This window comes from Amblyomma americanum, chromosome 4 (genome assembly GCF_052857255.1).
Source record: "Amblyomma americanum isolate KBUSLIRL-KWMA chromosome 4, ASM5285725v1, whole genome shotgun sequence".
Taxonomy (NCBI): Eukaryota; Metazoa; Arthropoda; class Arachnida; order Ixodida; family Ixodidae; genus Amblyomma; species Amblyomma americanum.
In genome coordinates, this window is record NC_135500.1 from 174,709,363 (window position 1) to 174,853,541 (window position 144,179).

A 144,179-nucleotide genomic window follows, 5' to 3' on the forward strand; every position below is an offset into this window, starting at 1 on the left:
GGTAGCATCGAAACATTACGATAATGTTACATTTTTGTTTTGGTCAAATATTATTTCAATGTGCTTAATGTCCTTTATTCTTCCTAAACTTTTTGTAATGTTACATAGAAGGTTAGAATAATCTTCCCCGAACATTAATGAAACATATAGACAACATAAATGTAACATAAATGTGGCATTTTCGAAAGTGGTGAAGCAGCCCTACGCAAGCATGCAGGCCCGCCAGTTGTGACGGTACACAACTTACAACGTTTTGCTGACAACTTTGTACACAACTTACAATATCTCCACTATATATCCCAACATGAAACACGTATTCACTCACCTCCGAATGGATATCTTGGAGTAAAGCTTATATACCCATTACTGAGGGGCGTCCCATGAGTGACAGTGGTGAATGGGTAATAACCAGAATTTTCTGGAAAAAAAAAGTACTGGGGCCGTGCATGCTATCTATGACGAGTACTAGTAATCTAAGAGGCTCAGTTGCAAAGTGCTGCTATAGTTGAAAGTTCACTGTAAGAACAGTAGGCGCGGTTCTAGGACCCAATGCTTGAAATGTATTTGTTATGTTGTTTTATAGTTATGATTCAAGCATTGTGATAATGCTTAAAGGCTATATTAAAGCAATGTTTACTTCAATGTTAAACTAAATGTTTCCGACGTAACACATACCGTTATATGTGAATTTTTAACGTCAATTGTAACATTCATATGTAACATAAACGTTGCTGCAACTTTCATAACATTTTCCTAACATCATTCTAACCTTCAGTGCTACCTGGGTTGTAGCATTTATCATTCTTGGTGGATTACATAGGTGCATTACAGACATATATTAGGTGGGGCAACCTAAAAAGATTGAAAAATAATAAGCCCCTGCCTGCACCACTGGCGTATAACAGGCTTAATCCAATTTGAAAATAAATGAAAAGGCCCGAGGGCAATGCTATAATTTTACACCCGTAGGTGGGGAAAATAAAAAAAAAATGAGGGGGGGGGGATAAAAATCTACATAGCGGCCGACAGCCGGGGGAGCGGGCCCGGGGAGAGACCCCTGATCTCCCCTGGGAAGCAGCGGAGAGGATGGGTAAATGGATAGGTTGCATAGTTGTCGGGAAAGGGGTTATGGGCATAGGGATGGGAATGGGAACAGCGAGATCTTTGCTCTGATCCTTCGAATGTCTTGACTCCATTACTGGCCTGCCTGGCCATGGAGGACAGGGAGGGCGTCAAGATTGCCCAGTGGTGCAGCCCCTCTCACGGGATGTGCATTACAGACAAAAATTATTGTGGGACGATAAAAAGAACGAAAAATAAAGTGTCCCTGCCCATGCCACCAAGTACAACGGGCTTCTGCATTACAGACAGTGCGCGTACTGCTTCGAGATACAAAAAAGACGAACTGCGCAACAAGAACACGGACGAAAGGGAGGCAGACACACACTGTGTGTGTCTGCCTCCCTTTCGTCCGTGTTCTTGTTGCGCAGTTCGTCTTTTTTGCATTATGATCAACCAACTAGCCCGACAAGTCCTGTTGAAACATCTTTCTAGTACCACGGGCTCTTTTCTATGTCTGCGTTAGTGTGTGTCTGCCTCCCTTTCGTCCGTGTTCTTGTTGCGCAGTTCGTCTTTTTTGCATTATGATCAACCAACTAGCCCGACAAGTCCTGTTGCTTCGAGATCACTTCAGTAAATGTAGCGGTTCTTGTTAAACTGCGCAGCTGAGTTTTAAAGCGCGTACACCTTTCGCCAAAAGAACCTGGGTCACTACGCGATGACTGGAACAGTACTCGGTCCATGTGGCGCCGCTCGGTGCATTCTAGATGACCGCCGTCCCTTTGCCTCTGCGGGTGCAATAGAGCCCCGCTGCTGGACATAAGCTCAAGACGCGTGCACACTGACCCGTGCATTTTGTTTCTGAATGAATGCATGTCAAAACTTTCTCGCTCTCTGCATCTGCAATTATTTTGGGGGGCCTCCATTCAATGAAAAGAATAAAAAAAGACGACAAAATATAAATTTGAAACATACTTATATCAAATCACCGCAGGGACGGTGCATGGACTTCGTAAAATCGGGAATCGTAAATTCAAAGGCACGAAGAGCAACCCATGCTGATGAAATGTGCATTTTATAATTCAGAAGCAGTATTATTTCTCTTTTGAAAACGATCTCTTGGTACTTGCACACTGATTATGCGCTACAAGGGTACGTCCTGATCGAATTCTTCCGCGGGAGCCAGTACAGGCCAGCTCACGACGTTGATAAAGCATCCGCCACCTGGCTAAGGCGTCGGTATACTCCACGAGCCTCCGTATCGTTACCTGGCACTTATTCGTTGGCGACGATCTCAGCGATGTCCTCGCGCTGTCTTGGATTTCTGCTGCAACCAGTGCAACTGCAGGCTAGACCTTATCACATTCGCAAAATGTTTTCGAGGAATAGGAAGTGAACACTTCGAGCTGGAAACAAACCGTGTGAACAGACGCGTTCGCTCTCATGCACAGGATGCCGTGAACATCAAGGTTTTCGCGCCTTCTACAGAGCACAGAAAAACTTGTTCCAGTAAATCTACCTCAACGTATTTGTGGTTTCTCTTTGCGGTGTACAACGTTCTGACCCGAAATTCCTCCTTGTTCGTGCAGTTCGAGCACTCTATGAAATATTAACAATTAGTTTATTCCTAATTAAATTCATGATAACGAATTAAAACACCCCTGTTTTGCTTTAAATGACTATTATCTAGTAATACTGTTTTAATTTCACTCGCGCAAAGGTAGGGTTATGTTATCTGCGGCGCCCTGTAAATGCAGGGTGCTTCACCTAAGACTTTTAGTAGCTTTGCAAAAAAAAAAAAAGGCTTTCAGAGTTGAAGGGCGTTTTCTTCTGCATAGTATTGTCAGCGATGGTGCGCATCAGAATACGGCTAAGGCATGCCAATTGTCAGGCTGGCTATATTGAACTTGATAACTATTATGGTTAGGCGCCTCATTAGAGGTTAGTAGCTCACTGGTAGTAATATCCACATCAGTTTTTAGATTTGCCGCGCAAAGAATTTTCGGACCCGCACACGGGCGAAACCGACCGAAACCGCGTGGTCGAGGAGTCACTCAAATGAAAATGTGTCACCATAACGACGAGCGCATTTTCCTCCGCTCTCAGCTTCCACCCGGACCAGAGCCGCAGAGTTTTCCATGGAGTTTGGCAGAGCTACACTCCAAACAGGAGTACAGAAAGAGTAAGCCGTCCTCTAACGCACTCTCTTTTATGAAAGGAAGTGCGCGAGAAGACAGCTTATTCCCTTTTTACTCCGATATAGGCGTATTCGTGTTTCGAGTGAGCGCTGCCAAAGGAGCATGCGACACCCACGCCGCTTAGTGGCAGAGTGCGCGTCGGCGCTTCCCGGCCGCGCGGTTTCAGTTTTGCCCATGTGTGGGGCCAAAATTGCTTGTGCTGCAGCAGTGACGAGAATGGCATTTCAGAAAATCTAAAACTTATATGAATATTCATACCGATGGAGCTTCAAACATCTACACTAGTGTTGTTGAAGCTAATGTATTGAAGCTTGAAAGGCTACGGAAAAAGTAGTACGAATAATAGAAAACGTTGAATACACAGCACCTTCTTCACATATCTTTGCTTCGCTTAATTTATTGAAAGTAATAAATATATACGAATACAAATTATGCAGGCAGTATCGTTTAAGTGTCCAACGAGACAGTTCAGTTTTTACGGAAATGGCAGAATTAAAACCCAATTATCCCACCTACAGCACTAGAACTCCAGAACGATGGAAAGTTCCAAAATGTCGCACTGCCTATGGACAACAAACACTCCGGTATAATCTTCCGCGAATATTGAATGCTGCAGAAAAAGAGGTGCTGATCTATTCAATATGTCTCTTCCAAATATGTACAAATATTTTGCTACTTATACTCTTTTTTGTGAATGAATGCAAGGGTCCATCCTTATGTTCAATTACATTACATTGTTTCATTTTCGAAAAAAAAAAAATTCCAGGCATCCAAATCCAGTGCTCTATTGAAACTCTTATTTAGGCTTATTTTATTGTCTGATGCGATACAGTGCTGTTTTTCTTTTCTCTTTGCAACAAAAAAAATGTGACTGTCTACTGCCCCACCCTGCTGCTGTATACACTGTAAGGGGGCGGATGATTTTTCAAGCCGCAAATGTACGGCTTTTTCCCTCCACCTCCTTCCACTTCTTTGTGGAGAATAAAACTTGTATGTATATGTTGTATATGTATGTAACTAATTGAGGCGCCTAAATGTAATACCTAAAAACCTGACTATTCTAAAGTAGCCACCGAGCTATCGCGCGTCTTAGCTATAAGCCACTGAAAATGCTATACCGAAGAAAGGGCTATTTTAACTCAAAAAGCCTATTAAAAAAAACTGCTAACGGTGTCACGCGAAATACCGTGTATACAAGGTGCGACCAGGGAGTAAAAACAATAGATTACTATGTCCCATGTGGACTTCGCTGGGGCTTCAGCTGTATGATAGAGGCTTTTCCAGCTATGGTGAACCTCGAGGTTGAGATATAAGCTCGCAGCTTTGGAGGCCTGTTCAAATGTGTCGTCGCAAGAAAAACGCACACTTGAATGGTACGTGAACAATGACCGTGTGAACATGTCAACAATAGCGCATCGGATTGTTTAGTAAGTGTTTGGCCACGTCACAACAGGATACAGCGATCATTTAGATGAATCGTGAAGATTTGCGTGAGATCACGAAATGGAGAGGCAGTCCGCTGATTATCGCACAGCTCCAAGAAGATTCGCGTGAGCATAAAGGAAATTTTGCCTAGTAGTTTCTAGTTGTTTGAGGACGACATTCGGGTACATGGTAGGTGAAATGGCCGAATTGACGCGAATGCTTAATCGCGATAACGCACCTATCCGTGCTTTACGGCTCTCAAAGGTTTTTGTGGCCGGGAAACCCCTATTCCCAAATGTTTTTAATTTCATCCTATACAGCAAAGACAAGAATTTTCTTCCGGAAGCTGACGGCACGCTTTAAATGGCATAATTTTGACACAATGACCAAAGTCCAAAGGACACAGGTCATGAACTCGCTCACAGTTGAAAATGGCGTAAGCACTGGAAAGGTGCGTTTGCTAAAGGGTCATATTTAGTAGGACATACGGTAAATTTGTCAAGTCTTCCAGTGACTACAGTTCTGACGAATTGTTATCATAAATTTCTAGACCACCTTGCTTAAACAATGTGCATGAAAAAGATTCCATTCACTGGAACAGCTACTTTTCTGCCCTGAGTTGCAAACTATTCGCTCACGTGAGCATAGCTATAAGACCACAGAGGAAGACTACGCAGTGTTTGTTACATGAATATCTGTGAATGTTGCCATAATGAATTTACTTGGCACGCGCGGTGTTCTTTTCATTAGAATTTACTTCATATTTTTCTCATAGCAGCAATTACAAGCGCTAGACAGGTTTATAAATACATTTTTGCTCCATTTTTAGAATCTAACCGTCCTTTGGTTAGTGCTGCGGTCACACCACAAAAGCGAAGGTCTCAGTGTGTTTGTGCGTGTAAACAGTACGTAGCGCATCGGATTGTTTAGTGAGTGTTTGGCCACGTCACAAGAGGATACAGCGATCATTTAGATGAATCGTGAAGTTTTGCGTTTTTGCATTTCGTCTCCATAGAAATGCAGCCTCCGTGGCCGGGATTTGATTTCTGCCCTGAGTTGCAAACTATTCGCTCACGTGAGCATAGCTATAAGACCACAGAGGAAGACTATGCAGTGTTTGTTGCATGAATATCTGTGAATGTTGCCATAATGAATTTACTTGGCACGCGCGGTGTTCTTTTCATTAGAATTTACTTCATATTTTTTTCATAGCAGCAATTACAAGCGCTAGACAGGTTTATAAATACATTTTTGCTCCATTTTTAGAATCTAACCGTCCTTTGGTTAGTGCTGCGGTCACACCACAAAAGCGAAGGTCTCAGTGTGTTTGTGCGTGTAAACAGTACGTAGCGCATCGGATTGTTTAGTGAGTGTTTGGCCACGTCACAAGAGGATACAGCGATCATTTAGATGAATCGTGAAGTTTTGCGTTATTGCATTTCGTCTCCATAGAAATGCAGCCTCCGTGGCCGGGATTTGATTTCTGCCCTGAGTTGCAAACTATTCGCTCACGTGAGCATAGCTATAAGACCACAGAGGAAGACTATGCAGTGTTTGTTGCATGAATATCTGTGAATGTTGCCATAATGAATTTACTTGGCACGCGTGGTGTTCTTTTCATTAGAATTTACTTCATATTTTCCTCAAAGCAGCAATTACAATCGCTAGATACGTTTATAAATACATTTTTGCTACATTTTTAGAATCTAACCGTCCTTTGGTTAGTGCTGCGGTCACACCACAAAAGCGAAGGTCTCAGTGTGTTTGTGCGTGTAAACAGTACGTAGCGCATCGGATTGTTTAGTGAGTGTTTGGCCACGTCACAAGAGGATACAGCGATCATTTAGATGGATCGTGAAGATTTGTGTTTTTGCATTTCGTCTCCATAGAAATGCAGCCTCCGTGGCCGGGATTTGGTCCCCCGACCTTTGGAGCAGCAGCCGAAAGCCACAGCCTCTGAGCAACCACGATGGGTGTAAGAGAGAAGGATATTAACCACTGAACCTTTCCACCCTTGCAGCTGCTTCCCTTAGCTTTGAAAAAGGCATACTTGAGTCAATTTGGTCGTTATATTTTTCCAATAAGGCTGAATAAGTTATTGTCCCGGTCCGGTCTGCCATTTTGAACGAGGCGCTGATAATTCGCCTGCAGTTTGTATGCGATCGAGTCTGTGCACTATAAGCAAGGAATCAAACGCGGACAAGAGAACTGAAGTACCAACACACACACAAAAAAACGAACTTATTTGCTCCTGAAGAGTGAATACAAGCGAGGTTGATAAACTCTTCTAAAGGACACTCTCCACGCCTTCGAAGTGAAATTACCCTAAGCCAAGGTTCAGTTTTTCCCATCTGAGCTACTTATTTTGCGGTTCGCCGTTCAGTTGTCGTGTTCGCGTTTAATTTGTTGTTGATAGTACTTCATCAAAAGTTCACTGCGCATACCAGAAGGAGCGGCTGTTTGCGCCGCCTGGAGTTTCAGCAAGTTTGTACAGAATTGGTCAGAGCACATAAACAGCGACAACGTCCAAGAGTCTATGCCGCAAGCAATCTCAAGTTCTATCATGAATCGTGTACCTACGGCGGGTTATCCTTTTCCTTACCCCCGAAATGATATTCTTTAGCAAAGCAGCCAGCTCACCTTTTTACTTACCGGCGCTTTTCACGTCGAATCCGCGTGACGTGTCTGATGTCCCTCTGATGAACTGGTGGCCGCTTTTATCCATCGCCAGAGAGGGCCGCCGCGGGGGCTGAGTGGTTATGGCGCTCGTCTGCTGGCCTGAAAGACGCGGGTTCGATCCCGGCCGCGGCGGTCACATTTCGATGGAGGCGAAATTCCAGAGGCCCGTGTACTGTGCGATGTCAGTACACGTTAAAGAACCCCAGGTGGTCGAAATTTCCGGAGCCCTTCACTACGGCGTCTCTCATAGCCTGAGTCCCTTTGGGACGTTAAACCCCCATAAACCAAACTAAACCAACCATCGCCAGAGAGTGCGTCCTGGCCTGATGGGATACGAGTAGGCCGTGGTGGTCGTGGTGGTGCAAGTGATTAATTGACAGTTTGGCAGAGAGGTTGATATGGTTGGGCCCGGCCCCCTAGTCCGGGACTCCATTGGCTGTCGCTGCAGCCTGCGCTCTCTCGAGAATTTGTCCCCGGTTCCCGAGGTTTGAGCTGCATAGAGGCGCCTCCCACCATCAGTAGTCGTTGGCTGAGCTATTGGTTCGATTTCCGGATTTTCTTGACAGGCCCACACCATATGATATAGGTTCGCCTTCACCCCGCAGAACTGCCATTATTTACTGAAAGGCGCTGGGTCCATGGCGTGTGACTTAGACGGGTGATTGAGGCCATCGTTGGTACACTTCGGTCTCCCGTTTCTTTAATTGATCCCAGGCATGATAAAGGGACGGAGGGGAAAAAACAAAAAAAAAAACTTCGGTGCGAGAGGTCATGCTGCCAGGAAAAAGCGTTGATCGACTCTTCCCCACCTCCTTCCTGTCCCTTTCCTCTGAGTACTTCCCTGTCACACGGGTCCCGTAAAGGCCTTTGCGATCGAATCAGGTCCTTGTGTTCAAAGGCGTACGGTGTGCAGCTACACGGCACATATGTTCCGCATTTTCCGCTAAGCGCCTTGGAGGCGAAGGAGCCCTAGGGCACGGCCTTCGAAAACCTGCGATCGCAATGCCGTCCAACGGCGAAAAGTAAAAGCAAAGATGAAAAACCTATGCAGCTAACAATGTTTGAAAACATATTATAAATATACGAAACGTTTGTCTGGTCTTGCTTTTTGGACGGGTGTTTCTATTTTTGCTCAGATTTCAAGATAGTAAAATTGTTGCAGAAATACCGAATGCCCTGATGGCCAAGGCAATACACAAAACCTGTATATTGCTGCTGATGAGAATAGCTGTTGCAGTTATTATGAGAAAACAATAGGAATAAAAAGAATATCTGAGTTATACAAATGAATAAAATACCACGCGCTAATTTTAAACTCTCACTCCGGCCACCACATGCAGCCACTGTTTCACCTTTGGGCTGCGCCGTGTAGCTGCGCCACTGCTTCGTTGAGCTCTCGCTCCTTTGGTGAAAAGGCGTGTCTTTGCTGCAAAGGCCGTCAAGGAATGCCGTTTGACAGGGGTACCTGTTGGGACGCCTTTTTATTTTTTGGGGGGCACTATGGTTTGTCTCACTTTTGAGTCCATCGTGTCTATAGCTAGCGCAATACAGCAGGGTAAAAGCTGATGTATCGTTTGCTTTCTTTACGCAGAAATTTCACTTCAGAAATTTCTACCCTCTGTGTGTAAGTTGTATCCATCCGCTCCGGCTTGTAAGGACTAGCAGGACACAGGCGTGTCCAGCGTGGCTGGCCTCTTCTTCTGTATTAATCTCTCTCTCTCTCTCGTACAGCTTATTTGACCCCCTTTCGCTGATAACTGTTTTGCTCCTTCTCTTATTAGTAGACCTGGCCAACTTTGTCCGAGTGAAACCACCTACCAGCTGATGTTGTGTTTGAAAATGAGAGTGATTAATTTAAGAAGAAGCTATCAATACAATCGCTTCGAGTCTGTGCACATTCCCTTTCTTGTAAGAGTCGATTATGGTATAGTATTTATAAACTATATAGCTCGTGCACAGTACGTAGTTTGCTGTGTTCAATATTTGTGTTAATGATGATGTTCTTTCCCTTTTTCTGGTTCTTAGAGGTGTTCATCTGAGGCAATTTTTTGTATTTGAACTTTTTATATTTTTTGCGTTTTTCCGGTTTTCGACTTATGTATTTGCTCCCGTTATGATTTCTTCCTATTATTAGTTATTATTGTTAATTATGTTTCTTTTCATTCTTCTTGTGGTAATTGTGTATGGCAATTCTTCTCCTGTACACGTTATTCCCGTCTGCAACCAGAGTATTTTTTTCTATGGCACCCCCTCTACAATGCACTGTGCACGGCTCATGAGGGCGTCGGAAGTAAATAAATAAATTCCCTTGTTGCCATTGTATGTGGCACATGTTTATCCACGGCCACAAAAGTCACGAAGAGCGCATCACACAGAGGTTCGCAACCAGCGCCTTTAATAATAAATCTTGTACTCACAGCAGCGCAGAAAGGACAGGCGACATTGCACGCTGTGTACAGAGTGTATTGAAAACTGCGGATTCGCGACTCCATTACGTGTTTCGCACTCCAAATCACGTGATCATCCGACAGAAAGTCGACACTTCATTTCTGCAAACATTTTTTAATTTTGCGTTCGCGCGTTCATTACACAATCAATCACTTGTCGCGCTTGTTAAAAGCGCTTCTCTTCTTTGCAGAACCAGGTGGATTTGGGATGCTAATTTGGTCACATCACCAAAGCCTAGCGGTTGGTGATGCATTAGCGCACTTCGAAACCGCGGAATCTTCGCAAGCGTTACCGGTAGGCTGTATAAGCCCGTCACAGAACGTATAGATGGCATATGTCGACAAGGTTTAAGGCTTAATACCACCAAAAAGGTACACATCATGACGACACACTGCAGTGAATTAAACTCTCATCCACAAACGCTCACGCCTTGATTTCACCGCATTGTTCTCGGATTAACTACAGAACACCAACTCAGCCTAAATGGCTCTATATTTCGTTTCAACCCCCAAAACGAACACGGCCATCTTTTTTTCTAGTCACGTCGTATCCCTCATTTCGATTAGTTGAAGTAAAAAAAAATGCACACGTTCGACGCATACACCCGCACACACACACACACACACTGTCCGGAACTCGAAGGCAACTCATCGCTCCGAAATCTAGTACAGTATACAGTGAGCACAAGTAACACCGCACAAGCACCGCAGTCGGCTCCGAACGCGAGAAGTTTCACAGGCACATTCGACATCGCAAACTGGGACACTGAGTTGAGCAATATAATAAGTCGCACACTCTCACAGTTTCGCGATTTAAATCCAGGCCACCTTTAAAGCCACTTAATCGCCACGCTCTTCTCCATGCAAGATTAAGATTATGCAGGTCGCGAGGGATCAGAAGCTGATACCCCGTGGAAGCTCCACACGTGAACTTGCAACGCGAAGTGCGTACGCTTTGTGCTTTTCTTTTCTTCGAGAAAATAAGGCGCAGGAGTGATCGCTGAAGGCAGTCTCGCCGCGCAGAAGACTGCGCCTGATGCGAGCACCGGAGAGCGTTGCTTCAGCAAAAATGACTTCTTGTCCCTGGAATCAGAGGGTTGTTCCATTGTCTACGACTCAGAAAACCAGCCACAAAACGCAAAGCAAAGAACAAGAACGGAAGAAAACACAGGATTGCATTCAAAGAATTGAAATGCGTCGTCAAATTGGCTTTTCTGCACTTGGCCCGCAGAGGACAAAGTCGCAGAGGTCCATGGGTCCACTTGAGATCTCTCCTGTACGCTAATAGGCGCTGGAATTCCTTAAAAGAGAACGAAACTGACAGCTTGCGGCCCGATTTCAAACCAATGACAATGCTTGGTGCGCAGAATATAACCCATACCAATAAAAGAGACACTTTCCATTGCACAAAAAGAAGATAAAAAAAGAGGCATGGTAGGGTTTAATTGCAATCACTTTTACTTAACTTCTCAAATCACTGATCTGGAGGCTTTTCCGCCTTAGGACACACTTACACAAAAGAAGCCGTTCAACAGGTTGTCTCTGAAGTCATGCTTCAATCTATAGCTGGAGCTACTGCGTGAATCAAGACGCGGCATGGTACAAGGCAGATCGGCTCAATCAACATGGACATTTCTCTCGAACAGTGGTTCTGTTCGTGTTGACGCGCTTATATGCATGGCGTGCCATGTTAGGATTAGACTTACGACTATAAATGGCGGACTCGTTACGCATGCGCTGACAAAGAAAAGCACACTCAAAGCGACTGGCGACCTGTAGCAGTGAAGCACAGCATAAACAGTGTGGAAATTGCAATAGTAAAGTCGCAATGGTGAACAACGCTGAACAGCCTCCGGAGATGCCTGGTTATCTGAGGTATGGGGCCACTCCTGGTATTCGTACTTAGCAGTTTGACCAGTAAAACGTTCGTAGCGGCTGCTTTGTGTCACTTAGCAAATGACACTCATCGTCAAGGTTGCGCATTTTCTTTGACGGCAGCTCATTTAAAGGGCATGTATTTCATCGCAGCAGCAACGCGAGGTCAGTTCTCAGCAAGTCCTGCCAGTAGCCGTGACAAGAGCCAGGAGTCTGCTGGCTATTTACGTCACAGCTTTGGACAAAAGAAAAAAAATGTGGCCACCAGGACACCAAGAAGAAGGAAAACCATCGAAGCTTGCCCAACAGCAACAGTCGACGTTTGTCCTGTCACTGATCTCGTAGCATCTCCAGCAGCGACTTTGCAGCTCGTGATGGAAATAGTGACGCGGTAGATTGTACACCGAGTACAACAAGACTGGAAGTTTGTTAGGGCTTTCAACGGTCCTACAAACAATGTTCGCGTAATCACGGCGTGAGGCCGTACGCGCGTCCTCAGAGAGGAATCATGTTCCGGCAGAGACACCGTCCACTGTCCGCAAGGTCATCGCGTTCTCGCCCACAACTGCGTCGTCTGCTTGGCATCACGACACACTGTCCAGGAAATCTGGCGCACGCGCAAATAAACTGCGACACGGCGGCAAGCAGGATGGGGGGCAGCCATTTCTACGAAGCCTCGAAGCCGCTGCTGTCCTGCTACTAGGGACGGTGCGAGCCGGAGGAGGCCACTGTGGCGGCAGGAGTTCAGCTGTCGCCGTTGATGCAGAGCTGGCAGCGCACCAGGCCTCCCTCGTCGCAGTTGAGGCACCTGAGGAAGATGACGGAGGAGGAGAAGCGGTGCCTGTGCTGCGCCGACTTCTTGCTGCCCCCGCACACGGGGCACGGCAGGTACTGGTAGCCGCCGCACATGGCGCACGTGCCGCCCACGCTGCTCTTCTGCGAAACCAGAACAAAGCCACGCGAACAGACTGGTTGTACGACCCGCGCAGGGATATCACCACTCCTGCATGCCTTGCCTACCAAAAGGCAGCTGGCAGTAATGAATGAATGAATGAATGAATGTGCAGTGGCACGAGAGTAAAAAGAAAAACACTCGTGCTGATTTGCCTTTTTCTTTCAGAAGCTCTGCCCTGTTAGTCCTCATTTAACGACAGGGCCATTCGAGCTCGCGATTCGAGACACCTGAATATCGTGAGCTCTGACGGCTTGCGCAAGAATCTGTAAAGCGACTAAAGCTCGCCAGCAAGCGCGACGGCAATGTTAGAGTCAGCTGAAGGTACACCTTTGTGTCGCACTGTAAATATATGCTTGTCCTGAAAGTTACCTTGTGTTAATCTTGCTGAATACACGTAGAATCGCCATTACGGGTGCAAGAGCTGTGGTGCAGCCTGTTGAGGCATCGTCAATGAGCCTGTGTTCTACGATCAACCGTCTTCCACTAATCGCGTCAGATTTGGCTGTATATGTAACCGAAATTTTAATCTTGCGGAGTATACTTCATTCGTACCTTTAGCAACTTAAATTGGAATATATTTGCGCAGTCATGCGGAGGGCGCCAGCTTCTCAGGACTAATGCAGTGACAAAACGGCGCAGTTCTTACCTTGTACGGCTTGAGCATCTGTCTAAGCTGGCCCGTCTCATTTAGGCGCTCCACGGTCTCGGCTCCCTGCAAGCAAAAGAAAACAAAAAAAACGCTAAAGAAGAGTATTTACTTGCTTCACCGAAAATGAGACTGAAGAAACGCTTGTGCAAACTGCCATTATGAATATATACTTAATTACAGCACGTTGCCTGCAGAAAACACGAGTTTCTTCAATTGATGGAGCATGCACGGCACGCGCACGCAAATTGCGAAAAAGAACAACATCGAAATGGGGATCTTTAACGTGCACTGACATCGCACAGCACGAACGCTAAGGCGCCCGTGTGCTGTGCGATGTCAGTGCACGTTAAAGATCCCCAGGTGGTCGAAATTATCCCGGAGCCCTCCACTACGGCGCCCCTTTCTTCCTTTCTTCTTTCACTCCCTCCTTTATCCCTTCCCTTACGGCGCGGTTCAGGTGTCCAACGATATATATGAAACAGATACTGCGCCATTTCCTTTCCCCAAAAACCAATTATTAATTATTAATTAATGCTAAGATCGGGGCTTCACTAATCACTGCTCCCATCGTTAAATAAGGCGATCTTTCTGCTAAGTTCAGAGGAAACATGGACACGTGTGAGGCCATCGAAACTACAAATTTGTTTAAAAATGGTGAAATATGTGAAGGGTACAGATATCTGAAAGCCGGAACGCGTCAGTTTTGTCTTTTACGGGCGCAGATCCTCACGCTGCGGTTGCGGTGTGACAAAGGCAACGTGACGGTTTTAAGCAGTACTGGAGACCTAACGAAGATTTTAGGACGATTCCGAAACTACACCACTTTTGTTTCTTCATCTTTTTTTTCTTCCTTGCACGGAGAAATAGGATAGGGGAGGAGAGGGGGGGGAGAGTTGCAATGGGAGCCTCCTTCGAAATAAATGCAAAATGGCGGAAGGCCCTTTTCGAAGCCTCTTAGAAATCAGCTTCGATGAAAAATTTGTATGCGGCACCTCTTACACCTGTGCAGACCGTTGCGAGTAGGCAGAGTCGTAACGTCGTCAATATTGATGAGCAGGCGAAGCAGTGTTAAACAAAGGTGACACTACAACGCATTCAGTTAAAAGCGCAGTTCCTCACACTTAGCTCACCGAAAGGCGATTTAACAAAATAATATACGTCACTAGGAAGAGATCGCAAAATGTTACAAGGTCGTTCACCGTCAGTCACATGCGAGCATGCGCATGCCCCCAACTCAACAGCGTGTGGCCTAGGAGCGCCCAAGATCGTGACTAAACTATTAACGAGGTAACTATATACACACAAACCACACAAGGTGATGAAGCGCGCACAAGGACGCGCCATCACGCAAGGAAGTCGCTTCCGGTGCCGGATCCTTTCGCCGAGAAAACGTTACTTCGGATCCGCCGCTGGTCGGCCAATCGGGCTTGAGACTTTTGAGAGTGCAACATTGGGAGCAGGTACGCACGGATGTCGGCCGCTTCCGCCCAGCACGAAGCGATCCAAACAACTCGGTTACAGCGCGCCGTTCCACGGTGTCCCGGAACCGCAGGCAACTCCACTGCGCAGCCACATTTATTATCCTTTGTTCGGGGGCCTAAGCGCACGTCTCAAACTCTACACGGTCCTCGCGAACTTGTTTGCAACAACGGCCGACTCTGGGCTCATCCCTCACTCAGCCCGAGCAATCTTTTTTTTTTTTTTGTCGGAGTGTACTTGTTTCCCTGGCTTTAGAAAGCCGTCGCTGCCCAGTTTTGTCTCGTAGAGCACGCGCCTCGACACAATGGCGTGGCCGAGCAAGGCAGGCAACCAGGACGGAGCACTTCCTGGTTTACGGAAGCACCGCGCGGTACCAATACGCGCGTGGGGCCTTCCTTGGGCGCGGGGCCTTTGTGCCTAAATGGCGGAGAATGAAGCGCGCACGGACGAAGAGGAAAGGAAAAAAAAGAGAAAGAAAACTGAGCCGCAAACACAGAGGACAACAAGTCCAAACAAGGAAAGGAAGAAGGCACTGGAAAAAGGAGCGTGAGCACGGAAGGGGAATTCAGAAAAAAAAAGAAGAAACAGCATCGTCTCGTATACGCGCGTTCGGCACGCTATATATAAAGAGTGGAACTCGTAATAAAGCCGGCAGGAGCGCGGGTTCGAAATGGGGCGCTTGAAAGAGAAATTAAACGCGGCTGGCAGCCTCGCGCGCAGCTGCATGAAAGCTGCCGCTCGCGAAGTAATCGTCATGTTCGACCAACCCGGGCGCAAAGGAGATTGCACCGAGGAAAGGGCGGCCGCGTTTTTCGTTCGCTGTTCCGAGTGGCGAGTGCGGTACAGATTGGTGCCCCGCGTTGCAGGCTCTCTGCCGGGTGCAGAATCACGAAACCCCGGGGTACGAAGATCCGAAACACAGAACTTTGTGTATACTCCGAGGAAAGAGAAAGGAATTTTTAGGAAGTGGAAGGACCACGTGCAGAAGGTCGAGGCGGAAGACACAAAAGAGAAGAAAGCCAGCGTTCTCTGTCCATGTGTAAGTTGAAGTAGGGAACTTATTTAATTCCGATATCACGGCTGTTCGCTTCAAGAGAGAGATTTCGCACTGCGCGATCCACGATGCGCTGTCGAGGCGCCAGTTGCACTTGCCCATTTGGCCCCGAGGGATGCACACCTGCCACCGCGCATGCGCAGATGCGGTCCCCGCGGAAGCGGATCACGGTATTGGATCGTGCTATTGTGAATCCCACTAAAGCTCCTACTCCTTTGCTACGAGAGGAAAAAATATATGAAAATATAAATTTAACATCGTGACTAAAAAGTTCTCTGCGCTCTGTTATCGTGTTCATGTATTCTGCTTCCATTGTGATTGCTAATGAACTCAATTTTTTTGTGCTGCGGCTTCGCGGACTGCGCTTCACAAGTACACCTAATTGACACTCATCTGGAGTAAAATCATTGCTTTGCTTACTCATTTTGTCTCAGCTGCTCTAGAAGATATCGACTCAATGACTTCGGGAGCCTGTCTTGTACTTTCCTATAGCGTCTGAAAGAATACTTGCCGACTTTACAACGCTGACGACTCTTCTAAAAAAAAGAACGGTTACGTATTTCGACAGATAATCTATTTCAGCGCGATCTTGGCTTTGGCTACAAAACCAAGACGTTTTGATTCAAGTATTCAGAGATCAGCGGCCCGAGGTCGTCAACACCGGTACATCACAAGGAAGACGCCGATGGCATGTATACGTAGGCTGCTGGAGGAAGCACGCACACGCAAGGCGCATCCGTAGGGCGGAGTCTCAAAAGCCGGCGCATATAGAGACGCGTGTCCCGAATAACCGGGGCGAATACGAAGGTATCTATCCATCCAAGTGCAAAGCTGCGGGACCCATTCTGGGGATGCCTTGGCGCCAGATCCAGGGTAAAAACAACAACAACAAAAAAACACGATAACCAAAGCGAAGCTCACGCGGAAGGCTTGGGGATATACTGTGGCACCGCTTGAGGCCTTGCCAGGCTTGATTTCACTGCGTCGCACGCCAAAAACCAAATCGAGATGAAAGTACCATTTTTTTTTCTTTTTACAAAACAAATCGTATCGCGTCAGGATCAAGCTGGCCCGGCGCTCCTTATCAGTCAGGACAATCAGCACACGTTCGACTGTTTCGTGGAGTGCGGGTGATCCGAAAGTGAGGCTATTTTTAAAGATCCAGATTACAGAAAGGTCACGCACTTTAGAGGACCGCGATGTGTGTATACGCTTTTTGCACACGTGGTATATACGTGTTCAACGTACACTGTGCGCGGTAGCGTTCGAAAGGAATACGCAAGGTAGGGCTCGCGCAGGCCAGCTGTATTTCATAGCCAAGAACAGTCTGAAGCTGTCCGGCAAAATTTCTTTTTTGTACTCTTTTTCTTCAGAGCTGGATTGCCGCTGGATTACCTGGATTTAAGCTTTTGCTGGATTACATTAAACAGATAAGTGTTGAACTCTGTGAAACGTCTTTATGCGTTTCATCCGTGGCGTTCACGTTGCTACCTTTTGCGATTACTATCCTTCGTGTTCATCACGGTATTTGTCAAATAATTCCTCGCACAGTGATCGCTGCAAGAAGAAGCCGGACGAAGGTGGCGATACTTGGCACGCCAGTTGAGAAAATAAGAACCGAGGAGGAAAAATACGAGCAAACAACTTTAGATCTACAAGTCGCAAGCAAAAAAAAAAAATAAAGCCTCAGGATACATCAAATGGGTCGCGAGATAAAGCCAGGCCCAGTACTCGATGCGTAATAGCAATATCTACCCAACATTCGTACAGTCTCTTGCGAATATAAAAAATGTGTGATCAAATTTATTGTACGCAATGAGGGCAAAGAGAACTTGTAGATACGCGTGTGGGCCCCAATCGTGTCTGCACATACGCACAAGTACGTACAGGTATACAGACAAAGGTAAAGGGAGCACGCTAATGGCTTGTATAATTCACGCATTGCCTAACTGAATTTGCCAGTTACGGTATGTGCACGCTGGTAGTAAACGCTAGCGTGTTTTATCATGGACAAACAATATTTCTTTATTTCCGATAGGGGAGGCGTGAAACACAATAGCGTGCTCCATTCACTTATGTCCGCAATTGCACACACATGGTGAAAAGCACACGGACCAACTTCCGGACGCTTCAGTCAAGCTCACGAGTGAGTTAGCTGTGGATAGAGGAAAGCTTTCTTCGCGGTCGTACCGTTTTCGAACTCCAGTAGCGCAACAATGGTCCCAAAGCACGGTTTTGAATCTGATTGGGTGAATAGCGAAAGCGCGTCTATTTCACCAACTCTCTGCATTCAGCACTGTGGATGTACAGCCACGTTATACGTTGCATGCGATTCAGCGCAAAACGTTTGCGTTTCATTTTTCATTTTCTTTCCACATCCAGAGTACTAACATGGCGGAGTAGTCATGAGGAAAGGAAAGGAGCCCCGACTGTCTCACTCGAGGTGGATGCGCGGACACCACTTCATGGAACATAGCGTTGCGACGAAAATCAAGCAGACACTGACTGGTTCCTTCACTGAATACTACGCTGTCCTTATAAAGATGGTTGGCTTGTGGGGTTTAGCGTCATCAAAGCGGCTCAGGTCATGAGGGACGCCTTACAGCGGATGGCTCCGGATAATTTCGACCGCCTGGGATTCTTGTTCTTGAACGTGAAATGGCATCGCACAGTACACGGGCGGCCTCTAGCATTTCGCCTCCATCAAAATGCGTGACTGCCGCGGCCGGGATCGAACCTTCGTCTTTCGGGTCAGCAGCCGAGCACCATAACCACTGAGCCACCGCGGCGGCTGTGTTCTTACAAAGAGCAAATCGTGATTGCCAGCTGTGCCAAACATTTCGCTGCAGGTGGACAGTCCAAACCCCGCGGTCACTGTTAATAGCTAGAGCAAGTCGTGGTGCCCCTCAGGAGCCAAGCGAAAGTGGCCGCCGTGTCGAAGGAGGGGTCGGCTGAAACAACGCGCCGTCCTCCGCAGCCGCTGACCGGTCGCGGGGAGGAGGGGTCGTTGAACCGTGCGTTACGGGCCTCTCGCGGGAGCAGCAGCGTCTCCCGGGGCGCCTAAATGGTCAGCGATACACGGCGCGCGCGTGCCCCCGCCGGCGGGCTTCACGCTTGGCTGTCTGTGCAGCAGCGACAACACCGGCGCCGCCGGAACGGCACCCCCTTCCCGTTGTTAGCGGCACATGTAACAGCCGCCGGCTTGCTGCTGTTGCGCACAGCCCTGTCCTGCGCTGCCGCGTCGACTCGGCACCGCCATCAAGGCAGTCTCGAGCTGCGACGGTGACCTCTGTGGAGGAGGACAGGATCGTTGTAGCCGCGGTTTCGGAAAAGACGACGCCGCCGCGATTCATTGGCGCCGTGGAGCAGGGCGCGAACGGCTGCCTCTTCCGCCCGGCTTAGAGCAGAGACAGCTTCGGGTGGTGTATACACGGCGCGCTGCATCTCGAACAGTAAACGAGCTACAGGGCGTTTAGTTGTAGATTTTTCGTCGTACGAAAATATTGTTCGCTGGAATCATGAGGAATGAGTGGAGACAGTTCCCAATGCTTAACGGTTAAGTCCACGTGTGTAAGTGGCGGAAACAGGCATGTGTGGTCCTGCCGTCCATAGCATAAAGAGACACGCCTGAGTCAGTGGAGATATTGCGTTGGAACCATAGCTAGCAACTCCACTCGCAACGGACGGACTGAGAAAGTTTCCTCGGTGAGGATGGTTTACATTACATATAGTTTGCAGAGCTGACGTTGAAAAATTGAAGAACGGTGGATCCTGCCAGTCTTGGACATCTATACTATCGTGTATACTGTTCACCGTTTAGTCTGCAATGCACGATTTAGAAGTGGCTGCCTCGATAAGCATGCGACAGACGGATACTGATATCGTCTATAGATTTGTTGGAGGCTAGGTAACCATGCAGGGTCTGCAAAACCACACTTTGTTTTGTGGCGCTCCAAAATCATGTTCGTTCAAAGGGAACAAGGCCTAACTTTATTTAATATCCTTCTTACGCTTAGTCGCCGCAACGCCATACTCCTGCGCCGAGGTAAAATATGCAGGCTCAAAACTCTCGGTCATGGAATAAAGTCAAACAGATTTCGCTTTTCTGCTCGTGTCCTAGAAAACTCCGAATCCAGACCAATCCTGTTGCGAGTCATCAGCCTGAAATCGACAGCAGAAGCGCGGCGGAAACGGGAACGTCGTCCGTGATGTCATCGCGCAAGATGCTCCAATCGTGAAAAAAGGCGGCGCGTCCCCGACGTGACGTGAGAATTCAGCGCCCACAGCGCCCCCAGCGACGACGTCCATCCCCAAAGCGGTCTTCGCGGCGATCCTGTCTCCACCCGGCCGTTTTCGGCCATCGCGGCGAGTGCGAGAGTTTTCACGTTTACTCTATGCGCCCTAGCTTCCATGGGGAGACGATGGAGATCATTAAACGCTAGGAAAAAAGAATTCGTGCCGAAGCTTTCACGACGTGCTGTTTTATAGCGGCGACTGTAGCGTTCGCTGGCCGCTGTAACAATTACGGGCCACAGCGCGGCCGCTTAGCCGCTTCGGTGTCGAGCGCGCCTCGACGAAGAAAACAAGAATTTCCGCGTGCGTAGCACAGTCCGTATAGGCATACTGGCGATAGTGTGTGTGTGTATATGCGCAAGGAAGCCTGCGTTCACCGTGGGAAGCGCGTTTTATAGCGCTGTAAATAGCCCCAAGAGCCTCCGCCACGTTCGCGCTGTTTCTCAGTGAGTGTATGCCTTTCCCTGCGATCCGAGGTTCGTTGACGAATTCGGGGCCGCGGCTATCGGGCGAAGGGCAAACCCAGTTAATGGTAAAGTGAAGTCAAAATAGAAGTAGCGAATACGGTATAAGTGTTATTCTTGAGCGTGAACTCGCTGCGGCCGAGCAGATCTATACAATGTGCTACTCTTTTTTTACGGAAAGCTGACCAAAGCTCTCATCCAATGCATTACGCTGTCAAACAAGATTTCGTTGTGACCGCATCGGAGATCCCAAAGCACCGATCTCAGCGTTTTCAGAAGGCTACGCGCCGTCAACCAGCGGAAACTTGCTCGCAGGGCTCAAGAACTGAGTCTCAAAATTTGATTCTGCCGCGTGATATCTCTGGCTTTTGTGTTTCAATATGTACTTTCATCGAATATGTCATAGTGTTTACCTGATATGCTTTAACTCATTACTGTTCGCGGTTGCTATTGCTAAACTTGTCATTAGTTTATCCATTTTATTATAAGAGCTCTCATTACAGCATATTGCTCTGGGACCTCTTTCTGTATGATCAATCAGTGTATGCATGCATTTCTCATGTATTTTAAGCAATAAACTTCAAACTACGCCTCTGCCCCCATCAACGGCCCTTCTCCGTCAGCTCAGAGTGTGTTGAACAGTTGTTGGCATTCTATCGGAAAACGGAAAGGTTTACACATGTAGAGGCCTCTGTTAAGGCAAGAGAAAGAGACAGCTGATAACTGCGATAGGGACATCGAATATCCGATATGTTTCTCCATTTTGTATGGCTAGGGTTTGGTACTGTGACCTCAACGTTACTCCATCCTAGCGTTCCGGCCCTGCACGAGGTATACCGATTGCACCTGGCCACCGGAGCCACGGACACTTACGCCCAGGTGGTGTCCCTCCACGAAGAGCTGCGGCACGACGACGTGCCGGAGGCCCGTGCGGTCCATGAGCTCCTTCTGGTGGGTGCGGTTCATGAAGACGTCCCGCTCCTCGAAGCGCACCAGCAGCGTCTGCAGCGTGTTGCGCACGCGGCGGCACTGCTCCCACGTCTGCCGGATGACGCCCATCGAGGTGGTGTACAGCACCACGCGGCCTTCCTCCTCGCGGACAAAGTTGCGCTGCACAAGGGGAAGAGAGAGAGAGACAGTTGAAGCACATGTAGGATGGAGGAATGGAAGCATTGTTCACTTAGTTGTGTGAGGAAGACACAACACCGGAGTGGGTTGTTGGCGGTGCAAGACAGAGGAGAGACCCACGTATTCACAGAGCTGAACTCACAAGGGTGGACAATTGCACAGACTCCGTATCAAAACAAATTTAAAGCCTCTGGAAAGAGAGAGCCACAAAGGAAGAAGTCACCGTGGTGTCTGCAAAAAAAAAATGGAGGAAGTTCAGCGCTGTCTCCGCCTTTTTTGTGTCATACTCTCGTTTCAAGCGCTACTGGAAGCTTAGCCCACACAAGCGTATAGTGTGCAACTTGCAAGCATCAAAGAAATAAAAAGTGTGCAGACCCCCTTCTGTGTGTTTAGAGATTAGTTCTTCCCACGGGGTGGAGAGGGGGCAACAACAGCCGTGCCTCCGAGAAAGGGACCACGCCTAAAAGCCACCACAACGCACAGCTTGATCACGTGCCCACATATGACGGAGGCGGACCCTCATTGCCCAACTGGTAGACAGGGAAATTCTTTATTGTGTTGATGAGAAGGTGAACATGTGGTCCAAGGGTGGTGAGGTGATGTGATTTTCTGTTATGACAGATACACAACTACAACGACGACGAAAACTCCGCGAAGGCCACAAAACATACTAGCGCAGCCGTGGTTGCGAAAATGCCCATTTTTTCCAGAAAATTGCGTACATTATCATGAACCAGACCACCGTGAGATGTGAAATGTAGAGCACACTCCTAACCGCACAAGAGCACTGGTTTTAGAAAAATACTAGTGAAATCTGCCCCAAACGAAGACGCATCACAGCAGCTCAAACGATGCTAAGCATGTAACACCGACGGCACCATGCCCTCGCGTTTCTTTCACGTTGGTACATACGCAGTGAGGAGCTAAGCGCCTCAACATGCGAAATTCTGTCCCGTACAGACAGCACGTGGAGACCTTGCCATAGCTCTAACAAAAAAAAAAAAAGTTGCAGAGGAGTTTCTTGCGGGAAGTTTTCTCCTTCCAGTGATTTCTCAGTTTTCGCAAATTAGGCAGCAGCTTTGAAAGTGCTGGCTCCATTTGATGGCTGCAATGCTTAATCAGATTGAGACGGCGGTCTCTGGGAGGATAAAAGAAATCAAAATTGTAGTACGCATATGATATCCCAACGTAACGTAAATGTGACGTTACAGTAAATCGCCTGGTCCCAACGTCGTGCATGCGGCAGACGCGCCACATGAAATTGTTTCGTTTCTCTTCAACTTGAGACCGAACAACGCTCGAAATACACTCTGAGCCGGCCTCGGAGTTGGCTGTAGTGGCTCGAGACTATAACCGCTCGGTTTGGACCAACACTTATGCCAAGTTCCGACGGGCATCCCTCAAAGAAGATGTATACGCAAGAGCACGACGACCGGCCTTTGAGCACGTGCTGCAGTTAACCCTTCTAAAGAAGCAACAGACGTTCCCCCTCCACCTGTGGCTACACTCGGGCTATCTCAGCATTCGCGCACCAGCGCGCAGGGACGCGTCGGCCAGCCGTGATTCCGCTGCCCAGCGCAATTGACTGTTCCATCGCAAACAAAAACAATCGGGCGCCGTAAACTCGTTCTCAAGACCGCGTTCGCCGTCGGCGCGCTGCAGCAGCGCTCCCCGCGGACTGTACAAACAGGCCTAACTCCAGTCAGGTAATACGTATACCGAGGCGACGAAATCGTCGCGTGAAGCCATTTACTTCTCGGCGTTTCTTTTTCTTTCTTTTCACGAAGTGAGGCGTAGGAAACAAGAACGCCGGGTCCATGGATGGAGGAGGCCCGGCCTGCGCGCGAGGAGTTGAAGGGGGCGTGCCGGACAGGCCTTTTCCGCCGTGTCAAACAGAGCAGAACGGTGCTGCAGCAGTTTCCACGAGGAAACGATGTAGCCATCAGTGCACAGGCCGCCCAATGCAGGGCCGCCCAAACAAGGTGGGGGGGCCCAACGCGCGGGCACAAGCAAGCAAACAAGTCGCACGTTTACGACGGCGATAAGTCATGGCTCGATAACTTCTCGGTGTCGTGTATATACTGCCAGGGCGGAAAACAGCTTGCATTGATACAGTCGAAGCTGGACGCCAAGGCGTAATTATTCGGTATAGCACCCTGGCTGTGGTCAGTTCACAAAGACGAACTCTCACTTCGTTCTCACTCTAAGACCTTTCACATGTCAGAGCCACATTTGCTTGCAGGTTCGCTGCAGACACAGTCGCATAAAACTCGAGAACAAAGCGGAAAATGACCCTGAAAGGAGCCCTTCAGCAAATGGAATGAACAGAATTTTTTTTTGACACCGCAGTTAGTTATATTAATCCGTGGTTACTCCCATTTCATCTGCCGTCCCCTGCGGTTTCGCGCCAGAAAGGTGCAAGGGCGATGAGTTGTATCCGACTGTAGTGATATGTCTGTAGCGCATCTACAAGACAAACTGGGTGTCCAAGTATTTACGCAGTTTGGCTGCATGCGCTCATAGCCTGGCGGTAATTAACCGTAAGATAATGAAACCCTGTCTTACAACGAAAATGTTTAGCAACCGACTGTGGAATTAAACTGTACACTATTCTGTGCGGCCGCACTATATCGATTACACTTACTTCTCATAGCTGTATAGAGCTGTCTATGAACTTGAAATGCATTTTTCTCACCACACTGGAAACGTCAACTGGCTCAACGAAAAAGGCAAAAGCAAAGACGTTTCAATGTAGGCAGACTGCCTGTTATTAGTGCCGTCAGACTGCAACGTGCCACCCGGGTGCTGCACAGTTAGTGCCGATATGTCCACGTTCAGCCAATGATATTACAGTACAGGCATGAATGAAAAACACACTTTTTCCTTTGTTCTAAATAGTTTTCCTCTGACTGAATAACGCTCTTGAGGCGTTTTCAACTTTTGTGCAGAAGCAGAATTTGTTCTTGTGCGCACATCGACTGTTCCCTTTTAGTATATTTTGATGCTATACCTGTACACGTGGAGGACACCGGTCGTCAATAATTCATAGTACGAACTTGCTCGTAGTGGAAAGGGCTGTCAACGTTTCTCACGGAGCAACCGCTGTTCGCGAAAAGTTATTGCAGACTGTTCTTCAGACGCCGGCGAAAGAGACTGCTTCGTGTTAGCCTTTGAGCCACATGCTACCACGTTGAACCCATGTTGATGACTGCTGATGATTACTCATCCTGATGATTAGATGGCTGGTTCCTGTTATATTCAAGTAATAATAATAATAATAATAATAATAATAATAATAATAATAATAATAATAATTGGTTTTGGGGGAAAGGAAATGGCGCAGTATCTGTCTCATATATCGTTGGACACCTGAACCGCGCCGTAAGGGAAGGGATAAGGGAGGAAGTGAAAGAAGAAAGGAAGGAGGAGGTGCCGTAGTGGAGAACTCCGGAATAATTTCGATCACCTGGGGATCTTTAACGTGCACTGACATCGCACGTTAAAGATGTAATGCGTCAGAAAACAGCGCGTAGTGGCAGGACGAGAAAGTGACGACTCACGTACACAGGAGCTATATATTCATTGTGTTATAATTATGCTTATGATTTATAGCGGCGTCTAGCGCCAATATGAAATTGCGCAAAGCCGCAAGCTCTCCGAACCCCTTGATCACGTTGAATAGGTAGAGCTGAAGGCCATAACCCGCTTTTGGGAGCAGTCCTATCACAGCAGATGAATGACTTTCAGTTGGTTGGTACAAAGCGGGTCACGAACTATTACGCCCGCTTCACGCCAGAGCGGATGGCGCTCTCGAGGGGTATAACGCCGTGATTAAGGAAATTACGAGACCCGTTTTTCAGTCTAGCGAGGCGTGGTTCTTCGATCCGACCCTTCAATCCGCCGCAGCCAAGCCTGCAGATGAGGCCGGTATGCGCCGATTCGCAAAGTACTAAACGCACCACGGACGTATCTGATCTACAGGGCGGGGGGACGCGTCCTCGTGCGCGTGGCCGAATTCGACCGACCGCCGCGGCTGACCTCCATTCATTTCATTTTTCTTTTCTTTTTCAAGCCAAGGATGAGCAGGCGCGCATGTAAATTCGAGAGCCTCTTCGTCAAAGACGCGTTCCACGCCGGGTCACCGAGCATCAGGGAAAAATCACAGTCGAGGGGGGAAAAATATGACCGCGAAGGAATGACGAAGTGTACGCTCCAGCGGCCACGGCAGCGAACTCAGAACAGGAAACGCACTTCGCCACAAGTAGGTCTGTCCGCATTAACTCTCGAAGAGACCAGAGCGGACGGGACTTCTTGATAACCGGAGTCCTCTCGGGCAGCGAACTTAATTCCTTTTTGGGTTTGTTGAGAAACGACCGCTTTTGTTTCAAGAGGTTGTTGAACGAAGAATGGGGACGGCAGGGATGACCAAGATGGTCAGCGGCGTTCCACCTTTGCTATAGTGTCCACTCCAGCGTGACCGGCGAGTGACCTGGTCCACGTCAGCCTGTGCAGGGTGGTGTAATGAGCACAGCGCAATTCCCCCCACACAGAGCTATGCCACCAGTGTCATTCATCCCTGTGCAAATTATTTAACTCTGCTCATCATCACACCCAACATTCCCGGACAAAAATTTTGAAAATTGTGACACTGTTATAGAAATATTGAAGGTAATGGTCTATTCTTCCGATATGTAGCAAAACCTTTCCTTTCAAGTGTTTCTCTCGATTGCATCGAAGAGTTAAGACTCCCATAGAAAAGCAATGGGGAACGCTTTTGACGATACCAAAAACGGTAATAGAAAAAAAAAGTACAAGGCTGCTGTCGGGTGATCTGCGAATATGTTGATTGTTATAGCGAAATCTTACATTATATGAAAAAATTACGTTCATAAACGGTTTCCCGCTCAAAAATTGCTTCTGTCCAGAATTGTTGGGTATGATCCTCTATGCAGCTAAAATAAAATCAGCATAAATGCGTCACTCAGACGGCGAGATCAATTCCAAACCTCACGGCTTACACGCGAGCGTCTACGCAAAAGAAGCGCGGTGCTTTTAACAGCTTTCGCCGAGCACGGTGCTACCGAATGCAAGTTCTGCGATTACTCTCCGCATACGAAGGCGACGTCGCTGCACTAAAGTACGCAGGCAGAGCAACTGGCGAGTGCAGACGTCATTTTTCTCCTCTTTGCTGGAGGATAACAACGGGAGACAATGGCGCTGCTTATCCGGCACGCACGCGCAGAGGCCGAAACCGAAACGATTGATGATGCAGAGGGTGTATATACGGGGAAAAGGGCAGCGCATGCCCCCCCCCCCCCCCCCCCCCCCCCCCCCGCGCGAGGGGAATGCGGCGCGGCCCAGTCGTTCTGTCAAAAAAAAAAAAAAAGTGATACGGACTATGGCGAGCGAGCGAAGTTCCTGACAGTAGCCGTCAGTCGATAAACGAGCTTGGGGCGAAGTGGCCACGCCGCGGTTACGTTTCGGCGAACACAACGCGTCGAGCGGGACAAATAAATAAATAAACGAACGAAAGCCCGGCGCCGTTGGCGCGCGTAATAGGCGCGCCTGAATGGGACTCCATAACCGAGCGCGCGGCAAACAAGCTATTCAATCTCACGGGAGGCAGTAACCGAATAACGGGTTCAGAAACGCCGGGGAGGGAAGGGGAGGAGAAAGGTGACGCGTTTGGAGCGAAGACGTGTGGCACGGCAAAACAGCCGATTCTCAACGCCGATCGCGTGGCCGCATATTCACGCAAAGGTATACGCCGGGAGTAAGTGGCCAAAGATTTGAAGAAGAAGGGTGAGAGTGTGGGGTGGGGGGGGGGAGAGGAGTGGGGGAGAGCAGACAGTTCCACTTCCGCGAGTTCGAGACCAAGACTCGATCGAGGAGTGGGCGTAGCGATCGGTAGTTCCGGTCTAAGGCACGCGTCCAGGGGCCGCGTTTCGCAAATCGGAAGTGGCCCCGGTGGTTTCCGGTCGATCGGAAAGACGGCTTTGTTTCTGCCGTTCTTTCGTGTTCTGGTAACGCCGGTGGGCGCGTGTATCGAGATCAACAGGGCGGTCAACGCGGCTTCCGCCTCTCGGACAGGTTGGTTCATTTTGGGACGGATGTGAAGAAACAGCCAAACTGGCTTGACTAAACTAAACTAAAATAAACTGAACTAAACTAAAACACACCAAAATAAAATAACATCAAAGAAGTATTGCTTTCGCCTCTTTGAGGAAGTTAGGAAGTAGAACCCGGGCGCTGACCAGAGATAAGGACGACACTCGACGCCTCTTATCTTAACACAGCAGTACACGTCCTTTGAACGGAAGATAGCGAGCAAAACTGAAAATGCGGGCGAAGCAGGTCAAAAGCATGCGAAGAGTTTCCTTGCTTGCATTCTGAACATCAATGTGTAGTGTGAACAGAGCAAGCACTGTTATCAACTTACTCAGCAGTGATACGGAAGGAGAGCCCAACGTGGCCCAGTACTTGAGCGAAATCCACACGAACACGAACATATGCCATCGAGTGAATGTATCGGACAACTCCTTTTACCGTGACATGTGGTTGTGTACGGGGTATAGGTGAGTATTGGTTATCGTTCATCGTATTGTTCCAGTTGTCTTTGTCTTTCTGCCGCTTCTGTGTACGTCGCGCTGAAACAATATGATAACCGTTTGTGGTGCCTAGGCGTTCGTGTTTTATCTTGTCCTTGACGGCCACACACAGATGGAGGTGGAATGCGAAAACCCTCATGCACCGAGATTTCGATTAGCGCTAAAGAACTTGAGGTATTCAAACATTTCATCCGGCACTCTTCATTATACGGCACACCTGACAGCTCGCAGGTTGCACGTGAAAACTAAGTACCCATTAGCCTTCTTTTTTTTTTCTCTCATTCTTTGGAGTATGTGTCACTTTTGATAAGTAGACTTTGGACAACTTGTCGACAACTTGCGAAGAACTACAGCACGACTTAAATTTCTTTTCACGATGTATGACAAGTCGCTAGAATTTAATGTACGGCCATACATTCAACGTTACCTGCCACGTGTGTCAAGGCACCGTCACGCTCACAATTTGCTGCCTTTCCATGCCCGTACTAACTTGTATAAATATTCTTTTTTTTTTTTCCTGATACAGTTAGTGGAATGGTCTCCCCTCTGGAATTTTTTCCACTGACAATTTTGACCAGGCGCTGCTGCTGTATTTTGCGTCGTGACATTCTGTGACGTCTTTTTCCGTAATTTTATCAGGTTATCATTATTGTGAGGGTAGCGTATGCAAGTCCATTTCTGTGAGATTACGTAAAAATCATTCTACATATCTGAATTGCGTGCTTGTTCACTTTTGTTCTCTTTCAGATGTTTCGTTCTCTTTCACATGTTAAACGCAAGAGCTTATTTTTAATTGATCTTAATCGGGAGAAAATGTTGTACGATATGCCCACCTGCTTGGTCTCGTTGAGACCGCAGTATTTGTAAATAAATAAATAAACAAAATAAATAAATAACAAGACTATCAGCACAAGGCGCATGTATGTAAGATCGACTCAAGCACCGACTAAGCACACGTACAAGGCGGCAGCGAAATGACCCCGCACGTGAAAATAACACTAAAGTTCACAGAAGAGAGTTCTTTGCTTGGTCTATACTTTTCGTTTTCTCAACTTCCATAAGGTTGCAGGCGCTGTGCAAGTGACACCACATGAACATACCGAAAGGTACGCAAGAGCAGATGTCGGTAAGCTCAAAAGAGTAAGGGGTTTGTTTCCTCGCGCTGTTCATACAAGCCATCAAATTCAGTTGACCAGTTATAAGCATTTCGTATTACTCGCATTTCCACATAACTCAATCGCGCTTGCCAACCGCGAACGTTTCAACCCCGATCAGCAAAGCAACGAAGTTTCCCGCCAACTCGCGGTCAGGTTTCGCTTAGTCAAGCGAATGAGCCAAGAGATTACGAATAGAGAGAAAGGCATCGTTGCCGTTTCGTAACTTGCTGACCGGCGGACACGCCTCGGAGGGACACCGCACGGCAGAGTCGCGGCGACAAAGGCCCCCGCTAAGCGGCTGGCCGACGGCAGGGCAGACGAAGAGCGTGAGCCAGCGTGGGCGCGTCAAGCGTGACGCAGCCCGAGCATTCATCCCAGCGGGAGAGTCGCCGTTTGTTTACCAACAGCGCAGTCACGACTCGGCCGCGGAGTCACGACCGAGAAGGCGACGGCTCTCTTCGGTCCCCTCTGCGACTCCTCCTTCGACCGTGGGCGAAAGCGCGACACACTCGGGCGTTTACTGTTTCCCGCAGCCTGTCGGACTGTCACCGCCGCAGCCATTAGCGCGGCTGAAAGGACCCCCCAAGGAAGAAACGTGGGCCGCGCGGAAAAGCTCCTATGCTGCACCTGCCCCTTCCCCCTCCTCTTTATTTTTTTTACCTGCGAGAAGCGCTAACACGAGCTCTTGAGGACCTCTTGAGGGCGTCCTCTGCGCTGGACGTCGGCCACAAGGTCACGAGAGGTCGCGTGGCGCAGCTTCGACGCGAAGGTCATAGGTTCGGATTCAATTTGCGACGTGTTTTCTACTTCGAACTTTCTTACCGCTGAAGGAGGAAATCATCCTCGTCGACTTTTGGAGGACATTGTTTGAAATTTTGAGCACGAAGCGGAAAGTTCATCTCGAAAGGTTACTGACCTCTCGCGCACCGGCGGCGACTCTTCGGCGCGCAGTGAGAAGCGAAACAAAGCGCACAAACATAATATTTCCAACTTTAAAAGGAGATGCACAAAAGGAAATGAACACTTACCCTTACTCCCATCACAGTTGCAAGCCGCAATTCCACGTATTGAAGACTGGGTGGACTCAGTGGCTAAGCTGAGGGACCACGATTCGAAATCTCAGAGCAAATAGGCTTTCTAAACAGAAAGTATAAAATCTGAGCACGGCGAATTCACGGAGCGTACAGAATGATCGGAAGCGGTTGTGTTAATTCAAGGAAGTTGCAGTGAACCGGAAGATTTGCGACCTCCCCAAAGAAGCAGTTGGCATGCGAGTTCGGTTAAAATGAAGCAAACATCAACATTACACAGAGCCTTTGCGGCAGAAACACTAGCGCACTTGCTCAGTTCAGATGGAAGGCTACACGAAAAGGGCGCGTAAGCGGGTATATGTCAGGCCAAGGCAAGCAGATGAATGAATAAAGTCAACGATTCAAACATCTGGCGAAAACGTGAGGAGGAAGCCAGAGCAAAGGCGGCTCTGAGAGAGGAGTGTCTCTGAGCTGTGGGATTGGACGCACGCGCCGTGAGGGAAAAGTTCTTGTAGCTTGCCGAGAATGCTGGCCTATACAGTGGAAAGGCGACGTGCACAGAAAAGCTTGCGGGAAATCGGAACAGCGCTGGATATTCTTATACACCTCACCGGAGGAAGAGTGAGACAGCGCGCGATGCCACTAACTGAACAAGGCGCCAACGCTGTCGTGGTGCACATCCGATGACATTAGAAGCCAGACCTCAGGAAATCTAGAGGAATTTTCCACTCCTGGCCGACTCAGAGACCATAGCGGACCGTAACGGCCAACAGACCATAGCGCAGCAAATGCCGGAGGTGAAACTAAGAACGACGAGCCGATTCCAAGTGTTCTGCCGTGAATTAAGGGAATTAAGTGACTAACCGAAGGGTGCGTCAACGCTAACCAGAAGGAGACACGACCTCTCCAAACACGCCGCTCCTGGTCAGCCCTGCGGACGTCACTTCCAGACAGTGAGCATCGAGTCGCACCAGGCAGGCCACCGCGCAGAAGGCTGCTCAGAGGTGCTCCGATGCCGGCGTGCGCGCGGGTTCTGTGGTGGCGGGACAGCTTCGCTGTATGGTTGCGAGCGCGGGACGTCCCAGAAACGCGAGACAATGGCTGCGGCCACGTGGGTGCCGCGACGAGCGCGCTCCACGCGAATGGGATCGACCGGCTGCGGCAGCGTGGTCGTTCCCGTTCTTCTTTTTCTCCCCCGCTCTGCAACAAGGGGAACCGCTTGGCTGCGCTTATTTGTCGGCCGCACACACGTCACGGTCGCGCACACGCTACGCAGGTTACCGCAGTAGAACAGCCCGCACCGTCGCCGCCTGTAATTTCCTTAACGGGTGACGTCACGGCGCCGTATACGGTCAGGCGTAATCGAATGTCCTCATACTGACATGCGACAACTTTTGGATTCTATGGGGACGAGGGTTTTGTCATTTAAGGAAGGCGCCCCTGCTTACATAAAATACGATGTACAGTCATGGACAAAAGTCTGCGGGACTCGGATTCGCGGAAAACAAAATTCTTCTAAAGTACCTCGCTAAAAAATCGCCTGATGTTCGTTCCAATGGATGGAGCGCGCATGTCTACTCATGCATCTATGCTTTTCATTGACCTGCTTCACTTGGACCAAGCAGATTTTTTTCTTTCTTTTTTTGCCGCGAATTCGGCATCCCGCAAACTGTGTCTATGGCTGTACATATACTAATAGACAACAACTGAGATGCAACACGTTTACTTAAATTAATTCTAAAGTACCTCCCTAAAAAATCGGCTGATGTTTGTTCCAATGGATGGAGCGCGCATGTCTACTCATGCATCTATGCTTTTCATTGACCTGCTTCACTTGGACCAAGCAGATTTTTTTCTTTCTTTTTTTGCCGCGAATTCGGCATCCCGCAAACTGTGTCTATGGCTGTACATACTAATAGACAACAACTGAGATGCAACACGTTTACTTAAATTAATTCTAAACTACCTCGCTAAAAAATCGGCTGATGTTCGTTCCAATGGATGGAGCGCGCATGTCTACTCATGCATCTATGCTTTTCATTGACCTGCTTCACTTGGACCAAGCATTTTTTTTTTCTTTTTTGCCGCGAATTTGGCATCCCGCAAACTGTGTCTATGGTTGTACATACTAATAGACAACAACTGATATGCAACACGTTTACTTAAATTAATTACAGCGCTAGATGGCTTGGTTTTTTTTTTCCCCACGATCAGGAAAACAGGAGATGATAGGCGAATCCTCAACTTTTCAATCCATAATTTGAGCAGCTGAAGCCAAGTGTGCAAAGAAAGACAGCTTACATATAGGTGCGTGTTCAGCAAGGCTTGTCGGAGCAAAACGCAATAAACCAGTAAAGGTCACCCGCATGAACGTATCTACATGTTTTTTTATCACTCAAGGTAATGAATGTGCAGCAAGCAAAGTAGAATTAGTTAGTCAAGCTGTCCTCGTTGCAACACATCGGGGCTTCACTGTTGTACTCCGACGACTGTACTCCTAACAGTGTAAGATGGCGGAATTAAAAATGGACGGCACTGGGCAGTATACGCTATTTCTTAATATAATTAACTTGCTGCTTACGTCCGAAATAAAAAAAAAAGTCTGGATAGCACGTTGTACTCAAATAATAGTTCGCGAGACATGCTACACCGTGGATTCAGAAAGCTTAAGCACGGGGGCGCATTAGTTTGCACGGTTTTCAAGCAGGACATCGGTCTGGCGATAACAAATGCCCATAAGTCGAGCTTTGTTTAATTCGTCGATGAATGAACGGCAGTACAGTCTTTCTTACTCGTAGAACGCATCCCTGATCACACCTCAGTCGCATCTTGTCTTGCACTATGCTGGCTTTGCTAGACCTCATCAAACTCACGAAGTCAATCTCACCGAATAGTTTAGGGCATTCACTGGAAAGCTGAATTAGAAAGCAGCATTCTACGCGGTCCTGCTGCACCTGAACTGACATACAAACTAGCTCGTATTCAGTTGCAATACACGAAAAAAAAAGGACAAATAAATAAGCTGATTTAAATTGAAAGAAAACCACAAAATTGTTCTTCTCGTTGGAGGTGCGAACTAGAAAATTAATCTTGAACTCACCCCTGCGATCGTCATTGTTGGTGGAAGCACGCGCGACAGGAGAGGTGCGTCGATGTATAGGGGCGCTGTGCGAACAATGCGTCCGGCAAAATATGCGATGTCTCGGAGCAGCTAAGCCGGTCAGATAGCGCTCCAAAGTTTATACAGCCGCGGCACTTCTATGGCAACGCGTTCTGTGTCGGATAGCAAAAGAATCAACAGCTTCTTTCGATGATCTCGGCCGAAGTTCAAGGAGTCTAGACGTTAACTATACCGGTCATGTCCGATAAGCCTCCACATACCCGTGCCGACGTGAGCTCGAATTCATAAACGATAAAATACCTGATTGGCAGCCGCAGGAGTGTTTGCCGTAAATTCTATACGAACAGTGCATGGATACACACATCTGTGCGTTAACGAAACTGCTAAGCCAAATGAAACGCAAGAGTATAAATTGTGAACGATTAATTGTGCGTTATTTCACGTATTTTCAAAATAGCAAAAAAAAAGGGTAAGCAAGATATCTCATTCACAATAGCAAAATGTGCGCTGAAAGAACATAAGCATTTGCAGAGCCAAAACCATTTATCCTGGATTCAGTGCATGCACAGGCTATAGCGCAGTTCGCGCCGCCGCAAAGCACGTGCCAACAAGGACGCTGAGTTTGGATGCAGTAGGTTTTTTTTTAGCTCCGCCGCCAACGTGTGTCTATGCAACGGTATAGTACAGAGGTACTCTACAGCTACAGCGACGCGTATCCTGCAAGGTCTTCCTCTGGGTCGCACACTGTGGCTCATCGTGCATATCGCAAGTGCTTCCAGTTTCTCGAAGGCAAGGGCAACGCATTATCGTCCTCATCCCTACGGAACTTGAGACTTGTTTTGACTAAGAATGTAGATGTCTCGCCGCAAGGTCATACGGCGCACAAACGCACAACGGAAAGTGGGTCTATGCGCATTACTGAGGCCCGCACAGAAACAATCCTACCTCACACAAATATCACCGCTTACGTGAATCCCCAATCTGGGCCTAAGCCTTGCACAAGCGGCACTGCGTTATCCAAGGCACCATGCCACGGATCAACACAACGCCCCATCACGGTGATAGGATGACTGCAGTGAAAAATAATAATAATAATAAGGCGACGATGCTCTGCACTAAGTCGAGTGACGTGTCTTACCATATGCATCGGGTGGGCGTGAACTCTATGGGCCGCTGGCATCTATCCAAGCTGCGGTACAGGCCCCAGCGAAACCGTAGGATGTTCACGTGACTTGGAAGCTGTCTGCAGGCTACAAATAGCACAGCCACAGGAAGCCAAGAAAACGGGGATACGCGAAAAACACTTCACATCCGTTCTTTGGCCGGAATCCCAGTTGAATCGAGGGCGTGAACAAGGCGTCACAAAGGTCAACTTCACTGCACGCGCGCGCGTCGCATACAGTTGCGCAGACCAGCGGAGACCTCGCGGAATAAATCCTGCCGAACTTATGCATAACAACAATAAAAAATGGTATCTAGGGAAGAAACGCTTTGTTCAATGCACGATTTTTCTTTTTATTCCGTCTATACTGCGCACATGTTTCTTCCTTCCACAGTTTCTTTCTAGTTTTTTTTTCTTGTTTTGTTTTCGAAACGAGAACAGCTGCGATGGAGCTCTTGCGCACATGTGACGTGTCACGAACGAAAGACGTTGTCTGAGGGTTTTGCACGAAACAAAGGCCAGTTTATCGCCGTCGAACCAAAGCCAATGACAATAAAAAGCGCAGAGAAATAAGCGCGGGAGAAGGTTTCAACATTGGAGATTTGCGTTGGTGGGGGGGGGGGGGGGGGGAGGTGTAGTCGTGGAGGGAGGCAGCGGAAAGAAGTTTACGCACAAAACGCCCTTCACAAACAGCCACCGGTGTTTCTCTTTCGAGGCCCCGTAGAAATTTCAGCGCGCAGTGTGAACAGCAAGAATTTAAAAATATATGTGTGTGGGGTGCAAGGCCTCGCGAGCGGAAGCCCACAGCCACGCTGTTTCCAGCTGCATTCTGCGCTTCCGGCGCATACATCACGGGCGCTCTGTTTACCTCGCAGGCCCGCGCTTCATCATGTACCGAATTCTGCAGGGCTTTGCTTCAGACTTCGAAGTGCCACAGATTGGGAACAAGTTCGGGGAAGAAATTTCCAACACTAATCCGGACATGGGTAATTTAACAATTACAGCTCTGTAACGAAAACGTCCGTCATGAACACCTAAGTGCTCCTCGCGATTTTGCTTGCATATACCGAACCTAAGTTCTGAAAAGAAAATCTTTGCTTTAAAAAGAAATGTACATATTTCTCTATGAAGTTAAATATTTTTCATGATTGTCATTACCGGTCGTTTGTCATTTACGTGTCTTTCACCAGCGCATTTTCTTGGAGATCCGTACGCAGAGTGTCGAAATGCTACGCGTAGATGATACGAAGAAGCTGAAATATTAGAAGAAAGGAATTAGTGGAGTAAGATTTTTACGTTATTTTTGTCGTAGAACATTTAGGATACCTTAACTTACACCCTCCTGTCTTTTAAAATTTCGTCCAAGTAGACAATTCACTCAGGCAGGCATGTGAATCACGCGAATAGTTGCAAATACACCTTCCCTTCATAAAGTTATTGCGCCGAGCTCAACATAGCAAAAGTACTGAATATTTTTTTTGGAAATTATCACAAAAAGTACTAAAACTTAATCTCAAAATGTATACATCATATGTTTATGCGTTCCGGCGTACTTGAATTACGACATTTTCTTCCGACAGCGTTATCGAGATTCTAAACTAAAGCATTATAAAAAAAAGTTGGCCACACGTGAGCTCACTGACACCATATAGGCGGATACAATTAAAAAACGAAGCGCCAAATGCCCCTCAAAGGAGCCCTCCACCCAATGGAGTCGACCGAGCATTAACGACGGATTAACCTAGTGTTATAGAGGATTAACCACGGATTAGCAGCGGTCTATGCTATTGGCTGAAGGGCTCCCTTTGAAAGGCACTTGCCGCTTCGTTCTTGCGTTGTATCCAATTACAGTATGCTTTCTGTTTGGGTGTTTTGCGGGTGGAAATCATATTTGTCCCCGATTTACTGACTGACAGGCTGAAATAAGACGCATAGCAGAGCACCGCCCAAAGAAGGCGGTTCCTAATTTACTGCACCTGTCTGTCAAGGTAGCAAAACAACAAAAAAGGAAAGCTAGAAGGAAGCGTGGAAGCAAGTGCAAAGCAGGCGAGAGAAGCTTTGCTTGCCAGCCGCGTTGCTTCCTTTACGGGGAGCTACTAATTACGTGTCTCTAAGCGGCGTGTAGACGTCGTTGTCGTCGCTGTAGACGCTGCGCAGCGCATGGAAATGAAGGTGCCGTCAATGGAGGAAAAAAAAGCAAGCCAAACGAGTGAGTGGTCAAACCAGCCGTGGCGATTGCGTCAGGTTGACAGGATGCGCCGGCGGCAAGGCCCGCTCTGGCCGACTCTGCTGTGAGCACACGCACTGCGCGTCTCGAGACGTCGGTGTCGTAATCCAGTTCTTGAGCACCGCCGCAGGGCGCCCCTGCATGGCGGTGTACACATCCATACTCTCTCCCTCGGCAGATTCGTGCAGCGTTGGGGAAGGTATACGGCTGACGCCCGCCAACCAGTGGCGTAATTCATGAGGCTATAGCTGCAGAAACGCAAGGAAGTTTATTTGTTTATCTATTTTTCAGTGCCTAAAACGCCCCGTGAGAGAAGCAGAGGAGTGGATTATATGGATGGATTTAAAAACGAAAAAGTGGTTCAATTCATGGTCACAAACTCGAACTCAGATATTCAAAAAGAAGAATAGGAAACATACCGATGAAACAACGAAGAAGAAATACTAAACTAATACGAACACCAAGGCATACAGAAGTAAAAACAAGCGCTCATATAGTAGCTAGTACCAACCAAAGGGTGTGGTGAAGGAAATGTGCCAGTAATTCTCGACGTAAACAAGACGGCGATATCTGCAGGTGACACGTTAAAAAGAAAAAAAGTTAGTGTCAATAGTAATCAGCGATTCTTTGAATAACTGACAGGCCGGAGCTCGCGCTCTGGCTGGTCACAACTGCCGCAATTACGACAGCCAAGGTGCTGGCCAGTCCGAACGATTCTAGCGTGTGAGCAGCGTAGCGCATCCCGTCCCTGATTGGCCTATGCCAGCCTCAACTTTGGCGTCACTGCAGGGTTTTAGTAGAGCGAAGTGCAGGCGCGCTCATATGAAGATTGCACTGCACCCTGGAGAGGAAAAAAAAAAAACAGCGTGTATTGGCGGTCCTAACTGCCCGCGCGACCAGCTCGCAGGGACGTTGGCAACAACTTGTGGGATCCGGAGCGCCGCTCGAAAGGGTCAAGGTGGCCGCGACGAGTGGGAAACTTCATCAGGAGGAGGAACTAGAAGAGGCAGTTAAACGGCCTCCTGCGGAGACGAGGACATCGATGACCTCATCGCGTCCAGCTGTGCGCACACTGCTGACCGGGTTCCCCTCCTAGCCGCAAGGCAGCAGACTAAAAGTAGCCCTAACTGCACTGCCACCCCCCACCGCTCTCCAGGCGTATCCGGATGTCCCAGTGCCCACAGTGCTCATCGATGTCACACGTGCAATTTGCTTCTGGTCATCCAGCTTTGCCAGCGGCAAGGGACAGTGTTCTTCATTAGCCGGAGTAATAGCCAAGCACCGGGCAGGGTTAGGCTGTCTTGCTTTCTGGGTCTCCTTGGTACCGAGTCCGTATAGCGGGGGCGACAAATGTAGGTCGTTCTGTCTTTTAACTAGCAATAATAAATATTTAGGCTATAGGGCACTGACCTTTTATGATTTTGTTAGCTCGGTGCCAGTATACCAGAGTCAAAGGTCAACAAGTGGCACGAGATATTTCTTTTAACCTCACAGACCAGCACAAAAATCGCGCAGCTTATTCAATGCGCTGATCACCGTACATGCCACTACCAAATACGCAAAGAAAAAAAAACATCTGGAACGCTTTCTGCTGTGCATCGAGTAAGGAAAGCAGAACGACTTGAAGGCGAATGTTTATTCCCACGGTAAACGAGGCGTTATCGTAGAGAGCATGAATCTTCCAGAGTTTGACGGTGCGCCTCGGGTGATTAGCGCTTACGTGATTAAACCGAACGCAGCCACGCCGTAATAGTTAGCGGCGACCGAGAGTCCTGATGACCGAGCTTCCATAAGCGCAGCCGCATCAACACCGCGTCCGCCAACGATTCGCGCTATAACCGGTCGGAAAGCGCGTGTGCACGTGACCTCTGGCGGCCCGTAATCATTCTCCACCAAGGACAGCACCTCTTCGAAGGCCTTCGCGAGGCTGTGGCTGCTCTTCCATGCGCTTTTCTTTATTCATTGACTTGTGCCCCGTGCGCTCACGAGTGAATCTACACGGACATCGCTCGAATGGCCGTCGATAAACACATGGGTTTCCTGGAACTTTCGCAAGCCGCATAACGGCATTCTTGGAGTCTGAGACGAGGCCATCATTTGCAACGAAAAAAGCCATCAGAAACGTCAAGCTTCGTCGTTCGTCCGCGATGTCGCCCCTGTATATGTATAGGGACGAAGTGGCGACCGCGCAGGGACTCATCCAGCGTCCTGGTTTGCAAAACGCACGTCTCCTTTCTCCTGCGATTCTATAGCTGTACGACGACCTGAGTAAAGGCAGTCACGTGTCCTGATGCCGCGTTAATTAATTGTGTCAAAATATGTGTAACGTAATTCACTTCTTGACAGCTTACACCTCCTGTTACCTTCCAAGTGTGTTCATATTTAGAGCAAACGTATCTGCGATTTCATCTTCCTAAGGTACACTTTTAGCGACCCCAAGCTTATCATTGGCAGGTAGACTCCCTCTTTTAAGTGGTGTTAACCTTATTTACATGCTCTGAGAATACCGGCTGTTTCGTGCGCCTGTCTGTGCGAATAGTAATTGGCCGCCGCGTCGGTCCCTGATGCGTGGGCAAAAACTGTGCACATGTAAAACGCATACTTCGGATTAACTATTGTCAAGTCATCATCCCTAAACGGTTAAATTATAATTTTAGGCGTGTTTTGGGGAAAGAATGGAAATATGAAATTGTAACAATAATCATTTGTGCCAGCCCTGTACACCAGATGACAGAGCTGGCTCAAGATAGTGAGTTCGTTGAGATTATCAGGTAATCCGATGCTTGGATTGCCGTGCCATTCTCACAGTTACGGACGTCTGAAATTTACATTTATATTAGCTTAAGGCTCCATTGAGTGCCCATATCTGGCCACTGTTCGTCGAGTTTGCACGGAAGTTCTTAATTCATTTGATGCAAGCCTCGGGGTTGTCTGCTTAAAAGTCTGCTGAGCAGATGAGATCCAAACGCTCAATTCACTCGCTTCAAATTCAGCGTTCCTGGCATATCCTCGAAACAGAAAATTCAGCGTTCCTGGCATATGTAGTGCCCCGTGTAATGCCTTGTCTCAAGGGGCCTTTAGGCCATTTAAATAAATAAATAAATAAATAAATAAAAATATTATCGAAATAGAATACACTTGAATCTTTCTTGACTATAACATGCGTTCAACGGTCGTGAACCGACTCACCTGCAGTTTTGTCCTCAATGCCTAATACAGTTGTGCATAGGCTTCGAACCCGACCGCGGCGGCTGCGTTTTTATGGAGGCAAAACGCTAAGGCGCCCGTGTGCTGTGCGATGTCAGTGCACGTTAAAGATCCCCAGGTGGTCGAAATTATTCCGGAGCCCTCCACTACGGCACCTATTCTTCCTTTCTTCTTTCATTCCCTCCTTTATCCCTTCCCTTACGGCGCGGTTCAGGTGTCCAAAGATATATGAGACAGATACTGCGCCATTTCCTTTCGCCAAAAAACCATTTATAATTATATTGTGCATAGGCCGACTTCATACGCTTGATTTAAATCCGTATACTTTCGACGCATCTTTAGCAAATCTATATGTCCCGGAATACGTACAGTCTTTGTCAAAAACCTGCAGCCTTAGGGGTCCGCTGTACGTGCGTACATCTTTCCTCATTCCTCGGAGTACTTCGTTTTTACCGTGTCTGCGTATCCGCGTGTAAATCTAGTTGCACAGCTTGAAACAACCGTTGCAGACTGAACGCTACGTTCCAGTTCATTGCACTGACCGCTACATTTTAGCCGTGTGGTCAGCAGGTGCACGGCGCACGATTAATAGTGCTGTACGCGTGCATCGTTCAACACCGGATTCGTGGTGCGGTACATGCGGCAAGCAGCAGCGTGTGTGAGCTACGCAGAAGCCACTTTGACCACGCCGTATACGCCATTGCGCCGGACTGTAAATCCGTGCAGTACAATACTTGCTACAGAGTGCGTAGATACCCAAATCTTCTCGCGTGCGTCCTTATATATATAGTTGTCTGCAGCAGCTATAGATATCGGTGGCGTCTTCAATGGCCTCCGCTAGTTGCTGTCTCATGAAATGTCGAATGCAACGAGTCCCAAGCGTTTAGTCGCTGGAAGAGGAGGTGTCGGCGATTCTCAGAACCGTCACTCACGGCGGCGCTGTGACTCAGTTGTCGGACGTGTTCCCTGTCTTCTGACTAGACAAATCGCAGCGGCAGGTTGTGCAGTACTGCATGCAACTATAGCACGGTTGAGATCGTGGCGATGATGCGCGCGCACGCTGAGCACTTCCTGCCGCGAACTTCGCGCGTGCAGCGCTGGCCCGCGCGACTTTATGCGCCGCCACGTTCGCACTGGGATGCATAATGAGCAGCATGCACCCAGGATCGGGAAGACTCGGCACTGGGCGCGTATTAAGCAAATTGGTGCATGCTCGACATGCTTCCTTCATCACATCGCGTGTTCCTCTGCGCGAGGCTTAGTCACGATCACGTATACGCGCGCGCACGCTGGGCATGCACTCTCCCTGCCGCTGTCCCAGCGAGAAAAGAAACCGGCGCCGGCCACAACTTTGGGTGGTGAATGGCGATGCCGACGGGTACGGCACCGATTTCGCTTCACGGAGAGCGCTTTCCTCGAAACGTGACGCGCTAATTGCGGCCATTCGTGCGCTCGTCGCAGTTACTATACGCCCCCGTGTGACGCGTGTGAAAATGGCCCGTCCCTTTCCGCACTTGATGAGGCTCTTCCATGAGAAAAGGCGCTTCTAAATCCCGTGTATATTGCCGTGTGCCGTATACAATCAGAGCTGCGAAATTGGCAGGTGGTGCGGGACTGATGCGCAGCATTATAACAGTCAACGCATTTGCTGGTGTAGGAGTCTTCGCCGGACTGCGATGAGATCGTTTTAGAAAGTTGTGCCAACATTAAAGTGACGGCAGATGTCGCCAGCACTCTACATCCGACGCTGCTTGAGCGCTCTGTATACAAGTTCGCTGGAGGATGTAATTGGATGAGTTGAACTTGTGCTGCATAATCGATCTTAAAAAAGGAAATCTGAGGATGAACGCATCGCCACGATGGCAAACTGGGCTGGTATACGAAAAGTCGCTCCATGAGTTCAGGACAACACAAACTCTGTAGCACTGTGCGGCGCTCATATGTAGAGAAATCATCATCGTTATTATAAGCGTTATCATTGGAGTGATGTACAATAAGGGACAAAGAGCTTTCTCAATGGCCTCTAAATATTCCTGTCTTGCGCCATCCACGACCACGTTACTCCAGCGAAGTTCGAAGCTCGTCACTGCATAAATGGATCTCGGCAGCCCTCTACTAAGTTTATTCTTCCTTGGCATCCACTTTGACAACTTAACAGAGCACCGATTCTGAGTCTTGAGCCCTACGCTACCTGCCCAAGTCCATTTCCTCAGTCCCCGCTGATCGCTGCACTGTTATTATACTAATTTCTAGCGTTTATGATGGCCCCCAGGTTTAGGCCCCACAGGTGAGATCAGGCAAGGTGCACCAGCTATACACTTTCTCTTTCAGGGATGTGAGAAAGCTGTTGCTCATAATGTGGGAGCGACAGCCTCAGATGCACTCCCTCCCATCTTATTCACCTGCTATTCCTCTCCATTTTAAACTCACGGATGCAACTTGGCTTTCATGTACGGGTGAATTTCGCTAGTTGACTTCTTAAAGTTCTAAATTGCCTTTGGGATCGATGCTTTCAAGCTCTCGCGTTGTTTATCAAGCACATTGTTTTCTGCCAGAGTTTGCGATTGTCCTGTCCAGCTTTTTTACCTCCTGCTTCTGTAGGTCATTCTGGGTTTATTACTGGCAGCTTCGCTTTAACTGCATCTACGTTGCCCCCGTCTCACTCGGCTAGGCGGAATATCTGTCTTCCATCAGTACTACGAACTACTGCACGTTTCCTTGCTGCTAAATTCTTTACGTCCGACTCTGTCCGTATTAGATAGACCCCGCGATTCTGTGCACACAGTACTTTGTATTGCCTAACGTCTGCACGTCCTGTACAATTCTGGGATTTCTCACGACATGAGGTCCATGGCATTTTTATTCTCTGCATTACTCTATGCCATTTTTAACCTGCCTGTTCGGGCATTTGCGTGTCCGCTTGATGTTCTTCCGTTCACAGAAAAAGGAAATTGATTACTCCTGAAGCATTCCTTCCTGCATGGTAAACGGCAGCATAATGTCCACGGTCAAGTTTTTTTTTTTCCTCTGGTGAAGAGGCCGCTGTTATTTTCTGCTTTCAGTCATAAAAACCGATGCCTTACGTGCAATTAAAAGTCAGTTTATGCCACGAAATTCATGACGCGGCTGAGGGTGTCCCAGTTCAATGTAGCACTCGGACATTGCCAGCTTAGTGGCTCGACAAAACAATGTCTTTTTAGCCTCAGCTACGTATTAAGAGGTGACGATTGTTACATGTATTTCTGCCTGCACTGCCCGCTGCGAACGCTCACCCACGCGCAAACACCCAACATTTCAAATTGATGTCTGTGAGAGATTGCATGCGAAGGTGCACAGGTGTGCCAAGTACAGTCGGAAACAAAAGTCCCTGGACCGTGTGCTCCGTAAAAGAAGCTAATAGCTCTAGTATTAGCTCCAGGCTGGAGACCACGCTTGTGGAGGTGAAAGCTAAAATCTTGCTCTTTCACCTCCACAAGTGTGGTCTCCGGCAGCTGCTAATACTAGAGCTATCGGCTTCTTTTACGGAGCACGTGGTCCAGAGACTTTTGTACCCGACTGTACATCCTTTGCTAAATGGTTAGAAGCCGAGGCTTTTCGCGTCTGGGCCATGCTGTCTAGCTCGATGTGCATTGACAGCATCCAAAATCTCCTACAGGTGAGAAAAAAAAACCCCACTCTAACTGCTCCGATAGTTAGGACTTCCACAAAGTCTACAAAAACCGTACTACATGGCTTGGAAGCAGGCCACTGGGCTCTTAACTTTTGACTAAAGGCTGTACTTCCTTTTATGGTTAGACGACCGAAACTCCTGAACTGCAAAATCTCAAAGAACTGCAGCTGGACGTTCACTAAATCTAATCCCCTTCCTGTCTCTCGGCCAACTGCGCGCATTAACGTCCGGCACGACAGACAACAACCCTAACTTCAGTGGCTTCTCTGACTCCGCCACTGAGCGAATCACCGGCAGGAACGAAAACAGGACACTCGATTGCTAATCAGCACGAACAAATTTGACACACTGGTTAAAAGTTGGCCAACAGAGCCGTAAAAGCAGTCGCTATAGCAGCAGGTGAATGAAGGTGCGTATCCACAAGACGTCCGAGTCAACGTAACTTTTCGTTTTGTTTCATTTCTGTTGGTTCACGTAAAACGAGCACACTTGTTGGGGCCGGCTTCCGAGCTGCTGCGCGCGAACACACGTAGAAGGCCCGTTCTGGTACCGTTCATGCCAAGAAGCGGCATGCGACAGGGCCATTGCTCACCGAGACAAGAGATAGCGAATCGGAGCGAGTTCTCGCGCGCGGTCGTCGCGGAGCTTCTGCCTTCCGACCGACTTCCTGGGTCGGGTGCAAGGTCAGACTCGTACAGGAGGAAAACTGGAACAGAGTATCCCTGGCCATGCTTCTTACCGCGATGACCTCCGGCGAACAAACCACACAACTGCAGGGCCTGGAGGCAGACGTGCATCGTTTGCCAACTTAAGCTGAGCCTGTTTGTATGTGCCAAAAGGCCCAACCGCTACGGATAAGGGGGAGATGACCGTTCGGGATTCGCGCTTTGGCCCATGGACGTCGCCTTAGAAATGGTAACCTCGGAAACTCGCAATTTGCAGAACAACCCCTGCTACGCGGTAATGAGCTGTAACTACTTACGAATACATTTTCGGGGTCATTTTACTCTTCAAGCTGTGGTTTGGACGCAACTGTTGCATATTTTGAGATATTCTACAGTTATATACCTGGGGCCAAATAACATAAATCATCCTGACGGAATACGGGCTTGTCGCCATTTTGACAGACGCGGTACTTGTGAAACATAACTTGCGACAAGTCCCAGCCCTCTCTGAACATACGGATGTGCCGTCTCTGCCAAAAGTCTCTCAGCCGTATAGTGTGGTTTAGGGGTGCCCTTTCCGGCACCCCTGTGCATCAAAAGTTCTCAGTAGGGGAGAATAAAGGTTCTACCTACATTACATGCGTTTAAAGCTTAATGGGTGCCATAAGTGCTTCGTTACATAGCTAAAAAACAAACCCAGTTGCATGGTTACTTTTGGTGAAGACTAGCATACGTTACTGTGAACGCGATTCCGTAAAGTTCAACTGTAAATATTTACGATCGCTTTTAAAGTAATCGCTGAACGCGGAACCAAATGAACGGCGGGAACTCCAGTCAGCTGAGTGCATGTATGCTCCGACAAGGGAGATTTTCTTTACCGAGATATGTAATTTGTTTGCTTTTAATAGGCGCCCTTGTAGCTACAGCTGAATTCATTTGCTTGCTCGCAGGCTTGCGCACGCTAGCTACATCCGCAGTTGCGCTACTATGATAGTAATGTTAGGTACGTGAGCTGCATTGACGCGTTTTGCAGACCATCGCAGTCCCTGTAACAAAGTAGTTGCTGACTAAAAAAAAAAGAGAAAAATAAAGGTCGGGATGCTATGGCGCCGAAATGATAGCGTCTAAGTGTTGTAGAGGTGTATCCGGAGTGGACTGCCTGCTATTCGGCTGCAGATTCAGCCCCACTGCGCAAAACTATACCGCGTCTCGGAATGGCCAAAGGACGAGCTGCAGCACGTGGGACACAGTGTCACCGCCACGCGACAGGAAGCAACGTCCCTCGCCCTCTGCCCGCGACGTCTTGTTCCGTGTCGTGCAAGCCCACTCCTTGCCCCCCTCCCCCCGAGCACAGCAATTGAATCCCGTCCGCGCGCCGGGCTTTCCGTATACCGGTTCGTCGCCGGTTGATTTCAGGTTATCGGCGGGGCGTCAACATTGGCGTCCATCGCCTTCCCGTTTATTCGTTTGCTTCACTTCTTTCTCTACCGGTCTGTTTCTTTCGCGACACCTCGGCGGGACGGTCGCGCAGGAGTGACAGCCCATGTTTTATTGAACGACCCGGCGCAGGGCGACACTTCTCTGCGGACTTCCGCTGAGCTGACGCATCGGATGCTGGAGGCAGCCAGACGAACCCTGCAGAGTTCGCAGCAGGGTTTATCATGAACCTGAAGGCGGGTTAGCCACAGCATCGCGGCGAACAACGCGAAGAAACATTCGAGTTGTTTTGCAAACGCGTCTACAGAAATCAGAATCGACCCGGTCGTTCCGTGGCGATTAGTTTGGCCGCTGAGCTGTTTTTTGCCAGTGTTTGACTAATCTCGCGCAACTCTGTCTGACGAACAACGCGAGAGGGTGCTGCGGGCGCACGCGGACGCAAGGTGAAGTCATACGGAGGTGTAGGCAGTAGAACGACTATTGCACCCTGTGTTTCCGACCGGCGTGTACAGGCAGGTTTAAACTCTTCATTCAATTAAAAGATATGAGACACACCGGACAGGGATGCGTGTCCTTCCGCGTCACTCTTCGTTACTTGGGGGAATAAGTCAACGAACGGAAGGAGGCGACGCATGTTTGGGTACCCTGCGAAAACAAATATGGAAGAATGACGTCATGTGCCTTGAGCATGCGGCAGCATCTTAAGCGCTAATAACTAATGTCGTCTTCGATGTCTCGAAGTGAAGTCTTTAGCGATGCCAGAGTCGCATACTCAAGGACTGTCAGTATCTTTGCTCTCTATCAACAGGAATTCGCAGAAGCAGGAACGCAAGATTGCTCCAATGTCATCTTTATTAGCCAAACTCAAAGCGCAGGTAGTTATACAGTCACCAAATCAAGCCCGGTTTTTTAATCTCCTGCGCTGTGGTTGCTGACGAACGAATGCGTAATGTTTATTAGCATTAGAATTTCGCTGCGTACGAACGCGCAGAATACACAAAGCGTCGTCGTCGATGTGTTTTTCTAACGACCTGTGCATCGTAGGTGGTGGGGGGGTCATCTAGCACGTCGGTGGACGCCGTTGCACCGAAAACGCATCGGCGAACAGCGTGGGAGAGAAACGCAGTGCGGGCCGCATGTGGGACAATGAAAATGTGCGAACCGAACGTCGGCAGCGCTCGCGAAGCGTTAATTGTTCTGCGAACTTCACCTTCGTCCGCGCGGGATGCATACGAAGTGTGGCGGCGTGCTTTCTTCTCCTGGGAGTCGCACCCACGCGTGCCGTATGCCGTGTGTGTACAATATCAAGAAAGGAAAGACTGAGCGCCGTGTGACCTCTGTGTGCTAATTATTGGCCGGGCCAAGGGCAGGTTAATTAGATGGCGCGCCTTTCATCCGCTACAGGAATGCGTCGGTATACATCGCTCTATACACGCGGACACTGCATTGAAACGATGCGGAAGCATTAGTACAGCGACGAGGAACACCGGCAGACAACGCACGCACCTGTATGCTCGTTGCCCGGGACGGTGGTCAAACTGTGAGGATTTTTGCGCCTTGTCGATGCTGCGATGCCTGCTTACAACGAGGCATATACCTGTAATGCGCTAGAACCCTTCAAAGATGTCAGCAGCTTTAGGTATGCCTTGAAATGGCGTCATCTGTGTCTTTACCCGTGACGAGTATAAATCACTTAATGAATCACTTGACCCACCCAAACTGTCACATTTCTGCAGGCTACACAGTACACGGTGAAAGCGTGCGGGCAACACACCTCGTATCAGTGGCCAGCAAAATACTTATATACTTACTTAGACACACCATCACATGGAAGATGTGCTGAAAGGTGTCATGTGCATATTGGAGACAGTGGTGGGCGCAAACTGGAATAGCACGGCTAGACAAGAACGCAAAAGAACTCAACGTGCCCATGAGGTCGGTGAATGCAGTGCAGGCAATAAAGAAGCACAAGAGATAGCACATTGAAGAAGAAGAAAAAAATAACAGCGCAGCGACGACGGACAAGAACGAAGAAAGAAGGACAGGCGCTTGTCCTTCTTCTTTCTTCGTTCTTGTCCGCTGCGCTGTTTTTTTCTTCTTCAATGCGCACCAAGTCGCTCAGTTTTCGGTTCTTCTGAAGAGATAGCACAGTCTGGCATGGCTAGTGAAGTCGCGATATTGTGTCGTAGACTTGTGGCATACTCGTGTCGGAAGACGGGGAGAATCGAGTGGAGGATCGCAGGGCACCTTAAATTCGCGTAAATACGGTACTAACAAACAGTCGAACGCTCGTATACGGCTGCCTGCAGGGATGGCGATGAGAACGGCGACGAGAGATGGTGAGCCCGATTGCCGCAGGCCGCCTCCGTTCGGCCCCCGCGTTTTTTTATTCACAGGCCACTGCATTTCAAATGCACGAGTGGCGCGGCGCGCATCGGCGGGTCGGGGAAGATGTGCCGCGGCGCGCAATTATTTTTCACTCACGGATCTCAGCCGCGGCGCCTACAAGGAATCGGAGCGCTCTCGGCGAGAGGCGACGCACTTTGGAATACTTTGCGTTTTATTTTAGACACGCCGCCGCCGCAGGGAAGACGGTGCACTTCGCCGATGCGGAAAACGAAAGCGTATATAGTATTGTACTATCGCCCAGCAAACAGTGCGGCACCGTCGACGTGTTTCGTTTCCTCAGAGTGGCGCCTCAATTCACACACGGACATACATGTACGAACTACTAAAGCACCCTTAATAGCCTCAGCAGAGAGAAAAAAAATAGCGGGGATGCTGTGAGAAAAATGGAAATTGTTTATGCATCCCAGCAGCGCGTGCCATTCTTCTGCAGTTCGGTATAAGCTGTTCTCGGTGCGGTACGGAAATATCGAGCGATCCATATGTTTAATGGCTACCGGTGTTAGCATTTTCATGTGTGTCCTTATGCACGTTTAATGACATCGAGCGTCGCACAGAATAAGCACGCACTGAAGGGTCCTACGAAGTGTATCCCTCAGACAGTTACACAGAAACAGTGCGTTACCGCCCTTTTAGAAGTTACCGCCTTTACAAATTGGACTATAGGTTTTCTGTACACTCCTTACATATTTGTATTAGATTTTAATAATGATGATTTATTTCCCATAATCGTAAATTGATGGAGGAAATGAGAAAAAAAAATAATTAGCGCTTGACAAAGTTTCCACCCCCTGTGCAGCAAGTGTGCAGTGGCATACGACGCCACTTCTGTCATGATAGCAAAGAAAAAGTTGAAACTAAGCATAAGCACGAAATAAGAAAACAAAAACACAATCACCAGTGTGTGTAGACAAAAAAAATTTGGTCGAAACAACCACAATTAGAGCAACCGAAGCAAAAGCGATTATTGAACAACGAAATAACAAAAACAGCAATAAAATTACGCTTATACAACACTTATTCTACGCGGAAATGAATACATTTCTATCGTTTAACGTCCCAAAGCGACTCAGGCTATGAGTGACGCCGTAGTGGAGGGCTCCGGATAATTGCGGCCCCCTGGGGGTTCTTGAACATGCACTGACATCGCACAGTACGCGGCCCTCGAGCAATTTGCCTGCATCGAAACGTGACCACCGCGGCCGGGACACTTTTTAGAGACTCTGTTGCTTTCCTGTAGACATTTCCTTTCGTATATTCATTGTCTGTAGACAGTGTATACAGACAAAAGCCTACTGAAAATATATGGTGATTAATCTATATAGTGTATATAGACTGTTTATAGACTTTATTGAAAAAGCGTATGGACCGTCTATAAGCCGTCTAAGGATATTTCTGTAAGGGGGCATTTCGAAACCTTTTTTTTTTCGATTATACGCAGATTTATCAATCCTGTGAAAGAAAAAAAAAGGAAGACGTTATCAAGGGCCGTTGCAGCTTTACCTTTTTTTTAAAAAAAAAAATAGGCAACTTGGTTATTGAGCGTCTGCTAGGCGTCCAAATTTATTTTTACTGGATGACCTTTGCTCTAGCTGAAGACCATGTACAGTCTTTGTTAAAAATATACAGCCCAAGTGATTTGCTTCCAAGCCGTGTAGCGGGGCTCTTAGGCACATTTGAGAGTCCTAAGCTTGGGAGGGTTGAGGACTTAAGTTCCTCCCGCCTTTTTGATATTATAGTCCTTGAGTATGCATGAGGAGCCGCGCTGCAGGACTCAGAGGCAGACCCGCTGGGCTGTACACTTTTGACGAAGACTGTACGTGGCGGACTCCGTAACTCGAATATCTGCATGCGTTGTCTTGGTTTACTGCTTGTATTAGGTTCAAAACGCAATCCACGATTTCCTGAAAAAAGCGCGCACGGCGGTGCCCGAGCATTGCAAATATGTCTGACCAGCAACGGCAGTTATTTGAGCCGAAGTAACGTTCGTGCAATTTATAGAATTTAGTGATGCAGTGTGCAGACATTTGAAAAACATTGATTCTCATATTATTGTCTCGAAGTGCTGGCAAAACATTCTTATGCAGTTGACAGATGCAAGACAACAAAAAAAAAATCACCGACAGAAATTAGAACATCAGGCATACATTACCAGCCACTCTTCTGGCTCCACAAAATTGCCTTCACTACGAACCGAGCGTTACCCGATAGAATGGACAGTGTGCAAGTGACGGGCGTCATCTCTATTACGATTCGCACAGGAAATTCAAATTACGAAATGCACGCAACTTAGGATTAATGCAAGAAGACGCTGAAGGCGGTTTCGAGTCTCAGAATAGCCGGCGACAGGGGACAGAAAATTAGCGCAATTGTCTCGCGCGCCGGGGGGCCCGTCCTTACTGGCTGCAGTGTGCTGAAAGTTGAAGCACGCCCCGCGCAGCAGTCGCGTCTCGCCTCGCTTCGCTGACGCCCAGTTGTCCTTGCGATGGAGCTCGAGCATATGTACCTGCTTAGCCGGCCTCCGCATAACACACAGGGGCGACAAGTGCTCGGGCAAAAAAGGGCGGCTTCGGTGCACTGATACACCAACACGGCACAAGGAAGGAAAACGAATGAACGTGTGAGCCACCAAAAAAAAAAACCCCTGTTTCTTCTCATTAGGCGGAAAGAAATGAAGAAAAGAAAAGTTCGCCCAAGGCTCGACAAAAGAAAACCCCTCACGCTAGAGGGTGTCGCGTACTGCTTGCACGGCTTGTCGCGGAGACAGGTCTGACCACTTTCTCGGGCACCTCTTTCTTTATTTTCTTTTTCATGCATGTATGGATTTTCCTCGCGTGCTTTGTCCATACTAATGGCTCGTCACGAGTGCCAGTGTTCCTGCAGCTGCAAGTTACTCGAGCCAACGGAGAAGCGAAAGCAGGTTATCCAGGAGTAACAGAAAGAAACATACCCAGACATCCAGACGACTACAGATGAAGGGAGAAAAAGGACGAGCAGTTTTATTTTCTTTAGTTACGGTGAGCACTCAACTTTATGAAGAAAATTAACCCTCAACTGAGAGTGTAGATAGAGACGATAACGTAGTGCTGGCTGCTGGTTACGATGCATAGTATGCACAGTGGGAGGAGGAAAACATAGTTTATGCGGTGGATGAATTACACCGACTAAGCCGTGCATTTAATTTGATTTAATAATGTTCGAAATGCTGTTTCTTTTAAACGCAGAATATAGTCCATACCATCTTACACTGGTCAACCGGTTGCCATGAAGAAATATCTCAGCTTCGAAAGGTGAGAAGCTAGACGAAATAAAGCTGGGAAACAGGTGTACAACTGCGAGAAGAGTAGCGTATTTTGTATACCCGTAATAGAAAGGCTGAAACAATGTCAGAAATGCTATTACTCGACACGCCAGTTAAACGCTACGAATGGTCAGCTGTCTGTTGCGATGAAATTTTCCTGCTGTCTACTGTAAGTGTCAGAACCGCGAACCCGGGAACCGCGTATGCAGCCAGGAAGGGGCGCCCATATGGCTAATATGCATTATCAACAAGTAAGAGAAGCAAAAAAAAATCGTGATCGAAGTGCAAGAATTCCTGAAGGATGCGTACAATTCAGCGCATGCGCGGACCACCCCGGAGACCGCGCCGTGGACCCGACAGAATGCGCAAGTGGACAAACTCTTAATGAAGCGGGCGACACACTGGATGGATCGTTCGCGGCACAAGCCGCGTCGCTATTGCGAAGGCGCGCGGCTGCCGACCGAGGCGCCGCGGACGCCGGACGTTTTCCGCGAAATCTTCGCCCGCAGCAAATGAGTTGATCGATGGAGCAGAATGCGCGCCGGAATAAACGCCGCAGAGAGCGAGGGTGCTTGCTCTCCCGCATCCGTGGAGCCGATCGGCCGGTTGCACTTAAAATGCGGGCAGCTTTTACGACAAAAAAGAAAATTGTATACAGAAAGGTTTCGAAAGATTAGACCGGGTGCAAAAGAGAACAGTGGAGAGAGCGGAAGCCGAGGGGAGGATGTACACGGACCGCTCTCTCTCTCAGCCGCCGGCCCGGGAGAAAAAAAAAGCAAAAATAATGCGAAGACGGATAAATTGCAGCGAGAAAGAAACGGGTTGTTTATCGAACGTTCCAGAATTCAGCTGCAGCTGCGAAAGCCTTGAGCGTGCACGCGCGAGTCTCGTTCTGCAGCCGATAGGTCGAACGGGTTTGCAGCGACCCGATAGCTCTCCGACACCGGCGTCCATTTATCTATGCTGCCTCTGCTTCGCCGGCGGCTGATATACGCGACTCCGCGAAGCCCCCGCGATATTCATTACAATCGGCGTGCGCTGCTGGGAAATAGGAAGCCGTGTACGCAGTCGAGGAAGGGCACAAGCCGAGAACCGTTAGCGCCGGACACAAGTGACCCGTCACGTTCGGGGGCGCTATCGCATTCCGGTGCGGAAGCTGAGACGCTCGATGACGTCGCGGGCTGTTTGGGTGCGGCTTTGGGGACAAACTGCTATTACGGAAGTCGGCCGCGCGAGCTCTTTGGCAATGCCCCGTCTCTTTAGGGGCCGAACGATAACCGAGATCAGCGACGATTGACGTTGCTTAGCCAGTTTGGGCGGGTGCGTAGCAAAAACGGTGCTTTTGAAAAACTTTCCACTATACGTGATGCCACGTCTGTGCAGTTAACGAATACGGGGAAGGCAGCGACAGCGGTAAAGAACCGGAAACGCATTAACTGGCTGCCAGCATCTTATTAATGTGGTTAGCCTGGCGGACGGCCGCTTTACTGTAAACAGCCAACAGGTTCTCTCGAAAGCATCTCGTACAGTGGTGGGAGCGCTTGACCTCGCGATATGCTTCCCCAGTGCCAGCGTTGCAATGCTTGACTGCTTTGGTTTTGTAGCGATGGGCCAGCTCACGAGAAGCAGCTCACGACTGTTTGTGCCTGCTCCTACACCCCCCCCCCCCCCCCCCGAAAAAAAAAAGAGAGATAGAGAGAGAGAATAAGAACCAATAAAAAGGCCACAATGGCAGTGAGCAGGGAGAGGAATTGGATTCGATTGTAAAACATTTATTGCGTCGAGAGCAGGTTGCAGGAGACACATACTAGATGGCCGCTAGCCCATGGCTGGCGGCGACCTCATTGGCCCGCTCGATTGCGCGTACTTGAATGTTAGAGTCCGAGCTGACCAGCACGGCCTCCCACCGCACGGGAGAAGGGAGCTGTATCAACTCCACCAGGGGCGGATCATTTGCGCACTTCCAGAGAATGTGGTCGTATGTGGCCCTTTCACCACATATATGGCAGTTTGGGTCGTACTGGCCAGTGCTCATGAGGGCAAGCACTGCCGGATTGAGAACGGAGCGTGTTTGCAGTCGGCGCGAGGTTAACTTCCTGTGTTTTTGTTAACGATTTGTGGGGAGGAAGATATATGCGCGCCTCTCCAGCCTAAAGTGATGGGTGATGTCACGGAATGAGATCAACCCGTCCCTCGTGAAATTCGGGTCGGAGGGCGCGCTCACAGTCCGGTCGACAAAACCTCAGGCTTGCGCGCGAGCCGCCTCGTTCCCCGGATTAGACGGGTGGGCGAGGACCCAGATAAATTCAACTTCTCTAATCGGAAGGGGGTGTTTTGAAGGATGCGGAGTGAGGTAGATGTGATACGGCCCCTCGCGAAATTGCGAATGGCTGTTTTGGAGTCGCTGAATATAATATCAGCACGCGTGTTGGCTATAGCTAAGGCTATTGCCGCTTTCTCCGCCGTCTCGGAGGATTCTGTCGACGCGGCCGCCAACGGGGCGCCGTTCCCGTTCACCGCGACCAGCGCGAACGCTTTTCTCTGGGTTTGCCGGTATTCCGCTGCGTCTCCACGTACGCCACATTGTCGTTTCGGCAGTATTTGGTGTGTAGGGCGCGAGCCCTCGCTGTGCGTCGGCCTTCGTGGTGCGCGGGGTGCATGTTCTTGGCTAGGGGTTTAACCAAAAGAGCTGTCCTGATGTGCGTGGGTAACTGCGTTTTCGCGTCCCTCTCTGGGAGCTGTTCGCACATCTTTAGTCTGTATAGGATGATCCTTCCCGCGCTCGTACGAGTGAGTCGTCCGAGCTGGGAAACGAGGTGCGCCTCGCACAGCTCCGAGTGTGTGTTGTGTACCCCAAGGGCCAGCAACCTTTCCGTGGACGCACTGTGCGGGAGCCCGAGGGCCGCCTTGTAGGCCTGCCGGATTGCAGCGTTGACCTTGTTCCTTTCCGCGAGCTGCAGTTGCAGGTAAGGGAGGGAGTAGACGATCCTGCTCAGTACGAAAGCCTGCACAAGTCGGCATAGATCTTTCTCTTTCATGCCTTGTCTCGCAAACGTGGGAAGGGGTGGTTGGTGAGAGGGAGGAGAGTAATGAAAAAAAAAAAACTTGACAGAAGCTTAAATGATGTACTGCGATGAACTGCGCAGGCAGCATGCGCTTTTAGGGTGATGATTTTTCATTGGATGCTTTTCTATTCGACTCTTTTCCATTTTGAGCACTGCCTGCGAGTTGCGCAAATTAAGTTCGCTTTACTTTGCCTGGCTGTTAGGCTCGCTGAGTATGAGTTGCATTCGCTGCATTAACACTTCGCTTTACTTTGCTCTCTTTATGACTCGCTAGTGATCTTTTAATGCTTTCACATTCGTTAAATTATACATGTTTCGCCTTACTTGGCGCGCCGCGTTGTATCAGCAGCTGTTGCGCGCTCGCTGCGGTGATCCTCTGACGCATGGTATACGGTAAAGCAGATATACAAGCCGAAATTTTCGGCTAATGGCACTCTACTAATGGCACTCAGCTGACGTGCGCTCGATCGCCACGCAGAGACACACGCCGGAATTTTCGCCTAATGGCACTCATACTGCTTACGCAGTAAAACGAGGCACTTCCTCCGGTATTGGTCAGCCTTTATATCTAAGGTCGATTTGTACAGACAGTAAAACCTTTTTTTCATACTCAGCACTCGCCTTGAGCGCGTGGATAGATGAGCATGTTTTGAGGTTCATATCCTTCGCAGCATGTTTAGCTTTTTTTAAAGCCCGATTCGAAGACCAGAGCCCTGCTAATGACAAGGTTGACGTCTTCAGCTTTCATTGCAGCTTTTCGTGCTCAGCCGAGCGTTGGTGTGGACAAACACAAACTTTTGCTTAGTGAACTATTGAATGAAACGTGACCTTTCAAGGAGCATCCTCAAAATCTGCAGTAACTCCATAGGAGCATCTTCCAGAGTGTATACAGTGCGGCAGATTGAGGACATTATCTAAAGCCTCGCATATTCATACCAAGAAACGAGGAAAAGCGACAGCCTCTCGAGGAAGTCGCCTCCTCTCTCCTTCCACAGGCATCGCTTTCCCTCTCGCAGCCAGAGCTCCGCTTCTGTGGAGGCACCCGGCAGCAGCGGCGGCGGCGGCGAAGAGGAAGGCAGCGCGACCCTCGGGGACGGTAGAGAACCAAGAAGGGGCCTCCGTTGACTCCGCGTCAGGAGCAATGGCCCGTGCGACGCGAAGCCCTTCCACGTCGACCCGAGCCGTCAACTTCCTCCAGCCTCCGCTGCTCGGCTCGCTTGGCACGTCCTGTTCGTGCTTTGTGACGGGCCGCCTTGTTTGTACTGCCTGGAGCCGACGAGCCGTGTGCGTCGCGCTTTCTCTTGTTTCGCCTTTGGGCGGCGCGTTCGCCCGGACCCTTCTCGACAGAGAGTGCGGACGCACGGACAACGGCCGTCGGCTCATTCGTTGCGAACGCGACCGTCGTTGCCCCGGGACGGAGCTGCTCTATGGAGGGACTGCCCTCTGGAACTCCTGTGCGGGGACGTCGTAGGTAAATGGCCTTGCGGTATAGATTAAGCCGCCCGCTAGGAGGGTCTGAAGGGAACAACGGTTGAAATGCGAGTGAGAGACCCCGCAATGGTATGAAACAGGATGCAAGTCAACGCTGACGCGAACTGTAGAGTAGTTCAGCAAAAGTTTGTCAGAAACGACCTTCGGTCGTCCTCAAGTCATCAATGCACTGGTCTGGGCTGACGGGAGCATTTTTACCGCACTCGTGCTTCGGGACAGCAACAAAATAGGACCAAAGACGCTGGAGAAGAGAAAAATGGCCAAGACTGCTGAGCGTTCTTCATATAATTGGGGTGATATCCCCAACACGAGGATCCGCGCAAAGGTGAAGAGGGGAGTGGGGTGCCAATGCATTCAAACAACTGCTGCGGCTCATCTCACAAGCTAAAAGACTGCGATTTTAATTGTAAATGTTTGGGCTAGGCGACGAAACCAGCAAAAAAAGTGGTACTTCGTGTGCAAAAATGATGCACACGAAGTACCGGGTACCACCCAGTCGTATCAAGTGAGGGAAACGAAGATTTGATGGCGGTTGATGAACGGTTGGGACGAATTTCTTGCCCCCTTTTATGAAGAAATCATCTCGTGCAGTAGGCCTGCTTTCACGTCGAAACAGTGCTTGGCGTTTCCTGCATTCACGCTACGACGCGAGGGACGCCAAAGTAAGACATTCGCTGTACTGTTGTGCGCGCAACCATGCACACACGACATCTCAGTAAGATATGTGACGCTGTAGAATGCACGCGCCACCAGGAAACCGCCTCTTCCCCGTTCTTTCTATCGGTGGACAGAAGCAGCTCGGCTTAAGTCTCGGCTAAAGAGGAACGTCAGTTCTGCGTCTTGTTGCTGCCTCAACAGAAAGAAGACGAGGCTTTAGAGATGGACAACATGAAGGAGGGGAGCGGAGTATATGATGCAAACGCGCGTTACGAGAGCGTAGCAATAAAGAGAGAGAGAAACGACAAGAACAGAAAAGGAACAACAACGAGTCGAATGCGGTTATGCGCGTACGTGAAGCTCCGCTACATGCGTGTTGTCACGGACGAAGACAGCGTGTACGTTCATTCCCCTTCGCATCTTCTTCGCCTGGCGGAAAACGCTACGCTCATTATGTAAACGAACGCGCGTGGAAGAAAACGAAGCCGTCGAGCGGCAGAGGGAAGGCACGAATGGCGAGAGCGCCTCACGAGAGGCACCCCGCGGTGCTCGAAGCGATCGGACATCGCGCTCGCCCCCCCTCCTCGTCTCTCGCCCGCGCTTGCAGAAACGTCCGTAGAGAAGCCACTCAAAGCTTCGTCGTGACCGGGCAACAACTCTTAACCGCGTGGCGCATCTCCTGCCTCCGGTGCGATCCCGTTGTGTGCGTACATACTGCTGCTCTCAGAGGTACGCTTGGCATTAACGTGATCTGGCCGCTCGGCGACGCGGAAGAGAGTGCAACGATATGCGCAGCCGCCGGACGCGGGTGGCAGGAAGACCGGCCACAGCGCACGACGACGTCTTCCCTTCGCATCTAGTCTCGAGTCAACGGTCGCACCGGGCGGACGGGGACTGCGCTCGAGCGGCTGGATGGAGCCGGTTGCGAGGAGAGTTGGGGGGGGGATTGAGTGTGTGTACACAACACGAACACGGCGAAGTCGGAAGTAACGGAGCATCAAGTCGCGTTTAAGAGGCGCACGCGGCGGATGGCGAAGAGAGGGAGAGACGCCACGGGGCTCCGGGCTTTTGAAGCGCGTCAAGTCATCCTCCGAGCCGCCAGGCGGAGAACCCTGTCTCACCGGGTGTCGCGGGGGGTGCGTGACCGCGCGCACGGCAAGCCAGCGCGGCAGCCGGAGAGAGCGGTTGCATGCCGACCGTCTCTGGCATCACGCGGCGTCCCGGGGTGAAAAGCGAGCTCGTCGTGTCCGCAGAGATGAGCGCTGCTGCTGTTTTTCCGCCGGCCACTCTCGGCTTTATCACTGCAGCGCGCTTCACCGTCGACTTCTAACCCCCTCCCCATTTCATTCGGAGAGGAACAGAGGAGAGGTGCTGCTTCGTGGGCTCAAGGACTGTGCATGGCAGAGCGAAACCCCTCGGCTACGCTGCAGCAGCATGTTTGCTCCGACAATCCGAAACCTCAACTGCACGCACACTTTGTAATCCTGAGCCTGCACGAAGTAAAAGGGGCGGGCCTGATGCCAAATCGAGTTTCTAATGCGCCTCACTCGAGTGGGTTCGACAGAGAGCTCTTTTGGTCATCGCTCCTTGTAACGGCTCGCTTTTTATAGCAATGAGACACACGTTTCAGACTTTGGACACAGTCTGCTGTTCAAGTCTTGCATACAGAGAGATTGCAGGCTCACTTCCACGGTGCATGAATTTCTTGCATCGAGCTCGCTACTGCATAACGACTCACTCACTCACTCACTCACTCACTCACTCACTCACTCACTCACTCACTCACTCACTCACTCACTCACTCACTCACTCACTCACTCACTCACTCACTCACTCACTCACTCACTCACTCACTCACTCACTCACTCACTCACTCACTCACTCACTCACTCACTCACTCAACTATCGAGCTTTCAGAGGATCGATGCTTGTCGCAAAGTTGTAACTTCGCTTCGAAGTTCGGAATCCCGAACCAGTCACGGCCGCATTTCCATGCATCCCGACGCCTACTCGCCCTTCCCTCAGGTTGCAACGAATACACGACCGTTATGCGTCTACACCGCTCGGCAGAGAAATCACGATGCAAAAAAAAGGCCCGCGCCGTCTCACAGACCCCGTAAAGGCGCACTTACACGAGCGTCCCACGATTACACGCGATTGCATTTGCGTCCAGATGGCAAGTGTTGCCCGAAAGTAACTTCCACAGCTGCGCTCGGCGAGTGGAGGCAGCGAGACTCTCGGAGGGCTGGACGCGTGCTACCACAGCGGAGTGAGCGCGAATCGGGGTCGCGCCGCCTTGGTGCGCGGACGCGCATTAACGGACCGAGGCGATTTCAGCGAAAATGGTTCCAGATGAAAGCGCCGCGGCCGTCTTCGCCGACAACACAGCCGCAGGGGTCTTCGGGGGTCGTTGAACACACTCGCGCTGCAGGCGCTGGCCTCATTTTGCCCGCCGCCAGGCGCCGCTGCTTACCACATCCATCTAAAGCGTGTGTGTCTCGGGAAAGGAGTGCGGGGGGGGGTCTGTCCTACGTATGTACGCAGGCACGTGTTTTCCTGACCTTGGATTAGTTTCCGCAGGGAACGTTACGTCACCCCTTCGTGATGGGGATTTTCGAAAGACCCGCCGCGGTGGCTCAGTGGGTAGGGCGCTCGACTACTGATCCGGAGTTCTCGGGTTCGAACCCGACCGCGGCGGCTGCGTTTTTATGGAGGAAAAACGCTAAGGCGCCCGTGTGCTGTGCGATGTCAGCGCACGTTAAAGATCCCCAGGTGGTCGAAATTATTCCGGAGCCCTCCACTACGGCACCTATTTCTTCCTTTCTTCTTTCACTCCCTCCTTTATCCCTTCCCCTACGGCGCGGTTCAGGTGTCCAACGATATATGAGACAGATACTGCTTCATTTCCTTTCCCCTAAAACCAATTATTATTATTATTATTTTCGAAAGAGCGTCGGTTGCTTGTGTGACAGTGTCGTTCGTAAAGTGGGCGGTCGCCGGAGCCTCTGGATGAGTGCGTCCCTATACAATCGCCTGCGGGAGACGGAGGCAAGCTTAGCGTTCAAGGACTTCTGTAGGATACAACCGGGTCGAAGTAGACGGTTTATTGCCTGTTCTCCAGTTAACGTTTATTCGTAAGCTTCCGCTTTAACCCGAATATTATTTGTCTCCTGTGGCAGAACGAAATAAAATAGCGACCCCAAAAAAGAAGGCAATGACGAGATTCGCAAATCTTCGACACACCAAGTTTGTTCTAGAGTGCGGCGAGGCCATCACGATACGTCACATAACCTATACAAAAGAAGAAAGCTTAAAGAGGCGGACTCAGTTGGAATAGTCACGGCCCTAGTCATAAGAAAAATCACATACAGCCAACCCTATTACAGAATAAACAGAGAGGAACCGAACCACATGGACGCCCAGATCAGGAAAGCATACGAAACAGCGCTACCACTCACCACGCAAAACACAAAAAAACTATTAGAACTAAGCCTATTCAACATCTATAAAGAGTACAAGGAAGCTACTCTATACTCCCAGAAACAAAGACTACGGTAGTCGAAAACGGGCAGAACACTACTGGGAAACCAGGGGCATCAGGAAATCATCACATAGATGAAAACGACAACAGAAATGGCGCCACCTATCAGATGAACTTTAATCATAAGCCCAATACCAAAGAACATGAGCCCCGTCCACAACCAGGGACGTAGGCAAGCCAGAGCCACAAACATCAGTCACAACCTCACCAGGAAAAACAACGCCTGTACATGTGGACGCGTCAATGCACAAACGCTGGAAAGCAACAGCCGTCACCGTAACAAACAAGGGGGAAGAATTCATCACGATATCGGTCAAAACTCGGGACATAGACACAGCAGAAGAAATTGCCGCAGCACTCGCTCGCCACCACAGAAGCAAACAGAACAGAAAAAAGCCACATAATAATTACCGATTCACAGAACGCGTGTAGAAAACTTCCTAAATGGAAGGGTCAACAAAATAACCAGCATTCTACTAAACAAGACACCTACAACAACCAACCAACACAGTGTGATATGGGTTTCGGGACGTGAGGGAGAGAGGGGAAACCACCTTGCCGACGCAATAGTTCGAGGGTACACTGGCAGAACAAGCGAAGGCGTGGGATCGGAGACAACCTCACCTCACGGCTACGGATAACTCCTAACGCACTGGCCTGGAGGACTCCTCACGACTGGCCAGCGAGCGAGCGCCCCCTAATGATCTACAACTCCTGATGGCTCACTGTTCCAACTGTACAGAGATCAAGGCAGACGCAGAACACACTCTCCACTCATGTAACATTGCCATTACCTCTCCTTATTTCCCTTGCCCTCCCCCTCCTTCCGTTTCGTTACCGCTTCGTTACCACGTCTGGTGGCGGGGTTAAATCCTTTGCGCCTGCTAGCGTGACATCGCATGCGGCTGGTAGGTGTAAGGCGATTAATCACGGATTAACAGGGTAACCACCACAGCGTCATAAGAAGCGGGGTCGACGCCATTGGCTGGAAAGCATCCTCTGGGGGGCATCTGCCACTTCTCTCTTGAGTTGTATTCGATAGTAGACAGTCGAGTGCGCCGTTCACATAATGAGACATCATAAGCCTTCAAACAAGTTTGCTGTGCGCATCACGGGACAGCCGAAACAGAACAAGAGGCTCGTATCGTCGTGTGCACAAGCGCAGCAATGGCTACCAAGGACGCGAAGCCCAAGAAGATGAAACCGTAATGGTTAGGTCAAGTAGTTGCGCGAACTTCGCTGCAAGCACCGAATGGCAAGCGGTGTGCGTCACTCTCAAAACTGACTCTGTTTTCGTCCGGAGCTACGCGCCGAGAAGCTGCCAACTGGAATGTAATTCGATTTCTGCGGGCGCATCCCTGGCGAGAGTCCAGAGGGAAAACGAAGAACAAAACGAGAACACGCTTTCTTCGCTGCCCACGCTGCAAATCTCTCACCACCGCATCCGGCTAAACGCATGCCGTTTTATCGCACAGCTCGGCGACTCGGAATGCATACGGGATGCGCTCGGCATTGTCAGCTGCTGCACCAACGCGGAGTAGAAGAAACATGCACCGTGTTCTGCTTTAAACATCGTATCTTTCAGCTGCGAGCTTCTGGTTACCTTGCTCTGGTCACGAGTCCTTGGTATCGATGCCAATAATAACCGGCAGCGGCGTTTCTGCGGGAACCAAGCCAAATTACACACACATACAGGAATATCTACTCTTGATAGAGAACACTTGGGGTTCTAATCATTGTACAGAAAAGAAAGCTGTGCATCTGTAGCATAGTTATGCGTTTTCTTTTAAACCGACCAGCAGATTTTAAACTGCAATTCTTTACTTATACTGTTAACTGGCCCACAGCAGCCGCCAACCACGGCCTACTTGACTATAGTTGAGGGTGCTTGAACACTATGCGAGATGACATGCTGAGATTTCGCGGTTAAGCAGCGTCAGCGCTATTCGCGCGTGGAATCATTGCACGTCGTCTGCTTTCAAGAAAATTCGTCTCGGTTATGTTATCGAAGCTGCGGACACACTGATGAATAGCGTCGTTTCTGATTACTGCAATTCGCCTTCAATGTTTCAACCCGGTGCAGTCCGCTACACTGAACTACACACCGCGAAGTCCCTTAGTTTTCTCACAGCCATGCGTGTGAGGTGCACGCGTTGCTTGCCAGTAAACACCGCGCATGTTCAATGGTGTGAATCCGGTTGTCGTGAACGAAGGGTGTAGGGAATATTTAAACAATTTCACTGCGTACAACGCATTGCTCAGCCACCAACTCGTATGCTTGTTTCTGTGAGCAGAACCGAGCGTTACAATCATGCGACACGCACTGAGGAAACTTGTGCTGCCCAGTTGTCGACAACTGGAATTGTTCTTTTCGGCGACAACAAAACTTGCCGTCAGCCGCTTGGGCCGCTGCAAGCGCGAGAACACATTCTGAACGATTAGAGGCCCACGTTTGGCTGACAGCATTCATTTTCTAGCTTCTCTCGGTGTAGCCCAGATAGCTGACGGACGGCACGTGTGGCTTTACAAGAGCGCGGAAGCTCAGTCATGCCAATAGTGCACGAAGGTGGCATGGAAAAGCACTATGAGTACTCCAAAAACTGCTTCCTCCTGTCGCGATAGGCTGTGTATTACGGCGCTGCAATCGACACGGCAAGCTTCAGCGTAGGTTCCTTAGTTGAAACTCCTCAATCCGAACAGGCTTAATTCGGAGGCCCAGTTTATTCAAACTGACGCTTGATACCCGTGTATTACGGGCTCCCTCTACCCGTCTCCCTTTAATTCGAACCTAGGAGCACATTTTCAGCCCTCTTCAGATTCAAACGAATACTGCACTTATGAGATTTCACCGGGGGCTGGACTACTGAATGAAGCGGAGAGTTCAGGGCGTCGCTCGCACGCCAGGTGAGAGTCGATCCCTTTCGCCTCGGCGGAACCCATTAAGTCACGCGTCCCATGCGGGGAGACACAGCGGAACATCGAGCGGACGCGATTCGGCAACTCGCAGCGGGACGCAGCGGCGAAGAAGCGTTGCCGCACGCGCAACAGGAAGCTCTTGGACACGGCTCGAAATAGCATTCGCGCAACCAGAGAGAAAGAGAGGGGGGGGAGCAAGCAAGCCTTGACGCAGCAGTGTAGACACACAAGTCGCGGACGCAGCGGAGAAGATCCGCGCGTGCATGCTGGACGGCCGGGCGGCAGCCGACGGTGCAACAACGCGACTGGGCGTGACGCGGCGCGTGACGCTACGTCTCCCCTCGCAGTTGTGTGCAATTGTGCAGGGAACACACCCCGTGCCAGAGGGAGTGCAGGCTGTCAGCTTGCGTCTAAGTCTGGAAGCTCCTGCAGAGACATGTGCAACATGAGTGCAAAGACTAAGGACACATGGACGCCTAATATGTTGGCAATACGCTAGCATTCGAAGCTGTTGATGCCTTAACTTGCCGGAAGTGACTGGTGGAGCTTGCGAGGCCCATGTTGCTCATCCCGTACACCACCTGCCACAGTTGGCAGGTGGAGGCCTCACAGACGAACCTTTTCCGGTGACGTCACTTCCCTCCAGCCAGTGGGACTCCTCTGCTATGGTGACGTCACCGATGGATTCTTGAAGTAGTAGTCTTCTTAGCCCCATACAGAGCTCATAAAGTAAAATATTTCGCACGCAGTAGCGTCTTGGAGGACTTGCGAACCGTGCGACCGTGCTCAGGTAATGACGGCTGACGATCGTAATGGCGTAGCTGCGGTCGTACTAGATAAGGACGTTTGTCCTGATTCATTTTCTCCCTCGGTTCCATTTGCCAGCCAGGCCCTGATACCCGATGTAGAGAGTGACAGTGATGGCTAGATGTGCCCCAGCACGCCACGAGCGACATGTAATAAACCAAGCGGGACCAGAAAGATCGACAATAGAATAGTTATGAAATTCAATACTGTTTGGAATGTCACTAAATAACATTCTGTATACTTCCGTCCCCATCTCATATCACGCAATCAGGGCTTCAGTTAATGCAGGACGGGGCAAAATGGTTTGTTACAGCATTTGCACTGGATGGTAAAGCCCTTTCCAACGGAGCCACTGGCGGCGTGAAGGCCACGTGACCAAAAGGCATATGGCCGCCTTTTTTGTGCGACTGTGTACACTCGGCAAATTCCAAGGGTGCTCGCTTTCAGAACTAACGGCTCACGAGCGTCGGGCGCGAAGATGCTTGTCTCTGCTTTTGCGTGGTTCGACCTCAAGTGAGCTTGCGATGGAATACAATGCGACGAACTCTAACCGCGCGGAGGAAGCCATGTGTGTTGGTGTGACAAAGCGGTTGCATGCCTTGACTGCTCTTAAAAGCCTACCTCAGGGCCTGTGGCTTCTACCTTCTAAGCACGAGTTCAGGTGCTCGATCCTGACCGCATATGCCACATATCGACGAAAGCGAAACGCAAGAACCTTCTTCTGTTCGGTCAGAATCGATACGAAGGCGACCGGTTTTGCATCCGCCGAGCTGAGACTTCAAAGCAAGTTAACGAACCCCGTACAGGTGGTCAAAATTAATCTGGAGACATCCACTGCAGCGTGCACCTCAGCCCGCAGTTTCGCTTTGGCACGCGAAACCAGACACGGTATTTGCGAAGCGTCTCTTACGTACGAGGGCTTCTAGTTGGCCGGCATCTTTGTCGCTGAATGTATTACGACTGTTCTGTCGTCGCCTTGGCTATTTTCATTGGCCCGTACTTGTGGCCAATTAGGGAGCGCTCTTACGGCAGGCAAATCTTGCGCAAGGTGGGCCCAAAGCACCGGGGCTCCGACAGCGCTGCAGGGAACTGCGCGCCGGCCGGAGCCGGACGCAGCAATGGCGGCTATGTGTCGCCCACAAGTGGGACAACACGGACACGCACGGCCGGATCTGCCGAGGAACCGGAGGACTCCGCTGCTGTAGTACAGCCCAAGGGGCTGCAATCCGCCCGCGGCGCAGTGTACAGCGCCTCGCAACAACCCGCTCGAGGATAGCTGTGTTTACCGCGAGCATACAGCGCAGAGGGGGATGACTGTGTTTAGTGTTGCACGCGTGGCGCGCGGCTTGATGGGCGAACTGGGCCTCCTCCTGCAGAGTGTAGCCCGTGGAACGAAGACGAGCAACTGACCGCGCTGTTCCGTGCGATCACAGAGTTGCTGGGCTAGCACCATGCTTTTACCGACGCGGTGTTCACGTGCGGGGTCGCCAAAGGTGCGTCCTCTCTACGTCGCCTTTTATAATAGCCGGTCATTTTTTCCCCGTGGCTGAACATCTGCACGTTTTATGTGCGTCTACCTAGTGACCCGAATGCAAGCGAGGATAGGCAACGCGCAGCACGCGGTTCTTCGGTGAACACCACTCGAAGACATCGCAAAGCAGCCGAAGGCGACAAAGTTGCTTAGCCTCCCTTCACCTTTAGGTCATCTGTGTTGCCTGGTGCACGAAGAGCAGTGCGTAACCCAAAGAATAGTTTGCCTTGCAAAGCGAGACGGCGCAAGTTCTGCATAAGCCTGCGATCAAGGCTATACTGAAAGGACGACTAAATGACTTCCAGAACACGGAGTTGTAACTCTGAGCTGCTATTGCTTTAAGTAAGCACATGAACATGAATTGCGAACGTGGAGCGCCTTCGTGCAGCAAGCGCAGTCGGTGAGAAGGAAACGTTGACAGAAACGAACAGTACTCGCAGGTTGCAAATGTTACAGACATTATCCATGTGACGTCAATCGTTCAGCGTGCCTATACGCAGGCTAAGCATGCAGGCAACCATGGTGCTCAGCACTATTGCTATCGCATCTTGTCGTAGCCACAGGAGCGGTATAATCCTGTTGTCCAGCAAATCCGACCTCCGCCCGAAGGCGTAGCGGAGGGGATTTTGTCAGCGCTCTATACTTGCCACACCTACCGCAGAAGTGGTGTACGCTGCCCCTAACCCAGCCTCTTTGTGCACCGTCTTTGGCCACGAGCAGACCTCTGTTTGAGCTTTTAGAACCGCCAAATCTGAGAGTGAATACAAAGTCATGCTGATTACTTGAGCCTGATCAAGCTAGCTGTCATCTAGCGCATGCTTACTATCTTTTTATGCCCATACAGGCGTGTTCCACTTCAGAGTGCGTGTAAGGTTTATGGTCTATGGGGTTTAAAGTCCCAAAGCGACTGAGATTTTGAGGGACGCCGTAGTGGAGGGCTCCGGATAATTTCGACCACCCGGGGTACTATAACGTGCACAGACATCGCACAGTACACGGACCTCTAGCATTTCGCCTCCATCGAAATTCTACCATCGCTGCCGTAATCGAACCCGCGTCTTTGGGGTCAGCAACCGAGCACCACAACCACCGAGCCGCCGCGGCGGCTCCTATAACTGTGAAAGGGTACCCGCATTGGCCAACTCGTCGCGCTCAGCACTAATAAGCTCGAGGCTACGCTGGTATTCACGGAGCGCTTGTTGATTCAGGCCCAGTGAATGAACATCGCCATGCAGCTATTCCCGTCAGGCCGTTGTGCTCTTCATTAGGTCCGCCTACGCGCCGATGCTCCAGCCGGCGAACAATCGAGAAACATGGGCCGAGACAGTCGCGTAACCGGCGTCAGAACAGGGCGAGTGACCCACTGCTCTCTGGCGCAGCCGCAGCAGCAGCTGAGGGGCGAGCGGAGCACGCGGGCGGGGGAACCCAAGCGCGACCCCGCGTCGTTGTTGCGCTGGTCGCCGGAGGGGAGGCCAGCGAAGCACGGACCCCCGTTCACACCATGCAGTGCATCTTCTCTATGCGTGAACGCACAGCCGACGCTGCCGCGCCACGGGGTTATGTGTGTCGAGCGCTCTTCGTCTGCGGCGGCGCGCTGTTATGCATCGCGCGGTCGCCAGCCAGCTGCTCCGTGTCATCGTGAGCGCTCCCCCCCCCCCCCCCCCCCCCCCCCCATCCCCTTGACGTGGACGCCGGATACGCGCGGATCTAGTGGGGCGCGCTAGTTGTGTAACGCCGTTTTCAAAATCCGGCCGTCTCTTAGGTGGAGGGTCTCCGGCAGCTTCTCGCTGACACTTTGCAGCCAGTTCTGACGTCAACCAGTGCGGCGTTCAGCAACGTTTGAGCCACGTGACTCGTTTTATAGTGCGCCAAGCTTAGCGATATGCGTCGGCCAAGAGCTCATGAGCATTTTATCTCTGAATTAAAAGAGCGAGTGCTCATTAACATGCATCCGAGTGCAGCTAATATCTCTCTGCGCTTAGGTGACGCGGCTACCTGCATAACTCTAAATTTCCCCAACCGATGGGGTCCCCCTATTCTAAAAGCTCTCTAATGCTGATGAAATCGCCGTTAAGTTACTCTTCAGAGACGTGTACAAAAAAAAAAAAAAGAGGCAGCATGGAATCGGCTGGTTGACAAGGTGAGGTTTCCTTGACAAAAAAAAAATAATAGCAATTATGTTTGGACGTAAGTAGCGCGGGCAGATTAGCCTCAATTGCTCACACCTGTCACGACCGCGAAGAGTTGCAGGGGTTTGCGGCCGCTGCAACCGATGCATTAAATTGACTACGCCGTCGACAGACCAGGGCACGCGCATACAGCTAAGCGCATGTCCAGCAGCAGGTGATGATCGTCGCACATCGAGTGCGAGTTCGCCTCCAGCGACTTCATCACCACGCATTGACGCCAGCCGCACTCAGCTGTCCCCGAACTCCAGGCGCGTGGGAAGGGCCAGGTCATTCGTGGAGTGCGCGACTGATATCGGCGGGCGCCTCAACGCATTAGCGAGCTTTCAGGGCACACAGCACCTTCGTTACACATGCGGGAGTGGCTTCATACTAAGTCACCGCGCTCTCTGTAGATACACTGTAATGGGTGTAAATCAAAGCGAAATTACCTGTCACGTGCCTAAGCGAACGGCACTACAGGAGTCGTTTGTCAATGGCTGCCACAGCAGAGGGAAACAGCTGGGGAAACCGCTCGAAACGTTTCTGATTACCGATCGTGAAGGCTGCATTTCTGCCTGGCGAAGTGCAAAAAAAAGTCCTACTCGGACTCAGAACGAAGTGAAAGTCGCAAAGAAAAAAAAATAGTATCGTTAATTGTCGCAATTATACCACAGACCCGTGTAACACTAATCTTGCGTCTTTAAGGCCTCTTGTTTATCACAGTCTGCGGACTTGAACGCGCAGGTAGGTTTATTATATTCGTTCCTCCGAGGTGTTTTGAGATTGTTTATATTGCTTCAAGGTGGCTTAACACTTCAACCCTCGAGCTTGGCGAGCTGAACCGGCAATAATCGGGCGATTAATTGCTCGAACGTCAGATTACGACAGCGCTTCTTCGAAAACAAAAATCCCGAATTTCGGTCCAATGGCAAGCATGTGACGGATGCGGGCCAACCCCGCGAACGCCACGCCTTTCAAGTTTAATTAGATCGCTTCGATGCACGTGCGCATGAACATGTTGACACTGCTCCCGCGAGCAACCAATAAACAAACGCTGTTGCAGATAGGCGCTAATAAGCTCGTAAGGGCGTAGGTGCGCGCAGGGAGGTTGAGGGGGACCTGCCGAACGCTGTAAGACACTCTGTGCATGCCTGCGGGACGCGTGTTATCGAAACAATCGGCCATTAAGAGGGCGACGGAGACAGCGCGACCGACCGTCGCGCCGAAACCAGAGCGTTGCGCAAGGTTATTTATTGTAATGGGCGGGACGCGTTCGCCTTCAGTCGTTTCCTCTTGCTCCCCCCTCCCCCTCCCCAAACGCACACACGTTGTGTCGCACGCGCGCGCCATATCGCTTGGAGCGGGCGTTGATTGACAGCAGATCGTGCCTGTGAGCAGGTCACCGCCCTTCAATCTGCTACCTAGTTCTTATATATGCCTGCTCCTTTCACGCAAAGTGCTACCGGCAGGGGGGGGGCGGACCTCCCTGGTCTCTTGTTTTCTCGTAGCCTCGCTTCGAGAGACAAGAACTGTATGTGCTATAAGGTCACCAAAGCCTAAGGGTTAGTATATTATGATAGGGAAGGAAAGGCGGTGGTACAGCAGGGACTGAGGAGGGACTGCCTACATGTGGGTCATAGTGGATACCAGCGCTCTGCATTCCTTTTGGGGTCGATATACAGGCACGCTGGAGTGGTTTGATTTTATCGGAGCGAAACGGTGACAAAAAGCGAAACTAAACGGGCACGATCCCGATTTCACCGCCTCCGGTGGGAGGAGGTTGATTCGAAGCGGCAAATTGGGCTGAAAAACTGCGTTCCCAGCGCAGCGGCAGCCGACAGGTTGTCACGGTTTCTGTCTTTCTCTTAACTCTTCGTTGTGCACCATTCGCGTTTCCCCCTTTTGTTTTCTTTCTCTTTCGTTCTCTTCGTGTCCGTGTTCGCGTAACTGGTTTTCCGACTGAGCGGTGTAATTTCTGGGCCACAGCCGCTTGCGGGCATACCGCTGTGTGCAGCGCTGCTCGATTACTACTCACTGCGACGCGACGCGCTCCCTGGGGGGCGACTGATATCCGTGCCGAAAATTGTCGCCGCCACTGACCTTGCAAGGTAACCTGCGCTCGGTATCGGCGAGATCGAGCACACGTTCTCGATTACCCCCTACGCGCAGTCTCGTTTCCAATACTGCAGGAGGGAACAGTTGTGAGTGCGTTCGTCGTGTTCATACTTTTGCTGACACGAATTATTTTCGATACGGCGTTTTAGGCGAAGTGAAGTCATGCAGAGGGGAAGAAAATGCCTGTAGTCACTCATACACGACTCCGTCCGCCCTTCCCATTACACGCAACTGAGCAGGCCCCATTCGTACAAACCACCATTTCCCCTTATCCAGAAACTTCCCCCTATGTAATGTACAGTACATGAGGACCTGCCCTACACCACGTCATTAAATGCGTAACGTTGACCGTATACCTGTTCCCTTCGACTATAGTTTTGTCCCTAGGCAGAACGAAGAGCGCTTTCGCCGAAGAATTAGCACGGCTGATTTAGAGCACAAAATGTATAGTTAGTGCTTGCCACTGCATGCATGGTGGATACGTGGATACGTGGCGTCAAATGATATCCTATATGCCGATCATCATTCACCAACCCTATTCAGAATGGGCTTCTTGGTCAGTTTGTACGTGTGGAATGTCTCAATGGCATTTACTTCGTTTCAAAAGCACGGTTGGCCCCGCCGCGGTGGCTCAGTGGTTAGGGCGCTCGGCTACTGATCCGGAGTTCCCGGGCTCGAACCCGACCGCGGCGGCCGCGTTTCGATCGAGGCAAAACAGAAAAAGGCGCCCGTGTGCTGTGCGATGTCAGTGCACATTAAATATCCCCAGGTGGTCGAAATTACTCCGGAGCCCTCCGCTACGGCACCTCTTCCTTCCTTTCCTCTTTCACTCTCTCGTTTATCCCTTCCCTTACTGCGCGGTTCAGGTGTCCGCCGATATGTGAGACAGATACTGCGCCATTTCCTTTCCCCCAAAACCAGTTTTCGTTTTCATTTCGTTCACACTGATGTTGAAACACTGCGAGGTGAAAGTAATTGAATGCTCCATGCCAGTAATCTAAACAGCAATTCCTTCAATAACTACGATAGCATTCAAGTCGGCGATTTTTGAACAGCCATGATGGCCTTATTTCGGAACGGTGTAAAACGCGGGAAGCTCGACCCGTAAGAATCTGGCAGGACGAGATTTTAAAAAAAAAAAAAAAACCTCCGCGGTGTGGCCGAGCTACAACGCGCAGTCATCTCGACCGCATTTCCCGCTGTGCCTCGCAATAAAACATTCGCGACACTAAACACTACAATTTATATTCCCAATGCGAGCGCGGTCTTTACTACGTGTCAGTATTTACAGGCGTCGCCGTGTGAACGGATAGCTGTTTTCCCCTGGGGAGTGTATACTGCTCGCTCTCGCGACAGTATAACCGTAGATGTCTATCGAAGCGCGGGCTGGTGCCGCCTGCAGGGCGCAACAATATACGCCGAACAACCCGCTATCCGCACAGAACCTGCCTTCCGATCCCCTACAGAGCTATCGAGCCACTGCAGTCGAAGGTCGCGCTGATGCTAAATCACAGGTCTCTGACATGCAAAGCCGCCCGAGTTTATAGTAAGTGCACAGTTCAGCAGGCAGTTTATAATATTACTCAATGTAAAAGGTTTTAATTTTTCTTTTCGCTTGTTCAGGTACCGCCACGTTCACTTGCGGAGCACACGGCGATTTCTTCCCGCCCTAATTATACGCCACCTTCCCCATTTTTACCCTTAATAGAAGCTACTCAACTCGTCGACCAAAATATGCGCATTATATCCACATCAGGTCATCGTGCTGTTAGGCGTCGACGCGCCACCTGTTAACTCTATTGCTGTGGTCACATAACTTTTCAGCCATCCACATAGGCTCTGCGGCGTGGCTCCCTTTTGCCGAGGTGAAACATTCGAGGGACTAGTATAATATATAGGAAGCGGACACCAAAACTGCAACAGCCCTCAATTTTGCGCAGAGTGACATTAATCTAAATGGCCCCGCGAAGTCCCTGTTTTAAAAGCACACCTGCATGCAGTTCCTAAGCTTTTCTGAATGAGAACGGAGGAAGCTTGTTGTCAGTTTGGCCTTGTTTTTTCGCCACGACCTAAATGGGCGCTATATACGTTCTCAGCGCCACGCACAGTCGGCTCTCGCTCTATAGCGTCTTCGCTGACGTAGACAGGGAGCTAGCAGCTCAGTGTTCCCATCGTGTGAAGCGCCATTCGGCAAAACAGTGCAGCAGTCAGTCCGCTATCCGGCTATCAACACATCGAGGTTGTCTAAATTGCCCTCCTTAATCAGAGATTCGCCCAAGCTGAACGTTCGGTATACTTTCCTCCTTTGGCCAATCCGCACATTATCTCGCACTATTTTGCGGGCCACCCACTAGTACAGAGAGGTGCGCGACTGATGCCGAACGCAGGAACAATGAACGCATCGTTTGAAACCCAGAAGTACTGCGCGAATTCGGAGCCCTGACAAGACCTCCAAACGTTGAAACAGGGGCGGATTATTTTCCTGCAGTGGTATCGAACGCGGAAAAATTCCCGACATGGCTTCTGTGCGCGCAATTGAGGAAATCGTGTCCAGCGAGGCGAGCGAAAGCACCTTGGCGCCAAGTGTCCAGCTGCTATATCACGTTCTGGCGCCAGAGACGCACGAACTGCGCAACACCTCAGTCGGCGATAGTCGAGGCTCCCGGACCGTGCGCTCGTTGAGGCCAATTTAGGAGCAAACGGGCAGAGTGCTTGGGGCCTTTTTTGAAGTCACGCGATAGGTGGCGTTTCACAGAAAGTATTGCCTCCTGCAGCAAGGTCTATTAAGGCGGGCACTGCGGCTGTACGTTTTGTTTTACAAAAATATCAGATTGTAACTGCCTTCACGCGTGTTCGTGTGGAACTGAAGCTGCTTAGAAGTACGCTCTCTGAAAATTCTTAATTCACACGTTAGAGAGTGCCGTACCACCAGCGAAGGTTCTCCGAAAGAGGGCCCTTCAAAGGGAATAATGCTCTTCACCTGATGCATCCAAGTTCTCCACTCACCGCCCCATCCTAACAACCCTCGTTACGCATATTTCAGACCGAAATACACCCACTGGTCCTGTTCTCGTGCACAACAATCTGTGCCCTTCTTCTGCCACGCTTCCTCCATTTCAACATCGCTTTTGAATGGAAAAGCTGCGTCGCTAGTCCTTGCGACCTTGGCCCCGTTCTCCTGCCTCGCGTCTCACACTTCACCTGTCTCCACTGACGTTTCGGATGACCATAGGACATCACGCCCCCGCACTGTGGGGATGATTTAAAAAACGACAAAGACATGCCGAATAAAGTGTCTTTCCCATCTACGCCACTTGAAAAGATATATAGGCCGCCTCGGCACCTTCACAGGCTTCAACGTCCGACAGCTTCAACTTGCACTACAAAGGTCCAGATGCAGAAGACCGCAGACTCTTAAAGCAGCCCCAGCAGCAGTCAACGAGCAGCTCTCCTCGTTTAGATAGCGAGTGTTTGACACCACCTGCGCTAAGCGTGAGTCTGCAAACGGGAAGTGGCGTGGCTCTGAAGAGGAACCACAGTGAGGTCCTGGGACAAAAGTTTTGTGCACTGCAGTGGACGCTGCAAACTCATAGCTGGTCCAGTTAGGAAGAAGGGATTACAAGCAATTTAAAGCAGTGCGATTTACATCGCCGCTTAGAATAGCATTAGGTATGTTTTCATATCGCGGTGGCTCAGTGGTATGGCGCTCGGCTGCTGGCCCGAAAGACGCGGGTTCGATCCCGATCGCGGCGGCCGAATTTCGATGGAGGCGAAATTCTAGAGGCCCGTGTACTGTGCGATGTCAGCGCACGTTAAAGAACCCCATTTGGTCGAAATTTCCGGAGCCCTTCACTACGGCGTCCCTCATAGCACGAGTCGCTTTGGGACGTTAAACCCCCATAAGCCGTAAGCCATAAGCCTTTCATCTCACAAGCTATTCCCACAGCCGAAACAGGGTGCCGTTTTAAGCCGTCCATAGCACATCGCACTTCCTTTTCCTGCAGCTTTAACGGAGGCTTTCCACGAGTTCTGCCTCCGAAGCTCCGTGCTGGATTGCCCAGATTAACCGCAACACGAGACCCGTCTACCGCATGCATCTCCGTGCCCGGCCGCCCATGCCTGGCGCACGGAACTCCTCGGAGGCGCGCATCGCGCAGTCGAAATACGTCCAAGGACTACCGGTATCCTCTCGGGGCGAAGCGAGCGTCCTTGCCTCCTGGAAGCGTCCGCGAGCGTCGTCAGCGCGGAGGAAGAAGAGCGACCGTCAAGAGTTTGCACTCGCTGGCGCGCATCCCATCCGAGGCGGCCTTGCGTTCCACGCACGCCAAACAAACTATAACTTCTACGAAGAAAGGCAAATAAACAAATGGCGGAGGGTACGAGGACCGCCGCCTGTGGGGGTCAAGAAGGTGTGCCGAGTCGTTCCGCGAAGCGTTGAGAAACGCTGTAAACGTCACTTGTCTCCGTTGTGCAGTCACAGAGAAGGACTAACGTTGGACTACCACCCGGCTTAGCGGCTGTGAAGGCTCCCCTGAACATCCGCGCTTGCTTGAGGGGTTTTAGGCAGATAAAGGTTGGTTTGGTTTTGCTTTCGTGGGGTTTAACGTCCCAATTTAAGCGACTCAGGCTATGAGGGACGCCGTAGTGAAGGGCTCCGGATAATTCGACTACCTGGGGTTCTTTAACGTGCTCTGACATCGCACAGTACACGGGCCTCTAAAACTTCGCCTCCATCGAAATGTGACCACCACGGCCGGGATCGAACCCGCGTCTTTCGGGTGAGCAGCCGAGCGCCGTAACCACTCAGCCACCGCGGCGACGGAGAGAAAGGTGACAACTTGGTTCACATTAAACGCTTTTTTATACGTTTAAGGAGCTAGTAAAGGTTATGCAACGTGAAATGAGCACGGAAACGGATGAAATAAAAATAAAATAAAATAAGTGGGAGGGGTGGGACTCAAGTCAGGTGCGATCACTATTAACTGCAGTGGTTTTTCAGTATACGTCCTCGTGTTTCCTTTTTGTTCGTTTCTTTCTTTGCAACGTGAGAACATTTACGGTTCTCGGACACATTAACGACACATTAGCCTTGAATAAAACGTTTTGGTCACTGTAGTGTGCCGATTCTAGTCCCATGTGTTCAGGGAAATCTCCCATGGTGTATGCTTCAGTGTGGATAGTAATTACAAGAATGACGATCCTATCGCAGGTGATTAAATACTTGCCTGCAGCTCCACATGTCACGTTGAAAGCTGTGTGGAATTTTAACTGGGGTTAATGACCTCGGCGTCGCTGCGCAGAACGCCGCAAAGGAAGACGCCAGTGATCATCTACGGGCCAATGAGAATATCGCGAGTGCACGCTTTCGAGAATGTTACTTGCGTATTCACGTGACTGGATCTGGCCCACTTGGTCATTGGAATGTAAGGAGGTGGTGGGGAAGGGGAGGCTAAATTCAATTTCATATGTATCAGTCACGCGCACTGCAGTATAGCTGGCTCATTTTTCATTTTAATTTGATTTGCCTACCGCAGTTGGTCAGTGCATAGTCGACCGGAGACCGGCATCTCCGCATAGAAGAGGCTCATCCATCTCCCTGGGGGAAAGGCGCGAACAGGAACTGCGGACAGGCTGCGGCGCGGGCGTCGCTAATAGCCTCCTCCTACGTCATCGCGAAGCGCAGATAATTCGGCGGTGACGTATGGCCGTTCCGCCGGGGTCCATGCACGGAGAGGGCTCAAGGGGCGCGTCAGTTTCGCTTCGACGCGCTCGGAGGGAGCGATCCACGACGAATCGTTGCCGGATTCGTATGGAAAACAGGTCGACGCGCCAGGCGTCCCGGGACGTATAATCCAAACGCGCCATGCTAATGAAGCGACCCTCGAGGGACGAACGGCGGAAACAGTTTGTTTGTTTAATTAACGACGGCGCCTCTCAACGTGTTCCTAAAGTGCAGCCAGTCGTGCCCATCACGTCGCCCAACAAGAAAGCAAGCGTAAAGATACAGCGGCGTGTCATGAAAGTATACATTATTGCAAAATTTATTACGAGATGCCATAGCCAAGGCGGGATGTGTTAAAACATGTTTAAGCAGCTTATTTCTCCTACGACGTGCGAGTAAGGCGGTATCCGCGTGAGAAACTGCGTTCCGCGGCTCATTTTCTGATGCTCTGCCAGGCGCACAGGTTTCTTAGCGCTGCCCGAAGCTGGTTGGGCACAGACGTTGCGTTTGAAAGCACAGCTGTTTTAAAGGAGCGCTGCACACTATCATGAGCAACGACTGCGTGCTTACGGAAGTTCTGTGGCGTAAAAGCCAGCACCGGGTAGACGTAAGCCTCGGAAATGCGCCGTTTCCTTAGAATTTGCGCGCTGCTGAACCTTTCGCAGCCAAGCGAGCCGTTGCCGCTGCAGGAAGCAGTGACAGATTTATAAAGACAGAAAGGGGGAGTGGGGGGGTGGGGGGAGATTCTGCCTCCCCAAACGATAAATTTTCTATGAGAAAACAGTGGGGAACCCCATTTTTTCGGCGTTTAGAGATCCATAAACGCATTGCGGAGATGAGACCGCCTCTCTAAGAGACATCTATAAACCCGCCCCTGGCTTCAAGGCATACGGAGCAAAACTTTTCATTTGACCAAGAGGACAAGTTAAGCAGAGTAAGTTAAGCAGAGCCACGTTCGTTCTACCGTGTGCTGAATGTCAAAGTGTTTGTAGGAACGTGAGCTGCTGGAAGCAGCGAGAAGCAACGAAGAGAGTAAGAAAGAAAACCAACTGTATACGGTGCATGCGTTCAGCCGAAAAACACGTGGCAGCTTTTGAATACCGGACTGAATCGAACAAAACTTCCAAATTAAATTAATAAAAAATTACGCCAGTGCGCCTCAAGCGAATGTGCCAGGACTTGAACGCAAACGCTGCGTGCAAAATCGTAGCGTGTGCTTATATAGCAATAATTGAATCTCGTTATAGCCAAACGGTTTATAACGAAATATTGGATATAACGAATTGATGACGATTCCCTTTGAAAGTTCGGTAAACACAGTCTATAACGAAGCTACGGCTATAACAAAGTAATCGACGGGCCCCTTCAACTTCGTTACAACGAGGTTCAACTTTAGTTTGTTAAGGAGTAGCTACTTCGGGCATTGTTCTGATACTGTGGATGCAAGAATCGCTTTAAAAAGATGGAAAAAAAGAGTAACAAGCGCGAAGCGCCAAACAGCACGCTGCGGTGCCTTAAGGAGCACAAATATGGCACTCTTCTGGCCCGAAAGTTGTCAGCAGTGAGACCTTCGAGGACTGTATACCCCGCGTGCGTGTTCACTGGGTCCACGTGAAGACGGAGCAGCCTCACACACGGGGACTGCAAAAGGTCCGAAGCGAGCCTCGATTCCGCTTTCCTCTGGCGAGAGCACGCGTGAAAACACCGGGTCAGCGCTGTTTCCGCGATCCAACAAGGCACGCGAGACACGGCGCACGAAGAGGACGCGGCGAGAAAATGGCGCCCCTTCTCCGGCGCGGAGCCATTTTCGTCCAGATCGTGCGAACGAGTCAAGAGCGGTTCGTGACCTCTCACTCACTCTTCTTCCTCCCTATCCCTGGCCCCCTGCGGAAGGCGTCCAGACACCGACTCAGCCGTAGACCACGAGCACAGAATCCAGCGCAATCCAGCACGTGTATGCAGGGACGCCACGAAGCAGTGGCTATAGTTTCCACTGGAAGTGGGTGACCTCCCTTCGAGGAAAGGTGACGCAAATTGTCTCGCCAAAAGAGACGTTACTGCCGTGTAGTATACCTTGTTCGAGGGGCAGTTTTGCACTGCGGAACACCTCGTTATTGTGTGTGTACGTCAATTGCGGGAAAAAGACTAGACTGTTTGCCTGGGAACAAGTGAGAACAATACCTCTACGTAATAGCAGCCTTATAAATCAAGGCTGGCTGCGTAAGGAAACGAGCGGAAGAAACACGAGCTCTGGGTACCGAAGGCTTTACTCCGTGTGGCAAAGGAAGCAGTCGGCTCTGAACCGCAGGTGTTGTTATTGACGCTATGCGTTGCACGACCGTTCCACACACCTGGGCTGCCGTTCTTGCCCTGCGCAGAGGCACAAGGACAGCGCGGTACGGCGATGGCCTGGCCCCGCATCGCGTGGAAGACGGCAGTAAGGATGTGTCCTTCCAGGCGCCATCCTTCTAATTAGCGGCGCGCCTTGAGAATCCCGCGCATACGGGCACTGTTAAAAGGGGCGCATCTCCAAGGCTCAGCTGCCCTTGATCCGACGCTTTCTATATCCGGCCGCTCCGTTAGCCCTGACCCGCGCCTACCGACCGCGCCAGGCATAAGCCGGGGCGGATATTGTGCGCATACACATATCGTCTGGTCGACGTAGCAGGGAGCAATCGCGGCATCGCCAAACGCCTTCGCGAATGGCCTGGTGCGCATAGACTCAGCTCACTTGTGGCAACGGGAAATGGCCCTCCGTTGCTGTTGCCCGAGCCAGATTGCGCAAGGCTTACGAGAGCTCAAGTGCTGCGAGATACAGACTTGCTTTTATTTCTCTACGTCGCCTCGCTTTCGGCACTGCTGTTGTTGTTGTTGCTCCTTCCGTGCACTTCCCTCCTCTGCTCTTCCCGTTCTAGATTCTTGTTCGGTGTATGTTTTTGTTGGTGAGATTCCTCGAGCAAACAGCGGAGAAATGCCAAGCGTATACGGGTAGCCTTCTGTGCGTCTCTTTAGATAAGTATGACACTCCCTGACACTTAGGAAAAAAGTAGCGTTATCGGCGACTGTTTTTCTTAGTAAATACGTACTTACCTCTAATGGAATGCGTTAAGACAGTGAGGCCGCAGCCTCTCCACACGCATTGGTCAGAGCACGTCAAGCACCGGCAGTATTTTTATAGTATACGTATATAGCCATCACGGCAAGCTTGAGAAGGCAACTTCCTTCCTTACAGTCCTTAGAACCTGCCTCTCGAGCAGATGCCATTTCACTGCCGATCACTAAGCGATGCAAGGACGCTGTCTTTCCTGGTTCAGCAAGTGAAACGTTCCACGAGCTGCTTCGATGGTGATGGTTTATTCCTTATCACGACGACCTAATGCAGTAAAAACATTTGCATCGGAAAAAGGAGGACGAACGCGAATGAATTGAAAGAATAGAAATGCATCGTGCGGGTTTAAAAAGAGCGAAAAGAATGAAGAAACAGAAATAACTACGCAGCTGTCGGTTTGCTGCTGAACGTGAGCTGCGTTCAATACCTGTAGCCGCTGCGGCAGCGTTCCGAAGGAGGCGAGCTTCGTGCGTTCTTATATGTGCGTGCTTATAATTTTGCCTTTCGGAAAGGGACGCCCGGTGGCAGAAGTTAATCCGGAGCCTTGTGGCCTGTGGTAGCCCATGCCGGCTATTGCGAACGATGTCGTCGCCTTGCTCGTTTGCAAAAGGCGCCAAAAAGTACACCGTCCCTAAGTTACCCTGCGTAGACTGCCTCAGGCACATAAACTCGCAGAAAGACGATGGACCAGAGAAAGACTGACAGGACATACGCCGGTCCAGCATGTCTCTCTCGTCTCGACAGTCTTCAGCGTAGCGGAGATAGGCTGATCCCGGGCGCCTGTCCCGTCGACTTTTTGTGCTAGCTAATAGTAAGTGTTAGCATAGTGGAGGTCTACTCCAGTGTGTCTCCGCGTACTTTTGGGTCGCAGAAGTTCATCAACGACTTCCAACAGGCGGATAGCCGGACGAGTAACGAAGAGAGAGGGTCTAGACAAGGCGACGAGGGAGAAAGTGTGAGAGGAGGATAAAAGCGGCCGACGACAACGGACGTCCGCGAGCGAAGCCCCCTGCACCACGGAGCGGCGGAATGGGTCCGAGAGGCGAGGAAACTGGCCCGCGTCTGACGGACCGTGACGAACTTCGTATTCCGCCGCGGCAGCTGCAGCGGCGACGAGAGGCTTCGCTTCGCCCAGACACGGCTACGGAAGGGGCGGTATGAAGGAGCACTGGAATGGTCTCGTTCTGCTTTTGCCCGAGTTTTTCTGTTTGTCTTTCGGTTTCCTTTTCCTCTTTAGGCCAGCGTGCGGTAGACGGAGGCCCATTTGCATGCGCCAGGCGGCGCTTTTCCTCCGCTCTCATCTATCGCGTTCGACACGCGCTGCTGCTTTTTTATTACCCGCGCCAGAAACCAGACCGCCACGCGCGCAGAGAGAAGAAAAAAAGAAAGAAAAGGTTAAGAAGCAAAGGCACGCGGCGACAGAGATCTGGAGCTTGCAGAAAGGAACGAGTTGCCTCATCCTCCCTCAACCTAAGGAGTTTGCGATAAATTTCTGTCCTTCCCCTTCCCAGAAGGACAGAAATTTCTTGTAAACTCCCCAGATTAATGGATGATTAGAACGAAGGACAGAAATGAAGGACGGAAGAGAGGGAGAATAAAACAAATGATTAAGGACTTATCTACCAAAAGAAGCGGGGGAGGTCGCCTCCATTCCCTAGTTGAAGGCGACGTCCCTCTGGTCGGCCATTGTGCACACCGGGTTGTGTGTGGAAGGGAGGTCATCGGCAAACCTAAAGACTGGCCATGATAAGACAACACACCGTGGCCATGATTCAACCACGTGGCCACTGTAGTCTCCTTCCGAGTATCAAGTCCTGTGATTCGTAGCTAACGAAGTGGGCACATATGACCTGGGAAATGTTGACTTAGAGCCTGGCCAACAATCCAGCAGGTCCCAGAACGCCGGGCCCAGATTGAGAAATCTTCAACTCACCCATCTCCTTACGTAGCGTCGTTTACTGATTGTGTGGAGCCTTTTATCCGCCATCCCACTCACTAGTCTCTTATTATCTAGAGCAATGCCGGTCATGGTACGAGCCTGGCGCATCGTCTCGATCGGTACCAGCGAGTGGACGACTGTTGACCCCGAAGTGGTTTAACGAATCGTAGCTGTTGTTTATAACAATCGATTCGAGTCGGTTGGGGCGGATTACAAATAGTTTACTTCAGTTCGGCTCGCGGTCAGCAGCAGCAGCCACTGATGCCACCAGCGCTTCGGGAGTCACGTGCGTTGTGCAAAGCGATACGGGGCGGCTCCCAGAGGCTGCGTGCATTCGCACACTTCCTCCTCCACACCTTAGCGGCGGCGTCGACACGCAAAGCGACGGCGCCCCACAAAGGAACCCGCGGGGTGCGAAGATGACCGGGCGCCGATAAGGCACTATACCACCGCGCAACGGTGGCGCTGGCCGCCCCGGTGTCCGCGCCGCCTCGCGTCCCAGTCTCACGGCGAACCTCGGAGGCATTGTCCGCGCGACGAGCAGAAAAGCAGAGCGGCCCCGCATTCGGGACACGCGCGGGGACAAAAGAAGAGACGCGGCCAAAGTCAAAGACGACATGAACTTGCCGCCGTCTCAGTGGGCTTTCTTTCTCTCCCTTCTCTCTTTTTCACGCCTGGATTCTTTTCTCTCTCTCTCTCTCTCGCACTTTTTGTGCCATCTTCTTCCCCGCCTCCCGACTGGTCAAACTCGATTCAAACGCGCCATTACCAGTTCGCCTTCTCTGAAATAAGGAAGAAACAATGGAAGAAAATTATGGCCAAGACTGGTGCCTAAATAGTTACTGCTACTGCAGATTCCAGAGGCGCGTGTGTCAGGGGGGGGGGGGGGGGGGGGGGCGATAGCCTCGTTCGAGTTTTTCCTTGCTTACGTGTTTTGTCTGTCTAGGTTCGGTGCGGCCTTTTTTCTTTGCTTACAATGCTGTTTCTTCTTCAGTCTATATGAACACGCACAGGACATCTTATTCGTCTGACATCGACTGTTCTATATTGCGTCTGTGTGCCAGTAGTTCACTATCGATGACCTGTGCGCCACTTAGCGCGCATCTCAGACAATGTCACTTGCGCGTTTATAAAAGGGAGTGCGTTAGAGCACAGCTAGCTCCATTTTTACTGCATTCGTGTTTAGAGTGCACGACGGAACCCGGGCCAACACGAAAAGACACAGAGATGGGCGCACGGGGCATGCTGTACGTAAATTCTGAACAAAGAGTTGTTTGCATGTCCTGCTCGATCGTCTGTGCGCGTCTTTTAATGTTTCGATTACTACCAATCGAGGAGCATGACTCATTAGGCCAGAAGTGTGCACACTCTGTACATGGAGGCAACTCATACACAGCTCTAACGCACTCCACTTCCGACGCTCCATTAGCCAATAAGGCGCCGAACATGAAGTATGCAGCTTGTCTAGACTGGCAGGGCTGTTTCGAGGAGAGAATATTCACCTTGTGTCACTACACGCTTTTCATACCTCGTCACACTTAGTAAGTAGAAATAAATGACGCCAACCAGCCAAAGAAAAGACCACATGAGTCTTTTACAAGGCATGTATCTCTTCTAATTTGCCTCCCGCACACTTTGTTTTTTAGTTTACACATATCGGTTCGTTATTTTTCTACGCATAACATCATTTTTATAATATTTTTTCCATTTATTAATTTCTTGCGCAGGACCACATCGGCAACACTGTCCAGAAACAGCCCGTCGTTGAGCACGTTACCTATCGTCGGAGGCTCAACCGAGGCAGTGAAAAAGCGAGAGAGAGAAAAAAAAAAGATGACGGACGCCTGCGAAACACCCGCGGCGGCGTTCGTTCCTCCAAAGCGACAGCCTTCTCCGTAGGAGAAGAGATGCGCGCATAATCCAATTTTCCTTCGCCGCAGCGTTCTGACACTGACAGGCGCGCGCCGTTGGAAACTCCCTGCAAAATCCTCCTTCACGAGCCTGCTGGTCACCGCACTTGGCCGGCTTTAATGCAACGCGCCCGCAGCCAAAGACGGCAGACACTCACCGCACGGCCTCGTGCGCTCCGAGTTCCGGGATGTTCGCCGCCCAGGCGAAGGCTACTACTACTGCTGCGCGACATCCCCCTGCTCTATACAGCCGCACATCGCCACGAACTTACGCGGCAACAAAATTACACGTTTTCTTTCCAAACTTGTTTGCTCTCTTTTAAAATGCCGCACGCTTCACACACGCTCTGATTGATTTCTGACGCCGGCAGGCAATACGAAAAAAAAAGAGAAAAAAATGTGTTTAACGAATAACGGAGCCTTCACCCCATTCTTTCGCTATACGAGCTGTCAATCACGCGAGAGCTGGCCAGCCCGGCCGTGCGAAGACAGGAAAAGAATTAGCGGAAACCTAAAGCGCCGGGCTGTGCGCAGAGTCGCGGCAGCGGCAGCTGTCACGGCCGCGTCACGGCGCACCGGCACACAGCAGCAGAAACGGAGCACGCAGGGGGGCGCTGCCTCCGCGCAGGCGGCCATTTTCCTTCCCACGTGTTCTCCCCTTCGCGGCTCGCCAACTAAAAAGAAGGAACTGTGTACGCGTTCAGCAAATCTGAGCGAAACACGGTCCTGCTGGAGAGCGATAAGCCGAGTTGGCGTGCGTCGAGCGAGGGGACGCGCAGTGCCCGCAGCCCCGTCTCCAGCGGTGGTCGCAAACACGATTGCCTCAAATTGCGGCCCTCGCGGTGTGTCGACACTCTTCGGACGCGCTCGTTGGGACACGCGCAACGCAAACGCCGTCTTTGCGAGACCAGGAAAGAGAAGATGCGGGATTGCGTAAGGCGCGAACGGCTCGCGACGACGGTTTACGGCTTGCACACGCGAACACACGTGCACACACAACCTGATACACTTCCGGTTATGGGGTTATAAGGACGGGCCCCTGCGGGCAACTCGGCATCGCAGGATGCCACTCGGACGCGGAAGACGTTCTTAAAAACTGAGAATCTGCATCTTTTGAGCGCTAGCGTGCACGACGAGGTGCGTCCCTATCAGATACAACCGACTATAAGAGTTCGCGTGGACGCGGATTACATCGACTAAGATCGGCTTGCTTCGAGAAGTGGTTCGATTAACATACTGGAACAGGGTGATTATTCATTCATTAAGGGCTGTCACTGTAGCCGCATGTATGCGCAAACAAAGTCGCCTCGACTGCATGCACAGGCCAAGCCGTTTCCACGATCTGCGCAGAAAGACATCTGGGCCCCGAAATCTCCTCAGCACAAATTCAAGCACGATCCTCCCGCAAAACTTATTTGTCACTGATCTCCATACGGGGCCAGTGGCGATCGCGATTGCAGGCGTATCATCGAACTGGATTTCCCCTTATCGCAGGTCGTGAGCAAACTCGGTCTTCTCGGCACAGCCTAGGACGGATAGGACGTCCAGTGACCGAAGAACAGCCCACAAGCCGCCCCGAAGAGATATTAGCTATCCGCGGGTGTACTACGTACCTCACACGTGGTGCGCGAACGCCTCGGCGCCTCGCTCCCTCCTCGGTCCGAATTTGCGCGAAAGACCGATCGCCGAGCGCATCCGACTCGGCCGATGCCAATCGCCGCTCGCGCCAATTAAAAGCGATAAAGGAACCCGTTCCTCCGAGCCGGCGTCCTGGAATCCAAATCGATGTCGGCGATGCCACTGTGTGGTGCGTTCCGGAAGCGAGGCTGACCGCTTTACCAGCTTTGCGCAATGCGATGCGCGACCGGGTCTGCGGCGACGTTCGCCCCGGACCTTCGAGGACAACACCGGGGCGAACGCGTGACCGCCCCCGGGGCCCGGCACCTAACCTCGCCGGAATGTTATGCGTATTATTCGCTGCGATGAATTTATCGCGACACTCTGAAGTCGCAGAGGAATACTGCTCGTGGGACGAGCTGGAGTCCGAGCTGCGCTGCTTCGATCAAACGAAGACGCGACCGACGCGGCTTCACTTTAACTAGCCTCGAGCGTAATGTGTGCTCTATCAGTGTTTGTCAAATAAGGCATGGGTTTAGTGTAGTACAGTGCCTTGGAAGGTCACTCCTTGCTAAGTCAAGTATGTAAGCAAATGGGCTGTGTTAGAGTCATATACTTGCGGCCAAGAAAATACCGCTAGGCTTGCAAAAGTCAATGCACTATCGGCAAAAAAAAAAAAAGTTCACGGAATGCGGGTGTGCGGGAAAAATTTTATTCCGACACAGCGAGGCATGCCAATCGTCTGAAATTTCTGAGGGTGTGCGCGAACGTTCATTCTCCATCAGCTGGCAACGTTAGCTGGCGGCTGGGTCGTGAGTGCTACAATATCTTTTTTCACCTAAAACACGCATTCCTTGAACTTTTGTGGCCGATAGTACGACCTTGAATGACTCAAGAGTAATATGAACCTGCAAGATGTAACTCTGCTGTGGTCGCAGATGCCAGCGTGTTTTTCACCTCGCAAGATGAGTCATGATTTTTTATCCCCTATAGATTGCCGTACGAGCTGCCAGGTGCAGTGGTAACTCAGTGGATTTCACGCTCGGCGATGTCAGTGCATGTTAAAGAACCTTAGGTGTTTTAAATTAATCCGGAGCTCTCCACTACGGCGACTCTCTCTTCGTTCTCTCACTCGATCATTTATCCCAGCTCCCTTGAGTGGGCTCCAGGTGACCACTATGAGTGAGGAACAGTTTCTGCGCCTTCCGTTTCCGGCGGCTGCGTTTTTATGGAGGAAAAACGCTGGCTGCGTTTTTATGGAGGAAAAACGCTAAGGCGCCCGTGTGCTGTGCGATGTCAGTGCACGTTAAAGATCCCCAGGTGGTCGAAATTATTCCGGAGCCGTCCACTGCGGCACCTCTTTCTTCCTTTCTTCTTTCACTCACCGCTTTAGCCATTCCCTTACGGCGCGGTTCAGGTGTCCGCCGATATGTGAGACAGATACTGCGCCATCTCTTTTCCCCCAAAAGCAATTATTATTATTATTATTATTATTATTATTATTATTATTATTATTATTATTATTATTATTATTATTATTATTATTATTATTATTATTATTATTATTATTATTATTATTATTATCATTCCCTTTCCTCGTCACCACACCACCGACCAACCAGTATATGTAATAAAATATGACATCTTGGTAGAGGCCCTTTTTCTTTTAGAGGCGGCTAATCAAAACGCACGCGTCCATGTTGACAGCTCTCTATGTTGCAGAGATTGATTGATTAATTGATTGATTGACTGACTGATTGATTGACGTCCACAACTGTCAATGCCTATACAACGTGGCAGTATGAATGACATGACATACTAAGAACATCAAGCTACACCTTTAACCGCACCTGACTTTCGTGTTAATAAGTGCAGGTCAAACGGTCCCCCTCCACAAGGTCAGCTTTTCAGCTGTACATTTTAGCACTTCAGCTAAAGCTTCTCAGAGGTGGAAATAATACTTCTACTGCCTACAGAGGTTTGAGGTCCGGGCTGCCTAAATTGTCCCACTTCACGACTCGAAAGCTGACCCTGTGTCCTGGGCACTTTTGACACACCCTGTTCATTTTCATTCAAAAGAACAGTCACGCGCTTCGGCTGCAAAAACGAAGATTACGAAAGAAAAAAAAAAGCAAGTGCCCGTGCCTGTGTCCTTTCTGCCGCTCAATGCGCGCATGTGTTCGCGCGACTGGATTCCTTCGGGGAGCCCAGAGGGAATTCCCAGACAGCCGCCGGCGGATAGGCCACACGCGCGGTCATCGGCGCAAAACAGTGCCGAGATGCAATGCTGTGGCGATGCACCGCGCGGTGCTTGCGCGCATCGACCGCTGCGACCTTGGCCGTGGTCACGTACGGCCGGACGCGGTGGCTGTCGAACACGGAGAGTTTGTCACATGAGGCAGCGGATACGGCCGGCCTTCTCAAGGCCCTACCACTGTGAAGGCTTTGCTCGGGATACTTCTTGAGATTGTAACACACACAAAAATGCACTGCGCACAGCTGACGACGCTATGAAGGTCTGCTACACCCGGCCGCCTCGAGATAAAAAAAAAAAAGAACTGGGATATTGTTTTTGAACACCGGCCAGCTTTTCGCCGTCAGTTTAGATACATGAGGTAACCGAGAGTTGCAGTTGAATTCAGTTTTTCAACTGTTCGAATCTTTTGGGTTAAGCCAGGGCGATGCTGCGCGATCACCGAAAAACAAAAGATGACATGATTAAAAAAAAGATTAAAAACCGTGTATACGTGCACCGTATATATGTACGTATATATGAACCGTATATATTTCTTGCTCCAATCTTTGAACTGCCGCAGACGTTGTGAAGCGAACAATATCGCAAAAGATGGTTGCAAAGACGTGAACAGAAATGAGTTCCATTGGAAGTTGCAGAATGCGAGACCGCGCGCGCGCGCGTGTGTGTCAATCTTTTAATTCCCTTTTGCTCTTTTATTTCCCGATACCACAAAATACTGTTTCCCCAGTCTTTTGTTCCCAATACTGTGGCCTAGGCTATTTGGCAAGGCATTCTCCTACTCCTGAGACATCTAATGGTTCCAGATCTACTTAGACCTTATCTTAGGTCGAACCGTATACGTTCAAGGCCAGGAGATGCGTGCCAACAAATCTGAAATGCAAATAATTTTGGCTGGTGCGAGCAAGCAGAGACTTTGTGTGCAGTCTGGCATACTGTTCGCCACTCTAGTGCGATTCAGTACTAGAACGCAAGGCTATGTTTGCTCAGAGCAGACATTGCCCTCTCTGTTTCACGGAAGATACAGTTCCTTCAGCCCAGTCTTTTGCTGCGCGACCTTACCGTTCACTGATTGCGCAAAGAGGTCGCACCTAAATTGACGGTAGACCTTGTTAGATCGAGCTGAATAATATCCCAGGAATACGATCTCCTGAGAGGCATTTGAGTTCAGTGGCGGTAGCAGGGTCTTAAGAGCAGTGGAATTAATTGCCTTTGCGTACGCGCTGCTTAAATGTGTTTTTATTCGAACTTTGTAAACAAGATGGAAGGAACGAGAAGAGTGTATTTCGCCAAGTTCTGGCTAGCTTTCCCGGCATATATATGCCCCAATATGAATTCGAGTCATGTCTTACTGGACAGACGCATAGTGACAGGAATTGACTGACAGTAACGAATTAAATCGCCGGAGTTTCCAACTCCAGGGACGTAGTGGCTGTGCTGGCAATCCGTCCATCAGAGTGATTCTTCCAAATTTCGCCAGTACTGTGCGCCGAAACCTGAAGAGGCAGGCTCAACTTTATGCGTTAGCTTCTGAGAACTAGCAGCCTGCAGCTGTCGAAACAGGAGCACAAACCAAGGAGGACTGAGCGCAGAGGAACATAGGGAGGCTATAGGCGTTAGAAAGAATGCTTTGAACATAAAAAGTGAACAGCCGCGGCGTCTCTAAGAGTGGATTCAAATATTTTAGCGGTGCCGTTAAGCTAAATATGGCAGCTCGCTTTGAGTAGAGCGCCAGGCTGGGTAAAATGTGTCACCTCAATAGGCTTCGAATCTGAGGTCGCGAGGGGCGAGCAACGCACTTTCCCAAGGCTCGGAAGACAAAGTCATTCGCCAATAACTTCATTATTTCACCTGCGCGAGAACGTTAATGAGACTGCCATGCCCCCCTGACAATGCTTCAAGGGAAAGAAGACGCAGGAAAAGCAATCGCAAGGTCCCGACAACTCGAGTTCACGAGGCGCAATATATCTGCACGCCGCCTCTTTCAACGGCGAGGTCCGCAGCCAAGCATCGCGCAAGGCTATACCAGGAGGATCATCTCCGTCGCGCGAAGAATTCCCTTTCGCATGATCGAGTTGCGTGCCCAGTTGGACGGCAGTGGCCACGCATGCGCACCAAGGTGAGCAGCTTCTCCGACAACACAGCTCTCGAACGGCCTCTGCGAAGGGAGGCATGCAGTTCAGACCTACTGCCTGGCCAATACCTCACCGGAAGTCCCTTGGTTCGAATCATAAAGTACAACCGGGAGACATCTTGACCAAGCAGTCTGTGGCGTTCTTGCGCCAACACTTCGAAAATTTTTAGACAGTCTATAAACTGTCCATACACTTCTGTCTATAAGGTCTATATAGAATGTCTATAGGCAAATCCTAAAGAACAGTTTATAGGCAAAACAAATGCTATAGACAATCTATAGACAATCTATAGATTTATGGCCATACACTTTTAGTAAACTTTTCTTTATAGACAGTATATAGACTATGAATAGACAAAAAAATATCTGTAGGAAGGCAAGAGAGTCTATAAAAAGTTTATAGACTGTCTATAGACCATTTTTATGAGGGAAGAGGCACTGGCGCACTGGCGCGAAGGGAGGAGATAACGTTAGGACTCAGAGCTGTCGTAAGACTGCTCCTATTGTGTCCCTATACAGAGCGACCTGACTAGGCGTTGTTCTCGTAGTCCAGTGTTCCAATGTCGCGCGCCTGTTCGATTTGGTAAAATCATGCTGCTCAGCCCAACAAGAAGTTCTCGTGTGCATTTCCGTCATATTGCGCCCGCATATGTGGGGCTATACCACAAAGACGACAGCTGAAGAGATGAGCAGGTACAGAAAAGGTACAATACACTACGCGACAGCCTGTGGTATACGCCACTTGTGTCCATGAACTCCGTGCATGTTGAACTCTTGAGAAGCTCATTTATTTTCTAACACTTCGCGCAAACTAGCCCGCAGTTCTGCTTGTCGAAGAGAGAGCAACGCAACACACGCACACATTATTCCATGCATTGTAGCCATCCTACTTATTTTTTTTTTTATTGGAGACTCACGAGCTTTGACTCCGTCAAACCTGACTGACCAAATTACTTTTTGCAACTTTGGCTACAAGGCAATCCCCAAAGGAACCTGAGAAGACGCATGCGTGATTCCATACACACGGCAAGTTTACACCCCTGCTGGGTTTACGTACTCCCAGCAACACAACCCTGCTTTGTGTTTTCGTTGGACTAGTGCAGAAAAGCAGTGTGCCTGCATGGTCATAGAAAGTACTCGCGCCGTCTCCATCACCGCTGCAGGCAGCGCCGTCCAGTCGCGGCTGCGGCCGCGATAAGGACGGTGGAGTCCCGTCCCCTGCTGCTAACCCGCCGGTCACGTACTACGTGCGCTCCGCGAAATGCCGACCGATGGAGACGATTCGTCCTCTCGCCACCATCGTCGCAGCGGCGGCACACACAGGCGCGTGTGGTCGCAGTTCGAGTAGCAAAGGTCGTCCTTGGGGGCCCGACTGTTTTTCCCCGAGTTGGGAGGGCATCGCGCGTCTCTTGGCTCTGCCTCGCGACTCTCCTTTCTGCCAAACCCGTCGTCAATAGCAAAAATGCGGGGACGTGGCTCCGGCTTACCCACTTTTCAAGAAGGGTCGATCGTTTCCAACCTATTCTCAGGGGATAAGAAAAAGAAATAACTGTCATGGAAAAATAAAGCGGTTAGATTACGGTTGTGGTCGTGGTCTACGTGTATACTACGTAGGACAAAAGGTGGATCACATCTGGGCGCTCGCAACTCGACTGCTTGTGCGGTGTATGTGGCTTGGCGCCGCCGTGGAGCGTGCATTGTAGGTGAACTGCATGGATATAGATGAGAGATTCGGGGATAAGGACGCAATGTCTTCAGCTGACTAGCCAGCCGGTCCAATCGCATCCGCCGAGAATGCTCGAGTCTGCAACTCCTGCCCGACCATCTCACTGAGGCGCTGTCAACTGATGTCAGCACTAAACTGCACAAGTACGCTTCTAGAGACGGATTTCTGAAAACTCTCACGCTCTCACACCTTAAATCAACCGAGGTGGGAAACATTTCCCAACACACATCTCGCAGCACACCATCACAGTACGTCCTTCTGCAATGTTGCGTGTCAGTATAGTTACCAGTATAATACATCCCAAAGAATAAAAGCTCGTTTCGCCTTTACTACCTACAAATTCGCATATTAAATTTGATAGCAAGACCGCATAACACCGAGGCAGATAATAACAGCGTCACAAAATTCAGCGAGTGAAATAAAAAAAACCAAATCCTCTACGGCTTGTGCCTTTGCAAGAGACCACCCGTCCGCGGCCATTCAGCGCCGACACGTCAGGATGCAATTTCGTCGCTGGCAGGTTGCAAACTCCGGAAATGATGCTGCCACACACAAAAATAAGAGCGAGGAGGGGGAAAGCACTGACCGTCGGCGAGGGGATGACACGTGACCCGCCCCGCCAGGCATCAACCTGGTCATGTTGAAATCCCGGAGATTCCAGAGCGGCCCGCTGCCACTCAAAGAACGGCGCCAGCCAAGAGCCACGGCGGCAGGGGGGAAGAAGCGTCGCACGGGTCAGCGCAATGCCGCCGCGGAAGCCAGGGCGGCGGAGGCGCTGCGCCCACGGGCACGTACCACGCAGCGAACACTCCTTGTGGCAAGTGGAAGAGCGTCACGTGACTCAAGGTCACCGGCGGACCGCAAAATAAAAGCGCGCAGAAGGGCCCCCGCGCGCGCAAATTCCTCGCGGCCCGCGCGATCCTGTTCCCGGCACTCGCGGCCCTGCGCGATCTCGTTTCTGCCGCAACAACACGGCCGCACCACCAGTCCGCGATCTGTGTGTTCGTGTGTGCATGCATGTGTGCTCGCGAGAGAGCGATCCCCCCCTTACCTGCCCGTCCCCTTCGGCCCTTTAGGAAGCGGCTTCAGCGGAAGCCAGGGCGGGAAACTGGAGCAGGCAGTGAGAGCACGCGGTCAAGGTCGTAACCGCGTTGCCCAAAGCGGCCGCTTGTCGGCCCGTCCGTTTGTTCTGCCTGTTCGCTCCACAATGGAGCAAGTCGGTGCGGAAACCGACTGCAAACGCGGCAGAAGAGATGAAGCAGCAGGTGTGGCAGTCAACTGCGTGAATGTTCGCAGGTAGATCCGTCCTGCTTGACTAAACTCTGACAGAGAGGACATAGTACTAGCGCTAAATAACAGGGACGAAAGGAGAGAAGACAACACTAGACATCAACCCACATGTCTAGCGCTTGTGTGTCTTCTCTCCTTTCGTGCCTGTTATTTAGCGCTACTACTATGTCCTGTGAATCTAAGCACCAACTAGCCCAGCTTTCTGCCTTAGACGCTGACTTTCGTAACCTCGGACTAGTCAGCTTCTTTCCGCGAGGCTTCTGCTCCTCCCACTTGGGAGGTAGCCGCCTCCGATGCAGCGAAGGCTGCGGCTGCCTCATTTGATTTCGATGGAGGCGAAATGCAAGGCACGCCCCCCGGTCACGAACGCTCAATGTCCACAACTACTACAATTAGGCAAGGGACCATTGCCCTGACAGCTGTCGCTGTAGAAGTATGCGGCGAAGAGACGGAAATGAGACTACGCCGGGAAAATGATTCTACTTTAGGAGACCTGTGCACGAAACGACGTGCTATCGCTCGCCCAGCGCTTACTGAATTATACTGGCTCCTCGGACGCAGAGCTAGGCGTGTCGTACAACGCCTCGATAAGTGAACGCTCCGTTCCTCGTTTTGAGACACGGGGAGTCCATGGAGGCGTTGTCGACGAACGGCTGCTTTGAACGCTGTCCCAGCACACTCTCTGGGCGCGGGACCGATATCAACGAGCAAAGAAACTGTCACAGCTCTTCGGGATGCTGCGCCGCTTACAAAGCACGCGCAGCGACTCTCGTTGGAGGCGCGCGGTGATAAGGAAGAAAAACAAAGTCGACTCGACAGAGACGACGTCAGATATGGTACAAGGATAAATTTACATACGCACCATTTGTGCGCTCCTTACTCCGCGCGTCTCCGTGTACGCGTTGGTGGCGGGCTGCGCTCACCCGGCGACCTTGTATGAGGCGCTGCGCCCACTTCTCAGTGCGTGGCATCAGCGTAAAAGAGTTTACCTCAGCCTCCTTATCTCTCGCCAGCGCGCAGTCTTTCTTTCGGGTAGCGCGGAGACAAATACGCAGCAAGGTCGCATCAGGCCGTACCAGTACGGTCCCCGAGTAAAACCGCTCGCAGCGGGGATAAACGCTCGCGCGCTGAGCGCTTTTCAGGGGTAAGCGATGCGCCACCACGCTGGGGTGTGCCGTAACCTCATTTAGGTGCTCTAAGAGTGAATATGTGTAGGGTCAAGAGCGGTGGGTGCCAGGAATGACTGAAGCGAAAGCTTCAGCTGCCGTTCCTTAAAAAGTCAACGGATGATGCTTTCAATGGACCGCAAACGGCGAATAGGGTCTCCCTTCTTAAGGGTGCTCGGGCACACCTTTGTTTTGAACCGCTGGCCTTATTTGCCTCTTAGCTCGTCCACAATGGTGACCGATGACTCGATCCTCTTCAGACAATGACGCAGCCGGAGACAAGGGCAACGACCCAAGGCTATTAGGAGAAACGGACGAGTCTTATTATATGGAGGCGCCGAGTGTAAGAGAGTTGCATCAACCACGACGGTGACCTGAGGTTGGGAGGGGGGGGGGGGGGGACGTCATGCACCGCCCAGCTCATTGTGAATTCACAAGCGCGCGGGCGCAGTGGGGGGACACTTGGGTGGCTGGAGAAAGCGGCGGCGAAGGCTCCGGAGACAAAACGAAAATCGCGCGTGCGTCTTGAGAGTCTTCTCACGTTTCGTGTCGCGGCCGCATGCGGAGAGCCGCTTATTAACGCCGCGTTGTCTTTCGCACAGCTACACCCCAGTGCCATTGTGTGTGCGCGCGCGCCTCGGCAAGGACGACCCTAATTCCCGATAGACACACGACGGCACTGCTCTGAGATAATCCAGTGAAAAAAGAAGAAAAAAAGAAAAGGAGTGAAGTGAGTGAATATGAGCTCCGGAGATGCTGGAAGGCACGGATTACCCAGTCGTCATCAATATGCGAAAAGCTTGGCGGAAGGAAACGAACAGAAGGAAAGATTCTGCGGATAATCACAGGCAGGAAGAAAACCAAGAGATAGAGAGAGGGGCAGGTGAGGGAGAGAAACTGGAAAACGCTGGAAAAGAAGAAAGAAAAGACATGTCGGCCGTGGAGGCTGAGACCGGCGCTGCAGAAAAGTGGCTACAGGCGTGGGAAGTCCAGCCGCGCGTTTGCAGAGAGGAAACCTCGCGAGACGGCTCGGGTATGCAGAAAGCTGCTTATGTAGCTGTTGCTGTTCTAAGGCGCTGCTGTGGACGTACGCGTGCGAGCGGCGGCGGCGGGTGGCGCCAACACTGTCATTATCTGCTCATCTTCGCACGCTCCCAGCGTCTCTGCTGTGGACGGCGCGCGGCAGTCAATCTGGAGCCTCCTTGCGAAGAAAACCGGCGAGACGCACTGCCGGAGCGGGTCAGTGTATTTCGGGGACGGGCCACAACGCCCCCCCCCCCCCCTTTTCCACAACTGTTGCTGGCATCGGACCGTCGCGAATCTACGGGATTACACTCGATTACCGCTCGTTGCGCGGACAGCACTGCGCGCCGGTGTTCAGCGCACCTCTCGTGAGACGTTGATCTGCGCCTTTCCACTGCGCAATCCGACGTAACTCTGCCACGCTGTAACCGGTCGAATGGCGCGCTGGGCTGCGACAAAGCAATGAGCGGTGTTCCTATGACTCTAATCAGACCAACGCGGTGTTTATGAACGCTTGTGCGGTGGACCGGTAATGCAGTGCCTGTGCGGACGACCGATAACGCAGTACCTGTGCAGCGGACCGATAATGCAGTACCTGTGCGGAGGACCGGCAATGCAGTGTATGTGCTGAGGGCCGGTAATGCAGTGCCTGTGCGGCGGACAGATAATGCAGTGCATGTGTGGCGGACCGATAATTCAGTGCATGTGCGGAGGGCCGGTAATGCAGTGCCTGTGCTGAGGGCCGGTAATGCAGTGCCTGTGTGGAGGACCGGTAATGCAGTGTCTGTGTGCACGGCCGATAATGCAGTACCTGTGCGGCGGACCGATAATGTAGTGCATGTGCGGAGGACCGATAATGCAGTGCATGTGCGGACGACAGATAATGCAGTACCTGTGCGGCGGACCGATAATGTAGTGCATGTGCGGAGGACCGATAATGCAGTGCATGTGCGGACGACAGATAATGCAGTACCTGTGCGGCGGACCGATAATGTAGTGCATGTGCGGAGGACCGATAATGCAGTGCCTGTGCGGACGACCGGTAATGCAGTGCCTGTGCGGACGACCGATAATGTAGTGCATGTGCGGAGGATCGATAATGTAGTGCATGTGCGGAGGACCGGTAATGCAGTGTGCAATATAGCATCACGCAGGAATGACACAACAAGAAGGAACGATTTATTCAGGCAGCCCCTTTTATAGCCCGCCGGTGAGGTGACGTTGTGATCACGTGGTCAAGCCAAGGTTTGCCGACGACGCATCACAGTGCATGTGCTGAGGACCTGTAATGCAGTGCCTGTGCGGATGACCGATAATGCAGTACCTGTGCGGCGGACCGATAATGCAGTGTATGTGCGGAGGACCGGTAATGCAGTTCCTGTGCTGAGGGCCCGTAATGGAATGCCTGTGCGGACGACCGGTAATACAGTGCCAGCGCGATGCCCTTTAGATATCGAAGAGATGGGCTAGTCGGCATCGAGCTGCGTTATAGCGGCGTGTTTGGTGTGCCGACCTGACATGTGTGACACCAGAGGTGCCACTGCATGGAGACAGCGAGAGTGCGGCACTTCGCTCACATCGTCGCTTCAGCGCTCAGTCAGCAAACAGAATGAATGGCCTCAGGTATCAATGAACGGTCGAAAAAATGTGTCCTTGCTCCCTGTCCCCAACTGAGCAAAGTAGGTCACTGAGGCGTCTAGTTCACACCCATGGAAGGAGGACACCGTATGACGAGACAGACCACAGGCGAATGGTGCTCGTCTTTCGAATACTCAACAGCAGGGCGCGTCCAACTGCCCCTGACGGTGCAAGGCCCGAGCAGATTCCTTCAATTTTTGTTTTCGCCGAATAACGTTTTAAAGCGCAGTTTTTGAGGAAAGCTGTATTCGAGTGAAGGTCATTAGCAAAAAGCACTGGACAACGCGGCGCGCACTGCAGAGGTGCATCTGGTCCCGCCTCACTAGAACGACGAACTCGAGGATAACGTCGTCGCATGCAAGAAGGTAGCTGGGTCATGCGCGAGACAAAGCTACTACGCAGTGCTGGACAGGCGCTGCACGCCGCCTCCTCCTTTCACTGATGACCGAGTCCCGCGCGAACGCGCCTCCGCTCCCACAGCTCAGGGGCGCCTAGTCTTATTTGCGCCTCTCGGCCGAAGGGCGGCTGATGCATACGCGGCACGTTAGCTGGTTTATGGAGAACGTCCTAAGAAAAATATACTGCTGCGCTTCGCGCCTGCTTTTCTCCTCGTCTGCGTAAAGAAGGAGATCATTGTTTTCCTCGTCGCGCCGTTCTTCTGCGTCTCTTTCTTCTCGGCGCAAATCCTTTTCTGGTCCGAACAGGAGCAGCTCTCCTTTGGCGCAGCGACGTGTACCACTCTGGCTCACGTTGTGCGGCGCGCGTTCGGAGCCATGTCGTGACTGCGCCAAGCATGCTCGGCGGGGAGAACACGAATAGAAAGCACTTGTTGCAAAGGATATGCAGAGAGAAAGAAGGGAGTCGTAAGAAGGCCCCAGCTTTCTCTGCTCGCCGGCATGGCCAGGAGAGCGAGTGGTCCACATTCACCCTAAAGGAGAAAACGCTGCCGCAACCACCGCCGCTGACGAACGTTCGAACGTGCGCCGACCGTTGCCCGCCTCGTGCGTCTGCGGCGGCCGATGCGACCTCAAACGTGACCGCCACGTCCCGCACTCTCTCTCTCCCCGCAACTGATGTTTCTCCTTAAACGAACCGCAGCTTGTACGCTGTGCGCGCGAGCGCTATACAAGCCAGGTAACTCCACAAGCGGGGCAGAGATACGACACGGGCGCTTGCAGAGAAAAAGAGACGCCGCCGCGCACCTCGACGACGGCAAAACGGCAAAAGCCGAGCAGCATCACCCCCTGGTAGCGAGGGCGTCGACACTAAACTGTGCCCTTCTTGAAAAGAAGCCATCGGTCTGCAGGGGCTCAGTAGCTGAGGAATGGGCGAAATATGAACCGCGTCGTTACGGGAGGACGGCTCACTCCATCTCGGCTCGGGCGATAGGAGCTTGATGGAGCTGGCTGCAGCCTTCGGGCTGCCGCGGCCGCGTGAGGCAACCCCGAGGAATGCGCGCTGGGCCATTCTTTGTGGTTAGGCGTTGCCGTAGTGTTGCCGAAACGCGCAGCGACTCGCGCGCCCTTTGTTTCTCTGCCCGTGGTGGGAACACGAAACGGCGATTTGCAGGTCGACTCCTCGTTTCTTATGGACGTGGAGTGTGGGAGATAGATGCCGGAACTAGACACCCGACGCGGTCCAGGACGGCTTACAGTGTGTCGCCAAATGCACGAAAAGTGTAACGGCGGCAGCTGGATCGAATAGGTGCTTTTAGAGCTTTGCAGGCTTGAATGGTACGGGATGTCAACGTCCGGAGAAACTTGGCAGCGATAAAAACTGGCGAGAAAACAATCTCAAAGATTTTATTTAGTCTTCTGAAGATGAGTTCTGCTTACCTCGATGACCCCGCCGCGGTGGCTCAGTGGTTAGGGCGCTCGACTACTGATCCGGAGTTCCCGGGTTCGAACCCGACCGCGGCGGCTGCGTTTTTCCCGTGTGCTGTGCGATGTCAGTGCACGTTAAAGATCCCCAGGTGGTCGAAATTATTCCGGAGCCCTCCACTACGCCACCTCTTCCTTCCTTTCTGCTTTCACTCCCTCCTTTATCCCTTCCCTAACGGCGCGGTTCAGGTGTCCAACGATATATGGGACAGATACTGCGCCATTTCCTTTCCCCAAAAACCAATTATTGTTATTATTATTACCTCGATGCTCCTGGAATTCGGCAGACATGCTAGAAATACTAACAATTACAGTATGACCACATCGTAATGACATTACGCTGAACAGATATACTTGCAAGAGCGTCTGCAGGCCGCTCTTGATTATTTCACGATTTTCAAAATTCCTGCTTATTTCGAAGAGTCACGACACACGGCAGTTGGTCGAGACACTGACCGGCACCCTTCTGCTGAGTAGCCATCGTATACCTATCGCGCGGCGACTGGGCGCAGTTTTTCTGACGAAGTTATGACCTGACTCACTCAGAACAGGGCCTTTACATTAAATACCACAAGAGAGAGAGGGAAAATACGTTGTTCCAGGTGAAGCTTCACGCCAGAAAAAAAAGTAAATCATGCGTAGCGTCCTCGCACCATCGAAGTGTCGCTGCCGGTAGTGAATGTCTTAAGCGTTTACAACACTGCTCTGACAGCTATATCTTAGATTTCACTCCCCTGTGCCAAGATTGTCGGCGCTGCACACGACAGTGTGACGATGGGGACCAGTTGCCCGGGCTCGAGTTTCGGGACATGGAAGGGGGGGGGGGGGGGGGTGGAGTACAATGCCGGCGGGCGAATGTGAGGTCCTGCAAGCTCCCTGTCACATGTCGCTCTCGAAGACAAATGTCAAAGGCCATGGGCGGCCCGATGGCCCAACCGACCTGGAACAGCGCATTCGACCACGTTCGGTCAGAAGGGCCACTTCACACGACGCCGAGGGAGCGTCGCGAATGACTCTTCGCAGCAGTGGCGCGTCGCGGGACAGAGAAGTTGCGAGGGGCCACCTCCGAACGCAGACACCACGACGCAGTGAGGTATCGGGGCCAACAGAACGGCCGCGCGCGCGGCAGTGGAGACAGCGATTTGTTCCGAACCGCGCATAACATGTGGGCGATCTGCAGGCCGTTCGGACGAGCGCTGATCGGGCAAACGAAGACAAAGAAGGAAGTCGCCGCCCCGCGCTGACGGGCGAACAAGCAGCAGCGGACCACCGCGGCGCTGTGGAGGTCAGCCCAAGAGGTCACCAGAACAGCGCGGAGAGCAGAGCGGCGCGCGGGCTTGCGCGCTCGGCAGTTCGACAAAGTCGTCACGAAACCGCCGCGACCACGTATCGAGTGGCCGGTTCGAACATCACTCTGCTACACGCCGTGCCGCGGCCGGCCATTGTGATATGACGACAGCGCTCCGTGATCCGCCGGTCACGAATTGCTCCGCAAACGACCCGTCCGCGTGCGCGCTCATGCCGCCGGCGGACGAGAGGGGACGGAAGGCGGCGGTTCACTGGAGCGCGCCTGTAGCTGTACGGAGTCGGAAGGAAAAGAGACGGCGTTCTGAGCTGGAACTCGCGGTGTTCAGCGGCAGCGTGGCTGCCATGGAGAGTGAGCGAGGAACACCACAACGCTGCGGCCCGCATGTCAGGCGCTGGAGGAGGGTCGGCAGAGTACGATGAAATTTTTTTCGCCTTGGCGGTAATTTGCTGCTGACTCGGCGGCGTTGCCTTTCCTTGAAAGCGACGCATCGTCGGTGGCCATTTTGGCCCTCGTAGAGGCGCCCTTGGGGTTCACAGCACGTGTCGGAAACAAGCCGGACATGGAACGGAAAAAAAGAATGCATGCTGCGCATACGCAGTTTGCTTTATCCGCACACTGCGGATGAAGCGTATTTTCTCTCGCGCTTCACGTGTAACGGTTTTGTTTGCCGCCAGCGACAGTGCTGGTATGCGGCGACGGTGGCTGTCACGTGTCGCTGCCGTGAACGCTTTTTTTGTTATTTTAACGTCAGCTTTAGTCGCAGCGAAAATTTTCTACACAGAAGGAGAGAGCGCAGAAAACTGAGCCACCACATATTCTTTTTTTTTTCTTCTACTGATACGAGGTGCTATTTTTGTCCCTAACGAAAAGGCACGTTCTGTTTACATGTGGTCCATGAATTAACAGGACAGATTGTGCGCGTTATTGCCCACCCATTCGTCGCACGAAGGGCAAGAAGAGCTGACAGCGCTAAAATGATCTCTGATAACGGTGCTAAAACAGCCCGGCAGAAGCGAAGTGCGCTTTAACGCTCGCTGCACAATGCCTCCCACTTCATTGCTGTTCCCTGAAGCTTTCAACCATTTCAAATTTTCTGCAAGTCCCAGATGGGTGTGGCCGCTTTAGCTGTGTAGCAACCCTTAGATCTCTGACTGCACTAACGCCCCTTGTATGCGAAGAATGAAACGCTTTCCGGTTGAGCCCGATTATTTTTTTTTTTTTGGTGCACCGCTTTGCGTCGTGCGAAGGAATGGAGAGAGTCTCACGCCAACCCAGAAGAAAATACGTACGGTTCTCTGTATGCGTCTGCCCGAATACCAAAGTTTCTTGTCACTGTTCTCTGTGGAAGCTAACATAAACATTGCAGGGCGCTCATTTACGTCCTATTCGCCTTCTTGCATCAGCTCCTTCTTCGTCATGAGCAGTTAATGAAAGTATCCCGTGTTCTGACAATTAAATTACACGAGCACGCAACGCGATACCTCCGACTGTATGTTGCTCACTATGTGCTGTTCAGGGAACAAACGCGAGTTAATTAATGATATCTTAATTGAAATCAAGACGAATAAATGGGCGTGGGCATAGACACGTAATGCGAAGGCAGGATAACCGATAGGCCCTTTAGGACAATGGAATTGACTCCATGAGAGGGCAAGCGTAGCAGCGGGCGGCAGAAAGCCAGGTGGGCGGATGAGGTTAGAATGTTTCCGAGGATAAGGTGGTTGCAAGCTGGCTGAGGAGAGGGTTAATTAGAGGTGAGTGGGACACGCCTTTGTCCTGCAGTGGACGCATGTTTTGCTGCTGCTGCTGATGATGATGACGATGACGTGCTGTTCAAGTGTACGAGTGCAGCGCTGAGGTATACAGGCGCCGACGGTTATCGCCTCATCGCTGAACTTGCTTGAGAGTACGCTGCTTACACAAGGGCGGAACGTGCTTAGAGCTCAGTACGGAAAACGAGACGGACAATTTGCGTGCATTCGGTCACGAAAACAAAAGAGCCGCTTCATGGCCAAACTGTCTTTCCTGCTGTCGGAAAACAAGCACACACGCTCCGCTTGCTAACCCCGCGCAGCCACTCCCGCACACACTGCAGCCATTAATCGCTCATTACGTCGATAATATCCGCGAGTCTTCGCCGCCCCAATAAACCAGCCATTAACGAAGCCGCACAACGGCACTGCGTTGCCGAAAATAAGAAAGCAAAAAGGAAAATGCTCACGCCTGATCGTCGGCCTTCGAGCAATGCGCGTGCGGTAACATTTACGCTCTTATACGCAGCACCAGGCCCGGTGGCATAAGCAGACCGGCGATGTACCGAGCGCTGAGCAACAGCGGAAAGCGGCTCCAGACCTACGAGAGAGGGGGCCAAGGCGACGAAACCATGCAGGAGATATCGGAAAGGATCGACGAAGGGCACGCGGGCCGCTAGCTGCTGTTTCCGGAGCTCCTTGCTCTGGATGATTGGCTGTGTTGTCGAGGCCTTCGACGCAGAGGGAATTTCATGGTTCTGTGATGAATCGCGCGCCCCCATAGGGCACTGTTTTGGCGCTCCTTTTTTTTTTTCTGGTTAAGCCTGCATAAACTCAGCATCCATGCCTCTTTCAGGGCTATCACAGGCCCGTTTTCACCGTCAGTGCACACTGAACTTAAGATATATATATATATAGAAGCATGTGCTAACACTTAGAGAAGGCTGTGTTAACACTTTTCACGATAAACACAAAGCCGTCGCGTTTGTGTCACTGGTGTGTACTGACGTTGATGTCTGCTGTGCGGTTTCTCGTCACGTCCTCTCTGGCTTTCTTCATCGCAAATGTATACAAGCAGAAATAGAAACACAAGACTGAGCTGGGAGGAGAAAACCATGGTACCTGGCGATCATCGCATTGCGTATCCTTTTCTGAACACCGAGGAACAACAAAAAAAAAACGGTTTTGCTTATCTGCGCAATAAGTGCGTTGAGAACGAATGCTATAACATGCTGAGGGTTTGAAGTTGCAAATATACATATATGGAATGTGAGAGACTCCATAGTAGAGGGCTCCGGATTATTTTCAACCACCTGGGGATTTCTTAACGTGCATTGATATCGCACAGCACACATGGGTGTCCTTTGCATCCATATTCCATCGAAATGCAGCCACTGGGCCCGGCATTCGAACCCTGGGCCTCGGGCTCAGTAACCGAACGCCGAAGCCATCGAGCCACAGCGTCATCTAACAACGAAGGCACACACCCTCTCCATGTAGTGAAACTACGGATAGAAAGCTGTAAGTTTTAGGATGGTCCTTAAGGGTAACGGAGTGGATTGCAAGAGAAGGCAAGCGTAGCGGGGGGCGGTTAATTGGAGAGATATGGAAAAGGCCTTTGTCCTGCTATGGGCGTAGTCAGGCTGATGATGAGGATGATGAAATCATCCGTCTATCTGCCCAAATCGGGAACAGTGCGCCGAACTGCGCGGCGTTTATATCCAGAAGAGGAATACACGGAACACTGCTGGCGCGTTTAATTACCAACCTCATCCTCGCTCCAGCATCTCGGGCTCAATTAGACACCGGTGGACGATGAGCGATGAGCGCCGCGAGGCCAGACAGGCCTGGGCGGATGGCCGCGTTCCGAAGAGGAAGCGCCGTGGAGGAGTACGTACACAGGAGCCGACGATCACCACGACGAAGGGCGGCGAGCACGCGTACGGCACGAGGAAGTACTTACACTCGATGCCTCCGTGTAAACAACGAGAATATAATGGGCGCACACGACTGCATCGCCCTTTTCGGACGGCAGATAGCGCGCTGGACTGACAATTAAAAGTGTTATTTTGTATTCTGAGCGTGAAGCTTTCGGCGTCGTGGTGAATGCAGCCAGCGCGCGGTGGTTCGATATCAAAATGCAGCTTCGCTGGAGCAGGAACACGGAGGAGAAATAACTGTAATGGTACCCGTTTCAGAATTACAAAGAACAAGAAAATATATCTGTCTTTTCTTTTCTTAAAATCTGCTCTATATGCGTACAAGCATGCAGCGAAGTTATTTTCGAGCCTTCAACGCGACTGCAGTCTCGAAAATGAGTACACACCGCAAAAGAAGACACACGTTGAGACCCAGCCAAAATTTACTGCTCTAAACGCAGGCAGCCCCTACGCAAAAATGCAACTGCGGGTCACGTCCACAAAGAACTCGGCAACTGACACCGTGGCCGCACGACTCCAAGCGCGTAGATTTTCTGGTTCGTAAGAGAAAGTTTACATTTAAGGAAGCCCGAAAACAAATTTCTGTTGCTTAGATCGACGGGTGACTTTTTTCTAATGGCAAACAAGTTATTTGCGCTTAAAACGGAGCTCTATATACAGTCTAAGCCGGATAATTCGAACTCGAGAGGTACCGCGAAATATTTGAATAAATCGATATATAAAAAGTGGCACTAGATAAGCTTCCCTGTAACCATGAAGCAAAATACGTTGCACTGATGCCAGTGAGTGAAATGTCCGCGCGAGATTGGTGATCAAAGAGCAAAGTTAGGAGAAGCGCCGCTTGCAGATATGCAGCACGCCATTCATATGAAGAATGTTCCACCCAATAAGAGTTAGATAAATGCGAACATTAGTGCTACACTTTTGAAGGAGATTTTCAACCAGATGCTCTGACTGTTCGGTATAAGCAATAATTCGATATATGCGCGTTCGATATATCCGGGCTTGATTACCGCAATATATTCGGATATCGGATTTACGCTATTAGTAAAGAGCGAAATATCAGACAAATATCGCTCTGCCAATGCGCACCTCCGCCAGTACTCTGCTGTGATGACAGACTGCATTTTTTCTTACCCACAGAACAGAAAAGGTTTATCCATCTGAATGTTAAATACAACTTTTATCACGCACAGTTTGGACGAAAACTAAAAAATAAACTCGGATAATTAAATGAAGTAAACCGGCGGCGTCATCATCAACGTCGCGAGTATTGAATCGCAGCGTTAGAAAAAAAAAAGGAATTTTAACTTCTACACGAAATTTTTCAGAAAGAAAACAGCGAATTCCAGCCGAAACGACAACACAGTCACGAGAGCCGGAGCTTTCCAACTTTAAAAAGAGAAAAAAAAACTCGATGGAGTTTGTCCTCAGTGTCCCTTTAATGCGTGCCATAAAAGAAACCGCACCTCGTTCATCCCCGATTTGCCACGAGACAGTCCTGCACGCACAGCAAGTGAGCAACCCGAGGCCCTCGCCTCTCGAGGAGCGTCCTTGCCTGGGGGCATATGTGCGCTTTGCGCCACCGTGGAATGCGAGGAAATCGAAGTGGCGGCGGCAGCCGCACATTCGGAAAGTAAAAAAAAAAGAATGAAAAGAGAGCCGGCCTCAATAAATGCCGATCAGTTAAACTGCCGACAGCGTCCTTGCATGGCCGGAGCGAATGTCGCCGCGGTGTTTTTTTTCCAGACAGCCGCATTATAGCGTCGCCGATCTGGGACGACCGGAGAATAACAATCGACGCACTGCGGGAGAAAGGAAACAACTGCGAGAAGTTTCTACAGACACCCAATCCCGTGCGTGCGGAAAAACAACCGCAACAACAACAAAGTCTTCGATGCCTCCATTGTTATTGAAATATAGGGTGGACAAACGTATCTGTCTTCTGTATACACACCTCGCCGATTATTCGTGCACGACGTCTGGTGTGCGCACGGTACGCAAGACGGATTGGAAGCCGGGCGCACCAACCAGAGAAACACAAAGAAACAAAGATGAATATAGTATAAAAGAAAAGAGCGAGGGGGAAGAACCGCGCCTGGACGTCCCCACTAGGTAAAGGCGCGATCGCGTACAGACGAAGCCGTGTTGTTTGCTCTTGGCTCGATCCTACAGCGAAAGGTTTTACCGAGGGGGACTTTGGAACGACAGAGCGCGCGAAAGTGCATACACGAACGCTGGACTGGACGCACGCTGTCAACAATCGCACCTTCGGCAAAGAGTGCTTCGCCCAGAGCAGAGCCCCCCAGTCAAACGCAGGTTAGAGAACCGCGCGCGCACTTTTGGCGCGCCGTCAATCTCCGCAACCCCCTCCACTCCGGAACGTGTCGACGCTTTAACCCGCGCAAAATGACGGGCATTGCCTCTTGTCACCGCGGCTTCATCTTATCTTTTTTTCGAGTACGACCATTGCCAGCAGCAGCGGGTGCTCGCAGCTATAGAGAAAGTTGAACAGCATCCGGATAGAATCTTTGTGTTTCTCTTCCCGCCGTTTGCTCCTGCGTAGGTGAGAGTCTGTGTGTGTCGGCGATGGAACGCGCGTTTCAAAAGTGACACGCGCACGTCAGCAGTTCTTTCCGCTGACCGCGGGTGAGGAATGCGTTCTCGTCATACTGACAGAGGGGTTCAAGGCAGTTCGGCGCAGACAAGTGCTTACGTGCTGCTGCGGCAAAAGCGAACGCGTGTAACGCCACAAGGAAAACAAGGTTTGTTTGCCCGGTGGGAATCGTATAGGCCAGTCCTTCCTCGAAGACATTCCTTCGCGACTTATTTTCCGAGTTCGATAGACATACAGAACATAGACCGCGTGTATTACGCCACGGTGCACACGTTCGCACAAGTCGAGCACGCATAGAAACACGTAGCCCACTCGTCGACTGAGATTACATGATCATTCGGTCCGGAATCTCAGCTTCGTTCATCGCTCCTTGAGCAGCCTCGAAGGTGAATAAAGCATGCAAAGAACAGCGTCTTGATGTGAAGAAACCTTTATAGCGCTGCCTCTCCGATATTGCCAAATATATTAACTTTAGACTGAGGGATGTCTCGCAAGCCTCGTCTCGTCATATACAGAATTCTGACGTCAGCAGTGACGTCGAAACGACGTTAGCGACATTGGAGTCGATGTGAAACTGATTGAACCTCCGGGCGTTCGCGAAATTGGCTACAATTTAAGCGCATAAATTAAATTTCAGTTTTTCGCGCGTTGAACGGGCAAACGAAAACGGTGCGGGAAATGAGAAAGCTGTATGCGCTTGCTGACACGCGAGATAGTCTCCAGACGCTGAGAAGACGGCCGTGCATTGCAGACTCGCCAGAATGAACGCAGACTCGTCCAATAAGCCGTCGGTGAGGGCAGACGCAGCGCTAGCAGTTCTTGAGCAAGGCTTCCTTTCGACATGTCTGGCGGCCTTATTGGCTTTGCCTCGGCGGCTTCTCGAGTTTCGCCTGCGGTCTCCTTGGAAAACAGGCGATTTCAGTCCTCACGGCGGCGGCCGCATATATCGACTACACCAAGAGTGGGAAACGTTCATTCTATCGAGAGCAGCTCGAATCGTTTCAAAATTACCGGAGAAAGAACGTTTTAGAGCTCGCTATTAGCGGCTCTCGAGACGTAGAACGTCACTGCTTCACAAGCATGTCTAGGGCCATATGATGTGTATACACTGACGTCTAAAAAACAGCACGAAAGAACACGGAGGATTACATGTTGTATGATTTTCTCATATATGGCATTTGTATGGTCATATTTCACGTGTTGCTGGTATTTACTTCTATAGACTTCTTACAAGCTCTATTGCTTTCCTATAGATATTTAATTTTGTCTACTCAGTCTGCAGACTGTCTTTGGACAGAATCCACTAAAAGTGTATGGCATAATCTGTAGATTGTCTATAGGCTGTTTATATGAGTTATGTTGTCTAAAGACTAGTCCATAGGATTTGTCTGTAGAAAGTCCATTGACTTTTTCGACAAAATTCTGTGCTCTCTATAAATAAATTTTTATACTCAAAGTAAATTTGAGAGTAGCGCCGGTCCTGTCCAAAAGTGTATCTTCATCCATGTTCCTTCGCGCTGCACAGCTCGAAATAAGACGTCTAAAAATGGCGCCGAAGGAAGCGCTTTGGGAACTGCCAGGAAATGCGTTTGTTTGCGTGCCTTAATTCTCACTGCCCGTTAGCACCGTCAGCAGCTCTCCTCGTATATAAATATGTCCTCGCGGCGGACAGCAGTCCTGTCCTTTCCGCTTGAAGCCGTCGTGAGTAACGCCTTCTTGAAGTCAGCAGCCGACGCGGAGCAAGTTGTGGCGAGTGGGAACGAAGGCTGCACGCAGAGAGGCGCGCAGTTCGGCCTTCCTTCTATTGTGTCGTGCGTATTCGCACGCAGTGTAATTCATCACGAGCATCAAAGGCGACTGGCATCCAGAGCGTCGCGATGGATTTCCTATATGTGACAGAGCAGAGCAAAACAGACGATCACTATTCTTCAGGTGAGGCTTCGTGGCACGCGCCAAACTTGTCAGCCATCATCGCTTTCACCACCGCTGCAGGACGCTGGACAAGCGGCGAGGGTGGACGGTAGAAGCGGATGCGAGCATCGAAGTTCGTAAAAGACAACGTTTGCGACAAAACGGCGCTCGGTGACGTTTGGCAATGCGGCGAGTTGACTTGTATCATTATGTACAGCTGTGAGCAATATCAGAGGGAAAAAAGTTTGATTGAATTCATTTAAAGATTACTCCCTAATTGTGTTACAAGCAGGTTTTTTGTTTTCTAACTAGTTTTCCTCTTGGCGCACAAATATATATATATATATATATATCATTTACGGATCAAGGCATAACTCGAATGCTAGCCAAGTAGCGTTCTTCGCCAACTGTATTTCTGAAGGAAATATCCTGAAGAAGCCTTTTTACTGTTCGGAAAGTATGGGCTGGGAATAGTTTGGCAAGAAATCCCGTTGACCGAATCGCAGCCTCACAACTGTGTTTAGATTAATCAAAAATGTCTAATTACGTGCTTAGCGGTACTCCTTCGTCATCGCATCTAAACTTCATGCTTTTAACCCTGCGCACTCTTTCGACACAGGCATCTTGTACCCCGCTCCTACGAAACGTCAATCCGCCTCAGAGCAACTCTAATCGTGTAAAGTGAACATGACCACAGGGTTGACACCTAGTTTAGTTTCGCTTTGTATTGGTTTAATTGACGAAAATAAAAGTGATTCAAGAAAACGTATGGTGGCTGCCATAAAAGGAAGGCTTCCTCAAAATTTGCTCTTGACGATCGGTTAGCGGTGTGTTTTGGCGAACAGAAAGAACCGTTTTCCGCAATCTTGGCTTTCATATGTTGACCCATGTGTAAAATATGTCAGTGCTTCTTATTTTGCTTCTGATCAAAACTTCGCAGGCAACCTTTGCGGTTTCCGCAACAAATGGCTCTTGTTGGCAAGGCATGAAGTGCACTGCGCGGCACATCCTGCCAAGACGGCTTAGAAACTTAAGACGCCCATTGTGTTCTTCGGCATGCGCTGACCTAAAGGCAAAGAACAAAGTAGTCTGAAATAACGGATGAGCGGCCAACGTCGCAAGTTTTGTAAGAAAGCATGAGTTACAAAACTTACAAAAAAAAAGCGTTAGCGTTTCTGTAATAACTGCTAGCTCTGAAGCACTGAACCTGACATGCCAGAGCACCTCGATAGCAGCCATGCATGAGTAGATGTTCAACATTTTTTCACATCAATGCTCGCAACGTTAGATGTTTTTCATGCAAGTTATTTTTTTGGAGCGCATTCAGTAATGAGTATCTGTATGTTCACAAACCCGAAGTAACGACTACAGGCTTTCAACGTGTATGTAGAGGTGTCGCTGCATTCTTATTTGGTACCAAAACAGGTTGTCACAGAGTATAGCTCAGGCGCCCAGCGGGCTTCGCCCGTTCTCAACAGTATGCAATGGCGTGATGGAGGATACGTGTAGCTATAATGCAGTACTGATTCTGACACGTCACCTGCAACGACAAAATTATTCTTTTTTTTCTTTCCAAAGCTGGAATCGCATGTTGCATCTGTATAAGAGCGTGATAATCATTACTCTCTCAACATGTCTCTCCTTAACGAATGCTCTTGTTGAGAGTAACATGACGTGTACACATCTGCTACTGTGCTGAACCTCATCGCGTCAATGCGTCGAGCTGGAAGATATCTCTCGGCAACCGGGGAGGCTTTCTTTCATTGTCTTCCCCTATTACCATGAAGACCCGTTACAAACCGCAAACTAGATAGTGTGGGTTTCGTAGGCTGTATGCGGACAAGGCGTGAAGTGTTTGCACCAGTATCTCAGCATCGACCACGATATGAGATGAAGGACAAGAAGCGAGAACATTTAGTGCCCGGTGCGGGTCCCCCTGTGTGACCCATGGAAGCGCAGGCCAGCCGCTCACCTTGCCCTCCTGGCAGTCGGCGATGCACTTGATGGAGGCCCTGACCAAGTTTCGCACCCCGCGCACGGTACCCTGTCGGGACAGGATGGCCTTCTCGACGTCCAGCGGCCGGCCGCAGCTGACGCCGCCGGGCGACGACGTGGGGGTATCCTCAAGCTCGCGCAGGTGGAACTTCATCTCGGCGCCGGAGTCGCTGTCGTACGGGGCCTCGTCGTCGCTGCCTGTGCCGCTCGACGCGCCGCTGCTGCTGCGCTCGTCCGCTTCCGGAGCCGCCGCCGGAGACTGGGGCGACACCGTGGCCGAGACCACGGACACGCGGACCACGTGGGGCACGGGACTCGTCGCCGGCGGCGGGCTCGTCGCACCGACGTCTGACGCCTCGAGGGCCACCGGGGAACCGTTCACCACCACGGACACCGGCGCCGCCATCACGGGCTCGCGCTGCATTGCTCTCTGTTGGGGCAGGGTTCACGAAGCTAAATCACAATCGCGAGCACCGACCGGCCAAAGCCGTCGACGCGATGGTCACACTCCCGAGGCAGCACAACAGGCGGCGCGATCGAAGCCTATGTGGCCCGGGCCATCCTCGTAACGGTCCTCCCGGTGCGCCTATTCTGACGTAGTCCTGGTACGACGGATGACCGAGGTGACTGTTGGAACACGGGATACTGGCGAGGCGACGACGGAGGCAACACGCCTGCTGGGCACGCTGCAAGGCGACGGCGCTACGAGGCTGAGAAGCACTGAACGCGGCTCGTGCACAGACGTCCGCTGCTAGGCGACCGAGGCCATCGTTGAATGAGGCTAGTCTGGGAGGCAGGCCGAAGGTAGCAAGTGCCGCAGCAGCAGCAGCCCTCGGGGGCCGGTCGTGCCGGCTGGCTGGGAGACTGCGAGGAGGAGCGGACGGGTTTCCTTCTCTCTCAGGAGCTGCGAAAGAAAACACGCGTCGCGAAGACCGAGGCAAGATGCTAACACACTCTCTGTCTCACCCGATCCGGAGAGAAAGGCGAAGGAATCCGCGCCGAGGGGGAAGCGGAGCCTCCCGAGAGAACAGGTTGTCGGGCGGAGGAGATGGAGGAGAAGAAACGGCAGAGAGGAGGAAGATGCGGAGGTAGGGAGCGGAGTAGTCTCGAAAGACCCGCACGGGAGAGGCCAGAGCGGCACGCACGCTTAGAACGGAGTAAGCTCGGCAGGTAAAAGGCGCCGCGCGTCACCTCTGCAAGTTTTAATCGATGCGGACAGATGGCGTTGCGCTCGTCGCGCTCCTCTTCTGAGCATTGGTCAGAAACACGAAGTATTTCAAAGCGGCAGAAGTGAAATGGCGCAAGCTTGTTTCAGTACTCTGAGTATCGGCGTGACTTGGAAGCAACGCGCGATTAAATGGGATCATGTCCCGCTGCTCGCCCGTTCCGAAGGAGTCGGACCTCTCACATGTAAAGGACAATAGAACAAGCTGATGCAACAGTCAACTCTGCTGCAGAATACCAAAAACGCATTTATGATTAATAAATTTATTTCAATCTCATGATTTCGTTTCTGAGGTTGATGCTCATGTTGGCATGCGCCATTGTTGAATGCTGGACATCTTCAATGCCGCCTCAGCGAAGGCGGCATTCGCTTGCAGAAGCAGCCACGCGCAAACTCTGGAATTATGAGTGCCATTGCTGACCAGGCTGGACGCATTAAAGCCACCTTCTTTCACGAGGCGTCCTGCTCGTGGTCCACCGAAAACACCTCTCTTATTAAAATCTGCAGTTATTGAAGTTGAACCTTGGCATGTGCGATTTCGTGCAAGGTATATACTAAGGTAACCGCTAATAGAATCAAGACAATTTTAGACTTCAGTCAAATAAATGACCAGGCAGGCTTTCGTAATGGCTACTCGATAATAGACCATATTCACACTATCAATCAAGTGATAGAGAAATCCGCAGAATATAAACAGCCCCCGCATATGGCCTTCATATATTATGAGAAAGCATTATACTCAGTCGAAGCCGCAGCAGTCATGCAGGCATTACGGGATGAAGGCGTAGAAGACCCCTATGTAAAAATACTGCAAGTTAGCTATAACGGCTGCGCAGCCATCATAGTCCTCCATAGAGACAGCAATAAAATTCCAATTTAAGGAATGGTGTCGGGCAGGGCGACATGATCTCTCCAATGCTATTCACCGCCTGTTTACAGGATGTATTCAGATACCTGGATTGGGAACAGCTGGCGATAGCAGTTTATGAAGAATACCTTAGTAATCTGCGATTCGATGATGCCTTGCTAAGTCACTCGGGGGAAGAACTGCGAAGCATGATCAATGGCTTAGGCAGACAAATCAGAAAGGGGTGTCTAAAAATTAATATGCAGAAAACTAAAGTAACGTTCAGCAGTCTCAGAAGAGAACAGTTGTTTACGATTGGTAGCGAGGCGCTGGAAGTAGTAAGGGAATATGTCTACTTAGGGCAGGTAGTGACCGCAGACCCGAATCATGAGAGGGAAATAATTATAGAAGACTAAGAATGGAGTGGAGCGCGGACAGGTACTCTCAAATCATTGTTGGCAGCTTATGAATATCCCAACTTGCCTTAAATAACCGATGATCGTTAAGGATAAATGACTGGATTCCACGAGAAAGCAAACGTAGCAGGAGGCGGCAGAAAGTTAGGCGGGGGGATGAGAGGTGGCCCCGGCTGACAGAGGACATGGCTAATTGGAGAAATATGGGAGAGGCCTTTTTCCTCCAGCGGGCATAGTCAGGCTGGTGATGATGATGATGTGCGATTCACTGATGAAAGTTAAACGGAAGGACAATTGTTTGTATGGAAAGCTTTAGCCTTATAGGGTACATTCTTTTGCCGAAAGCGCAGTCCCATGACAAGCGTCCTTTTTGTAACCTTCGGTACATGTACAAGGAGCCCGCGCCCTGACCCAAAACGAGAAGTTTTGCATCATTCCCAGGGAAAATTCAGTATAGAGAGCGTTCATACTGCAGATGTTATGAAGAGCAGTCAATTTCGGAAGCCGGCACTGAAGTTGTCAGGTTCCAAGTATATGAGTATACGAGTCTCCATGCGCTGCCGAAGCAATGCGCGGAGGAATGACCATCACTGGTGATGTGCTAATTAGCAATACTCTCCGCAAACTTTCCAAAGTACTGCAACGCTGGCACTGCGGCCTTTCACCGATCTCACTATAAGCTGGTGCCGTCATGCAACGGGCGCCTCTGCCAGTTTAGGATTCCTCTCCTGCAAAGATGCCTATTCCACTTCCCAAGGGTAAAAGAGAACACTTGTTCTCGGGTGGGGTAATGCTCAGAGTACGTTTTTTTTTCTTTTTTCCACAGACGCAAATACAGGGCCTCACTCTCGCCCTACACTAAGGAAAGAAGCTGCTAGCGCAGTGCACAGAAAACCTATGTTATTTTTAATCTAAGTGAGAAAAGAACGCCAACGAGGTTAAGATAAAACGACGCTTCGGAACCTACTGGGTTACTTCATCAGGTGTGACTGCGGGCGGGTTCCAGCTTGGATTCTTAAGCCCACGTATAGTTAACCGCCGGGTCACTGAACGTAAACCGTGGGTGTAGGTAGAGAAAGGGAGCGGTTAACATTCCACGCATCTGCTGAATGTGCCATATCACTCAAGCAGGACTCATCCTGCGCGGGTGCGGCTCGGTCTCTATCAGTGATCCGGTGGTTGACTCTACGTGGACTCTACGTGGACTTAAAAATCCAAGCTGCAACTCGCCCGCGGTCACAACTGATGAAGGAACCGAGCAGGTTGCGAAATGTCGTATTATCTTAACTTGCTTGGCGTTCTTTTCGTACTGAAATTAAATTTGCTTTCCCAACCAGACAGACTTCTATCGAATGCTTTATTTTGAATCTACATTATTGTATTGAGTTCCCGGAGGTACGACAGGAGAGAGCAACTTTCTACAGAAACGTGCAGAGCGTTGTCAGCGTAGTTCATCGCCCACCCACTCCAGAGTGAGGGATGGGAGCTGTCGACAGCGGTCCCGAATAAATTACGACGGAAAGCGGTAACGCTGTCTCAAGGCTATACCTTCGTCAATCCGCCCTTACATCTGCCCGCTGCGTCGGCATATTTCTCGTCATGTTTATGCATCGCAGGTAGGCATGTTAGCGCGTTAACAGTGTAGTTTTCCTTCAGCGAAAAACCCGTATGTGAGAAGCATCCGCCTCCCAGCGCCCCTGGCGGATCGGAGCACCTTCGGACACCTTGCACTCTCAGTGAGGCCATGCAGTAGAGGAGCGAAAGAGCGACGGTGAAATTAAATTCAGAGGCGCAACGAGATGATGATGTTGATGAAAAGCATTGTATTTATTTAAGAGCTGTGCATTGCTTTCTTTTCTTCTTGTCGCCTGCGCAGGAGCCGGCTTCTTTGAGGTGTCGTCCCAGCAGCCCTAACAACAACGTAAGCGTGATCACTATGTGCACAGCGTATCCCGGACCGGGCTCTTCAGCCTCGTCTTGTGATGGAGGGGGGCGGGCCGCGTTGGCCGGCCCCTTCAGGCGTGGTGACCCGGACGCGTTGATGCCTGGCCACCCACGAAACATCACTCGGCGGCGATGATTAATGGCGCTCTGCCGCCGCCAGAGCACTGCGCCGTGCGGGCACGGATCCAGCATGCGTTGGGCGCTGGAAAGCATTCCCCGCCTACGAATTCGAGAACGGGGGGAGTGGCGCCACCTTGAAGGGATGATTTCCACGGGCTGACCCTTGACTAACCTCCGCACTCCTTTCTACTTGTGCCGACTTTCCTCTGCTCGCAGCGAGCCTTCGTCGATGCATTCATTCTGCGTGGCGAGAAACGCTCTTCGTGCGTAGACAACGCTACGGTGCCTGTATACCGCCCCGTATATCTCTCACTGCGTACCATGTTACGCTGGGCGCACAAGATCAAGATCAGAGGCCAGCCATACGCTATAGTTGATGAAATATGGTACGGTACGGTACGGTACGGCACGGTGCGGTGTGGTGTAGTACGGTACGGTGTGGTGTCGTATGGTATGGTATGATACTGTACGGTACGGTATGGCACGGTGCGGTGCGGTGCGGTGTGGTGTGGTGTGGTACGGTACGGTGTGGTGTGGTGTGGTGTGGTATGGTATGATACTGAACGGTACGGTACGGTACGGTGTGGTGTGGTACGATACGGTACGTTACGGTGTGGTGTGATGTGATATGGTACGGTACGGTACGGTACGGTACGGTACGGTACGGTACGGTGCGGTGCGGTGCGGCGGTGGTACGTGGGGCCGGCCCCATGCTTGGCAATAAGAAACACCGTAGCGGGGGGCTCCGGATTAATTTCGACCGCCTAGTCCAACACTATCCTTCGAACGTTGTGCGAAGCAGAAGCCTGCACTGTGCCAGTTCCTACTTTGTTTGATTCCGACGATTTCAGCATCGCAGCCCCGTGCGCCGCTGTTCCCCAACTCACGCACACACCAGGAGCAGAACAAAGCGCCACTTCTCTGCAGTACCCATATTTTGTGCGCTGCGCGGAAGGCCTATTTGTATTATTGTACTTCTGCACGTCGTCATGTATCGGGGCTCGAGAGCAACATTCCGCTCAGGGCTGAGCAAATATTATGTGACGATGAAAACTCACATATGAGGACGGTCATAGCAACTGTGCAATGCCCACTGCAGAGGCAGCTACACCGCACGGCAGGTAAGCTCGAGATCATGGCAGCGATGACTTGCTTTCATGGAGACGAAATTGGAGAAACTGCCGTGCTGTCATTTTTCAGTTACCAGCGAGGGACCTCAAGTTGTTAGAACTAATCTGATACCCCGTTCCCTTCTCTTTACTATTGTGGCACCTAATAATAGCTTAGGGGTGCTTAGAAGTTTTCGAACGTAAAAATACATCCATCACTTTAGCTCTCCACATATTTGAAACGCCCATACGGCTTAAAAGCAGAGTGAAGGGATCAGGGTTTGCATCGTCCACGACACTATAATCGCGGGCATATTTGAACGCTACGGCCGTTTTCTAAATCCATGAGCTATCAGAAAATATTTGAACTCGCGTTGAGGTTATGGCACATGAGAGTCAATTTTCTCCCCTCGGTATACGCACTGATGCACCAAGATTTCGATTCTTGGGCTATAGCTGGGAATTTCGCTAAAGTGCTGGCTAGTCGACAAGAATGACAGGCCTATAGTTGCCATTTCAAACATGGTTGGTTGGTTGAAACATTTTTTTATCGTGACGGCACTTTGATATGCAAGAAGATCTCTGCCATGGTTTTCACTGTTCCATATCTAGATTTGATTCTGTTTTGTTGGATAGCTGATGGGCAGAGAAAGAGAGGGACAAAACTTTTTTTTTTTCAGTAACAGGGTGCTGATCTTCTTGGGTTTCTTCAGCCGCTCCAGGTGGCCGGCAGTTTAAGTCTGTCGGCGACCTCAGCTGCGCTCTTGCCGTGGCCCGGGACTGAACGTCCAGGTCCAGGCTGGCCAGAACAGCTTCCCATTTTTCAAGCGCAGGAGATGTGCCTAGAATTTGCCGGAGGCGGATCTGCCGTGCAGTCCCAGATTGTGTGGTCTAAGGTGGCAGGCTCGCCGCACAGCTGACAATACGGATAGCCGATAGGCAACATGCTGCATATAGCTCAGACGCGCGAATCGACCGAGAAACTGCATCACCGTCCGATGAGTAAAACTAACAACCTGTAAAAACAGGAGGAAATTATTAAGCTGGGAAAACCAGGAAAAGTTGCTTTCTCATTACTTTTTTTTAAGTTTCCAACTTTTATCTTTTAGGGTGGTGTGTGTGGTTAAGTGTTTCTCATTTCTCGAACGCTTCATGATATGTACTTGCTGCTGTAAACCCAACCGATGCGACTAAATTCTAAATTAAACTACCAGAACTTGCAAGTGACGATGCCAAAGGGCCGAAAATCGTCGACTTCACGAGCGGCTTCACATCTACCTAGAGTCTGGGTTTTTCAGCCGCTATTCAGTGTCCAGGGGGCAGGCCTGCAAAATGCGGAAGTTAAACAACAGTTCGCGCCGGTTAACCACTTAGGTCGCGGCTAGGCGGCCCTAACAGGGAAGCCGAGTGGCCACTCAGCGCAGGGATAAGCATCGACCTGGGCGCACTTGTATAATCGTTGCTGCATGCGCTGACCCATGACTTTGGTGTCCTAGTGCTCTCAGTAAGTATATTCGCCCGACCATGACATATATGCGAGGAAGCGCTGCATTTCGTACCAGTCAGTGGGACTCCGCTGAGCCGGAGCCATGTTGGATCTTAAGCTGCTTACGAGAAGCTGAGCTCGGCAAGGAATAAATTCTGTTTAAAACGGCTAAGAAAATAACACAAAAGTTTGAAACTTTTATCTCTAGCGCAGAAGCGTGTTCGCATCTTGCAGTGTGTGATACTTCACGATAAATTTGCCAAACTAAAGCTGTTTCAATTCTTTCTTTTTTAGAGTAAGTGGATCGCCGGATCACCGCATCCCTGAAAGCATTCATTTCGTAATATAATGTCTGTCAAGGTTTGTACGACCAACTCACTTTCGTAGTGACAAAACTAAATGAAGCAATCTATTTTATACTAGGTGTATACCTCAAAAGACGCGCCAGTGATTCCGCAAAAGATCAAAGTCTGCCGCTCTTCCCACAAAGAGGACGCTCACCGTGGCTCCTCCGGGATTTTGCGGAGGGATCATCCCACGAGAGCGCGCCTAATCCGGCGGAAACCACGCAGCGAACAAGCAAGGCGGCCTTGCACACAGCGGCCGAAGCACGAGTCCCATCGCAAACTCTCCACCCCCGCCCCCACCTCTCCAGAACAAAAAGAACAGAAAAAAAGCACACAAACAAAGGAATGCGCAGCCTCCGATCATGCTCTTTCCGGCGATGTCACGGTTCTGCGCGCATTTGCGTGCACTACATGTTCGCACACACCCAGCGAGTGCCGGCCGCGCCAAAGTTTTTCCCGCTTATTGTTGTTTGTTTTTTTATTATTATTATTTTCCGTTCACGCGCCTCGTAGAGCTGTCGGCGCGTCGTTGTTTTCTTTCTTCTTCTTCCTATACACCGCCGTTCCCAGCCCAGTTCGCACAGGACCCCCGAATCGGAAGGAGGCCACGGTCACCGCGTGGCGCATTCCCCGCCGCCGCCACCTCAGCGTGGACGGCCCGGGAAGGAACGCGCGGCTTGCTCCGGAACGAAGCCAACGATCGAAGGCGGACGCATGCTGAGGCCCTCGGTGTGCGGGCGTCAATTTGCTGTTAGCGGCGCGGGGGGGAAGGGCAGAGACGCGCCTATTTGCAAACACAATGGAGAAGTAACGTCTTCGCATGAGTTGCCGGTGCTGCAGTATATAGTATATACACGGGTGCGGACAAATGACTCGTCTGCTCCACTTCTCCACAGAGTCTGGGATACGCGCTCGCCTAGATATGGCGCTCGTCATGTTCCGGGGGCTAACCTTTCGCAACACTAATGGCAAATGGCGTGCGAACACGTAAGCTCGCGCTTGGGGTTCGCACTGTGGGAAACACTTCGCGTGGCCTTTTGCACCCCTCGCGGCAGAGACATTACGAACGTTCGCTGCGCTCACAGCAGATGTTGACAGCGATGTCGGCGGCGTTTAAAGCACGGTCAAATCCGCGTGCCTGCGGCCATATACGCGTCATCATGCATATAGACAGATTCACGGTTAAAGTGGCCCAGAAACTAAACTTTTTAACACGCTTTATGCTAGGTAATAAGACGAGTTGACAAGCGCACGTCATCACCATCATCATTAGCCTAACTGTATACGCACTGACTGTATATACACTGCAGGGCAAATGCATCTCCCATGTCTCTCCAATTAACTCTGTCCTTTGCCAGCTGCGCCCATCATATGCCTGCAAACTTCTTCATCTCATCCGCCTACCTAAACCTTCTGCCGCCCCCTGCTACGTTCGCATTCTCTTGGAATCCACTCCGTTACCCTTAACATGCCCTGCCCAAGCCCATTTCTTCCTCTTTATTTCGACTAGGATGCCATTAACCTGCGTTTGTTCCCTCACCGACTCTGCCCGCTTCCGGTATCTTAACGTTACACCAATCATTTTTCTTTCCACACCACATTGTGTTGTCCTTAACTTAAGCTGAACCCTTTTCGTTAGCCTCCACGTTCCTGCCCCATGTAGGTGAGTACCGCTAAGATACAGCTGTTGTGCACTTTTCTCTTGAGGGATACACGTAGCTAAGTGCACGTAGCTAAAATTGGTTCGAACCGCGGTTTGGAATAAGCTGCGGAAGTGAGGTAATGAATGGTTTAGGTTTGGTCTTAGATTTTATTAAGTTTAACGTCCCAAAGCGACAGACTATAATGGACGCCGTAGGGAAGGGCTCCGGAAATTTAGGGCACCTGGGGTTCTTTAACGTGCACTGACATCGCACAGTACACGGGCCTCTAACGTTTTGCCTCAACCCTACAGCTATTCCTTCAAGCAAGAATCTGCACCGAAATGCGACCGCCGCGGCCCGAATCTAACCCGCGTCTTTCGGTTGAGCAGCCAGCACCTTACCACTGAGCCACAGTGACGGCTTTGTGTAATAAATTAATTAGGTTCGAAAATGTATTTTCTGTAAATAAACATTGGTTTATTGATTGATTGATTGATTGATTGATTAAGCGCATTAACTCAACATGTTCAAGATCATGTTCAAGAACATGTTCAAGATCATTGGAAGTGTTTTAAGATTTCAATGGCATTCCACTCGTGCTTATCAGGTGGCGCGGCAGTCCTGGCCTACGTTCAGTCCTGGTAAAGCACAGCACTGCCCTTTGAAAAGCGGTAGATACGAGAAACGGCTGCGTTCGAAACAGGCGTCTACACTGGTGACCCCGGCAAGGCGAGCACGGGTGAGGCTGCACCTGTAGCCTATTTGGTTTCATTCATTTACACTTTGCTACAATTAAATATTAATTATTGAGGTTATTCAAGCAGACCGTGGAGCCAAAATACCACTGCTCATTGTGGTGGCCTTGTACGCTCAGGATAGCAGCCTGCCGTCTTCTGCGAAATCCCTCGAAGGGCATGCTGCAATCCCCCAGCTCACTCCACCAACTGCTGTGCAGCCCGTTACAGCTCCTGCTGACCCAGCCACTCCACGTCTGCGGCGATTTCCATCACGTGTTTCTGTTGCAGATCGACCCGGAACGAGTGGCTTCTCACGTAAGTTCAGCAATGCACACGATTCGTCACCAGTGATATCAAGCCTCCCTATTGCACGCCATTGTATAAACTGCTGTCTGATGATCAGATCCGGACTGCATAGGTGAAGCGCTGCAACAATGTCTTTTCTGTGGGTATCCTTAGGGACAAGCCAGCAACAGGAGCTGTGCACACCATCGCGCAGGCCAGCTGCTCAAGATTTCCTGCCAGAAATTGCTGCTGGCTACCATAAGTCGTTAGACTTGGCAGCTGAAATCTGTATGTACATATTCCATTTGCTGCATGGTTGTTAGCAAGAGGAGTAATATAACAGTCAGTTCTGTTCTGCAAACAGGAACTGCAGCAGCTTAAATACGTGGTGGGTGCAGTTGCGACAAGCTTCCAGCGAGAGGCAGAGACGATGCTGGGCCAATCAGCTAATATGACTCCTGGCTGCTGCTACAGACGCACTGGCTGACTCGCAAGCACGCCAGGCCCCAGCGCTGGAGCGGATGGCAGCTATTCAAGAGAACGCACTGGCCAACGAATCTGCAAACCAGGCTCGTATTGTTGCTGCAGTGGAGCGGCTGGCAATTACAGGGCAGTTCATACTGCAGCAAGTGCAGTGACTGTGCACCGTCGCCCCTATCAGTACTGAACCTCCAGCTAAATAGCGCATTGGATTTTTTATTTTATTCCACTTCTTGTGAGTTAGCGGCTATTTTATTTCCAGAAATGAGAAATAAAAAGTTGTGCAACGCTGCAGACCAAAACCGACTACAAACCTTATTTTTTCTTGAGGAAGCAATTTTTTTAGAGATAGATGTGTGGTAGCGGAAAAAAAAGGAATAAAAAATTTATTATTGAAATAATAACACGAGTAATTTCGGCAGCAGCAGCAATTGCGGAGCGGCGGCGGCGCATTAAATGAAAGAATCTTGCAGCTGTTGAAAACTTACATCGTCGCTCACGCCACAGAGAGGAACAAATGATCCGACTGCTTCGGCGCAGAGGCGCACTGCAAATTTTCTGCCTTCCAAAAATGATTCGACAAAACTACGCACTCTGAGAGGGAGATGAAGCATGTCAATGGAGTTCAGAACGGCTGCATGACTGATGTTGTCATATGCCTTTTCAACGTCCATTGCTAAAAAGGTCCGCTCATTGCGGCTGTGGGTAGATGACAAAACTACAGATGCCAAGACAACCAACCCGTCCTCTATACCAATATATGGACGAAAGCCAATTTGTGCGGGGTCGGATAAAAACCATGCAGCTTTAGCCATCACGACAATCGTGTGGCTAGCATTTTTTTCCGCCAGCTTGCACAGAGTAGGAGTTGAGGAGATAGGTCGTAAGTTTGCAAGGTCCGGCGGAGGCTTTCCTGGTTTCGGGACAGAAACCACGACAGCGGACTTCCAGTTCTCGGGCACGACGCCATCCAGACATACTTTGTGTATGATGTCTTCTAGATGAGGGAGTGTAGCGCTACTGAGGTTCTTGTACACCTCGCACTGAATATTGTACGGGCCGGGCGCTATTTTTCATTTCTCATCATGTATTGCAGCCAGCAACTCAGGCATAAAGAACGGACACGCAATTCCATCTGCGTAGACATCAGACGGCATTTGAAATACATGCGCTGGGATGTCTGCCATATTTAAACTAGCGGCTGAAGAAGGCACAGCATCGTATTTTGGGAAAAAACTTTCTTTCGCGCTGCTTCTTTGGCGAAATCATCTGGCGACAAGCTAGCCGCGAAGCATGCGGTTGCCTCTGCTTCAGTAGAACGGCGACCGTGTTCCATTGTACGGAACATTCGCCAGAGAGAGGCATTCGAGGATTTTTCGGAAAGTTGCTCACACCACGCATGCAACTGCCGTCCGGAGAGGTCGCGTTCATATCTCAGTGCCTTAGCTTCACGATTGTGAAGCCGCCTGCGTTCCTGCGGCAAAGCAGGGCCTCGCGTATCAGCCAGCTCGGCTTGACGGCGTGCCGATAAGCGATAAAAAGCCGTTTTTTTATAAGTCTTTATTTCTGCATAAAATAGGCCTAGCCTTGCGGCAGAAATGATGGGCTTCATGGGGGTGGAGGTGGGGGAGGGGGAGGAGGGCCGGTCTCCACTTCTTCTTCGAAGTGGGGTGGTCCTGTGGTCGGCTCTGCGAAGAAACGGCCAGGCCCTTCTTCTTCCTTGAAGTATAGGAGAAAAGCCCGCCAGAGCCGGAGTGCGTCCGATGATCCGATGTGTAATGGTGGATCGACGCATTCCTGCAAGGTGCCAGGTCGGTGCCCGCCCAGGGACTGAAGTTCTCGCTCCCGCACCACGTCAAAAGCAGGGCAGCGCCCCAAAAGGTGTTCGGCCGTGCCTCTGGCCGGGCATGCCGGGTATTGAGGGGTCGGGTAGGAGTGCGGGTTGATGAGGTTGAGCTTTTCTGGCGACAGAAGCTGGCCAGTCTGGGCGCGGCGGAGGAGTACCGCCTCTACCCTTCGGAAAGTTCTAGGTGGGCGGCGGTATAATTGCTCAGGGTTCGCCACGTGCTGGAGGATGCGGCGGCGATAGCATTGTGCGCGATGCCATGTCTCGGCCCTATCCATAGGAGGTGACGACGGATCTGCAACGTCATCACGGGCCCAAGAAGCGGAAACGAGTGTGCATCCAGGCAAAGGTGCGGAAAGAGCTGCAGCGCGCGCTGCCTGGTGTACCTTTTCGTTTCCAGTGATTCCTTCGTGTGCAGGAATCCATCTAATAACAATAGGGTAGCCCTCCTCTCGCAGGCGTCGGGCTTCAGTTCGAATTGCGCTAAGAACGGCATAGTCTGCTCCCCCCCGCGCGGCATGCGGTGTACGCTGCTTGCGAATCAGTGTAAACATGGTAGGTGCATGGAGCCGGATCCTGCCGATCTACTACTATTCGAGTAATGGCAAGGCGTATGGCAATGAGTTCGAGATTAGTGACAGTGTGTTCTTCGGAGAGCCATTCAACTATTGTGGTATCCGACTCAGAGTCGTGACAAGCTATTGCGGCGCCAAGTTGAAACTGAGCGGCGTCTGTGTATAGTTGGATAGCCCTTTCCTGGGCTAGCTTGTATGACATCTTCTCGTGACGTTTAGCGGCAGCTTTGCGCCTTTGGGGATTAGCTGAACTCATGTTCTTTGGTAGTGGCATACCCTCTACTAAATCGATTAGTTCCCATGGTGGGGCAGGAGACGACAGCAGCTCTAATTTGTCAGTGTTGTAGCCTAATGCCCGCAGGATCTGACGGCCAGCCGCCGTTGTGGAGAGACGGACACGCTGGGCTTGCAAGTGCTGCTCTGCCACATCCTGTAGGGCATTGATTTTGCTGCATGCGTGTAGGTCCTCTACTGGGCAGAACTGTGGTAGGCCAGTAACAAAGCGCATCGCCTTCCGATTGATTCGCTCAAGCTGAAGGCGTTGGGTCGCGTTAAGCCGCATGTAGGAATATGCATACGGTATTTTTGATGTTATGAGTGCCAGGGCTATCTGACGGAGTCCCACCTCTTTGATTCCCCACCCACGAGCAGAGACGCGGCGCATAAGATGTAAAGCCTGATGGCAACTAAGCACCGTGTTATGAATCCAGCTTTTGGCTCCTCCATCCTCGTCAATAAGCATTCCGAGTATACGGATTGTTTGTTTCCGGCAAATAACCGAGTCCCCTAAATGAAGAGAGATAAGATTTCGTTCGGCCTCGGCTCGCAGCCGCGGACCGTTTATGACAGCCACGTACTTGGTTTTTTCCGGAGAGGTTTTCATGCCACATTTCTTGATGTAGTCGTGGACGGCATTAAGGCCTGTCTGCAAGGCTAATTCCTGCTCCGCAGGGGACCCAGAATTGGTCCAGAGCGTTATATCGTCCGCATACACGGCAAAATTAAGACCGGGTATCGACGTTAGAATTGGCGGCAGACCTGACATCGCGATATTAAAAAGAGCCGGAGATATTACGGCGCCTTGGGGTACGCCGGTTCGGTTAGGTTGCCGTGCACCCTGAGTATCCCCAACCATTACCGAGAAAGTTCTGGCCGCAAGAAACGCTTTCACGAAGCGGTAGAGGTTCCCGCGTATCCCCACTTCCTGGAGCCGTTGAAGTATGGTAGAGTGGGGCACGGAATGAAAAGCCTTTTTGACGTCAACCCCAACAACCACCCGGAGCGGTGCGCTGCTAGGGTATGCGAGAACGTCGTTATGAAGTCTTCTGAGAATATCTTGCGCGCAGAGTCCTCGTCGAAAACCTACTTGCATAGGAGACAGGACGCTGAACTTGTCTAAGTACCATTCCAGTCTTCTCAGAGCCATACGTTCTATGACTTTACAAAGGTTGGACGTCAGCGATATCGGCCTGAGGTCTTGTAATGTCCGACTTGGCTTACCGGGTTTTGGAATTGGTATGACAACTGACTCCTTCCAGGCAGGGGGAAGAGCACCGTTGGTCCAGCATTCGTTGAATACTTTCAACAGGGCAAGTTTATGTGATTTGGGAAGGTTAAGAAGTGTTGAATAGCGTACACCATCCGGTCCCGGGGCACTTTTATGGTTTGAGTCATACAAGGCTGCCTCCAGTTCGTCTAATGTGAAGGGAACGTCGTAATCATTCGATGTATCGGAGACGGGGTCCGCAGGCAAGGCATCCACCTTTTCAGGTTGGGGAAAAAAGACCTTCCCTGCTTGTATAGCTAGAACAACCGGGGAGACGTTCAATTTCAGGGCCATGCCTTGGGAAGGGGGAATCGGCCTTTTGCGTCCAAGGACAGCTCGAAATATGTGCCAGGCCTTCGACAAGTTAACTGTTCCATTGAGCGAGTGGCACAGCAGGTGCCAATCTTGGAGAGCGAGCTGCATAGTATACTGCTCGACCTCTTGAGTAATGCGGGTGAGGGCGCGCCTACGGTGGGATGTCCGACCAGAGCGGCGGTACGCCTTGAGAGCACGAAGCCTACGATTCCACAGACTCAAAAGGTGGGAGTCCGGCTTCGGGGCATCGTATTTAACTGAAAGCTTCGTTGTGGCTTTCTTCTTGGCACCGTTGATCTGAGTAATGAGTTCGTCTAATTCTGTGGGAACGTTCACCTCACCGAGCATTCTGCGAAAATCGTCCCATGAGACGTGCTCCTCTATTCGATGGCGTTGTTGCCGCTTTAGTGACTTTCGCCCTCGAGGGGCCCATGACACCACCACGGGATAGTGATCACTGCCCATGACATCATCAGCCCGTGACGATATGATTTCATTAGGATGGGAAACAAGTGTCAGGTTTGGAGAAGTGTCTTGTTGACCTTTGTGCTGGCCACAGCGACTGGGCAGCGTAAGGTCGTTAACGATGGTCAGTTTGTCTTTGACAGTGTGCTGGCATAGATGCCTTCCCCTAGCATCTGAGCGATGATATCCCCAGCTGGTGTGCATGGCATTAAAATCACCCCCAACTATAACGCGATCCTGAGAATATATCCTTAAGAAGTGTTCCATAAAAGATATATCTACTCGATATGTCGTAGTACCGAAGGATCTGGCATAAACCGAAAAAACCAATGCTTGTTGGTCCCCTTCTAATGTAAGGCGCACTCCCGCTACCTCTTGCGTCTGCGTGCACCACGCGGACGTATCAAGCTCGGTGTGGGCAGCGCGAGAGAGAACAAGTACGCATGCCTGCCCATAGGCTACTGGATTCGCGGATCGCGATCCTGGCCCAGGACGTCGGTGCTCTATGGAAGGGGTGCAGTAAGGTTTGTACCCTATTAGATTGGGCCTATTAGTACCAGTCTCCTGAAGCAGGATAGCTAGAGGAAGCGTCGGCGTGATGGACAGTCTCCTTTGAAGTTCTGCTTGTTTGCGACGGATTCCCCGGCAGTTCCATTGTAAGAACCATATAGGAGAGTCCGAAGCAAAAATGTCATGAGGTTTTGCGCTAGTGCCCGCCATTTTGAAACTGGAAGGTGCGCGGAAGAGAAGATGATGTGTGCCCAATTCCGGGTTCCTGATTCGGAGAAGCCTGCGACAGTCCTAAGAGTGGAAGCATGCGCTTGATCACCTCAGCAGTGACCATTTCGATAATGTGCTTGAGTTGGTTTTCATCTAAGTGCACCGTGCGTGAGCGATCTTGCGCCAGATGCGTTTCTGCACCGCGCTGTGTAGCACGGAGAGTTTCAGCATAAGCACGGTGTATGTGTGCTTGCTTTGGCGCCGTCGCGGAATGCTCAAGATATCTCGTTAGGGATGGAGGTGTTTCATACCTTAGACTAGTGCTCTCAGTTTGTGTAGAGCGGCCGTGCGCATTTTTCCCTCTAGTTTTATGTTCACTGCCTCGTTCCTTTGGTAACGGCTGACTTTGTATTGGAGGGAAGTCGTCCTTAACAAGCACAATTTGCTCCGAGGGTGATCGCTGTGCGCTGGCAGGGCTCTTGTGCGCAGCCGTCGAAAACGTTTCGTTGCCATGTAGAAGCTCGGCTTGTTGCTTGCGCTCCTTTCGTCGCGATACTCGGATTCGGCGGACAATGCCGTTCCTCGGGGTTTTGGTAGCCTGTCGCCGAACAGGGCACTTCGGGTCTGTAGCTACGTGTTGACCTCCGCAATTACGGCATAGTGGTTCTGTCGGGCATACCTCGAGGTTGCCATGTGCGGGGCGACCGCAGAACGAGCATCGACGTTGGTCGACTAGTAGACACGACTTTGTCCTATGTCCGATTTTATGACAGGTCTCACATATGACAGATTTCGGGTGATAAGGTATGACCGGCAGGAGTATGCTGTATAGATAGATTTTGCGGGGAAGGCTGGAGCCCTCAAATGTTATGAGAGCTGCTCAGTTCTTGCCCATTGGTCTGGCACTGATTACCTTGCACGAGTAGCACGTGAGGTTGGCCATGAGCTGTTCGCTTGTTAGCCCGTTGGCCCGATATATGACCCCGCGGATCTGGCCGGAGCGAATGGTTTCATAGGCTTGTATAGATGTAGGCTCTCCAGAAATTAAGACAGACTGCAGTCCGAGAAGATGGTCCCTGGCATGCGTAGCGATACGTCGACCGCAAACTGATTGCTTCTTTCAAGAGGCCGTACTTGAAAGCCTGAGTGAAAATGGATTTTTTGAAGCTCATCGGCAATGGCTCTGTGCAGCCAGTGTGCGGGGAGTGAGCCTAGTTGTCCAGGTGAAGTTAGCTTCATTATCACAGTATGTTTAACACAGGTTGGATCGGCAGCTGTAGCTTTGTTCTTTCGCCTAACAGGCTGCCAGTCATCCTCTTCAGAGTGGTCATTATCAGCCGAGTGATCGGTTCTGCCGATTGTGGTGACCATGGGGGCCGAGGAAGGGCCCCGCGATTGAAAATGCGTATCCGCGTAGCAACCATTTATTGCTGTCTGCGAGCGGCCAAATTTTACGCCGTGTCGTTTGTTCACCAAGCGAGCGTTTTCTTGAGTTATCTGAGAAGCGCCTAACCCCATGCTAGGCTGCTTGGCAAATTTCGAAAATGGAAAAGTGCAAGATCCTACCTGATAATGATTATTTCCAGGCATGTTTTCCGTGGAAAGAACGGAGAAGGGATTGGAGACAGGTATCGCCGCAACCACTTGGCTGGATTCGTCGTCCGTCATGCTTGCGTCGGCGTCAAGCTCAGCGACAGATTGCGCCGCGTTATCTGTGCCGCTACGAAGCGATGTTGCCTCGGCGGCTTGCTGCGGCTCCCCGGGAGCCATGTTGGCGGCGTCGGCGGTGGGCGTATCGGATGTATCCGGATGGTTTCCTGTGGTAGTCTTCGACATGGAAGCGTTGAAATTGTTGTCCACAGGTGACAAGGAACACGATGGCACTGGCCCATCCATTTTTGGGAGCCTAGCCCAAAAACGTCTGGGCCAAAAAGCTTCGAAAAGTCGGAGCGATGCGAACGTGCGTCAGTTCGAGACGGCTGCTTGCAGCGCCCCCCATAAAAAGCCGTTAGCGCCCTTCTACCACAGAACACCTGAGAAACGTGCACTGTTCGATCAGCAAGGAAATCGTCGTCGCGTACCTATATGCCCGGCCCCCCTTGCCACAAGTCCGACTGACGTTGCTGGTGTCACTGCCTGGTACCTGCATTTGTCCAGCCATCATGACCTCGATTCATTACGTCGGAGACATCGCCGCAGAATCAAGAGATCTTCTCATGCGTGATGTGCCTCCGCCAGTGCGCCGCGGCCACCTGAACAAGTGCGGCGAGTGCGCGTATGCCACGAAACGTTCTTCAAACTACATGCGCCACTACAGGTCTCTCCATACACCCGGCGGTTCTCGCTCGTGCTGCGGACGTGAGTTCTCCAATCTCTACGAGTTTAAACAGCACAAGTTGCGCGACCATGCAGGCGGAGAATACCGCTGCCTGAAGCAAGACTGCAGCAAAGTATTCCATCGAAAAGCGGACCTGGAACGTCACTTGGAGTCGCACGACCATAAAAAACGGTTCGTTTGCACCACCTGCTCCAATAGGTTCTCGACAGCGTTTAACCTACGACGCCACCAAGAATCATCGAACCGCTGCGAGGAAGTGGCCACAGCGCGGACAGCCCACCAAAGCACACCACTGCCCTTGGAAGAGCGGAAGATAGGAGAAACAGCTGCGTTCGTACCACGGTGTAAGAATACCATACTTGCACCGTGGTTCGCACCAAGCGTCTACACTGGAAACCCCGCCAAAGCGAGCAAGGGTGAGGCTGCACCTGTAGGATTGCCTTGCCATGGCTGTTTGATGATTCCAGAGGCATCAGTAGTAGAGAACCATGAGAATTACCCCTGGACCGTAGTCGCTCAAGCCTCGGTAGATTCATTGAACGGTCCTGCACGCATGAAATGGCTGAAAGTTTACATGAACAGGCGAACAGAAGAAAGGCATCAGGCTATCCGGACAGCGCAATCAGGTATGCATGTGAAAAACTTATCCGCCGGGTAAAAGGCATAACTCCAAAGAAGGCAATAAACGACAAGGTAAAGAAGAAAAAGGTGTTGATACCATACAAGCATTGGCTTTCGCAAAAGCAACGTGACCAGACGCTATGGCGTACAGGTAATCTTTTCGGCTCCAAACAAGCTCAAGAAAGTGTGCGGCTTAGTAAGCAGAATAATAGGGAACCGGAGAGGCGAAAATAAAAATCAGAAAAGGTCTAAGGCATGCCATACTTCGGGGTTCATCCCTTGCACAACGGGTGTGGTATATGGGCTGCCTGCTTCCTGTGGCAAGACTTACATAGGTCAGAGAGGATGACTTCTAAATGTACGGCTGAAAGAACATGAAAAATCGCTCTCAGGGTCGAAGTCCTCGCATTTGGTTGACCATTGTCGGGGATGTAAAGACTGTACACCGGATTGTGTGCCGGAATGTAAGCCAATGTCTAAGAAAAAATGTAATTCCATTTATGCGCAAGATGAAATTTTATCAACTCATATAGAACGACTTAAGCGCGAAATCACGGAGGCTTTTGATATTTCAATACAGGAAAATTCATGCATAAGCGCCCTGTCAATTTCATTAACAGCAAAATAGCTGGCATACCTGGACCACTCATGGAATAATTTCTTCCATTCCTTCCCTCCTTTTGGGGGGTTTTTTGTGCTTTTTTTTTACGCTTTCCGTGATTGTGACTATCACTTTCTCACTTTTTCATAAACTGTATCATCACTCAAAGCTTCATAATGACTTTTTTCTTTGCCTTCTTCCATTTTTGACCGCCGCGACCATCCGTTTAAAGTTTAGCGCTTGTTACCTATGCACATTCATTCATACCACGTACTATTACTGACTGGAACGCTCTGTCTTCACATGTTGCTACCGTCACTGATGAGGATGAATTTTATAATCTATTGGCTGCCACTACCTCTGCTTAAAGTTTTTGGGTACATTGTTAACTTACTAGTGCATTAGGTTTCCGTCTTGTATTTATGTTATTGATGATTCTCGTTTTATTTTCATGTCGTTGTTTGTGAGACATTGTATAACTTGTATTAACGTTACTGTCTGCTGCTCTGTTCACGTTTTTGTTTTTCCCCCTTTACGCTTCACTGTTTAATTTTGTGTTTTGTATTTTTCTTGCAAAGACTCATATGCTTTTATCTGTCTTGTTGTAGCTTCTTGAAATTGTGGTTCATTTGTTTACTTTTGATTACATGCCTGTACCCCCCCACCCTATGTAATACCCTCGAACTGAGGGCCCTTAGGGGTATTTTAAATATATAGATAAATAAATAAATTTTCCTGCTGTTGCACCATATATCATATTAATCAACAACCCCATCAGATGTATCGTGCCCTACGGTTTTTTTGATGTTATCATGTATGTTTCTTTTGATTTACTCACACGAGATGGGTATATATCATGTGTTTTTCTATTAAAGTTTTAGTTGAGAAATAGCGCTCGTGTTGTGTCTTTCTCCCACCATATTGGTCTTAGTTTTCGGCGCTAACTACATCATGAATCAGATTCAACTAGCCAAACTTTCAATCTTACTATTGTTTGCAGTACAGTGAACGGTAGCGCTCTCTTTTCCAATCAGGGCAAAGGAAGACAAGTAGTCCCTCAAGAATTTGAGCAGTGATGGGACTATTTTTCGAAGAATTCTTGCAGTAATTGAAAAGGTTGTTTAGTATGGTGTTTCAAAAGTACAGCCAGCGTCATTCACTGGTTAAATTAGCAGAGAAAGTCCGTACGATCACAGCATTGCGGAGGCTTGCTGGGAAATGGTGCGCCGACATTCGTAAACATGGCGTCAGCCGAGGCCGAGTCCCCTGCGCGCAGCAGCTGGGCACGGGTGCCCTTTCCTTCCCAGAGATGGAGCCACCAGTCACGGGATGAGGGAATAATAATTGGTTTTGGAGGGAAAGGAAATGGCGCAGTATCTGTCTCATATATCGTTGGACACCTGAACCGCGCCGTAAGGGAAGGGATAAGTGAGGGAGTGAAAGAAGAAAGGAAGAATTAGGTGCCGTAGTGGAGGGCTCCGGAATAATTTCGACCACCTGGGGGCCCTTAACGTGCACTGACATCGCACAGCACACGGGCGCCTTAGCGTTTTTCCTCCATAAAAACGCAGCCGCCGCGGTCGGGTTCGAGCCCGGGAACTCCGGATCAGTAGTCGAGCGCCCTAACCACTGAGCCACCGCGGCGGGGCGATGAGGGAATGAAGGAACACGTTTTGCAGCGCTCGTTGTTTTGATTGGCTCAGATCACCGCATCCTTCACAGCACTGCAAACGACTTGTGAGATGGAGTATAGAGCTGATTTATTAGAGTGCATGAGAATGCTCCCCGCCTTTCGTGCAATACATTTGATGTTTACATTCACTTCCGACGACAAGACAAACTGTCATTTCTTTTTCTCCGCTGGATTCTAGCGGCGGTCAGACGGAGATGTAGAATAAATCGGAGGACAGCACTCGACCTCCACTGTTATGCGCCTTCTTTTCTATTAAGTAAGGAAACCTCCGACCGAAGGCGTCATGAAGAACAACGCGACGTTTCGACGTAGCTCCTTCTTAGTCATCCCTAAAGAAGGCGCCAACGCAGATGCGAAATGGCGGGTTGCCGTCATGAGACCTTTGGGCCAAGTTCTCTTTCGCTTTTTGGATGTTTTGTAAAAAGTAAACGGAGTTTTTCGCGATTTTTCCATAGATTATTTCTCGCTGAGGCGAAACGCCCCCCCCCCCCCCCCTCCTCTACCATACCATACCATACCATACCATACCATACCATACCATACCATACCATACCGTATCATACCACAGCGTACCATATCAAAAAACGGTTTTCGACAAGTGGTGAATTCACTACTTTGAAATTGTCCCCGTCAACAGCTCAGTTGGTGCGTGTTTTTATGTTACTGAGATGACGCAGTACATAGGCTAACATTAGTCAGCAAAAGAAAAAAAAATAAAAAATTCCCTGGCCGCATCTATGGCGCATCGGGCTTACACCAATTTAAAGCATAGTTGTAAACAGTAATCTTCTTCACTGTCCTTTCTTATTATCCCTACGGTATTTGTTCCATCCCACCTCTAACCTGTGCTATCCATTTTACTTCCGCCGGCTGCAGATGACGTGTTTTTATTTATTTCAAAATACTACAGGCCAATGCTTGGCCCAAGCAGGAGTGATATTGCCGTGAATCTTTGCAGTGTTTGTTCCTTCTTCAAATCTGCCGCCGCGCCACTTTATCGCTTTGTCTGCGACGCACGACGCGACTAGATTTATCTCGATTGATCGCAGCCAGGCAGAGCTGATTCTACGTTGTTCCGGAATGTTCTAGTAACTTTGCGCCCTTTATCTCGAAGGTTCGCTATCAGCTTTAAATTGAGCACGGCGGACAGCGGCGGGCATTCTGTTCGACGACCGCCGAGCACGCTTGTTGCTTCACCGCCGCCGAGTGATTCAGTACATTGTGGGCACAAGTTAGCCCCAATAAATAGTTTTCATTTAAAAGACTGTATTTAAAGCTGTATTTAAACTGTATTTAGAAGTATTAGTTTTAGCGGAGACTGGAGCAAGTGAGTGTTCGTGAACGTTACAAGTTCTTACTGGTGAATGCAACGTGGAAGTTTAAGCTTATTTTTTAATGTCCAGATTTTGTAGGGAGATGTCAGTCGGCTAATTTTTCTAGAGGTTTCCAGTGTTTTAACGTTACTTGAATGCATTAGCTCTGACGGGCAATATTCTCTTCTATTTTTTTCCAAATATTAACCTGGCAGCTTCCCTGTTCACTCTTTCAAGCTTCATAATCTCCTTTCTTGTGTACCGGGGGCCCGCACTTGTGAAGCATATTCGAGTACAGGCCGTACGCAAGTACCATAACCTAGTTTCTTTATGTGTACTAGAGCAGGTTATAATTTTCTTCGTAAAACTCGCGGCTGTACAAATATTAGTAATATGTGTCGACCAGTTTAACTTATTGTTAATAATAACGCCTAAGCGTTTATATTTCGGAACTTCCGAAATAACACGAACAGAATAGAATAGGAAGTAACCTGGGTGATCTTTGCTAGTTATTTGCAGAATGTTTTTGTTCAGCATTCTGCTCCATACCCCATTTAAAACACCACCAATCGATGGCGAAAAATGCTTGTTCTAGACTCATGTCATTATGTGCGGGTGAAAGTTGTTTGAACAGCATTCAGTCATCCGCGAATAACTTAGCAGGTACATCGTCAGTAACAGTCGCAACTAAATCATTCACATAAACTAAAAACAATAACGGACCAAGCACACTTTCTTGCAGAACTCCTGATGAGGCTCTAAGCACACTTGAAGGAGTATTTGTACATACTGTTTCTGCCATTCGATAGGTTTCAATCAATCGGGTGATGTGAAAAAGAATACCGATGCAGCAATATGGTCCAAAAGTTTGCAACAACTACAACAGGTCAGTAATTGCCAGCTGTCACTCGACCACCTTTTTTGAACACAATTAAGAACTGCACGAGCTTTTTTTTTTCCAACCTGAAGGCATTTTCCCACTTGCTAAAGAAAGTCTACAGATATCTATGAGAAACTCTGGTATTTGTTCAGTTTGCATATTGTTGATCATTTTGAGAAACAATCCGCCGTTCCCGCGGCTATATGTAACATCTTTTGTCTTCCTTCTTTCTATTGTCTTAACGACAAAAAAATGGCCCGCTCCCTCCTCCCCCATCTTTTCAAATCAATTGTTCGCCTGCGCCGTGACGAGTCAATCAGTTTTCTAAAAAAAAATTCAATTCGCTGACTGGCATTCCATTCAGGACGCCCTCTGATTTCCAAACACCGAAAGCCTCACAGCGTCCACCGGCCACGCGACTCGGACACGCGTGCCAGCTGAGCAATAGGTGCTCACCATCCCCGATTTCACCGCCCGCACGCACGCAGACGCCACGCGCACGCAGATCTGTTGGGTCTGCACACAGCAGCGACGACTGCCGCCGCTTACTTCGCGTCGCGTGCGTCGCGTGCGATGTCTGCGAATTCGCGTGTCCACGACGGCGGGAGATTTCGTTTGCTTTTTTCTTGTTTTTTTTTACTCACTGCCGTCCACATCCCTGCACATACACTCAGGCTGAGCCACACAGAAGCCGCGATTTTGTTACTTCTCGTTCTACTTTGTTTTCTTGTTGTCCCTCCCCAAAAGGCTGAGCATATACAGACAGCAGCAGCGGCAGCAATTGCCACGCAAGACTATCGCGGTGTCCCAGTGGCCCCAAAAAGCGGACGCCGCCGGAGGACAACCCGAGTTTAATCCGCGCCCACAAAAACGCCCGGGCGACAGGCGCCTGCGCTGTGTGACATGCAGATTTCTTTTTCACTCTAAAGTGATAATAAAACGCCCAAGGAGGCAGGCAGGCGCGTGTGCAGCAGCGGCAGCGCCGAGCGACAAAGAAAAAAACAACAACAGAGAAAACAACATCAATGGGAACGCGCAGTTCGCGTGTCCACGACGGCGGGAGATTTCGTTTGCTTTTTTCTTGTTTTTTTTTACTCCCTGAGGTCCGCAAGTGGTGTAACCGATTTCGCGCCCTTAGTGCGCATTACACCGTCTGCCTTGGCTTCCCTTCCACGCGTGGACACGGCGACAGCAGCCTCGCAACGCGCTGTTCGACTAAAGGGGACGCGTTGTTTTAATATCGACTGACAAGCCACCGCCGCGAGTGATTAATGAGGCGCACTGCCCGCCGCGTGCGGCTGCGTCTTTTCGATAAGCGCTTTCTTTGGCGAAGCTGTGGGCGTACGCGGTGATAAGCCTCTTAAGCGGGCCTCCTTTGGGTCGTGTTGCGAGAAGGAAAGGTCCGATTAATGACATGACCGCATCCGCTTGTGATCTTGGTTTTCCGTTGATCATGCGACGCGTGCTCTCCTTAGGTTTAAGCTTGCGCTGAGGTAGCTAACGTGTATCAGTTGAGCGGTTCGTTTAACGTTCAGTGTAATGACAGAACACCTCATTTTGCTCATGTATGTCAGCTGCTATTATGTATCATGGTTGGCCATTTTCTTTCAGCCTTTTTGGAGAGCTTAGGAGTTCATCTGCTAGCGCTCTCGGCTACAGGAAACTGTGTCTGAGAAATGCGTGCTCCGTCCGAAACTTTGCTGACATTCGCATCGTAAAGTATAATTTTTTTTATATCATTGTCACATATGTTTATTTTTCAATTAAGATTCAGAATACGAGGTAAGGAGGTTCAAGTTGTAGTCACATATGGGTTTCGTGATTACCGTGTACCCAGCACTTTGTCAAAACCCATACAGAGAGCATGATCACTGAGACTTAAATTCAAAGAAGCGAACACCTTGCGCTGTTCCCTTCCAGTATGTTGAAAGTAAAACAGTTGCTAATCTTTATACGACTGCATATTCAAACTTTAAACAATGTAACTAAGATAAGGTTAATATGCTAAGTCGACTAACCCCCCAGCAGAAGCCATGTTTTTCTTAAGTATTTTATCCTTCATATCTAATATAGAGGGACGGTTTTACCTGCAGGTACCGTCGAACACGCGACAAGCATTTCTCTAGAGCAAGACCACAGTGCTTTTGCCGTGTAACGACTGAAATCACTAACTCCATTAGCTTATAGTTTTCCAAAGCTGCAGAGGTGCGGAGGCAGTTAGTATAAGGAAGCTTATGCAGGCGCAAAGCAAAAAAAAATATTTGACCGTACTCTGGCAAACAGACGTTCACCGAATGGCGTGGATGAGATAAAGTAATTCGATCTAATTTCATCTCTTAAAGTTTCCCTCACATTACAGCAGGGAGGGTGGAGAGAGAAGTACAGATGATGGTAGAAATAAAAAAATCACTTGCTTTATGTTTACTGTTCTTTTTAACAATCTACAGCCGCCAATTGTCGTTGCAGTGGTCTTGACAGATGAGTGCGAAAAAGGGGAGTCACGGCAAGATGCTACGCGATACTGGAGTCGCCGCCAAATCAGCCTCGTGGCATCATGGTTGCCTTTTGCTAAAGGGCCAGGTTCCAAGCCCACTTTATGCGTCGTTGGATGGTCGCTCTAACGAAGGGGTTTCGACGTTGTCAGCTCGACCGGTGGAGTTTATTCTGGTTCGCCTAGAAAAGGGCTCAAAACCAGCACGTATCTGAACCTGCCATAGCGTTCTCGCGGGAGGGCTTCGCCAACCGCGATGACAGTTACTCCAAGTACTCGCCACTAACACGACGCGCAGTCTGGGCTCCGCAACGTTCACAGAAGGAGGCGTATATGTCTGCCAGCATGAGCTGACTGCAGAGCTAAATGGACAGGCTGCAAAGAAAGCTTCTAAAAAGAAAGCAAAGCACGCATGCAAACGGTTCCAAGTCGCCTTACTTGTAATACTCACGCTTTGTCGGCCGGAGAAAGTGAGGCTCGCTCACTTCAGTACATGGGCACACGGGAACAGCCTATGCATCGCAGGCCGTCCACATTGCGAGTTTATTGTATTTCGGCTACGCCACCAGGCGGATCAATCTCGAAGGAAAAAAGAATTCACGGGGACACCTAATTCATTTATTCGTTGGCAGCTGTTGATGCCTTTACCCGAAATTGACGTCACTTCCGATCTGATGATGCCACTCCCCTCCAGCCAATGGGAATGCTCGAGTCTGATGACGTCACTTCCCTCCAGCTATTGTCTAATTTTAGGACCGACTACGCATATCGGCCGCATGGGGCTTTTAGTGATTAACCGGGCGACATACCACCAACACTGTGGTGTCTTCGAGGTTCCTGTGCCCATGCTTCGCCAGTGAGATTGCGCACCGTCCGACAACGACATGTGCCTTTCAGCAGCGTCCAAAGGAACCAGCTAATCAGCTGAACCGCCGCGTGCAAATGCCAGAGTGCCGTCTCAGTTAAAAGAAAAGCCACTCCAAACGCAAGCGTTTCCATCCACCAGTGGTAACTGTCCCTAGTTAGTTAGCTGCACAGAAGTGACTTGGTGTTCATCGCTACTGCGTTTCTAATTCTGTAGAGCGTGGTCTTACACCTCCCTAATCAACACGCGAAGAGCGCGTGCTACCGCTGACCGCCAGCCACACGTTCCCGACGGGCCGAAAGGGGAGCACCGCAATTGCCAGCGCGGTCACGAAAGGCGAGCTCAGCTGCCGTGTCGCCTCCTTTGATTTCGCGCTGCTTCTCGTTCTGTTGCTGCACACATGCACGGGCCACGGACGCTGTCCCCTCCCCTGCGCGCGCGGCACGCTAGCCGGTGCTCCCAGCGGAACCATCCGACGGAGGCGACCGTGGCCCAGTCTCTCCGTGGCGTGGTTGCGTCTTTCACGCCTTCACGAAGCACGGAACATCGCGCACGCTCAAGCCTTGCAACGAAATCGCCAGAAGGCCGCACGGATGCTCTGTGTGCTTAGAAGTAAACGAAGCTGCTTCAAATATCTCGCCCTATGGACTTTCCATTTTTCTGCAGCGCGACAGACGGAGACAAATGAAAACGAGGCGAGACAAACACGGCGCTGTAAACATATGAGGTGCCGGTGTTTCTCTCCCCTCTGGGACAAAAGGCAAAGACAGCTAAAGTGCCGATGTACTTAATACCGCTTCTTATGCGCTTCTTACGCAGGCCAAGGCACCGGAAGGTACTTCACAGACGCCCCATGCATCTGCCAAGCACGCATCACATAGATTGCACGTGGTTAAATATCATTTTAGGCGCGATCGATTGGGTTGACGCGAAGGAAATGCGATAGCATTCCTCTGTCAATCGCCAATATATTCGATATTCATTCTGTTCCAATTGTGATTCCATTCTGTTTCGTTCACCAATCTATACCAATTCTGATTCCTCGTTAGCTCCTGCATGCCTGATTGCGAACGGATATTTCTTGGGAGGCTGTCTATTTTGCACGTAGGCCCGCTGCTGTCTTCTCAGTCATTTTACAGCGATAGCTGTTAGGCGCCCATCCCAGGCTTTCTCGTTGTCGTCGGCGTAACCGGTCAACCTGGGTCGCATAAGCCTACGAGTGGCTCTGTCTGGAACAGCCGCCTGCCAGTGCAGGGGTGCATCACGTGACCTCTACACCAGTGGGCACGTGACTAAACGCCTAAACAGCTATCGCTGAATCGCGCGTCACATAGTCGTAACCGTCATGTGAGTTTTTTTTTCTGAATTTCTTGCATCACTTACACCTTCAAAACTCAATTATTTGACGACCTCTTGGTTGTTTACATAACTACTGGTGTTTTATTATTAGTTTCCACAACATTTGAGAGTGTCTGAGAAATTTTGTAATAATAATAATTGGGTTTTGGGGGAAAGGAAATGGCGCAGTATCTGTCTCATATATCGCTGGACACCTGAACCGCGCCGTAAGGGAAGGGATAAAGGAGGGAGTGAAAGAAGAAAGGAAGAAAGAGGTGCTATAGGGGAGGGCTCCGGAATAATTTCGACCACCTGGGGATCTTTAACGTGCACTGACATCGCACAGCACACGGGCGCCTTAGCGTTTTTCCTCCATAAAAACGCAGCCGCCGCGGTCGGGTTCGAACCCGGGAACTCCGGATCAGTAATCCGGAGTTCCCGGGTTCGAACCCGACCGCGGCGGCTGCGTTTTTAGCAGGAGGCCTTTCTATAGTTTCCATTCATAGATGCCTGGGAGTGGTGCAGCGCTCAAGAAATGCGCCACTGCCCTGCGATGGCAAGTTCTCCCAGCGTTGGGCCTATAGTGCGACCCAGGTTGCTTTGACCCAGCGACCAATATTAATTTAACTGCCACCTGCCAAGGTGGGCAGCTTGCTCACTATCAGGTGGGAAGGTTGGGAAGACGCCGCAAGGTCGCGTGACCTATGTGGCCCACCTGCCTCCTAGGTTGCTCTCTGGGGACCATCTCCCAGAGCCATGCCCGGTTGAAGGGGTACCGGGAGCTGCATAGCGCGCAAGAAACTCATTACAGCAATTAATTCACGCTTTTCTTTGTGCTGCACAGCAGTTTCACCAGTATCGGATGAATGTACTGATAAGAGCAATATACCGGCCACGCAATAAAACTGGGTGCACCTCTGGGCACCCACAGGTTAAAAAAAGCGTGCTCTGTTTACCGCACCTACCTGTACCTTTCTCGCATTGTCTGACTGAGGTAAAAAAAGAAGCTTGGATTAGCAATTTAACAGCTTGGATTTCAAAACCAATTTACAGCGATAGCTGTTTAGGCGCCCGTCCCTGGCTTTCTCGTCGTAGTCGTCCGCTGTCGTCGCCATCGGCGTAACTGGTTTGTGCGCTAGCACGCGCACCGGTTGCGCCGGTCAAAGTGGGCCGCATAAGCCTACGGGTGGCTCTGTTTCGAACAGCCGCCTGCCAGTGCAGGGGTGCATCACGTGACCACTACGCCAGTGCGCCACCAAACATGCCTAAACAGCTATCGCTATCGCTTTGGGACGTTAAACCCCCATAAACAAACAAAGCTATCGCTGAACCTCGCGTTACACAGTCGTAACCGTCCTGTGAGTTCTTATTTTATTTTTACTGAATCATTCTTAGTCCGGTGTCTTTCTTCTCTTCCCAACAAGTGGAGAGGGAAAGGGGGACGGTTGGCAGGTGGAGAGAGAGAGAAATCCCCTTAAACACCACCTGCCATTGTTGGCACGTGGAGGCTTCACAAACACGCCGCCGCCGCCGACGCCGGGCAGTTTGCCCCTTCATGACCCTCCAGATGCTACCGAATTACAACAGGCTACTGATCTTAATTCAGGCCTAGTGGAATAAGCCACGTTTCGTGCCACTTTCTCGAAAGCTACACCGCGAGCAATATGAAAGAGAAATGAGGCAGTCTGCCGCACGGAAGCAATACCGGAAACGGCGCCGGAAGCGAGGGCGTGTACACCGACCAGTTCCGAACGCGGTTTATAGCCGGAACGAACGCGGGTTGATGGAAGAGCGACGCCTTCTGCACGAGAGCTGTCTTCTTGCGCCCGCAGTCGGCAGCATCGAGCGGAGACATGACTGCGCAGCCGACGTCGGCGCACCTGCAGGCAGCCGTCACAATCGAATATTACGCGCTCCGACTCGCAGCCGCACACGAAATCTGCCGACGCGCAGGGGCCAAATTAGGCAGAAGAGAACGGCTGTCAGCCACGCTGCGAGCGACAGGCTCTCTTTCTGTCCGCACTCTGGTCTTCCGCCGTCGGAAATAGAAATACGTGGAGAGATGTAAGCAGTGGATATCACTCTCGCGCCTGACAACTTTTCCACGACAATGCGGCTGTGACGAGTAATGATACATGAGTAATTGTACGCAGGCCTCCTAAAAGCTTCAGCTGCGAAGTTTTTAGGAGGCCTGCGTACAATTACTCATGTATCATTACTCCCTTGCTATGAGGTGAAAAAATTTCAGTCACAACAAACTACGCCAACAGCGAAAAGATGATGTAAACGCTGTTAACTCCTGAAAATAAATCCGCATCAGATGGCTGCTAGAAATAAGTCATTTGATTTTAGCGAAGAAACTGATCTGAAATTGCATCCTACAATTTCGCACAGTTCACGGAGCAGTATTTGTACAATAATGAATAAACATATAGGTAAACAGAAGAGACGCCAGAACTAACCCGTGATCTCGGTTTGCTTGAGAATGCGTGCGCCTTAGGCTTGGGTGGCATGTAGACATCGCTCTGGTCGCTCTTATTTCTTCACCAAGGGGATCGGCGAAAAGTCGGGCAGCTCTCGCTCGAGGGCAAATAAATGCTGTTCCTGCCGGATTATAGCGTATACCGTCGTCCTCTACCTTTTTATCTTCCCTCTAGGCTTGCACTGTGCCCTGACGTCACACTTTACTGCAGCGGTCGACAGTTGATGCGGGGAAGCTTATGGGAGCACGTAAACACTGGCGCAGACGGCGAACGCGCAGTAAAAGCGACGCTGCGAACGCGGCGCAGTGGAGTCGACCGCAGCCGCCGCTATCAGTGCGCCCTGACAGTCGGTCGCGTGCGGGTCATCGCGGCTGGGAACTGGTTCTTCGCTGTCCCGCGGCTTCTTCTCGCGGACGCCATAAGTGCGCTGGTTCGCGCACATTTGCATGCGTGGTATGCAGGCACTGCGTTATTCCCTCGAGAACTCGCTTCATATGAGCCCCTATGCGCTAATGTGCAAAGTGCGGACTCTGTCGTAATGGTCACTGACTGCGTAGCGAATGCAGTAGAATCTCGTTTTTCGAAATTGCTTTATCCGAACTTCCGGTTTATACGAACTGACGCACTGACCCCATTCCCTGTTATGTGTTTTAGTGTTCGAACTTCGCAGTATTCGAGCGAATATTCAATCACTTTTGATTTCGAATTATCGAGTTAAGACTTTACAAACTATATATAGCACTTCTAGATAGGATGTTTCGTGTTTTTGGAATGTGGAAGAATTTATATCGAGTCCTAAAGTTGGCAGGCCTAAGCAGAACTAAGTGTTTGAGTATAATAAACGAAAAAAAAAACCAAAAGGCGGTTACCACTGCGTAACGCGAGATTCAGCGACACCTGTTGAGGTGTTTTCATTTAGTGTTATTTTGAACTAAAAAAAATTAGAGCTGCATGCACATACATATACACAGTTATAGACCAATTTTTTTTTTGTCAAACTCTCTCTTCAAGTAGCACCTCTCTCACAGTCCTTGATTGTCATGAAGGATGCCTTGTGATCCGAGAAACAGCAGGTGATGTGTTAGAGGTGTTGGTTTAGTGCCTGATTCTAAAATACGACGTCTCTGCATTTGTTTCGAGGATCGTCGCAGGGAACCGCAAAAAACGGTAAAAGGTTGGGATTTTTTTCAAGCGGGACAGATTTATTTCGTTCGTGTACTGTCGGGACCAAAAGTTGTGTGTAGCGAAGGGCTGTTTCGTGCCTGACTGCTCTTACGCAGAGTTTCTGCATTTTCGCTATGCATAGACGCCACGGATCTGAACGAGCAAACTGAGATGGCTGTAGGTGAAAACGCTCGCCTATTTGGACAGACGCCGCTGCCGGAATGCACCGTGCCAATGCTGTTTAACCGAAGCTCGCTTGCTCCTGGCAGTACGCGTACTATTGGAGGCGAAAAAAGAAGAAAGACGGACAAAAGAGCAAAAGAAAAAGCTGTTTATTTGAAAGAGGCAAAATGGAAATTGAGTTGGTCGTCAGCTCATCGCTTTCAACGCTCATTCATCGACGCTGCGATGGGGTATTTCCCAGCAAGTGTTTGATCTTCCCGAACGTCATCCCAATGTTCACGCTTTATTTGTCTTAAAATATTACACGTAAAGCCTCAAAACAGGGTTTCGGATAAACAGGAAATAATTACAGCGCATATGGCAGACTAAGCGGACTCCAGAGTAGATACCGTACTAACAACGCCGCAAGTCCGAACACATCGCTGTGCCAGAACCCAGCGCATTCATCACCGGTTCCGGCGGGAAACGGAACGAGCCGAACCAATCTCTCACCGTCCATCTCTCTCTCTCTCCGAAGAGACAAACGCTTCTCATGTCCGCCCGGGGCACTGCGCGGCGGCATCGTTCCGCAGCTCGACATGAGCCTCAGCCGTTCGTCTGTCTCCTCGCAGCCGCGAGCGAGCCCTCGAAGGCGGCCGCGTACGCGCGAGTCCTGGCCCCGTCCGCAGACACACTTCTCGGCGTGCCAGTATGCATGCGCGCGGCCCACATTTCGCCGGGGGCGTAATTGTGTTTGCTGGTCGAGCGTCAGATCGGAGCCTGTGTGCCCGGCCGTCTATCGCTTCCTGTTTACCGCGGCGCGTTCGTTCGTCGCGTGCGTGCGACGACGCGTAATACGCGCGTTCCCGGTGGGAGGCGCGTGCGCGATGGCACGTATTGTTCTTGCTGCTGGAGCGCGTGCGAGATCTTCCTCCTCCCGAGGAAAGCGGCCGGGAACGAGCGGCAGATTGATCGCCCCGAGGCAGACGCGGGGCCCGAGTGATGCAATCGACGAGCCGTCACGGAAGAAGGCGGCCACGCTCTCGCTGCCGGCACGCGGAACAGTCGGTGACGGAGATGTTTTGCATTGCATCGCAAGTGGGGGACCGCAGTGGGAACAGAAAGGAATGAACGGGGATCTACGACTGGCGTCGGAAGTTTACGGGTCACGAATGCTGAGCCGAAAGCAGGCATTCAGCCGCCGGCAGAGCGTGCACGCCCGAAATGGAGTGCTGTCGAGAGCAAAAGTAAGAGAGCCCTCATCTAAGTTCCGACCCGTGCCGCTCTGCGCAGGGGCGCCACTTGACAAAGTACTTCAGGTGTCGAGGCCTGTGCAGTGGGCTCATCTTGACACCAGAAGTGCTTTGTCAGGTGGCGCCCCCATGTAGAGTGGCACGGCTCGGAACTTGGAGGAGGCGGGGGTCTCCCACTTTTGCCCACGATGGTCCGTACTCGCTTTCAAGAGGGAGCACTGCGAGGTGTCCGTCGTAAGTCTAGGGCGTGTCTGCTTCGTCGTCGTTCTGCGAGATTCGTCGCGAACTTGACGTCACTCGCACTGGTCGCTGAAAGCGATCTTCGACGAACACCGCGGAATGATAGGTCCGCTCTCCGTACCCTCGCAAAGCCTGCATTGGTGCATGGCACTGCATGGTACTGCATGGTGCCACCGAATCCCTGTGCAGAGAGGCCGTGTTCTGGTGCCAGTGGACGGCTCGCATCAGCCACTTCGGTGCTATAGCCGTCGAACGTTTGCGCCGGATGGACAGCCATTGGGATCAGCAAGGCTGTATCGCTCGTTTCGGCTGGGAGTTAAGACTGAGGCTCAGGGCTAATTGTTCCAGCGACACCGCCATTTTAGATGACCGAAGCTCGCACTGCCAGCGTGGTACAAGAACATCGAATGCTGTTTTGTTTGTTCACGTGTTTCGGTACTCCTGTGATCGGTGTAGCAAGAAGCACAAAGGCGACGAGAGATGCCACTTGTGCGCTTAGTTCTTACTGTGGTGAGGTGGCTCAATATACCTCGTCGCTGCTCTTGTGTAACAGTCTTTAGGAGTTGTCATGCACTGACAAGAAAGGCGAAGACAGATAATAAGATCTATTTCACTCTTAGGCCAACAAAATTCGCCCTTGTATCATTGTATAAAAGCGGAATGAGCTGTAGCAAAGTATAGGCGAATTGGTAATTCATTTTAACGCAGTAACAGCGCCTTATTCCTCTTGTGTCTCGTTTTTCGCGCTATAATTCTTTCCATATAAGCGAAAATAGCGGAGTGTGCAGAGTGCAACTTTTGGGCTATTCGATTCATTGATAAACAAGAGGAAAAGCAGCGCAACTCACAGGGACGACCGAGGAAAGGACACCACACGCGCTGAGTCGAGGCGTGTATTGTCTTCCCTTCTGTCATCCGCTGCTTTTCCTCTTGTTACCGGAGTGCAGCGTGCATTAACAGAGGAGGCCCGCAAGAAATCATATAGCGTCCATCTAACCAGGGCTCAGGTTGAAAATAATTATATTAATCCTGTCTGTTTCGTCTCTAATCGGTGATTTTGTCTTTCTGCCAGTGAAAGCTCTTGCGTTGTTGCCGTTCACGAATGTCGTGCGCCCGACTGCCTGTCAATAAGGGAGGACTCTCACGTAGTAGGAATTGTTATTTGAATGCGGGCACCAAAAACCGCGCCTGAAAGTTCCACGCAATAACGCCGAATAAGCTGCAATTACGTTGTTGGCTTATATCGCCTAGCCCCTTAGTTCCACTTCCTCTGCTAAAATACCGAGCGAGCTTCTCCTCACAAAATTCAAGTGTTCGCTAGCTGATTTCTCTTCTGCTACCGTTAGCCGGCTTCTGTCGGCTCTTTGTTAGTTGTGATGTGATTTTCTGGTTTAAGCGTCAGGCGTCCCGTCTCCTAGAATTTTCCCCAAGGGTTCAGCGCTCCTCGTTTCTGGTTTTATCGCTTTCGCGACTGCTTACTGATTTGCTGTGCTTGTAATCTCCTTGCAACACGCGTGTTGGTCTTCAGCATACCCAGGCGTCCTCGAGAGCCCTATAGGTCTATCGCATGCAGAATCTATCTGGTCGTGTGTCGCTATTCTTTCCTCGAGAGCGGGTCATTATACATGACGCGATCAGCACCATCATCCATCTTGCGGGCGGGCCCAAGTGCCACGAATGCAGCCTCTCGGTACAACCCCAACTCTATGCGC

General features: G+C 50.5%; 1 protein-coding gene across 1 annotated transcript; it reads right to left on the reverse strand.

Annotated features, from left to right (window-relative positions):
* Positions 1-9,739: 9,739 nt before the first annotated feature.
* On the reverse strand, positions 9,740-110,078 carry LOC144128694 (glutaredoxin domain-containing cysteine-rich protein CG31559-like). The gene is made up of 4 exons (XM_077662310.1): positions 108,897-110,078; positions 21,451-21,687; positions 13,285-13,350; positions 9,740-12,619 (listed from the first exon to the last, which is right to left on the reverse strand). The coding sequence occupies exons 1-4, from the start codon at positions 109,341-109,343 to the stop codon at positions 12,428-12,430; spliced, it is 942 nt and encodes a 313-aa protein (XP_077518436.1). The 5' UTR covers positions 109,344-110,078; the 3' UTR covers positions 9,740-12,427.
* Positions 110,079-144,179: the final 34,101 nt, after the last annotated feature.

What these genes read in the sequence shown, in the direction of transcription:
- LOC144128694 (XM_077662310.1), bottom strand. Translation starts at nt 109,343, where the DNA reads ATGCAGCGCGAGCCCGTGATGGCGGCGCCGGTGTCCGTGGTGGTGAAC. An exon ending in CCGACTGCCAGGAGGGCAAG is followed by an intron (nt 21,688 to 108,896) that starts GTGAGCGGCTGG and finishes CCCCTTGTGCAG; the next exon opens with CGCAACTTTGTCCGCGAGGA. An exon ending in TGGAGGGACACCACCTGGGC is followed by an intron (nt 13,351 to 21,450) that starts GTAAGTGTCCGT and finishes TTTTGCTTGCAG; the next exon opens with GGAGCCGAGACCGTGGAGCG.